General features: G+C 49.0%; 13 protein-coding genes, 2 long non-coding RNA genes and 1 pseudogene across 25 annotated transcripts; 10 read left to right on the forward strand and 6 right to left on the reverse strand.

Moving 5' to 3' along the window:
• Positions 1-1917: 1917 nt before the first annotated feature.
• On the forward strand, positions 1918-3213 carry LOC112877538 (allene oxide cyclase, chloroplastic-like). Its single transcript, XM_025941860.1, has 2 exons — positions 1918-2378; positions 2468-3213. Exons 1-2 carry the CDS (start codon positions 2052-2054, stop codon positions 2867-2869), a joined length of 729 nt encoding a protein of 242 aa, XP_025797645.1. The 5' UTR covers positions 1918-2051; the 3' UTR covers positions 2870-3213.
• A 6857-nt stretch (positions 3214-10070) lies between these two features.
• Positions 10071-14198, forward strand: LOC112877940 (probable esterase D14L). The gene is made up of 2 exons (XM_025942317.1): positions 10071-10704; positions 13416-14198. The coding sequence occupies exons 1-2, from the start codon at positions 10334-10336 to the stop codon at positions 13858-13860; spliced, it is 816 nt and encodes a 271-aa protein (XP_025798102.1). The 5' UTR covers positions 10071-10333; the 3' UTR covers positions 13861-14198.
• A 449-nt stretch (positions 14199-14647) lies between these two features.
• Positions 14648-20882, forward strand: LOC112877941. 11 transcript variants are annotated; one of them, XR_003225609.1, is made up of 5 exons: positions 14648-15056; positions 15358-15427; positions 18557-19086; positions 19171-19766; positions 20484-20882. It is a non-coding gene; the product is annotated as an uncharacterized LOC112877941 (long non-coding RNA). The 11 variants fall into 11 exon arrangements; XR_003225613.1 differs by lacking the exons at positions 14648-15056; positions 15358-15427 and having other exon boundaries at positions 16941-19086; positions 19171-19311; positions 19517-19595; positions 19671-19766; XR_003225610.1 differs by lacking the exon at positions 15358-15427.
• A 3756-nt stretch (positions 20883-24638) lies between these two features.
• On the forward strand, positions 24639-25522 carry LOC112877136 (zinc finger protein 36-like). The gene has a single exon (XM_025941344.1). It carries the CDS (start codon positions 24741-24743, stop codon positions 25413-25415), a length of 675 nt encoding a protein of 224 aa, XP_025797129.1. The 5' UTR covers positions 24639-24740; the 3' UTR covers positions 25416-25522.
• A 17414-nt stretch (positions 25523-42936) lies between these two features.
• Positions 42937-43977, forward strand: LOC112876790 (zinc finger protein 36-like). The gene has a single exon (XM_025940968.1). The coding sequence runs from the start codon at positions 43048-43050 to the stop codon at positions 43720-43722; it is 675 nt and encodes a 224-aa protein (XP_025796753.1). The 5' UTR covers positions 42937-43047; the 3' UTR covers positions 43723-43977.
• Positions 43978-45516: 1539 nt separating this feature from the next.
• LOC112877640 (zinc finger protein 36-like) lies at positions 45517-46257 on the forward strand. Its single transcript, XM_025941987.1, has one exon. It carries the CDS (start codon positions 45568-45570, stop codon positions 46135-46137), a length of 570 nt encoding a protein of 189 aa, XP_025797772.1. The 5' UTR covers positions 45517-45567; the 3' UTR covers positions 46138-46257.
• Positions 46258-50499: 4242 nt separating this feature from the next.
• Positions 50500-51942, reverse strand: LOC112873238 (3-oxo-Delta(4,5)-steroid 5-beta-reductase-like). Its single transcript, XM_025936243.1, has one exon. The coding sequence runs from the start codon at positions 51940-51942 to the stop codon at positions 50695-50697; it is 1248 nt and encodes a 415-aa protein (XP_025792028.1). The 3' UTR covers positions 50500-50694.
• A 2802-nt stretch (positions 51943-54744) lies between these two features.
• On the reverse strand, positions 54745-55974 carry LOC112873239 (3-oxo-Delta(4,5)-steroid 5-beta-reductase-like). The gene has a single exon (XM_025936245.1). The coding sequence runs from the start codon at positions 55972-55974 to the stop codon at positions 54745-54747; it is 1230 nt and encodes a 409-aa protein (XP_025792030.1).
• Positions 55975-58024: 2050 nt separating this feature from the next.
• Positions 58025-59551, forward strand: LOC112874863 (3-oxo-Delta(4,5)-steroid 5-beta-reductase-like). Its single transcript, XM_025938426.1, has one exon. The coding sequence runs from the start codon at positions 58146-58148 to the stop codon at positions 59334-59336; it is 1191 nt and encodes a 396-aa protein (XP_025794211.1). The 5' UTR covers positions 58025-58145; the 3' UTR covers positions 59337-59551.
• A 2820-nt stretch (positions 59552-62371) lies between these two features.
• LOC112873240 lies at positions 62372-65340 on the forward strand (annotated as a pseudogene).
• Positions 65341-69672: 4332 nt separating this feature from the next.
• LOC112874862 (3-oxo-Delta(4,5)-steroid 5-beta-reductase-like) lies at positions 69673-71121 on the forward strand. Its single transcript, XM_025938424.1, has one exon. It carries the CDS (start codon positions 69735-69737, stop codon positions 70920-70922), a length of 1188 nt encoding a protein of 395 aa, XP_025794209.1. The 5' UTR covers positions 69673-69734; the 3' UTR covers positions 70923-71121.
• A 2373-nt stretch (positions 71122-73494) lies between these two features.
• LOC112876796 lies at positions 73495-74646 on the reverse strand. Its single transcript, XR_003225371.1, has 2 exons — positions 74398-74646; positions 73495-73863 (listed from the first exon to the last, which is right to left on the reverse strand). It is a non-coding gene; the product is annotated as an uncharacterized LOC112876796 (long non-coding RNA).
• A 4302-nt stretch (positions 74647-78948) lies between these two features.
• Positions 78949-80525, forward strand: LOC112876133. Its single transcript, XM_025940184.1, has one exon. It carries the CDS (start codon positions 79440-79442, stop codon positions 80127-80129), a length of 690 nt encoding a protein of 229 aa, XP_025795969.1. The 5' UTR covers positions 78949-79439; the 3' UTR covers positions 80130-80525.
• Positions 80526-90973: 10448 nt separating this feature from the next.
• LOC112873869 lies at positions 90974-93636 on the reverse strand. The gene is made up of 3 exons (XM_025936952.1): positions 92509-93636; positions 92030-92383; positions 90974-91931 (listed from the first exon to the last, which is right to left on the reverse strand). Exons 1-3 carry the CDS (start codon positions 92980-92982, stop codon positions 91275-91277), a joined length of 1485 nt encoding a protein of 494 aa, XP_025792737.1. The 5' UTR covers positions 92983-93636; the 3' UTR covers positions 90974-91274.
• A 9870-nt stretch (positions 93637-103506) lies between these two features.
• Positions 103507-105973, reverse strand: LOC112875721 (probable indole-3-acetic acid-amido synthetase GH3.8). The gene is made up of 2 exons (XM_025939671.1): positions 105347-105973; positions 103507-105149 (listed from the first exon to the last, which is right to left on the reverse strand). The coding sequence occupies exons 1-2, from the start codon at positions 105796-105798 to the stop codon at positions 103754-103756; spliced, it is 1848 nt and encodes a 615-aa protein (XP_025795456.1). The 5' UTR covers positions 105799-105973; the 3' UTR covers positions 103507-103753.
• A 10258-nt stretch (positions 105974-116231) lies between these two features.
• Positions 116232-118376, reverse strand: LOC112875842 (AAA-ATPase At3g28580-like). Its single transcript, XM_025939837.1, has 2 exons — positions 117579-118376; positions 116232-117454 (listed from the first exon to the last, which is right to left on the reverse strand). Exons 1-2 carry the CDS (start codon positions 118181-118183, stop codon positions 116548-116550), a joined length of 1512 nt encoding a protein of 503 aa, XP_025795622.1. The 5' UTR covers positions 118184-118376; the 3' UTR covers positions 116232-116547.
• Between the last annotated feature and the right edge of the window lie 2880 nt (positions 118377-121256).

Raw genomic sequence — 121256 nt, forward strand, 5'->3', positions numbered from 1 at the left:
AAAATTATATGATGTAATTAGCAATGCACGGGAAAAAGAAGGTCAGGCAAACGGAAACTTTATTTTTTTAAAACAATGGCAGGAGCTCTGCCTTTCAATTAAGATAAAAAAGAGTAACCAGACAACGCGCCCACACCGGCATCCAAAGGTTAACCCACCTAAGTGACATAGCAGAGCACACAACAATCCTAGGTCATTGTTGCCGAGCATGGTTGCATAGCAGCCAGCAGCTCCGACTCCCTAGGGCCGACCCTAGATGACTAGTGATGCCGAAACAAGCGGGTCCAAGATATGGATTGGGTTTTCACCCATGGAAGACGTGCTAGGGGATATGACGCTCTCAACAGGGAAAAGGCGCCCACGGACGTCATCGTCGTTGAGGTTTTGGCCCAAGATGCCCCAGCACAATCGTCAGGCCAGGATGCCGGATCCCTAGCTCGCTGCCACTACCGTCATTGTTGCCTTGATGTCCCGTAGCAGCCCTTCCAGAGGGGCATCGGCGCCGGTTGCACGTCACATCCGCATAGCTGCGTCGACCCACCCTCCGACTAGGCCACACACGGAGACCGGGCTTCCTCTGCCGCGCACACAACACCGCCACACGCCGCAACCACCACTGGCCGCCGCCGTCGCTGGCACCGGAACCCGCTATCAACGCTGCCAGCCTTTGCTGTCCACCTCTGATAGCGAGTATGCCACCACCATCCCTGCAAGCCGCGCGGCCCTGCCGGTAGCCCACTCCGGTGGCAGCGCGACCGGGGAGGGGATGAAGGAGCGTGCGGCGGCTAGGGTTTGGCCGCTGCTCGAATCGTCCGCGTGGGGAGGGTGGGGCACGGGATCCTCTATCCTGAGAAGCTTCTCATCGTTTACCAAATGGAAACTTTGAAACTTTACCACCATTGTCCTAAAGAACTTTACTTACAGTACACAAAAACTTTCGGCCACTCTGGTTCTCGAGGAACATCGCGGCAACTCCCGCGCGTTAGAAAGTGCCAGTGGCACACCCCAAAATAGTGGACCACATTTCTCCTTGGTCTCGTGTGATTAGTGCTCCGTTACTTGCTTGGCTGTTCTGCCGTCAACTGATTGTGGACGGAGGTAAATGAAGCTAGTAAAGGAAAGTGTTGACATCACCATCTTCTACATAGTAGTGAAACAGCTCGATCAGGCGACCGATCTCGCCGAGACCCGATGATGCCCGCGCTGCTCCTCTGCGGAACGCGCCAAGGGGACACGCCTCGTCGTCCAGCTCGGTAGGGGGCACGCGCAGGCGCAGTTGGTCCAGCCGCCCTGGCCGGAGAGGCGTCTCCGTCCATGCTCTGATCTCCTAGTCCCATCCTTGATCCATACACAGAGACGAGCCGAGCCGAGCCGAGAGATGCTTTCCAAGTAGCTTTCACAATGGGTACAGGTACGGATACAGCTCGACGTCCGGGGAATAAACAAGAGCCCCACAGGACCTCGTGCTGAATATTGCAACCATATGTCGCGCACCAGCACCACTCCCCACTAAACAAAACAATCGGCGGCGAACGAACCTGCCCGTCGCCACTTTACTATAGAGACGATTTTTTTTTTAGAAAAGAAACATATTCAGAGACGGTCGCTTTTTAGGAGTCCACGCTCGCCGTGTGCGAGCAGAGTCGGAGTCCCAAAGAAGCGCACGCCGCGCAGATCTGAAACGGCGACCGGCCAAGCCGCCGCCGCTGCAAGTCTGCACCGGACGCTTGACACGGCGCGCGGCGCATGTTGTACTCGTGCCAATTATGGGGAGCCACCCTGGCCGGTGCGGTGGCCGGCGCTCGGCTCCGCCGGGGACGCTGCGGAAAAGAGGAGGAGGACCCGTAACCGATGGCCCACGCACGCGGCGCACCTAACCCCGGTCCGCCGCTGGCACGGCCTGCTTAAATAAACACTGCCACTGCACTGACCGCACCCCACCCACCACTTGCCTGCCACCACCATCACCAATCCCCCCAAGCCAGCGCGGATCGAGAGAGAACTCATCGAGCGAGCGAGCGAGCCTGCCGTCGCCGTCGCCGGTTCCCGTCATGGCCGCCGCGCTCAGGGCCGCGCCGCCGTCCCGGGTCACCGCCAGGCCCGCGGAAGGCTTCGCCAGGTCGGTGGTGGCGTCGCGGGTCGCGGCGGCCGCCGGCGGCGTCGGGGCGGCCGGGAAGAAGGCGCGCGGCGGCGTGGCGGTCCGGGCGTCGCTGTTCTCGCCCAAGCCCGCGGCGGCCAAGGACGCGCGGCCGTCCAAGGCGCAGGAGCTCTACGTGTACGAGATCAACGAGCGGGACCGCGAGAGCCCCGCGTACCTGCGGCTCAGCCCCAAGCAGACGGAGAACGCGCTGGGCGACCTCGTGCCCTTCACCAACAAGGTCCGACTCCGATCCGTCCTCTTCCTTTCCTTCCCTGTCCTCTCCAGCTCTGCTCCTCGCTTGACCTCCCTCCTCCGCTCTCCTCGCAGGTGTACAACGGGAGCCTGGACAAGCGCCTGGGCATCACCGCCGGCATCTGCGTGCTGATCCAGCACGTCCCCGAGCGCAACGGCGACCGGTACGAGGCCATCTACAGCCTCTACTTCGGCGACTACGGGCACATCTCGGTGCAGGGGCCCTACCTGACCTACGAGGAGTCGTACCTCGCCGTCACGGGCGGGTCCGGCGTCTTCGAGGGCGCCTACGGCCAGGTGAAGCTCCACCAGATCGTCTTCCCCTTCAAGATCTTCTACACCTTCTACCTCCGGGGCATCCCGGACCTGCCGCGGGAGCTGCTCTGCACGCCCGTCCCGCCCTCCCCCACCGTCGAGCCCACCCCCGCCGCCAGGGCTGCCGAGCCCCACGCCTGCCTCAAGAACTTCACCAACTGATGTGAGGTCGCCGCTGCTGCTCCGCTCGCTGGTAGTGCTAGGGGAGTACGGCTTCTGGTTTGATGTGTAATTGGGTATGGCTATGGCTAGTTTCCCTTGGACGATTCGTCGTGGTAGTAGAGCAATAAGAGAGGGAGAGTGACGGGTCGGGGAGGAGTTTGGGGTGGAGTTGCGTACTCCGCTTCACTTGGCTGGCTCCTCTCTCTCCTGATTGTGATCGATTAGCAACGAGCAGCTCAGCTCGTCTCAGAAAAAAAGGATTGGTCGATGATCATCAAGTAGCGAAGCGTTATTAATTGCTGGGCGCTGCCCGGAGTTGTGTTGTCGCTGATGGGGAAGAGATATTTCCTTGCGTGCTGCGTGATCGGTTGACGCTGATGGGCAACCATAAAAGATGCTGGTGACTTGGAATCTTGACGTGGTGGGAGCTGCAATGGCAGCTACAGCGACCCGGCCGGCGCTGCTGCGGTTGATGCCGCGGCGGGTTAAGGTTGCTGCTTGTCGGGGGTCGACTGTGTGTGTGCAGACAGGCATTGGGCTTGCGCAGGGTGGCAGACGCAGGGCGGCTCTGTGACGCGGATAGCCATGGATAGAACAACCTGAAGACTCCAGCAAGCGCACTGCGCAGGAGTAGTTCGGAGAATCCGGACCTGGCGAAAACATACATACCTGCAGGCCTATGGGAACCCTGTTGTAGCAGCAGCCTAGGATGTTCCATATTTGGCCTACTTCCTCCCTCCTAAAAAAATTCCAAAAAAAAATCCACGTGCAATTCTAGAGGTTGGATCTTAACTACTTGCCTAATTAAGTGATCAGATTTAATTTATATGCTAGTCTAATTAAATGATCAGATTTAATTTGTATGCTAAAACTAACCGCATATGACAAACAAACGAGGGTATAGGATATAGGAGTCTTTTTATACCACGACTAATCTATCTGGAAAAAATAGAATTGCATTTTTTATTAAACGTGGAGGGAGTACACGTCTTGTCTTCTGGCTGTCAGTATCAGATCTACCGGCCAGGCCGCGGGCTCCGTGGAAGACTTGACCCCATTCTCTCATCTCGCCACTTCGCGTGATCGATCGGTAAAATGGATGCGGCAAGTGTTCCATTTAATGAGTCTCAGCATCTCAGGATTTAGGATCTCCGCATCAAGCCATCAAGGCAAGACATCGTTTGTAAGATTGTGAGAATATGAATAGTGCAAATAACGGAATAATAAAAGAATTATAACATATTTTTAACTAAAGTTATGATGCTGGAGTCAATCAAAACAAAACAAAAAAGTTTAGGGGTTATCGATATTTAAACTTAGCAACTCCCATTCACTTTGATTTCTTAGCCGGGCTACCTCAAATCAATATTCAGTGGTTAATTGTGGGCAGGCCCAGTCCTACTGGGTAGTTAGGTTTCATGGGCTTTTAGGTGGTAGCAGATCATATTCGCCATTCGAAAAGGCCTTAGCAGCAAACCACACAAAGTCAACAACATACAGCAACAAAAAGAAAGCTCAGTGTGAGCACCTCCTTTTACAACAGTTTCCAACATTCAACTACTCAAACCCCAATGCCTCAAGGGTGGATAAAAAGAAACATGATCGGGGAGGGAAGACGCGTTCCACCGTATTTTATTAAGGGGAAGCAAACTTGCTTCCTGTCGCGGAAACCCACTTTCCCCTCGGCCCTGGCTGCACCAAGAGGGAGATTTTTATTGTGCAGCGCACCTAGGATTCGAGCCCTAGGTGGGTGGCACCTCTGCCGGATGCTCTACCAGAGCTACAAGCTCATGTGCCTCAAGGGTGGATAGGAATTGAGATTCACAACGAATTATAATTTTGAACAAAGAACTTGCTGGCCATGGCAGCAAATCGTGTACTGGTTGACTCCAAGCTGTCAGACCGAGGAGCCTTGGAGTTCATATTCACACGAGCTCGTTCATCACGAACATCCACTTGTCTACATACACAGACACCGCAGATCGGGATACGACCGATAAAAGAAACCGAAGTCATGGCATCATGCGTATGATTGCGGACCGTGGACGATCACCAGTTGAGATTCGCATCCATGAACAGCCACGCCACGCCACTCTGTCTTTCGTGCACTGACGTGAATTTTGCAGGCAGGCGTGTTATCCTTGATTGAACTACACCGCTCACGAGTTTTAGCTGGTTAGTTGGTCTCAAGAAGAAGAGATAAAATTTGGACAGGCAAAAGATGAAAGAAGGAAATACAGATATAGTACATAATTTCATAAAACTTCAAAAGTCCAGTCAAATAGCAGGACTAAGTTCTTGTGTCTGGTCTGGGCGCCTCACTGAAATTCGCGCTGGATCTTATGGATTCTGAACTGACCCAATATAATGGCCGGGTAACCCGGGCTGGATCCGAGGTTGCTAGTTTGATTGGATAGAACAAAATTATCTTTCTTTTTTTTTTTAACAAAGGATGGACCAATCATCTGGGGGCGTGTTTACTATCTCCCAACAACTGGGTCAGATTGGATCCTTCTTGTTTGTTTGGCGTTTGGACGGTACAAAGGGAAAAAATAGCATGTTAGTACTCCAAAAATTTAAATATGTTTAGATAACCCCTTGAACGGTTTCCCCTCCTTTTACCCTTTAACGATTAAAACTCAGGTTGCTTTATATCACAGATGTCAAATTTTAAGTTTTGGATTTGAGGCACCTAACATCATTTGAACCCCATAAATAAGAAATATATGTGCAAATAGTCTTGAAAAGACAGTACTGAAAATATCTATATTGTTTACGACATCTATCATTTCACAACATTTCTATGAAAATTTCTCAAAGTATTTTTCTAACATAGGTATGGAGTCTTCATGAAATTTACATTATTAGAGTTACCTATTTTTCCCTGCAGAAAAAAGAGTAACCCTATTTTTACTCTTTATTAATGGGATAAGCTGGGAAAAAGGGGTGCTTTAGGGGTTATTTGGAAAACCAACATAAGTTGAGGGAGCAAAATGGACTTATCCAATTAAAAAACAGAAGATACTCCACGAACACTAAATAATCTCGTGAAAGCTTAGCATCGCGTGATGAACTATGACCAGCATCATCTGGTGTCCAATCACTCGTATATATCCGTTGCTCAGCAGTACAGGTCCCTATCAGCTTTCCCTGTTGCTTCTTGTTAATTTGTTAGGATACCATCAAGTTGCTACCCTCTTCCACCACTAGCCACCAGGAAATAACTAGCCAGTTCACTAATCACAAGCTGCGTTTTGTTTGGGCGCTTGCACAGAAAGAAGCAAAGTGGCGTGATCAAGTGGCTGTGATATCACCACAAAATTTACAAAAGGTACATGATTAACTATAAGAGTTATATAGATGGGATGGGGCCAACTCTCTCTGGGCTCATGATAGATGTTTGCTATTTTTTTTCTCTACTGGAGTACAACTGCGGTTCACATAGATGTTTGCAAGTTGAGCAAGCTGGCTACTCAGTGTCATAGATGTTCACTCACAGTCTTCTTTTTTGAAGGCTGTATGACACCTTGTGTTGCCTTGCAAAAGCTGTAGGAATCGACGAATGAAGGTTCTGAACAAGAGATTACTAGATAGGACACTCCTACTCATGGATATAATGGTTATCCGTGTGACATCGATCTTTCGTGGAATATTGCAAGACTACATACATGTTGTGTGACACACCAAGAACCCATACAACCAAGGGAGCGAATAGGAGGCAACAAAGCTACCGGGGGGGGGGGGGGGGGGGGGGGCGTCGCAGGGGCTTGTTTGCATCTAGTGTACCTGGCCTCCATCAAAGAAGTCAAATCTAACTGCTTTGTTTTACTCGCGTCACATTTCTAAGCCAGACAGTTCTGTCAAGTCGACTTCACCACCTCCCCACTTGGGATCGAGAAGGAGGGCAAGAAACAAGACAACAATGCAAGTGAGGCAAAGAAAATTACACAGGTTGGCATCAGAGGGATGCGAAATAGTACATCAAGAAGGACAAGGTGTCCAGCGAGTAGGGCACCAGGGAGCTAAGCTGAGGTGTACTCTCAACAGAAGATGCCTTGGCTATAGCTCCGGAGCAGGCCAGATTCCCATGACCCGTCAGCCACCCGATAAGAAAACACTCGCGAGTAGCAATGATCAAATGATCAATTCGTCGTGTACCTTTGGATGACAGCCGTGGATCGAGGTGGGGCCTTTTTTGTTTGATGCTGCGTTTTGTGCCGTCAGTGGCGAATATGTGCTGATGTGCACGCTCAGAACCGTAGGGTACTGGGCAACTGCTGTACACCTCTCGTTTGGCGTAGACTCTCCGATCCATCACAAGTTCACAGCGCATACCTTTGTAATAGTCTTTCAAATGAAAAGGTCTTTTAGTATTATACCTAATATATAAGATACTATAACTTTAAAGGGGGAAAACCCTATTGATGAGTACTTTAAGTGTTTAACACATAAATGATACCTAAAATTAGGGGCGGAGCTGCATGCAGCCACCGGGGTCGCCAGACCTGCGACCCCGATGAAATTTACCAAATTCAATTGAAAATCATTGTTTAGCATTGTTCATCCATATGACCGACCCCAGCGTTTAATGCATCCAACCCGGCGGCTTCATCCCTGTCTAAAATCCAAAATATACTACTATATCTACCTGCTAAAAAAAGACTTGTCAAATAATTCAAAACTCCTTTCGCTCCTATTGTGATATCCAATATCTCTCTACTAACTGTTACACATGTAATTTTCGTTTTGTAAAAGGTTGCGCACCTATATTTGATTTTTAAAAAGTAAGTTTAAGAACGTAATCATATTCTCTTAGCTCAAAAATATTTCTCCAAACCATAATGTAAACACATATACCACTAAAGCACTAAATTAAAATGACAAAAAAAAAGAGAGTCAGCCATTAAGAGTAAGAGTACATAGAGTACTTTGCAGTATGAACTGTATGTACTCGTAGTTTTCTTTGGGAGAAAAAAATTATCAACTCAGATGAAGCGCCATTGCTTCAATAGAATAGATCAATACTGGAAAAATGTAGTAAAAGGGCTTCAACGGCCATGTCCTTTTCGCCAATTATAGTTTTACCTTTGTTTATACCTTTTGACTATGCGAAAATTTTAGCAGTCAAGTAGACTGTCTCCCCATCTACCAACAACTTTTTATGGCTCAATTTCGGAGGGGTTGCAGCCAGCTGTTGTACTAGTAGTTATCTTTTGCTAAGAAAATCGACAGGCCAAATATTGAAATCAAGACATAATTACCACAATACATAGTTAATGAGGGTTGAAACACTGGTATTACCGTGGTAAATAGTACAAGAATACCTATGCCGTGCCACTTTTAACTGCCATCCGATTATTCTATGTCCATTTTTGACGAGGCAGCACCCACAAGACCACAAGTGTAGTTCCTTTTTACCTATAAAGAGAAGATACAGCGACATGAGAGTATTGTTGCTCTATCTTATCTCAGAGGAAGTAAGGGTCTGTTTGGATCCACCCTCAAATGGCAAAAGGGCAAATGGCAAATTTTTGCTCCTGTCACATCAGATGTTTGGACGCTAATTAGAAGTATTAAATATAGTTTAATTAAAAAACTAAAGGACTAAATGACGAGACGAATCTATTAAGCCTAATTAATCCATAATTAGCAAAATTACGGTAGCATTTGCCCTTTTACACTTTGGGGTGTTTGGATCCAAAAGTGCAAAAAAAAAATGCAAAAGAGCAAAAATTTTGCATTTTCTCTTTCTCCTTCCGTTGGATCCAAACAGGCCCTAAGGAGATTTTTTTTTACCGGGGGAGCGGGGGGGCAAAGTGACAATAATTTCAACCATGTCTCTGCATTTTACTAAAAAAATGACCCCTCATAGGAGCTTGCACAGCAGTATGTGCCGAACAATTGGCGGACAAGAAGACACGGGTGAAGTCACCATGCAGTTCGAGCACGCAGCCCCCATCCTACTGTGGATGGCTGTACGAATTGCACAGGCATCGGTCTCCCGGTCGAAGTCGCCGTCAAGATGTTAGGACCCGAACGAACACATCGCCCATCCACGCGGCCCCCACAGGCAGCATACGTACGCGTCTCCCTTTGCTAATCACGTTCATAAACCGTTCGCACAGGCCACTGCATAGGGAGTGATGATGGCGAAAGGCTAATAATAAGCACCTGTCCGCGCCCAACTAATCTTCCCATTTCAAGGCAGCAGTTAGCGAGAATTTTCGTCCATGTGCCAACGAAATGATGGAATTGCGAGAAGGGGCTTACGATTTTGCAACCGGACCCAACCCGCCAATTGAGCGGAAGCCGCCTCCATATTTTGGGCGAATTGTTTCTGCCTCCAGTTTTTTAGTTGATTCAAAGTGTGCCGCTAGAATTTGTCCGTTTACAAATATGTCGAGGATAAATTCCAAGCTTCAAATATGCCTCAAAGGTATTACGAGAGAAGGTGGTCGAAATGGAGGTAAGAGATCTTGGAATCTTGGATGGAGTAGTAAATACGAGCGAAGCTTATCTCCTTAAATTGCAAGTGGCATTTATGTAGTTAACATTTATTTAGCTTTTGGGAAACATTTTCCACCACTGACAACCTTTTTACTTCTCCTACCATTGCCCTAAAACCGGAAGAAAAAGCTCGGCTTAGAGGAGAGATGTTCTCGAGCGAGTTCTCATATCCAAATAGATTAATTTCTTAAAGCAAGAATAGTAAAAAGAAACTGAGCGAAGAGAGTGGCTTAATGAGTTAATTGAAGTAGCTGTGTTCATAGGTTGCTTGGACTATGAGGGCAGTTTTAGAAAACTATTTTTGTGCGCCCTCAAGTCAAAAGGATCGGAGAGGATCATGATCCGAATTCAGATCCAATCAAGAGCAATTATGGATGCGATTCGCAGCAACTAATCTCCGCTCGATCTCTCCCATGATCCCATTCCCATCCTCATTCCTCAAGCACGCATCTGCAATTTTCCGAATTCTAGGAGGGCGTAGCTGCGAGTAGCAGCGGGGGACAATATCCAATTGTAGCGGGACCGGCCGACCAGGGCAGAGCCGCAGCGAGGCGCAGAGCAAGCCAACCAACTGGCAGCAACCCGCTCGAGCCCGCCACCGCCGCCCGCCACCAAACCGCCCCGGCGACCCCGTCCGTCAGCGACGTTCCCCGCCGAGTCCCCGTGTCGCCGAAGCCCAGCGCCCAGCGCCCAGCGCCAGCAGCGGCAGCCGCGTTCCCCTCCCCGACCGGCAGAATCCGGTCCACGCCCCCCCGCCTTAAAACGCCCACCATTCATCCGTTTCCCACTGTCCGTCCCCGCGGCCTCTGCTCTGCTCCCCGTACCTCTGACCTCCTCCTCTGCTCTGCTCCCCGCGCCCCGGGTCGAGCCCCGCCGCGAGGGAGAGCGAGCCGCGAGCGCGAGCGCGAGCGCAGGAGGAAGAGGGAGAGGGAGAGGGAGAGGAGAGGGATCTCCGGCATGGGGATCGTGGAGGAGGCGCACAACCTGCGGGTGGTGGGGGAGGGGAAGCGCGGGGTGATCGTGCTGGCGCACGGCTTCGGCACGGACCAGTCCGTGTGGAAGCACCTGGTGCCGCACCTCGTCGCCGACTACCGCGTCGTGCTCTTCGACACCATGGGCGCGGGGCCCACCAACCCGGACTACTTCGACTTCGCCCGCTACGCCACGCTCGAGGGCTACGCGCTCGACCTCCTCGCCATCCTCCAGGAGCTCGGCGTCGAGTCCTGCATCTACGTCGGCCACTCCGTCTCCGCCGTCATCGGCGCGCTCGCCTCCATCTCCAGGCCCGACCTCTTCAGCAAACTCGTGCTGCTCTCCGCGTCCCCCAGGTAATCTAACTGAAATTTGCTTTAATTTCCCCTTGCTCATAACTCATTCATACTATGTCTATAGTCTGTATCTGTTGATTGGGAACTGGGGAACAAATTGATTGCCGGCAGCTGTTGATTTAGCTGCTGCGCTTTAATTTTGGTGAATTGAGCTACAAGCTGCCTGGGTACTGCATGCTAGAAGTACGGACCTCTAACCCCATGAAGGAAACTGTTGGATTTGTCGCTATGGGGGGAATTAGAAGCCTTTTGAGGACTTGAAACAGGAAATCTACAGTATATGCCTGTCAACATGCATGGCTTGTGGTTCACAGTAAGTCCGTGACTAGGATAGCATGTGAACATCTCGTCTGGAAGGATCCACCCTTGTCTTATATACTCGATAGGATTGCATATTGGACTCACCTTTCCAAATCAGGTGGCCCTGTTACCCCGCCTAAATGGTGACAACACTTTATGGATGATGGTGATCAATCATCTACAAGTTCTCGTAGCTGCTAACAGCCTAACATGACCCATACTACTTTACTTTGGTTACGGATAACAGTTGAGTGTTGTACTATCGGATCTGAAATTAAACAGTTGAGTTGAGAAGGAAATGGGGCCATACCGCCATAACTAATGATCATGATAAGGTGCTGGGCTCAACTTATGCAAGTTGGTTGTTATATGTGGCTGCTAACTGCATTTTCTTTCTTCTCTAGCTTAATATTGATCTTGTCGCTAAAATTTACAGAAATGAAATGCTAGTTGCATCTTTGATGGGATGTTAGACAAGTGGGTAATTGGTGGTTACCATAATTTGCACTAGCAGGCAGCAAAAGCTACAAAATGTTCGGTGCAGTAGAGATTAGAGACCAATAGTTGTTCATTGTGGATTTGTATGAAAAACTACATGCTGTTACACAGGATGTGGGGAAAATAGATTTTAGAGACCTGATTTAGCCTGGTTGAGGTCACATACACAGTATACACTCATATAGAGAATAACAAAGCTTTGGAGAAGAATAAAAATCTGTGTGTACCTACTGTAACTAGTACTATGAAAGCTAATCCATTATAAGGTGCAGCACGTGAATTACACATGTGCAATTGATTCTTGTTTGACTTTATTGTTCACCTTAAACTGTAGAGGGCAGATTATCTATTATATTTATTGTGCTAATAATTTCCTAGTAAGGATTTGAATCAAAGAACAAATTAACAAAGGCAGTGCAAGGACAATGTGATGTGATGCATATCTGGTCCTTCAGAATCCATTTTTGAATTGTCTTGCAGCTAGGAATTATTAAACGTTTTTGTCTTAATATGGTGAAAATTTTATGACCCAAATGGCGTTAATCTTGCTTTCTTAGTCTTAGTTTCTGGATACCATAAATGAGTTGTGAAAGGTGCAATGCCATGGCCAGCAAAAATCTGACTGCTCTGCACATATGTGTAGAATTCTAAGGCCCACGTGATTGTAGTTAATGCTCCGTCTTTTCTAGTGTACACACGAGATATTGCTAGATACATACTGAAGCAGAACTGAAGCTTGGTGGTGCAGTGTACACTGATTAGTGGAGTAGGCTCCAAAGGGAGCTAGGGACTCAATTAGATCACAGCGCCTTTTGATCTGGTTTCCAGTTGTGGTGAGCATGCTGCTGAATATCACAGTTGCAGGGATGATGTGCACTAGACAGGATGGTGATATGAAGAAGAGAGTTTAGTGTCCTGAATTATTTCTGCATCATTATTCAGTGCATTGTGAATTCTAATAACAGTAAAAAATGCGTTCACATAGCCCAATCCAATTGATTCCTCTGCACAATGGTGCTGGGCATAAGCTACCAGGACATTAAATGGTACCTGATTTCCATAGTTCCATTCTAACCGCGACAATGGACTCAAAGTACCAGGAGAATGAACTATAAAGTTATCATAATATGGTATGCTCATAGCTGGATAGTTGCTGAAGCAATAAATCTGAACATTGTGTGGGACAAGCATGGGCCTGCGTTAGAATTTTGAAGAATCATAAACTGGAGATGTTAAAATTCAAAAACCAAGGCAACTGTGTAGCAATTGGAACGGGATGCATGACCTGACCCTTATCACATTTTTGCAAATGTCCTAGGTGTCATTTTCTAAAGTTACTCAGATTGATTATGTGGAACTTTTTCTGAAGGAACGATTATGTAAAATTCTTGAAGCAAAAAATCAGATCGTGGTGAAGCATGGACATTTGATCCATAAATTAACTTAATATTACACTATGATTGTGACTCTTTTCTCTACTATTAATGCTGCGTGTTCAAGAAAAAAATTATAATTTGATACTGATGTTCTGTGAAGCAAGGTTAGGTTTGAGTGTTTTTTCATTTTTGGGGTGGTGGTAAAATTCACAACTTCATCTGAACCAACCTTGTAAAACTTGCAAATGAATTATACTTCTATTCAACTACTTGATAAATTTCTTTCGTTAAATGATGCATCCGCTTGACTAAGAAGATGTTAGCTCAGCAGACATCACCTAAATTCTGCAGTTCATCTCCATTATTAAAAATATAATTGAAGGCCATGTTTGCATGCTGAATATCTGCTAAATGGCACACGCCTGGAGATTTTAGAAACACTTCATTCCTTGATTAAATATATATTATTATAATTATTTTCTGTTTTTTCTTTTGTATTTATTTTCATCAATTCCTTTCTGTCTTTTGATGAAATAGGTACCTGAATGATGTGGACTATTATGGAGGCTTTGAGCAAGATGAGCTTGATGAACTCTTTGAGGCCATGCGATCAAACTACAAGGCCTGGTGCTCAGGTTTTGCACCACTGTGTGTTGGAGGAGACATGGAATCCGTGGCAGTTCAGGAGTTTAGCCGGACACTATTCAACATACGTCCAGACATTGCACTTAGTGTTGCCCAGACGATATTCCAGAGCGACGTGCGCAGCCTCCTCCCGCTCGTTAGTGTCCCATGCCACATCGTTCAGAGCACCAAGGATCTTGCAGTGCCAGTCGTTGTGTCTGAGTACCTGCACAAGCACCTCGGCGGTGATTCTATTGTCGAGGTAATGCCATCTGAAGGCCATCTTCCCCAGCTAAGCTCTCCAGACATTGTTATCCCTGTCTTGCTCCGGCACATTCAGCATGATATTGCAGTCTAGGTTGGACGACAATTCCTCCAAGATGATGGGCATCCGAAGCTGTCTACTGTCAGTGTTTGTATCCCCCTTAATTTTCAACATAGGATTGCATCTGCTGATGTTCTAATAAGATTTCCATGTTGTTATTGGTGGTGGAAATTGTAGTATATATGTCTGTGTAATCCATTGGCCGTCTAATGTAGGCTACCATGTTGGGGGATGCTCTGACATCTTTTAAGTCCTTCAGAGTTCAGAAACTCATTCATGTCATTTTGTGGTTTTCCCATGAAATTGAAACTGCTACCCGATTGTATATGTTGGCGTCCATGGCCATTTTAGACTGAAGGTGAAGGATGTAATTCTGTGGCTATATGCTTGTCTGTGAAGGAGACAGATTGGATCGAGTTACGAATGAAACTCCTTCCATGTCTCCAAACTGCAGGACAGAACTTGTGGTCAGGGATCATTCTGAAAATTATTCGACCAAGTCGTACCGAACTTTATTGAGAGAAGTTGTTATCGGTCGCTGTGACTGAGTTCTTATCAAGGTCCGTATCAAAAAAAATAAAATAGTAAAGTCTCTGTTGCCCCCTAATTTGTGACCGAGTTTAAATGACCTGTTAAACTCAAAAACTAGACAACTACACCCTCTAATTTTAAAAAAACCGGACAGATTACCCCCTGAAATAATTCAAAGGAAGTAGTTTTTCTGATCTAGCATGCGGGACCCACCCGATAACATTCCAATCTTTCCCTCCCTCACTTATATGTGGCCCCACCCGTCATCTCCTACCTCTTGTCTTCCCCCTCTCCCTTCTCCACGGCCGCCTCCTTAGCGCTCTTCCCCTGCATCGTTGCACTGTTCGTCTCGCCGCCGCTCCTTGGCTGGCACGCCACGGATCGGACCAGGTTCGCGCCGGCCCAGTGCTCTTATGCTCCCCTGGCATCCCGCTCCTCCCATTCATCTCCCTCCGCTCCTACGCGGCCGAGCCAAGGCCCTCACCTACCGGCCAAAATCCGGCCGCTCCCCACCACCTCCATCCGATTACGCTCACCCACAGCCGCCCCACCTCCCCTCTGCATGTTCCCGACCCATTCCGTGCGGCTCCCCCGTCGGAATCGACAGAAGTTCGACTGTCCAAAGCTTCTCCGCCGGCCGCCGTTGTCGAGCACCTCCGGCCTTCCTCAACGGCCTCCGACCTCCAATACCGAGCTCGGTGAGCAACCCATCCCCAGCTCGTCTCCCGCGCCGTCAACGCCGCCGGCCGCCGCGAGTGCCGGCCAGCCATGCCCTGTGATGCCTCTTTCATTGGATAAGTCCCTAAAAAATAACAAAATCAAGCTCTAACCCTTTTCTATTGAAAATCTTACGGAAAACCTCCTAAAAGGATTCGGATACGTGGGACCGATTGTCAAATTAGCAAAACCACCTTAAAAAACATTTTGAAATAGTCAGTGAAGGTAATTTGTCCGGTTATCTAAGAGTGAGAGCGTAATTGTCTGGTTTTTTAATTTCAGGGGGTTATTCAAACTCGGTCACAAGTTGAGGGGGGCAAAAAGGCCTTTACTCAAAATAAAAAATAAAAAGGTGAAGTTTTACGAGAATCCAATTCTCTTTCTGTGGTCTGCTCTTGCTTTCTTAGTTGCACTATTGTTTTGGTGATTTGGCCCCACTAACGCTACATGTCTGGTCACGAATCATTGGTGAAGGATAATGCTGAGATAAACATGTTTCGCTTTTTTTTCCCAAAAAAGAAGTATTTTAATTCTTTTATGGGCTCACAAATGTAGAGTATTATTGGGAGACAGTGTGGTCATGAAAGGCTGACTTTTTGAGAAAAGCCATCTAGAAAAGAGATCTACCGAGAATATTTATCCCAGTCCATCTCGAGTAATTTGTGTCGGTACATATTCGGTAGATCCTTCTTTTCATGGTAGAAAACAGATTTGAACGGGTGACACAAGGAGATTTTCAGCCTTATGTTCTACCAAATGTTCCTCGTAGAATATTTGTTTCAATGTCTTTTAAAGGGTCGCATGAAAAAAAAATCTTTTAAAGGGACTAAAAAAAGGAAAAAAATTCTAAAATTGCATTCGGTAAATGTCAGGGTTCTGAATTTTAATCTGTTCAGCACAGTCAATAAGACTCGCTGTAATTGTGTGGGGTTCTGCCTGAAGCCCTGAACTAGAGGTAGGTCAATCTGCCTTTATTTCTTGAAGCGATACCCCACCTCATTTTCATTACTAAACGGCATTACCAGAGTCCTTGTAATATAAAGAAACAGAAAGGGGGAAAAGAGAAGAAGACTAGACGCAAAACCCTAAGCTTCTACCATGATCTCAAGCTAGTAGAAAGCTAGGCGCAGGACACGCCTCCGCGTTCAACAGTACATGGTGAAACAGTTAGGATGTGTTTGGTTGGAGAATCTGGTAGGACGGAACCGTTCCATTCCAGATTCTTGGAATAGAATGGTTCCATTTCTTGTTTGGTAGCCGGAACGGAACCGTTATTGTTTATTGTTTGGTTCGAGAATTAAAGTGGAACGGAATGGTTCCATTTATTGTTTGGTTTTCAGAATTCAGCCGGTCAGGAACGCGGCCGAGGATAAGCCCAGCTCCCCCCGCGGGCGGCGGCCTGCTCCCCACCCCCCCTGGCGCCCAGCTCCTCCCACCCCCCCCTCCGGCGGCGCCCAGCTCCCCCGCCCCCCCCCCCCCCCGCGGCGCCCAGCTCCTCCGCCCACCCCCCCCCCCGCGGCGGCGGCCCGCTCCCCCGCTCCCCCCCTGCGGCGGCGCCCAGCTCCCCCCCCCCGCGGCGCCCAGCTCCTCCGCCCACCCCCCCCCCGCGGCGGCGGCCCGCTCCCCCGCTCCCCCCTGCGGCGGCGCCCAGCTCCCCCCCCCCCCGCGGCGCCCAGCTCCCCCCCCACCCCGGCGGCGCGCAGCTCCGCCCCCCCCCCCCCGCGCGGCGGCGCCCAGCTCCCCCCCCACCCCGGCGGCGCGCAGTTCCGCCCCCCCCCCGGCGTGCGGCGCCCAGCTCCCCCCCCACCCCGGCGGCGCGCAGCTCCGCCCCCCCCCCCCCGGCGCGGCGGCGCCCAGCTCCCCCCCCCCCCCCGCGGCGGCGCGCAGCTCCTCCCCGCGCGCCGTCCTGCTCCCCCGCGCGCACCCCGGGGCGGTGAGAGGAGAGAGTACGGGCGGTGTTGGACGCGCCGTTCCGGGACGAGCGGGTACCGCCGATTTCTGGGTACCCCGCGGTTCCGCATTTGCGCAGAATATTCCGTTCCGGAACCGATCCGTTCCATCTCGTCCAGCAACCAAACAACCCAAAAAGTGGGATGGAACGGTTCCGTTCCACCCGATCCCTCAAACCAAACACACCCTTACTGCAGAATACAGATCCAGGTCCAAAGCGCACACGCCCTCAAGAGAGAAGAACACGCGGGCGTCCTCAAGCATCATCGTCTGGCTCCGGGTCGACTCCAGCTGCTGGTCAGCATCCTCGGCGGATCCTTGCGGCAGCTTGGCCAGTAGCTCAGTTTTGCAAAGACCTGCCCAGAAACTCGTAAGAGAGCACGCATGGCATATGATCTGCAAATTCGTAGAAATTCTTTTGTTTTTATACATAATGATTAAATGAGCCCCTATCGGCCCACATGCATCTGGCTTACTGGCCCCTGTCAGCTAGCCCACGGGCCACGGCCCGCAGGCCTGCTTGGCACCAACGCGGCCGACGTCACTTCTGGCGACCGGTCGGCTTGGGCTGGCCAATAGGCCCATTAACATTTGCTAAGATAACTATTTACTGTTAGTCATGTTTGAAACTGAATTTCAATCTCTAAACGTTGATGAACATTGAACATATACTAAAAAAATGGGACATGTACACCTTATTATAACACACACTTGTACACTTTTGTAGCAATTGGAGGTATTTAACTAGTTGAATCTGAGGGGGAGAAGTGGGTAATTGAAATGTAATTTCAGCACATATAGTTGAGCATAATACTTAAGCCTGTTTCAATTAATAATACAAATTCTATAGCACCAACTGGAGTACAAATAGAAAATAGACACATCATATAACTCCCTACTGAGTTTAGAGGTAACTAAAGCTCGTTCGCTATCTATTTTGGACAGTTAAAAGAGGGAAAATATACACGCGCTTAAACCGGGATGATGGGGGCCGTCGATTGCTTGTGTGGACATCAATATGTCCACTTGTCGTCCAGGGCTTGTCAGGCATGGGTTGGCCGACAAGGGTCCTATTTATGCAATCCATTTTGCCATCTGCTTTTGCTTGTTTTTAGAATAACCAGATCACTTGAAAACAAAAAAACTAAATTCTTAGACATCATTTCTGGAAGACAGTGGTTTATGTTTATCCATGGATTTTGGGAGCTCATCTCTTGCTTTCAAATTATATTCAGAGCAATTGATTCTATCTTTGTACCGTAAGTGTCCTATTTTTTTTGTGTTGGGACTTGGAAGATTTCAATTGTTTGTAAATTGCTGGTACAAATTTATCACTTTATATCTTTCATTCAGTGGTTCCACTTTTATATCTGGAATTTCTCATAGCCTTCATCTTCGAGAATTTAATCAGAAGCAGTTTGCAGAGAAATAATAATTGCAATAGAAGAGAAGACTCTCCATTACCAAACTACTACATCTTAAGTTTTTTTTTATAATTGATAAACTGTTATGTGTCATTGCATCGAAACAGTTTCTACCACAAGTTCAGAGCAAATTGTGAGGGGAAAACTGTCCTTTTGTCAGAAGGGAAATCAGACTGTGTAGGAAATGGAAGAAATTGAGCAGGAAAATACAAATTGTGCACGCCTGCCAGCTATTTCCTCTTCCTAAAAAATGACATCGATGGAAATATACCAAGAGTAAGCATCAAAGCTTCATCTATGCGAACAGATGTGAAGCTTTGAAAATTTTGTCTGCAGGGAGGAAAAAAAATCAAACACAAGAACTCAAAGTTGCCTCATTCAAATGAACAAATGAAATACTAGTATAAGGCCTGGGACAGAGCGGAGACATCTAGCCTAATTTTGTCGGCGGAGATTGATGACCAAATATTTCACGGAAGGATTTCAGTGCAGGATTAGTTCAACTGCCCTAATTTATTGCCATACTGTTCTCATGATCGACCGGGCAAAGCCTTTTCCGTATAAGAAGCTTCCACAATTATCTGTAAGAAGATGCAGCATGAGCGCACAGGTCAGCAGGACGACCTGCTACACTGAGGTATGGATCGTTTTTGACTCGTACCTGATTCTACTTGATAAATCAAGCTTGCATGATTAGTATGGCGGTGATTCCCGTGTGTAGATGTTGACGTTCCTGCTGCTGAAATGGACCCGTCTGGAATTCACACTTTTCTTTTTCTTGCGAGGGCGTATGGAATTCATCTTGATCTAGTAAGAACTGAAAATGCTCCTCTGCATTATGGATGACTTGTTTCTACTACTGGTAAGCCCCGGTGAAAACATGGCACATGAATTCAGACTACTTGTAGTAGAACACCCGGTCGTGCATTTGGCTGTCCATCTTTTTTTTTGCCAACTCCTGATGAATCTTCTCAGGAAAAGGGTCCTGCAATACTTCTTTATAATTGTATACATTGATTGGTTAATTGATTTGAAGTGCCTGCATCAACAACTGCTACTGGTTGCAGTTACCAATCAAAAGCACATGGTGTTGGGACTCTTCTGTACGGCACTTGAGATGTGTAGTTCTCAGCAAAACAAATTGATGTGCGACATCATTTCTGAATAAACGTATTTTCTCTAATCTAAAAATGTATTCTCTCTGATTTTCAATTGTTTCAGAACCGGCAACGATTCATGAATTTAATCTGAGCTATAAACATCATTCGGAATGAAAACAATTCATGTATTATCTGCCGAATTTGGGGCTCTATCCAGGTTCGTCAACATTTCAAGTGATCCACATCTTTCCTTCGTACAGGTTCATGGTGAAACACTCTTTGTTTTTTTTAAATATATTTTTCTTTAAGAAACATTTTTATTTGTACTTTTAGTGTACTTACTTTGATGTTGGATAGTCATATTATTGTTTAATCATGTACAACCTCATTACAAGTTTTAAATTGACATTTTGGGAGCTATCTCTTTTAAAGCATTTTGCTTTCATATCTCGACTTTTCTTAATTTGCGTCGTGGTCAACTAAAACAAAAGTAGTGATGTAGTAAAGGACTGAACTCCCACAAAGAGTAGTAAAACAAAGAAGAGAAGATATCCATGCCCAGACCACCGTATGATAATGGACCAAGAAAAAGCATCAGAGCATAATGTATTTAAACATATTTATGAGGTTCTAAAAATTTAGGTCCGCAGGGAGGGAAAAGGTCAAACAAAAAATCTCAAAATATTGCACTCAATCGAACAAATAAATACTAGTATTATGACTGGGACACATTTGCGAATTCACCATAAGCCACGGACCAAGAGTCAGCATTAGAGCATGATGTGTTTGAACATATTTGTAGGTCTGAAAATTGATGTTTTCAAGGTGTAAACAAAATTCAAACACGAAATCTCAGAACTCTTTTCTAGAAATACTAGTATAATGTGTTGGACGCACCAGACAGCTTGAACATCTGGCATACTCTTGTGGGCAGGTATGGATGTAACGGAAGCATTTCAGTGTAGGATGAGTTCAAACTGCCATACTGTCGTCTTGACCAGGCATGTGGCCTTTTTCGTGTAAGAAGCTTCCCCGAATGGATCATCTAAGAAGATGATGCTACCAAGCAGAGTGCAGATGTCAGCAAGACGACCTGCTGCACTGATTCTACTTGACGAATCGAACATGATTAGTATGCAACTGAAGGTGATAGATGCTGTTCCCAATGGTAGATGTTGACAATACTGCTGCTGAAACGGACCCGTGCGTGTGGAAATATTCATGTAGGATCTGAACATGATCCTCTCCATTTTGGATCTTGGACTTGTTCCAGTGAATGAGAAAAACAAATAAAGCACATGATTTAACTTTTAAGACAAGTTCAAGCAGATTACACGTGCGTTTGGTTGTCTACCCTCTTACTAGATGTTATCTAGCACCTAATGAACGAAATGAAGCTTCTTAGCAAACGGCTGTAGCAATACTTTTATGATATATTATTCGTGTACTTTGGTCGCTTGATTATTGGCTTGAAGCGTCAACATCAACAGCTTGTTATAGATGGCAGTTAGTATCAAGAGCACATGGTAATACACCACCTGAGACTATGTAATCCTACGTACAACAATAATAAACGATGTTAGATGCAGATGGCAGCTAGTAAATGCGTGTTTGGAGGAGCTAAAGTTGAGTGCTAAACTTTAGCATATATCAGTACTCATACACGTGCTAAAGTTTTTGAGTCTTAGATAAAATTTAGCCCATCCTATTAGCACTCCCGTTTGGATAAGACAGCTTTCACCCATTACCATTTGGATCAAACAGAATCTAAGTAAGATTGTCCTTGAGACTAAGCCAGCTACACCGTAAAGACGCAGTAGTGATGCTTTTTTTTCGTAGTCAGAATATTGAACAGATTCAGGTTAGCATCACATTGACTTTGAACAGATTTGTATTAAACACATCATGAACATGATATAAATAATAGTAACAGTATATTCTCACAGATCCAAACATAAAAGAAAGGTTATTATGACTTGTATACGATTGTTCCACCACAGATCCAGTCTACAAACCTGGTTTGACCATTATTTATATATGAAGGAGCACCTCAGGGCTCAGGATGCTGTTTTATTTTTCATTGTCACCCTTTTTCTACTTTTATTGAGTAAAATTATGTCGTTGTTTCTCTGTGATGACGTTCACCAGATTGCACTGAACAAACACCCATTTCTTTATCGAGACAAAGGGGTGGCTAGGATTTAAATATATTTATTTTAGTGGTGGTGCTAGGGCCTCCTTTCCATGGTGATGCATTGATGCCCGATGCATGCATTTCAAACGAAGAATTTGGTCAATGCAATGGTTGTGGCACTTAATAACTACTATATATATATAATCCAATATATAGGTCTGTTCGAGATTGTTATTGGCCAATATTTTTAACTTTAATAAAAAGTATTGAAAAATCAAATAGTAAACTCATGATATTACTAATTTATCTTAGAAAAAACGTTTAATGAAGGGTTTTCCCCTCCATGTTTTTTTACGAGTAAAGTGCATGGTTGGTCCTTAAACTTGTTTCCTATATTCTGAAATTGCAGTTTTGGCTACCTAAATTTAGCCTCGGATGTCAATTAGATCCCTTTACTTTCAAAATACAAATCTAGCTCTCTAAATTTAGCTTCGGTGTCACCTTGATCCCTATACTATCAAAATGCAGTGAATTAATGAAGGAATTTCGTTGATCCCAAATTTGGTCAATTGAAATTACTACGCTGCTAACAAGAACCATGAGTCATGCTTACGCCTTCAATTCTTGCTTGTGAGCACAAATGGTCACAGAAAACTAGTAATACCCATTGTCCCCGTGATTACGTGAAGGCTGCTAAGCTGTAGTTATCAATCACAAGTATCACGCGCGCTAAGCCACTGGAATACACTTATTTATATATAACGTCGGATGTGAGGATTAATTTCTTCTGTCGTGTGCAGCTTGTATTTGCAAAATTTTGACCGACGGACGACGACGCTCTTTGTTTTGTACACGTACGCTGACTGACTGGGCCCCCAGCTGACTCCTCGCCGGTCGGTGAAATTGGGCAAGAACGGATGGACGAGACAGTGACATGTGCCTGGGGAAAGTCGAAACCGTGGGGCGCTGTGCTGCCGTAAAAATGTTTAGGCAAAAGATCAGGTCAAGTATGCAGTCAAAAACTGGTCTGGTCTTTGATGGCACCTGCATGCATGCAGAAATCCGCAAAGAACACGTGTGAATTTGTTCGATCTGGGAATACTTTTCTTCCGATCGATTTGCCATTTCCGGGAAGTTGCTAGCTATTGGTTCTAGTTCTAGATTACCGAGTACTACGTCACATCCAGATGGGCCTACGGGCTATGGCTGTTCTTCTCTGGCTTCACATGTAGAAGTGATATATCATTTTTTTCAGGGAGCTGATCTTAGCTTTTAGTTAATATAACTAGCCTATTCCCGTGCTCCAGCACGGGCTAATTAGAATTAATATAAAAATAAAATTTATAGCTAATAATTATAATTATATATCATATGCTCTCTTTCATCTATTAAATATTCTAATATGCTAATGTACAAGTTGTAATATGTTTAGTTAGTAATAATAGTTTTCACTTTATATCATACATCCATATGTATTTGATATATATATAATTGAACCATCTGTACGAACAATATAGGTATTCAGAGAACACGCATCATAGGTAGTATTTTTATATAAGCAATAACATAAATAATATATTAATAATGATAGAAATAATAATTTAGAATTTTATATTGGTGCACTTTAAGATTTATTATAATTATATAACTTAGATTCAGATTTAGAAGTTACTTTAACTTTTAATAATAACATAATTAGATAATTTATATACAAACTTAGAGAGTTATTTGATATTATTTTTATAATAGCATATGTGGGTAATTTGCATGAAGATTAGGGGGCTACTTTAGACTTTTTTTTTAATGGCAGAGGTGGATAACTAGATATATGTTTAGAGGTTACTTTAGCCATTTTCATACTGGCAGAGGTGGATTATTTATTAGAAAAAAATAACAGATCCAATGGCTATTATGATTATAGTTGTTGGATTGATGACCGGATGTTTCTGATTTTTATGAAAATTTTTAGAATTTTTCTATTTTTTTAGAGTGTCCACTTAGAATCTTAGGTGGCTTCGCGTGGAGGCTTCAAAAGAAGCCACTATATAAGTTTTTTTTCATAGATATATAACAGTATGTATATTCCATCAAGTATCACAACCGTTCACCTATATTGTGATGACGTTACTAAGAAATAAGGTACAGTTAATAGTGACAAAAAACCCTCCAGACTATCCGATGACCAAGTCCTTTGGAGAAGTGGATATTAGCTACTACAGTATAGTTAACTTATTGTTTTTTTTTAAGGGTATAGTTAACTTACATTGAAACTACAACCATTGTCACAGTGACGGTGCAATAAAAACCAGGAGACGCCAGAGCCGCCCTAAACACCACACGATTTTCTAGCCAAAAGTTCAATCTAACCCAAGCTGCGAATTTCAAAACTGGAGGTCTGTAGATGTGGGGCTCCACGTACGTCGAGCTAGTGTACCCTGTGGGCCGGGGCTGCACACCCAGTCGCAGCTGGCTCCACGCATGAACAGCTCAATCAACACGTGCACGATGCGTTCCATGCGACTACAGGGTCGTTGGTCTTGACCAAATCCAGTGCACTTCTCTTCTCCCTTCCCCAGCTTCCCTTGTTGAAAAAGAGAGCGGCGCCCATTCCAGTGTACACACGCCGCCTAAGTACTTGGCTTCGAGTGGCGCCCGCCCGCGGGGCCCCACCCTGCACACACATGCCGAACGCTTTGCCATCCCACCCGCGCAGGTGGCGACCCGCTACCCAACCGCGAGTCGCCGCCGCTCGCCGGCCGCTGAGCTACCTTTACCTGAGTATCCTATTCGCAACTTGGCTGCCCCGCGAACCAACGCAGCAACGGCCACCGCGCGCATGTTTGACTCCACCGATAAGCAAGCAGTCCCCTCCTCACTTGCTCCACCAAACATGTCCCTCCTCCCCCTGCATGCCCCTATATATACGCACCAGCCACCGCCCACTCTTCCATCTCCAGCTGCCACCGCGTGCCTTCGTAAGAGTCTCTGACCTAAAAGTCCACCGCCGCCACCGCCACCGCCACGACAAGAGTTTTCTTCGGCTATCACCTATCAGCCATGGCCGCCGGCTTCGAGGCTCTTCTCGACCCGACCGCGCTCTCCCTGGCCCTGCCGGCGCCGGGGCTCAACAAGGAGGACTACATTGCCATCTGCCTCGCCGCGCTCGCCGGCACGCGGGGGACCGGCCTCAAGGCGGCCGGGTTCGGGCGGCACGCGGAGAAGTGGTGCCCGCTGCCGCTCGCCGCGGAGCCGCCCTCGCCGGTGGCGCAGGAGGAGCTCCGGTTCCGGTGCGCGGTCTGCGGGAAGGCGTTCGCGTCGTACCAGGCGCTCGGCGGCCACAAGTCCAGCCACCGTAAGCCGCCCACCGAGCAGCGGTACGCCGCGGCCGCCGCGGCGCGGGCGGCGGCCTCCACGGCGGACTCCGAGGAGACGACGTCCTCGGGAGGGCCCGCTGCCGGCGGGCCGCACCGGTGCACCATCTGCCGGAGGGGATTCGCCACGGGCCAGGCGCTCGGCGGGCACAAGCGCTGCCACTACTGGGACGGCTCGTCGGTGTCCGTCTCCCTGTCCGCGTCGGCGTCCGGTTCCGGGACGGGGTCGTCAGGCTTCACCGTCAGGAACTTCGACCTCAACCTGATGCCTCTGCCGGAGAACGCCGGGATGAGGAGATGGGTCGAGGAGGAGGAGGTGCAGAGTCCGCTGCCGATCAAGAAGCGCAGGATATCGGACTAATTCACTAGCTGACCTCGTGTGTTGATCGCCGGTTCATGTAAATCGTTTGATTCGTTGATTCGTTTGTTGACAATAATAAACTATTTGATTTATTTTTTGACGTCAAATATTGTGATCCAGAGAGCGGCCAGATACACGATTGTTTGTGCTGCGTGTCACTTTTAAATTTTAATTTTGAATTCCCCTCATATTTCTTTGAATTTACATTAGATTGGTAAAATTATCAGGGGAAAAATGGTTTACTAGAATGGAATTACACTGAGTTGTAACATGGAAGAAACCGCAAAAGCATCAGAGGGTCAAGCATTTAACTATATTTGAAATTCTGCAAAGTTAGGTGAAAAAGGAAAATTTAATTAGAAATCCAACACAAATTCTGAAAAAATTTCATTCAAATGATCAACACAAATTTTCTCGTATAATATTAATGCCAGCTTTTGAATGTCCCACCTCCTTTTGACAACAGAGTTAGATAATCGTTCTTGAGTAGTAACTTCTTGACTCCATATATAGATCAATCATGATTGATAAGCAATTGAAGATGGACATAGTCACGGATTGATTTCAGACAGTTGCTTACATTCATCTGTGAACTAAAAATGTGCCACTCCATTTTGAGGATCTTCAGACCATTGATAATATTCATCTGTGAACTGAAAATGGTCCGCTCCATTTTGATAGGATCTTGTGCTTCGTACCTTTCAGTATGAATGAATTTTATTGTCCCTAGTTTTTAGTAATTACTTTTAGTGCTTTTGGTCAACAAGATGTAGCTTCTTAGACATGGATAGTGCAACATTACTTTTGCACGTATCTTGTTGTACATTAATTGATTGATTGGTTGATCAAAGCGTCTACAGTAAACTGTTATGGAGATGGTACTCCTATTATCGTAGCTAGATGCAGATGGAGACGCTAATATCAGATCACAAATAAGCACCATGTGGATGCATATGGCAAATTTTGTTAAACACCACCAAGAGAAATCACTCTGGATCACTGGATGGACGAGTGGTAAAAAGTGTTGCTACAGTATTCTATTGCGCTCTGGTGGTCTGGCTGAGACCAGCCAAGGTTCAGTAACCAGGGCATGCCTATGGAAGCATTCATGCCGGTGAGAGACTTCTCCTTGAGGAGGTAGTCATTTAATTTCACGAGAATCTACATCATGCGTACCTTGGAACATGAGAAGAACATGCTCGGTGTAGTATGGTCACACCTTGACAGACGCGAGCTTGATCAGAATCAGGAAACGTGATAGAATTTCCTCAAATGAGAATAGCAGTGGAGGTGCAAGAGGAGATATTCGCATTGGACCCAAAGGCATGCTGATCTGGTTTTGGTCCCCCAAATTGCTCCATATGTCATGATCTTCGTGATCATATCAATAATCTAGGGGTACATCTTAAAGAGGATCAATGGTGCCTAAAGCCCTCCCATGTATGAGATGCGCCCCAAACACATTCACCCACACCACCACCACAAAAAAAAAAAAAAGAATTGCTCTCCATTCTCCCTAGCAAGCAACCATACATACAACAGATATAGGAGGTACCATTTGTCTTCACAGGAACATGATGAAGTGGCTAAGGTCCTACTTGGGTGTTATGGTTTTCGAAAACCACAGTATGTTTGTTAGTTCTGCCTCCATGAGCATATTTTGCATCATCATTGCTTGAATCTGCTATGATGATAGGCGTCGAACATGTTTTTTATTACGCATGTGGCCCTTTCAAATAGTAAAATTAGAATGTGGCATCGACCGCGCAGGTAAAAAGGATGATGTGATATCAGGTTGTATTACCCGAATTGAAGTAATCCATGTTGATGGGCCAAACGAAAAAACTCCAAAACCGAGTAACCGTAGAACGAAACCAGGGCCACAAAATGGTTGTAATACTCCGGTCCATTAGTATTCTAATTTCGGCCAGTTGCAGCCCGTGTGTTGTGTTCGGATAGAATTAGTCCCACATTGATGGTCTAAGTAGATTCAGACCGGCTTATAAGCTGTTCCAAACATAGTATCCGGGTTAACTTTTTTATACAAAGCGAGAACAAGTGTTCCAAACATAGTATCCGGGTTAACTTTTTTATACAAAGCAAGAACAAAAGTGCAAGAGAGGTGCTATAGCTATGCGGGATCATTTGATTTTGAAGGGGGGCTGTAAGCAGATTTTGGATGGGGTGTTGCAGTGATACAATATCAGAAGGTAGCACAAACAATTATAGCATCAACTCAAAGATTTACCCCACTGCCATTAAGAGTTGATTTTTATAAAAAAAAATTGAACATTTCAACCATGTAACTATTGTTTTGCGCTAAATTTTGTTCAGTTCATCAGATGCTTTCCACCAGATCGGTTTGTAAGCATCTAGGCCCTTAAGGTTTGTTTCGGTGATTAATGACAACCATTATTGTGACTAATGAGTTTGTGCAGATTTTTAGATCATTATCGCTCATTTGGTTATATGTCAAAAGAGGCCCCTAATTTTCATCATTCAAAAAGGCGATCTCGGCATTCAACTCAATAATATGTCAAGACTAAGAATCTTTCTAGTCCTAAGTGTCATAAGGTTGAGAAGGACACTTAGGTTAGTATAGGTTTTATAGTTTTGTAGTGATCGCACTATTAAGAGGGGTTTAGGCTTAGTAACTTGAGCATGGACATGGTCATTTGAAAATGGATGCACACAATGGTCACTCAGGTTCCTAGAAGCTCAAATAAGTGGTTCTTAACTTATATCTCAAGAAATATTTGGATTTCATTCAAAACTCAAGTCAGAAAAGGCAAAATCAGAAAAATCCTTATCACCGGTTTAACCGACGCCTAAAGTTTTCTATACGTCGGTTAAACGAGGTCAGCAGGCCTGGACAAGTCCATACACCGGTTAAACCGACGTTATTTGAAATTGGACGTCGGTGCAGTTGTCCAGTGACTTGGTTTTTCAGTTGTTCAATGGATGATTACATTCATCGGTTAAACCGATGCAACGACGATTAATCTTCCCAAACAGTAACGGCTAGTTTTCAAAAAAGGGAGTTTACATTCACCGGTTAAACCGACGATGACTATTGGAGGGACGTCGGATTAACCGGCGCTACGCAGTTTTCTAGCAGCTTTTTCTCCAACGGCTTTATTCGTGTGAGCTGCCCATATATACCCCTCCAATGGGTCATTCTACTACTCTTGACACCAGGCAACACCCAAACACACATACTTTAGTCAAGAGCCACTTTGAGCTTCAACATTTCATACACTTGTTCATTCAATCATTCAAGAAGCAAGATTAAGGACTTGAGTAGAGAGAAGCTTGTGTGCATCCATTCTTGGTGATTGGTTCTTGCTCAAGTGAAGGCCTTAGCTTGTTACTCTTGGTGATTGGCATCACCTAGGCGATCTTGGTGATCGAGGTGATTCTCGCGGAGCTTGTCAAGGATTGTGGAAGCCCGGAGAAGAAACTTGTACGTGGCTTGATCTCCACCACACCGGGATGGTGAACGGAGACTCTTAGTGAGTGCCCTCGTCTTGGTGACTTGGGAGGTGACAATACTCTTTGTGAGTGTCACAACGTGGATTAGGGGTGTGTGCCAACACATCGATACCACGGGAAAAATCCGGTTGTCTCTTGTCCACTTTACTTATTCAAGCATTATCTTTCTTGCAATTCATTCATGTGCTTGATTTAGTGATGACTAGTTAGCTCTACCTTGCTAGGCTTTATCTCTTTTTATCTTATCTAGCTTGTGTAGGTTGTTTAGTTATCCGGTTGGTGAATTGGTGCCTTTCTAGTTTTGCATAGGATAAGGTTGCTTTATCTTGTTTTAGAAATTGAAAAAGGCCCAATTCACCCCCCCTCTTGGTCCATCGATCCTTTCAATTGGTATCAGAGCCTCGTTGCTCATTTGGATCATTAGGCTTCACCGCCTAGAGCTATGGCCAAGATGGGTGGTTCGCCGCCTCACTTCGAGGGCAAGAACTTTGCCTATTGGAAAGTTCGCATGGCCGCATACCTTGATGCGATTGCCCCCGAAGTGTGGTTGGCAACTAAAGTCGGGTTCACCGGAGATCCCACCCCCGACCAATTAAAATGGAATGCTAGAGCTAGAAATGCAATTTTCGAAGCTATTAGTGAGGAGGTCTTTGTTAGAGTTAATGGCATGGACCTAGCAAGTGATATTTGGAAGGAGCTCATTGAGATTCATGAAGGTTCCACCAAAGTTCGTGAGCAAAAATATCACTTGTTTAGAGCTAAGTATGATTCCTTCAAAATGCTAGCTCATGAAAATTGCAATGATATGTATTCTCGCTTGAATGTCATTGTCAAGGACATTAATGCACTTGAAATATCCAAAATTGACAGTGCATCCATCAACCGCAAGATCCTCATGCTCCTCCCGAAGCCCAAGTATAACATTAAAAATGCTATGCTTCAAAAGGAGGATCTCGCCACAATGGAAGTAGGAGAACTTGTGGGGGAAATTCGCGCTCATGAAATGAGCATTCTTGGTATGACCGAAGAGCCAACATCAAGCAAGTCGATTGTTCTAAAGATCAAGACAAACAAATCCCGCAAGCTCAAGATGGTCAAACAAGACTCAAGCTCAAGCAATGAAGAAAATGATCATCATGAGAGCTCATCCGATGTTGAAGATGATGGAGAGCTTGCTCTCATGATGAGAAAGTTCACACGCTTGAATGAGAAGATCAATAAGAAGGGTTTCAACTTTGACTCCAAGAAGGGAATGTTCCGTCCAATGGATGTCAAGAACAAGATTTGCTACAATTGTGGCGAAAAAGGACACATCCGTCCAAATTGCCCCAAGCCGGACAAAAGAAGCAAGAACAACAAGAATAAGCATCGCCATGATTCAAGCGATGATGAAGAAGAGGAAAGAAAGAACAAAAACAAGAGATTTGGGAAGAAGAAGACCCATGACAAGAAGACCAAGCTCTTCCCAAAGAAGAAAGGGCACACCAAGAAAAGTTTCTTGGTGGAGAAACAAGAATGGGTGACCGATGTCTCATCAAGCGAAGACTCAAGTGATGAAGAAGACATTGTCACCATCGCCCTCACCAATGAAGAACCATCTCTACCTCCGCCTCCTATGTGCCTCATGGCAAAAGGTAACACCAAGGTATGTGAGGTAGATAGTGAAGATGATAGCGATGAAGAGCTTGATCCAAATGAATTTACTAACCTCATCAATGAGTATACATCCGTCATCAAGAGGGAAAAGGGCAAAGTTAAAGTTCTTGAGAGCACTCATGCCAAGTTAGAGCTTGCCCACTCCGACTTACTTAGTAAGTACAATGACTTGCTCAAAAAGCACAATGAGTCACTTGTACTTGCTAAGCAAGTTGAAGAGAGCCACAAAAAGCTCAAACAAGAGCATAGGGAGTTGGCTCACAAGTATCAAGAACTTGAATTTGCTTATGAAGTAATTGACCCAAGTCTTGAGAAAGTTGTTCATGAAAAGGTCAATGCTTCTACTTCATGTGATGACCTACTCATTGATGCATATGCCACTAATGTTGTGCCCAAGCTTGCCTCTTCTAGGGAAAAGGAATTGATGGATCAAGTGGCAAGCCTAAAGAGTAGTGTGGAGAAACTCTCAAGGGGAGAATACATCCACAAGGAGATTCTCTTCAACAATGCCCGTGACTATGGTAAGAGAGGTCTTGGTTCATTTCCGGAGCCAAACATGGCCACAACTCCTTCTCCGGAGATCAAGACAAGCTTCATCAAGGAAGTTGGTTCATATTGCCAACATTGCCGAGTCACCGGGCACCACACTAGGGAGTGCACTTTACCATCACGTCCTCTTCCTAAATTACCCAAGAATTACTCATCAATGTTCCAAAATAATCATTTTCTCTTGAGTAAAGTGAAGGGCAAGGTGAAGGCCAAGTTCATTGGCAAAATTGTTAAGGAGTCGAAGAAGAAGCTCCCCAAGCAACTTTGGGTCCCAAAAGCTCTTGTCACACATGTGCAAGGCCCAAAGCTTGTTTGGGTTCCGAAAACTCAAAAATAAATTCTCATGTGTGTAGGTGAACTACAAAGCCGGTGGAAAACATTGGGTACTTGATAGCGGTTGCTCTCAACACATGACCGGCAATGATAGCATGTTCACCTCACTTGAAGACCCCGGCGATCATGAACATGTCACCTATGGTGATAACTCAAAGGGGAAAGTCTTAGGTTTGGGTAGAATTGCAATTTCAAAAGATTTATCCATTTCAAATGTTTTGTTTGTAGAAGCACTTAGTTTTAACCTCATTTCTATTGCACAATTGTGTGATCTTGGACTAACGTGTGCCTTTGACAAGAATGGTGTTGTAGTGACTCATGAAAAAGACAAGTCATTGGTATTCACGGGGTTTAGGCATGGCAATATCTATTTGGTGGATTTCTCTTCAAAGCAAACAAGCACCATGACTTGCCTCTTCACCAAGTCGTCTCTTAGGTGGCTTTGGCATAGAAGAATTGCTCATATTGGCATGAGCAACCTCAAGAAAGCCCACAAGAGAGGGATGATCACCGGCATAAAGGACGTTACTTTTGACAAGAACAAGCTATGCAAAGCATGTCAAGCCGGGAAGCAAGTTGCAACTCATCATCCTATCAAGACAATGTTGTCTACCTCCAAGCCGCTCGAGCTACTACACATGGATCTCTTTGGTCCAACCTCATACAAGAGCATTGGCGGTAACCTCTATTGCCTAGTAATTGTTGATGATTTTTCACGTTACACTTGGGTCATGTTTCTAGGCGATAAGGGTGAAACTCCGGAAATCTTCAAGTCATTTGCAAGAAAAGCTCAAAGGGAATAATATTCCCAAATTGTGAAGATTCGGAGTGACAACGGCACCGAGTTCAAAAATATGAAGATTGAAGAATGGTGCGATGAAGAAGGAGTCAAACATGAGTTTTCTGCCACCTACACGCCTCAACAAAATGGAGTGGTGGAAAGAAAGAACAAGACACTCATCACCCTAGCAAGAGCAATGTTGGATGATTATGGCACGTCCGAGAAGTTTTGGGCGGAAGCAATCAACACGGCGTGTCATGCATCCAACCGTGTGTATCCTCACCGACTCCTCAAGAAAACTCCGTATGAGCTCATCACCGGGAAGAAACCAAATATATCATACTTTCGGGTCTTTGGTTGCAAATGCTTCATTTATAAGAAGAAAAGGCTCGGTAAGTTTGAAAGTAGATGTGATGAAGGTTTCTTTCTTGGTTATGCATCAAACTCCAAAGCATATAGAGTATTCAATCAAACCTCCGGGTTAGTTGAAGAAACATGTGATGTGGAGTTTGATGAATCTAATGGCTCCCAAGAGGAGGTTGTTGGTTATGAAAATGTAGGGGATGAAGAAATTGAAGAAGCCTTAAAGAAAATGTCCGTTGGGGATATCAAGCCGGAGGAGGTGCATGAAGACAATGATCAAGGGGGAGGAACTTCCTCATCTTTGCCAAACACCTCCACGGCACCCCAAGTGAATGAAGATTAAGAAAAAGTTGATCCACTGCCTCAAGAAAATGTGTCAACGCCAACACCCCAAGTCCAAGAACAAGAAAAGCAAAATGTTCCACCACAAGCACAAGTCACTCATGATCCACCCCAACAAGCATCCACACAAATACCGCTAGTGAAGCACGGTCGCATCTCCAAGGATCATCCAATCGGTCAAATCATTGGTAGTCCTTCCAAAGGAGTAAGAACTCGCTCCAAGTATGCTTCATTTTGCGAACATCACTCGTTTGTTTCGTGTATTGAGCCCACTAGCATAGAGGAAGCACTTGAGGACTCGGATTGGGTGATGGCCATGCAAGAAGAGTTGAACAATTTCACCCGCAATGAAGTATGGGTCCTCGAAGCTCCTCCGAAAGACAAGAACATCATCGGCACAAAGTGGGTCTTTCGAAACAAGCAAGATGAACATGGGGTGGTGGTACGCAACAAAGCAAGACTTGTGGCAAAAGGGTTTTCTCAAGTCGAAGGTTTGGATTTTGGTGAAACTTTCGCTCCGGTCGCAAGACTTGAAGCTATCCGCATTCTTCTTGCTTACTCTTCACATCATAATATCAAGTTACATCAAATGGATGTGAAAAGTGCTTTCTTAAATGGCTTTATTAACGAACTTGTTTATGTTGAGCAACCTCCCGGGTTTGTAGATCCGAGGAATCCTAACCATGTTTATAGGTTGCACAAGGCACTCTATGGACTCAAACAAGCACCAAAGGCTTGGTATGAGAGGCTTCGTGACTTCCTAATCATGCAAGGTTTCAAGATCGGGAGGGTGGACACCACTTTGTTCACAAAAGACGTCAACGGGGACCTTTTCATTTGTCAAATTTATGTTGACGATATTATCTTTGGCTCAACTAATGATTTACTAAGCCATGAGTTTGCTACCATGATGTCTAGGGAATTCGAGATGTCCATGATTGGTGAATTGACTTTTTTCCTTGGTTTTCAAGTCAAACAAATGAAGGAAGGGACATTCATCTATCAAGAAAAATATACTAGAGATATCCTGAAGAAGTTCAAGATGGATGAATGTAAGCCAATTAAGACTCCTATGGCTACAAATGGGCATCTCGACTTGGATGTGGACGGTAAACCTGTTGATCAATCCCTCTATCGTTCAATGATAGGGTCTTTGCTTTACCTTACCGCATCTAGGCCCGATATAATGTTTAGCGTGTGCTTGTGTGCCCGTTTTCAAGCTAACCCTAAGGAATCACATCTTTCGGCTGTGAATAGGATCCTTCGGTATCTCAAGCACACCCCTAGCATAGACTTGTGGTACCCCAAAGGCACTAGCTTAGATCTCTTGGGATACTCGGATTCGGATTTTGCCGGAAGCCGTGTCGATCGCAAGAGTACCTCCGGGGGTTGCCACTTGCTTGGGCGTTCTCTAGTTTCTTGGTCGAGTAAGAAGCAAAATTCCGTGGCTTTGTCCACCGCGGAAGCGGAATATATAGCTGCCGGTGCATGTTGTGCCCAAATTCTATATATGAAGCAAACCCTTTTGGACTTTGGTGTGAAACTAGGAAGAATACCACTCCTTTGTGACAATGAAAGTGCCGTAAAAATTGCCAAGAATCCGGTTCAACACTCTCGCACAAAGCACATTGATATTCGCCATCACTTGTTGCGTGATCACGAAGCCAAGGGGGACATTTCCCTTCAAGGTGTGAGATCCGAGGAGCAATTGGCGGATATTTTCACAAAACCTTTAGACGAGAGTACCTTTGTTAGGCTAAGAAATGAGCTTAATGTATTAGATGCGGCAAACGTCATGTAAGTTGCCATGTCATATAGAAAAATGCATACATATAGGACACTTGTCTAACCATGGTAAGATAGTGATGAGCAAGGGTTTAGCTAGAGGTGGTGGTCCACTTGTTTTCCTCTAGGCTTGTAGAAAGGCTCATCATGATGAAGCTTTCCGTGGGATCAAACTTGACAAGTAGATCTTAAAATCTCGCTATGCATTTCTTGTCATATAGTTGTGCATCTCATGTTTACCTTTCTTTCGCATGTGTTTGTAATTTGCATTATCATTGCATGCGTAAAGGTCACAAAGGAGATCACTTGATGAAGATGAGACTTGTTTTACATGTAAGATCTTAATTCATGAGAAGTGAAAAGAGTAAAGTGTTAGGTGCGTTATTACCTAGTGAGCAATGTCATGGTGAGTTTGAAGCTTTCCTCCTTCAATATTCCTATGACATGGCTCATACATTTTAATTTGGCGCTTTGTCTCTCTTGCGACTTATCCTTGATTTTGAAAAGAAAAACTATTTAAGTTGTTAAACTATCCTATTTTGAGGGGTAAAGTCGCCTATGCAAGTCCATTAACTTGAGTTTAGTTGAATCTTATAAGTTCATTGGACTTAGCATAGAAAAGTGAGCTGAGAGAGGGTTTTTGGGTTCACCGGTTAAACCGACGTTAAATGGATCTATTCCCATCGGTTTAACCGGCGTTACTAAGTGTCAGCCACAGCTCAGTCATTTCAGGCGTTCAACCGGCGTATACAAAGTTTGCAGCATCGGATCAACCGATGAACAGAACACAATTCTGACCTGAAAATCAACTGTTATTTGCATCGTTCAACCGACGAGTTCACTTTTCAGATCATCGGTTCAACCGGTGTACAGATACAGATTTGGCAGGGTTTCTGGTAAACTACACCGACGCGATCAACCGGTGTTCAAAACCTAAGCGTCGGATCAACCGGCGATAAGAAAAATTGCGGGGTCCACTTGTCATATTACTCTCTTGCTCTCTCACTACCGCCCGCTCGTCTTCAGTTGTTGCCGCCTCCTCGCCTTCGCCGTCTCCTCCACACTGCCGCCGCCTTGCGCCGTTCGCCGCCGTCCACCGCCGTCCGCCGCTCGCGTCATCTGCCGCCCGCTCACATTCTCGCCGGCGCCGCTCACACGTCACTGCGTCGCCCCCGTGCCGCCGCCACCGCCCTGCACGCCGCCGCCGTCCGCCCACGCGACGCAGCGCCAACGCCAGCGCCCTCACGCGCGCCCCCGCGTCGCCGCCGCCGCCCGTACACTTCCTGCGCCGCCGCCGTCTGTCGCCCGTGCGCACGCACAACGCCATCCTCACCTGCACCCACGCCACCTTGCCACTCGCGCACCACCATTCCACCACCACTGCACCTTCACCGGGCCGCTGCACACGCGCATTGCACCGCTCTCACGCATTCACGCCGCGCCGCGTCTTTGTTCCTGTCAGTGATTGTAATGGGTCGTGACAAGAGGAAGGGTAAGGAAGTTGTGGTCGAGGAGCCCGCTCGCAAGCGGACTCGCGCAGCGAGAGAAGCTGAGAGGGCCGAGATGGTGGCTAAGGCCGCCGAGGAGCAGGCGTCAGGCCGTGCTCGTCCGTTCGCGATCAGAGATACGCCAGCCAGGGGCAGAGGCAGAGGCAGAGGCATGGGCAGAGTCAGAGGAGCCAGGGCCACCAGAGCCGCAGCAGCAGCAGCAGAGTCAGCGCAGTCACTCTCAGCGGCAGAGTCCGATTCAGATTCAGAGACAGAGCAGTCTGAGCAGTCTCAGGGGCAGGACACACAGCAGTCACCAGCTCTACGACGTTCTGGCCGCACTCGGCAGACGTCCCCCGCAGAGGAGACTTCACCTGCGACCGAGCGTCGCACCGGACCTAGGACGCGAGGAGGACACCAGCCACAGGAGCCTCGCAGGTCCACCGCAGCAGCAGCAGCAGCTCGACGAGCCGAGGCCCTAGCGGCCGAGCGCGCAGTGTTCCGCATGGACACTGTCGTGCGTCTGGAGCCAGGTGTGCTGCTCCAGAACTTGACCAAGGCCAATGCGGCGAAGGTCAAGAGGCTCAGGTGGAGTGTGCAGGAGGAGGAGTAGTTCCCGGTGACACGAGACAGTAGGGTCGATCGCAGATTCTGGACGCTTCTTCAGGCCAGTTTCTACGAGACCTATCAGAGGCGGGGCCACAGGATCTTTCCTCACAGAGTTCTTGATTGGGTTTCTTTGAGGACAGCTGCAGGGGGAGCCGATGTCAGGGAACATTTTGATCACTTCAGGGGTCTGCCCAGGTTGCTCTCGATTGAGAGGAACAGGTATATTGAGGACTGGGTCAGAGTCTTTTACGCCACAGCTTGGATTGCCCCAGAGCGCAGAGCTGTTCACTTCATGTTTGGGGGGCAGGTGTTTGGTTTGTCCAGAGCGACACTCGCAGGGATCCTTGGAGTTGACCTTGTTGACGTCTCTCTGCACGAGATGGTATATGGTGATGCAGATCCACCTCGCAGGGCCATGATTGGCGGGATTGCACCTTCACACGAGGCGATCTCTCAGTGCTTCCGCCAGCCCTTTCCAGCTTCTTACGCCAGAGTCCCCAGTCTGCTGACCCCCGAGGCATACGCTATTCACATGGCACTCCGGAGGACGTTGCTCCCGAGGAGTGGCTACCCTGAGGGATTCACAGGTCTGCAGCAGCTGCTACTGCTCCACATTCTCACTCACGAGCCGTTCGATATTGTTGATTTTATTCTGGCAGAGATTGAGGATGTTATCACTGACGGGATGGGCGTAGTATGACAGTTTTCTTATGCTCACTGGATCAGTTTCATTTGCTCTATGATAGTCCAGCTGAGTCACCCGTCAGTGCAGTCTACAGACAGGACGAGGTTCCCTGGTTCCCCGTCTACCGCCCGACCGCACCCTCAGACAGGAGGAGAGGGAGACAGGCAGATCGTGCTGCCATGGCACGGCTGTCACCGGAGGTTCAGGCCCGTGTTGCCCAGGAGGACGAGGCACTACTAGCCGCAGAGGCACAGCTTCCCGGAGGAGATGATGAGATTCATTGGTCAGACCTAGAGTCAGACTCCTCCGAGGATGAGGAGTACTTCCCTGCACCTGCTCCAGCGAGTCATGATCACGAGGCAGGGGGTTCAGGAGAGCCAGCTCCAGTGACAGCTGCTGCTACTACTGTCTCAGAGTCACAGGTGTCTCAGCCGTCTGAGCTCACCGCACTTTTGCAGCAGCTGGTCACACAGCAGAGGGAGGATCGCCGTGCTCAGGAGGAGGCCAGGAGAGCACATGAGGCCCAGCTTGCAGAGATTCAGAGGGAGGCCGCTCGAGAGCGAGCTGCTTCTGAGGAGCGGTTTGTCGGACTCATTGACCGAGTATCTCAGAGGACAGACGCTCAGTTTCAGCAGATGCAGCAGGGCATGATGGCGATGTTCGGGATGATTTCACAGCTATATTCTCACACCGGACTCGCCCCTCAGCAGCCAGGACAGTCAGGCCTTCAGGGCGCCGGAGCACCACCACTTGCAGTTACACCTGTTCCGGCCTCCACTGCTCCAGCTTCTTCCGCGACCCCAGAGATCATGTTCTCATTGTCAGCACTGCTTGGGTCTGCGAGTCGTCCCCTCTTCTCTCCGCTGCCTGCGACCTCACTCTTCCAGGAGTCACCCACAGCAGTGCAGTCAGTTGGCCTCCCCGTCGTACCACAGCCACTACCTTCAGGGGGAGGCGGAGAGGTGTCCTTAGTTCAGCAGTCGTCACAGCCGGCAGCATCAGCTCTTACTACTTCAGATGTTGACACATCTTCTGCTGAACCGGCTACTACTTCCACGGATCCTCTCCCCGGCAGTGCTAGCACCAGAGCCTCGACGACAGCTACACCTCCAGTCAGCTCAGCACCTGCCGGCACCTCAGATCAGCAGCTACCTTCTGTCTCCGAGGATCCACCGTCCGACGACGACGACGACGATGACCCAGATCGCTTTCTAGCAGTATCTCGTCAGCTGGATCCGTAGATCACTCCTTTTTGGGCTTTGATGCCAAAGGGGGAGAGGGAGTCAGGGGGAGGGTAGCATTAGAGAGAGCTCGATCAGGACTTTGATGTTTCTTATTGTATTATATTTGATGTTAGTTCATGGATATGTACATTTGTCATTTGAGCATGCTGAGCTTTTGAGACATATCTATGGATTTCGGTTGAGCCATTGAGGTCTTTGATTCTCTCTTTTCGAGTTTGCTTGTGTTTATTCGTGCCTTATCTTTCTCGCTCTCTCGTTATTTATGTCTGTGTTGTCATCAATCACCAAAAAGGGGGAGATTGTAAGCATCTAGGCCCTTAAGGTTTGTTTCGGTGATTAATGACAACCATTATTGTGACTAATGAGTTTGTGCAGATTTTTAGATCATTATCGCTCATTTGGTTATATGTCAAAAGAGGCCCCTAATTTTCATCATTCAAAAAGGCGATCTCGGCATTCAACTCAATAATATGTCAAGACTAAGGATCTTTCTAGTCCTAAGTGTCATAAGGTTGAGAAGGACACTTAGGTTAGTATAGGTTTTATAGTTTTGTAGTGATCGCACTATTAAGAGGGGTTTAGGCTTAGTAACTTGAGCATGGACATGGTCATTTGAAAATGGATGCACACAATGGTCACTCAGGTTCCTAGAAGCTCAAATAAGTGGTTCTTAACTTATATCTCAAGAAATATTTGGATTTCATTCAAGACTCAAGTCAGAAAAGGCAAAATCAGAAAAATCCTTATCACCGGTTTAACCGACGCCTAAAGTTTTCTATACGTCGGTTAAACGAGGTCAGCAGGCCTGGACAAGTCCATACACCGGTTAAACCGACGTTATTTGAAATTGAACGTCGGTGCAGTTGTCCAGTGACTTGGTTTTTCAGTTGTTCAATGGATGATTACATTCACCGGTTAAACCGATGCAACGACGGTTAATCTTCCCAAACAGTAACGGCTAGTTTTCAAAAAAGGGAGTTTACATTCACCGGTTAAACCGACGATGACTATTGGAGGGACGTCGGATTAACCGGCGCTACGCAGTTTTCTAGCAGCTTTTTCTCCAACGGCTCTATTCGTGTGAGCTGCCCATATATACCCCTCCAATGGGTCATTCTACTACTCTTGACACCAGGCAACACCCAAACACACATACTTTAGTCAAGAGCTACTTTGAGCTTCAACATTTCATACACTTGTTCATTCAATCATTCAAGAAGCAAGATTAAGGACTTGAGTAGAGAGAAGCTTGTGTGCATCCATTCTTGGTGATTGGTTCTTGCTCAAGTGAAGGCCTTAGCTTGTTACTCTTGGTGATTGGCATCACCTAGGCGATCTTGGTGATCGAGGTGATTCTCGCGGAGCTTGCCAAGGATTGTGGAAGCCCGGAGAAGAAACTTGTACGTGGCTTGATCTCCACCACACCGGGATGGTGAACGGACTCTTAGTGAGTGCCCTCGTCTTGGTGACTTGGGAGGTGACAATACTCTTTGTGAGTGTCACAACGTGGATTAGGGGTGTGTGCCAACACATCGATACCACGGGAAAAATCCGGTTGTCTCTTGTCCACTTTACTTATTCAAGCATTATCTTTCTTGCAATTCATTCATGTGCTTGATTTAGGGATGACTAGTTAGCTCTACCTTGCTAGGCTTTATCTCTTTTTATCTTATCTAGCTTGTGTAGGTTGTTTAGTTATCCGGTTGGTGAATTGGTGCCTTTCTAGTTTTGCATAGGATAAGGTTGCTTTATCTTGTTTTAGAAATTGAAAAAGGCCCAATTCACCCCCCCCTCTTGGTCCATCGATCCTTTCACGGTTTAAACATTTTCAATCGGTCACGCTTATCATTTTTCATTTTAGTTTGTTGCCATGGATATTACATATATATATATTAATTTTACAATGTGCTCCTCAAATGGATCTTGTGTTTTATTCACATTACAAATTATTTTCTTCATTAAAGACCATAACTATTGATGGTTCTAGCTTCTATTTTATAGTATCATTGGAAATATACAGTATGTTATATTGATTTTAATTTGTATACAAATACAATTTAAAGAAAATAAGAACATCTCTATGTTGGGATGGATAAAGCAAAAGTAGCAAGGGAGGTGGTGCTAAGTAATTACTCGAAGCATCTAATGTAGAGAGGGTAATGGATGTACGCGCGCTCTTAATATATAGTCTTTAGTATATGTAATAAAAGAAAAAATATTGTATAATTGACCACGAGATCTTATATACTATGATGTTCATTTTATTTCAATCATACTAACAAAATACAAGTTCACTGGTAAATACATTAGAGAACAAGAGAAACAACATCATGCAAATAACAATATGCACTGTCATACATGATTGTGTTGGGAATTATATGACCGGCATGGCTGAAAGGTTGGCAATGTGATTTAATTTTTTTAAGGACAAACACTCGGACCTATTTTAATCACAAAGTACATGCACAACTCTACTGTGATTAGTTGCTCTACTCTAAGTTGTGAAATTGCAGTGTTGATTAGCAAGGGAGTTAACAGCATGACCAAAGGATAATCAAGATAATGTTGAGGTGTCATAGTTTTCGCATATAGAAACTCAGCAAATGTAACTAGGAAATTGCTTGTATAGCATTAACTATCACACACCTTCTAGATTTCAGGGGCTTCAAATCTAGGAGGCCTTTTAGGAGACAGCTTCATTGAGTTTAGTAGAGAGGGATGCTGGCTGGCCGTGAAGACACGAGTGTCTCCAGGCTTAGGGCACCGGTAGTGTGTGCAGAAGGGAGGTCATAAGGAGGTTTGAGGTCGACCTCACATGTTACAGGGCAGTTTTATGCAGGTCTTAAGCCAAAAAAAAAAAGCGCTTGAGGACAGCCATCAAGCTGAGGACAGCCATCAAGCTAAAGGCTCAATCCTAAGCAATAAAATACTACTGTTTCCTTCGATTCTCCCAACCGCTGCCTCCACACGAGCAGAGGAACCTTCACACATAGAATTTTTTCTATTGTAGGGGGACCCACTACAAATAGTCCGGCCGCTACCTTATTTTTAGTGGGACCCAGTATAAGATTGGTGGGGTATCATACACTCCCCATGCCCTTAGAAGGTGGGGTCGCAAAGAGCATGCTGGCCTGGTAGTGGTGGCGGCGGTAGAGATGGTGGTGCGGCAAAACGGCGGGCCGGAGATGATGCCTGTTGTTGTGCAGCTGTGGGTGGGGGTGGGTGTGACCAGCTTAGGAATAGAGCCAATGAACAACAAAGAAGTAGGCAGGGTCAGAAGCTGACGAGAAATGTTATAAATCGTTGTATGAGGAATGTTGAAGATTAATTATTAGCATGTCCCTGACTACTGCTGTCATCCTATACAAGATGCAGCATTCCGTTTTGTATGTTTCCTTTAATCTCAAAAAAAGATTGGACCCAACCAGCACCATCAGTTGACAAGTGTGTCATGCTAATTGAGATGAGGGCTCCGTGTAGTAACATCGGCACCCCTTGTCGATTTTGAAGGGATGATGAAACATGCACATCAGCAGCCTGGGCGAAACATATGAAGAGAGTCGAAACCGTGGAGCACCGGCGGCCGGCCGGCTGCTGCAAATTATCCGGCCAAGCACGCAGTCAGAAGCTGGTCTCTTCCTTGACGGCTTGACTGCCCATGCATCAATTGCACGTCAGCTGTTTCATCCGGAATTGGAAAAAGATAGCTAGCAGTAGCACGCAGAAATGTAAAGAACACGTGTTGCACGCCCCCAGGTTACGGAGAGCGGAGTGTGCCATTGGATAACCTTCTGGCTTCTGCCTTCCTCACGCCGTTTACCATTTCCGGGAAGTTGCAGGAGTGCCGTTTCTATACGCTAGCCCTGCATTGTTGCTGATGACCAACTGGCTCACTGGATGCATACAAATCGTAGGACAAGCTCGTGGTGGATAGGCTCCTTCGTCCGTGCATATTCTGGCATTCTATTGGCAACTTGGCTGCCGCCGCGAACCAACGCAGCAACGGCCAAGTGGCCAACCAACCGCCCGCCGCATGTTTGACGCGCGCGGGCATGCGATCGCATGCGTACGACTTGTTCATCCTCTCCACCAAACAAATCATCGCACGCGACCTCATCCGCATGCCCGCACGCCCTCGTCCGGCTCCGGCCTATATATTCACACACGCCGCCGGCCGCCTCCTTCCACTTCTCTCCATCCAGCTCTCGGACAGATCGATCGCCGGCTGCTAGCTACGACGAACGCCGCAAGCAAGATCGAGCTAAACTTCGAAAGCCACCTGCTTTTTCACCAGCGGCTGCTAGCCATGGTTGCCGGCTTGGAAGCTCTCCTCGACCCGACCGCGCTCTCCCTTGCGCTCCCGGCGCCGCCGGCGCTCAAGAAGGAGGACTACCTCGCCATCTGCCTCGCCGCGCTCGCCGGGACCCGCAAGTACGCCGGGCTCGGGAAGGAGCAGCACGGGACGGCGAGATGGTGCCCGGCCCAGCGCCACGCGCCGCCTGCGCCGCAGCAGCAGGAGCTGCCGTTCCGGTGCGCGGTCTGCGGGAAGGCCTTCGCGTCGTACCAGGCGCTCGGGGGGCACAAGTCCAGCCACCGCAAGCCGCCCACGGAGGAGCAGTACGCCGCCGCCACGGCGCAGGCGGCGTCGTCCGCTGGTGGCCTCGACGAGACGGCGCCGTCGGGGTTGGGAGGGGCTAGCGGCGCCGGGCCGCACCGGTGCACCATCTGCCGCCGGGGCTTCGCCACGGGCCAGGCGCTCGGCGGGCACAAGCGTTGCCACTACTGGGACGGCATGTCGGTGTCCGGCTCCGTGTCCGCGTCCGTGTCCGCGTCCGGGACGGGGTCGTCGGGCGTCACCGTGAGGAACTTTGACCTCAACCTGGCGCCTCTGCCGGAGAACTTTGGGGTGAAGAGGTGGGGTGAGGAGGAGGAGGTGCAGAGTCCATTGCCGATCAAGAAGCGCAGGATTTTGATTGACTGATCAGTCTCGTGTCCATCTTGTTCATGTAAAAAGGGATCTAGGCAATCATTGTTTCATTAACTTGTTAAAATTCTGTTTTCAACAGAGATTTGTTTAATTCATTGATTCATTATTTCCTTCCATTAATTTGTTTAATTCATTGATTCATAAATTCAAAGTTGGAACCATTGTGCTGTGTATTTTTATTTTATCCTCCTTTTCTCGCCGTTCATAATAAGTTTTATTTAATGTTGGAAATAAAGCTATTTTATCCAAGGTCTCTTCTGTCTTACAGTTTGCATATGAGTATTTTCTGTTTGAAAGGCTATAATTATTGGTCGCCTCTGAGATATTTGCAGAAGTTTAATATAATTAAACAACTCCTCTAATTAAAAAATTGTGTCAGAAATAAAATGAAAACAGTGACCATTCCCCTTATCCAATCACTAACAGTTTCCAGTATTTATCTTGTTAAAATGTCTCCATATTGATGTGCTGTTGTAAACATACTATTGTGACATCATATTAAACTTCATATATGTCTGAAACTCAACAGAAATTTTCATTGGATTTTCGCTATTTGGATTATTGTCTGAAAAATTCTTCAAAATGCTTGTTTGAAACTTCGTTTAGATTGAAGCGATACTAAAGTATTGCTCCAAAAATAAATCCATTGAACTTGAAGCCTACTGAACATGGGGGAATTTTGAAAGATACTAAAACTCGTTGAGAATTAAGTTTAGAACATCAAAGTTGAAACTCCCTATAACTTGTCAAACTCAAAAACATAATATGGCAATTTTGCTGTATGGCGCATCCTGATCTTTTTGTCTCTTTCTTGCTGATATTTTCCATTTTCATATCTTACAAATGCAGTTAGTTCTGAGCTCAAAATCGTTTATATTCTTCAATAACATCACCTATACTAGGTATCCTTCAATGACATGTTTGCCCAAAACAAGTTTTCAAAAGCTTCTAAGTACCCCTTTCAAGTAATGTTAATAATTCCATTGTGCCTTTTGCCTACTGAATATTTACTCAAACAACATTGCTCTCCTTCGGTCGCAAGATTGGTTTGTTTAAGGAACAGGTGCGCCTCACCATGCCACCACCCTTAATTTGGGCGAGAAAAGAACCGTTAAACAACACAATATAATAAGCTGAGGCTGCTTAGCCGCCACCACCTTTAATCCACCCACCGTGCATGCTGCATGCATGTGTACAAGAAAAACTGTTGTTTTAAAACTGAGTGAAGGGTTTGTGAGCTATCTATCAGAAACTCACTATTAGCTGGATCGGATCCTCTCGCTCTCTCGCGTCTCCATGGGCACAGCACTCCCAACCTTCCACAACAGTATACCATCAACTTGCTGCCAGGAGAAACCAATGTGCAGTTTCCTCTCGCTCCGGAGCAAGGAAAGTTCGCCTTGGAAAATGCGCATATGGAAAATGCATGCTTTCGCTGCCAATAAGCTCAATCTAAATGACTACTCTAACTTACCCATATGCACGCACGTGTGCCTATTAACCCCCCACATTTATATATATACACACTATATTCACTGGAGTACGGATGCATGCATCCATCCATGGATCGATCGTCCATTCATCCACGATTTCACGCAGAAGCGTCCGCCTCCGCCCGCCCTCGTGCCGATTTGACCCACGACCCGTTTCCTCACTTTTCCGACCACCAGTTCCAAGATCCATCTGACCATCGCCATCATCTGCTCGCGTCATAAAGAACTCACACTTGCGCCTTATATATAGGCAGCGATGCCCTACGTGGTTAGCTCATCGATCTTGCAGCCGGACCAGCAGTCCAGAATCCTAACCAACACTCCAGCAGCTGCGATTCATCGATCGATGGCGCCCATCGCCCACGACGACTACGTCTCCCTCTGCCTCATGGCGCTCGCCGCCGCGGGGGCCGGAGGAGGCCAGGCTGCTGCGGCTGCCATGGCGACGACGGCGCGGCGGAACACGACGGCTGCTTGCTGGACGGCGGCGGCGGCCCAGCAGGAGTGCGAGCTCCGCTTCCGGTGCTCCGTCTGCGGCAAGCAGTTCGCGTCGCACCAGGCGCTGGGCGGGCACAAGGCCAGCCACCGGAAGCCGCCGCCGCCGCGGGCCCTGCTGCAGGCGTCGTCGTCGTCGGGCTCGGGGGGGAGGCACCGGTGCTCGGTGTGCCACCGGGGCTTCGCCACGGGGCAGGCGCTCGGCGGGCACAAGCGGTGCCACTACTGGGACGGGCTGTCGGTGTCGGTCACGGCGTCCGCGTCGGGGTCCGGGTCCAGCATCAAGGACTTTGATCTCAACTTGATGCCGGCGGCGCGAAGGTGGGGAGAGGAGGAAGAGGTGCAGAGCCCCTTGCCGCCCAAGAAGAGGCGGCTGTCGCCGGGTCCTTCCCTGGACCTGGACCTTAGTTTAACGATTTAGTTAGCATATATATACACATGTTGAGTTTTTTGAAGGCGTAGTTTGAGATAACCTCATTCGTTGATTGTTTAGTTGTAGCACTAGCTAGCTTCGTGTCGTGGTGAATAAAATTGGATTTGTTTTGTCCTCACCAGTACTGCATTTTCGTCCTGGTGACGAAGTATTAACGATTCCCTCAACTGCATAAAACTTGATCGCATGGTTCCAACAATCGATTAGCATCCACCCTCGTACCTAATAACGACCCAAAATGCCTCGCCAAGTGACCCAAAATTTTTGGCCATCTCAAACTGCAGCATCTTCAACTTGATTGTAGCCCTAATGATTGATCGAGACAAATATATCTTGGTATACAAATGTGTTTTTTGCATCCTGTAGAATTACTTTGGACTTTGGGTGCAGAATGAGGCGGAGGACGAACCGGAAACGTTTGTTGGGCAGTACCTTAGTCGTGCAAGATGATGGGCCAGCAGCGCAACAACACACAAGCCCAGAGTTGTTTTTTTTTAACTGAACAGCCCACCTACGACTAGGACTTTTTTTTTTACGCCGGACGGAAGTTGATACAGCAACAACTTTTTCACTTCGAAGTTCAGATTGATTGATGGGGGATGCCATTGTCGCCTGTCGGGTGTCTCTGTGCATTTTTATATAACTCATTAACCATACTAATCAAGGATTATTCCATTCAGAGATGGAGTACAGTCCAGCTTCAAACGCACGCAGATAAGTGCAAGATTATTTATTCCCACTGGCACGTACGGTGGCCAGCCGGCGCCGGCCATCTAGCTGCACGGCGGGAGCGGGCGGCCGCAGAGGCACTTGTTGCCGGCGAAGTGCTTGGGCCCGAACCTGTGCGTGTACCGCCCTTGCGGTATGGGCCCGCACAGCCGGTTGTAGCTGACGTCGAACGCCAGCCACTTCCTCGCCGCCGCGGCCGCCGGGATGCTCCCGTACACCACGTTGTGGTCGATCTCCAGGATGTCCATCGCCTCCGGCAGCTCCACGCGGCCGAGGTCGAACTCGAACCGGTTGCGCGACAGGCGCAGCGCGTTCAGCTGCTTCTTCGCGCCGAACAGCACCGACGGAGCTCAGCTAGCTGTACATTGTGGACTGATCTGAATGGTGGACCAGGACCACCGTGTCCGGCGCGATGGCACCCGCGTGCCGGCGTGCGCTTTTCCAAGACCACATGTTCTAGATAGATGCAAATTTGTGCTCGATACGTTCTGTGTTATAAGGGCCTGTTTGGATCCAAGGGAAAGAGAAAGAGAAAGTGCAAAATTTTTGCTCTTTTGCACTTTTTTTGCACTTTTGGATCCAAACACCCCAAAGTGCAAAAGGGCAAATGCTACCGTAATTTTGCTAATTATGAATTAATTAGGCTTAATAGATTCGTCTCGTCATTTAGTCCTCATCTATATAATTAGTTTTTTAATTAAACTATATTTAATACTTCTAATTAGCGTCCAAACATCTGACGTGACAGGAGCAAAAATTTTACCATCCAAACAGCTCCTAAGTGCTTAAAGAGCCGACATCCACGACCACGAGAACATGTTGGCGAAATGCCAATTCTCTTGTACAGAGTACAGTCCAGGACGCGCGCACATGCACACAGCCTACTCATACAACAAGCACTCAAGCAGAGGAAAAACTTTTGTAATATGAGGAGCACAGCCAAATGACGTAAATCGTGTAAATATGAGTCCAGCCAAGGTACAACAAATTTGAAATGACCAGCTACTGCTCCAAAACTTGTGGCGACTAGCTAGTGCCTAGTCCTCTTATTTGCTTATGTCAGTTATTTTCGGATTGTTATGCATAATTTTTGCTTAAACTGACAAGTATCAGTCATCTTGAAAATTTTTCATAGTACACAGGAGTATCTCTTTTCAGATAATATATTACCACAAAAAAGTTCCTGTCAAGGCATCATACTTGAGGAGGCCATGACAATGCCCTAAAAGACTGCACCCCTTCATGTTTTACTGAACTCAATATAAACCAAATTTAAAGAGGTGCTGAGTGCCCTTCACGTTCACGCACTGCCGCGTGATATAGAGAAGCGCAACCTGCATCCAAAACTGAAAAATCCTCCCAGAACCTGCAGCGAGGGTACCAAAGAATTGCAGGTACAGATCAAACGAAGTTATATGTGCGGTTGTTCTCTGACCCTAGCTCTCACTGACGCCAGATTGTATTGTCGTATAAAGCTGTAGGACTTTGGCAGGAAAATGAGTCCAGGATCATGTCAAACATCATCTTCACGCACTTGCACGGACATGACCAGATTCCCCAGATCATACTCTGTACACATTTCGTTCTGTTATTTTTCAAGGAAAAGAAACAATTGTATGCCGAATCGTCGCAAAATAATATGAACCCTTGGTTTACAGTCAATTCAGATAATTGATCAGATCCTACACCAAAACTCATCCAACAACTTCAAGAGCCTTTGGATGATGCATAAGACAACATATGAAGTTAAATAGGAGATGAAGAGAAGAAAACCCAGCAGTTGAAGATTGCAAACATCAGAAGAAACCAAATTTTGTATCATACCGTGATTAGTAGTATGAAGGTCTGTATATATATTGCCAAATACAGTTTTAGAATTTCTGACACGATATTGTCATCCAGAACCATGCTAGCCACAACAAATCAGCATTTCTGCCAAAAATAAGGTGGAAGAAAAATTGCAGAGGAAGGTTTCCATCTCGCAAGGAATGCTTCATGAACACTAATGCAATTAATACGGAAGTGCCCAGTTGGATTAAGGTTTATAGAAGTAATGTACAGTTGTCTGGAGCTAGATATCTTCTATTCTTTAAAATAGATGAAATAAATTTTATAAAAATTTCTATATATGGTTGATGCAAGATTGGAACCTATCATATATGGAAAGTAGAAAGTTAATGCCATGGCTAATAGCTAAGAAAATCCTCAAAACTAGTATGTCAGGCTCTACTTGGATCGGAAATTTCTTGAGTGAGAATGCATCAATATGACCCTGTCCTTAGAAACATCAATATCATAGCATTGTTACCACATGTGACTGAGGAGATCTACAAACACACAAGCCAAATCACAGCAGAAAGCCAACAGGCACTGCAATGTCCAACGGGATATCTTCCACCTAAAATTGAGCTTTGTTTTGCACTTTCAATCCTATCTTTAAGTTTACACCAAAAACTCAAGCTACAACTTCAAAAGTCATTGCACAATTCAACATATGAGGTCAAATAGGAACAGAGAGGACAAAACTTTCCATTTGAAGACTGGAAACATTATAAGAAAGAAAATCTGATATTGTGGAATCTGGAATGAGCAACAGGTATGAAGTCCATGCAACTAATACAAGTTCACAAGCTTTGGACATGATACAGTCATCAAGAGCTGTCAAAGTTTAACGCATCACGATACCAGTTCTGCTAAAAAGAGATGGGAAATAAAAGACAGAGGAATGTTTCCATCTCGCAATGATATGATGCATGGACATTAATGCAAGCAACAGGAATCAACAGCTACCTCATTTAGGATTCCAATCAAGCAGTTCTGGTTTCGTTTCGACTAAAAATTTTCCGATCCAAAAAAAAAAAATCGAAACCAACATCGAGAACTACATGTAAGATGAAGTATGTTGTTAAGTGAAACCAGAATTCAGTATAAGCATTCAGACAACTTGCTTGCAGTCAGAGTTCAACCAGAAAGTTCTGAACTGCTAGTTTTGTATGCCCATTTTAATGAACAATTACTAGACTACCTTTGCTGATGCTATATATCTGCAATCCTAAAAAAACTGAAATAATTTTATCCAGTGGTCCAAGATATGAAAGATTGGAACCTATCTTCTTTTCTAATTTTGGTTCCAGAAAATGAAAATAGCTAATCAATGCCATGGATAACATATTAAGAGTTATAGCAAGTAGTATGCCAGGTTCTACTCCCTTCACGAAATATGATTGACAAGCGCAAACTACATGGGAAAGTCCACAGAAATGTTAATGGCACAGCATTGTTACCTTATTACTCCAGATAACTATCACATCACATGCCCAAGAAAATGGACTGAAGAAAGATACTACTTTCTCCATTCCAAAATGTAGTTCATTTGACTTTCTAGATTCATAGTATTTGCTATGCATCTAGATATAGATATAATGTATGTCTAGGTGCATATTAAAATCTATCAACTTAGAAAAGGCAAAGTGATCTACATTTTGGAACGGAGGGAGTATACAATATAAATATAATAAACCATAAGAAACAGCGCTTCAAAGAAATGCACAAAGAGGCAATATATTGATGGCTAACTGCCACACAGCCAATTCATAGAGAATCCAATAGCATTGCCCAGAAGGGAAAGTGTGATCAGTTGATGATTCCATACTTAAACGCTTCCATCAGTTAGCACTTCCCAGGCTCATTTGTATATACCGCGCCAAAACATTACAGAGCATTCTATGAAACTAAATTTGACTAACGCGATTAGTGATCAAGGCAATCAGATAGAGAAGTAGGTGGAGTATCACTGACATCCAAAAAATGAACATATCAGGGGACGATTTTGTCAGCCTTCAGCTTCCCGATCCACGTATTGAAGGATCTCACCGTGTTCCGGAAGCCGAGGAATCCACGCTCCTTGCTCTTGTTCATGTTTTCTATTTGTTCCTTGCCGGCGTTGATCAACGCGTCCACGAACCACCAGGAGGTTATGTCGTTGAGCTCTGTCTCCACGAGCCCTTTCTCCCTGACGATCTCCGCCCACAGAGCCTCCTTCCCGGCCATGGCCTCCTCGAGCTTGAAGCGCTTGTCCTCCCCATCGTATCCGGACCACTCCATCTCGAAATGGTCTGCCAGCATCGGCCACAGGTTCTTCCACTTGTAGATGTCCCCGTTGGTGCAGTTGAACGTTTCGTTCTTGCCGCTGGGCTCGAGAGCCGCCCAGAGCGCGTGCTCGGCGACGAGCTCCGCGTCGGAGGCGTCGCTGAATCCCTCCCAGGCGACGAGGGAGCCGGGCCAGCGCAGCGCGGCGCCCTCCTTGCAGCAGATTGCGGCGTAGACGCAGAGGCTGGCGATGACGTTGCTCTCACTGCGCGGGGAGAAGCCGAAGAGGGTGGCGGGGCGGTGCACCGACCAGGTGATGGCGCCGGCGGCGCCGTTGAGCCAGGAATGCGCGACCTCGTCGAGGAAGACGTCCTCGAGGTCGGAGTGCTCGAGGTGCGGGACGTCCTCTGGGTACGGGCGCATCGCCACAATGGCGGCAAAGAATCCCGACATGGGTTCGAACGGGTCGACGAATCCCTTGCGGCCGGTCTGGAGGCAGACGTGGACGAGCGCGGGGCATCTGGGGACGACGACGGAGAGGACGTTGCGGAGCATGGCGCAGCTGGCCTCGCGGGCGTCGTCCTCAGTCGCACCGGGGCACGCGGACCAGGCGGTGTAGAATACGTGGGTGATGTCGGTGAGGGGCTTGAGGGCCTGGGCCACGGCGGCGGGGTCGGCGAGGTCGAGGTGGAGGTGGATGACGGGGTTGGGATAGGAGGAGGAGGGGGCGCCCGCTGGCGCGGACCAGGGCGGGAGCGGGCCGCGGGAGAGCGCGTAGACCTTCCATGGCCCCACGGGGGTGTCCAGGCTCGGGAGGATGTCGAGGAGGGCGGCGCCGACGACGCCCGTGGAGCCGACGACGAGGGCCACCTTCTGGGACGCGGTCGCTGCGGCCTCGGCCTCGGCCGCCGCGCGCGCCACGATGTGGCGCCTCTCGATCGTGCCGTACGCTCCAGTCCAGCACCACCGCATCATGGTGGGCTGGTGGCCGGCGGTGAGGCGGCGTGGAGTGGTGGGGATCGGCAGCCGCAGGGAGGAGGAGCAGGTGCGGGCGGTTGGTTGGTTGGGGACTCTGGGTTCTGGGTTTTTTGCGTGGGGGTGACGAAGCATGCGTGTGGGTGTGGCTTTATGCACAGATTGCAATGTTAGAAATAGCCTGTTGCTATTAGTTTTTTAAAAATCTACCACTACGCTATACAACATTTGTGGCAATATTTGTCCTCTATATCCATTAAAAGAGTTTTACGAGATTTAGCAGTACTAAATGTCCGTTAAAGTGGTTTTTGCGATATTTAGCAGCACTAAATGTCAAGTTTGTCATAGATTTTAGTAGTATGATTCGCTCAAAGACGCAATCAAAAGGATCCATATAACTAAATAAACATAGTGTAGACCCTAGACAATGTAGTATGGTCACTGTTGGGTAGTCAAGAGATATGTTAGAGTTTATTATTTGGTGCTAGACAATAATGCTTATAATTTTATATATGATTATTGATTATTTTATCATTTCGCTAAATAATTTAGCTTTTACTGTAGTCCACTGTAGCTTTCTATAACTTTTAGAGAAAACTGCCGTTAAAATTCATAGCCTGCTAGTTACAACATTGACACATTGTGATCCTGCACCGGCGTGCTAGTGCTAAGCGTTTTAGTTTTCATTTTTTTGTTTATTCTTTTTGCATTATCTATTAAAATTTTTGTAGAGATACTTCGGCATTACAGTGTATTAACATAGGTTCTCAAATATTTCATCTCTAGCTGAATCTGGTAAACTTTTGCCAAAAAAAGACATCATGCATAACACTTGTAACAAATTTAGCAGCTGAAATGCCACGAAACTAGGAGTAGTGAGGTATTGTCTATCTTCAGAGTGAAGAAACCAGCCTAAAAGGCCGCCGGGATCAACTCTAATAGGATGAGCATTGGGTACAGAGACTTATAACTAAGGCTAATCACAATGGGGGTTTTCGTATCCCTGTTTCCAAGAATGTCACATCAGCTTGGGAGATGAATGAAACACTATACCTCAATGGAGAGTTTCATTTTACTGTTTCCAAAGCTAACCAATGTAATTAAATGCTAGTTGATCTAATGGTGCATGGGATCCCCCATGAAACAACGGCGGTCACAGTGGTCGTTTCACGCCATTTCCAACGTCTTGGAAACGAGTTAGCAGAGTGTCATGGGGATGAAACCGGTTTCTTCTCTTCCCTCATTAAATCAGTGCCACGTTATCAAAAATGCTGATATGCTATGTTAATTAATGCTATAAAACTCGTCATGAAACCTTATTATGATTAACCTAACACAAGCAGCCCGCTAATTTACGGTTGGGCCCCATACGGTCAATAGTCCGCCCAATTCCTTTGCATGTTCAGCTCATGTGCCCGGTCCCACCGTTACCAGAATTTCATACCCTCACGTCACGTCACGTCACCTCGTCTTTGTATATTATAAAAAAAACTAGCCTAACTTATATAAATAAAAAATTAACCAAACTTATACAAACAATTTCAAATAAAATTTTAAGGAAAAAATTGAAATAAAAAACTCTGAACAAAAACATTTAAAAATTTGTACTAGAATATTTTAAGATCGATAAATTTTGGAAAGAAAAGTCGTGGTGCAAAATTTTTGTACAAGCAAAAATTTAGGAGCCAAAAAAGTCCAATAAAAAATTCTGAGATAGAAAAACTTGGAGATAAATATTTTGACACAAAATTTTAGGACAAAAAAATACTAAAGAAGAAAAAAAGGTTGAAGGCAAAAATTAGAACACATGAACGTTAGAAAAGAGAAGGTGAAAATGGAGCGGGAAGGGCGTGCGCGGCCCACTAGCCCCACGAGCACGTGTGGCACATCCACCGCTGCAAGCAGTCGACCGCAAAACCAGTATTTGAGCAGAAAGTGTAACACATCATCATATAATTCCTGCCAAAGAGAGGTGAAGCAAGGGAAATATTTCCGTCTCACAAGAAAATGCTGCGCGAACACAAAAATGCAAGTAACCAGGATCGGTGGCTACTCACTGAGAATCAGCTATCAGCTGTTTAATCTTCTTTTTTTTCGTGAACGTGCCTGAACACGTATTTCATTAAAAGGTTTAATCTTCCTCTTTTTACCTTCCACTTTTTTAAGGCAAAAACAATAATCCCAAACAAAGCAAGATTGTCGTCGAGAATTGATAGTTTCAGTTAACAGTAATTCAGTGTAAGCATTCAGACAACTTGTTTCCAGTTAGAGTTCAAACAATTACATCCTACCAAACATTGTGAATTGATAGTTTCAGTTTCAAATAACAGGTTAAATGAAGACCTATAGCTGATTTCTGGTGCTAAATATCTTTCCGAATTAATTGCCAGATTTTAACTACCAATCAGTAGAATAAGAAGATCACACCATATAGGCTACTCCCCAGACATGTTAATGACATGTTGTCATTGCATTGCAACTCCTGTTACTCGAGAAAATAATCACATGCACGCAAATCTACAATCACGCAGACATGAAACAGGACTTTTTTTTTGGCTAAAAACAGCACTAAAAGGTGAGAAGAATGCGCAAATAACTGTCACAAAGCAGAATCATAGAGGAGCTAACATCATTCGTGAGGGAAACATTGATCTGTTGATGATTCCATGATCATAACACTTTCACCTTGAACACCTTCCTAACCATGCATCACCAGCGGTGCATAATGTGAAACTAAGTTTGATTAATGTAAACTTGACTAGTGGCCAAGGTAATCAAAGGAGAATGACGCACGCTCTATCATCAGGGGACAATTCCACTGGCCTTCAACTTCGTGATCCATGTATCGAAGGACCTCACAGTGTGCCGGAAGCCGAAGAATCCAAGCTCCTTGCTCTTGTTCATGGTGTCCACCTGTTCCTGGTCGGCGTTGAGCACGGCATCCACGGACCACCAAGTGGTGGTGTCGTCGAGCTTCGTCTCCAGGAGCCCATTCTCCCTGACGATCTCCGTCCACACGGCCTCCTTCCCGGCCATGGCTTCCTCGAGCTTGAAGCGCTTGTCCTCCCCGTCGTACCCGGACCACTCCACAGCGAAATGCTTGGCCAGGGCCGGCCACAGCTGCTTCCACTTGAAGACGTCCCCGTTGGTGCAGTTGAACGCCTCGTTCTTGCATCTGAGCTCCAGGGCCGCCCAGAGCGCGTGCTCGGCGACGAGCTCCGCGTCCGAGGCGTCGCTGAATCCCTCCCAGGCGACGCGGGACCCGGGCCAGCGCAGCGCGGCGCCCTCCTTGCGGCAGATGGCAGCGTAGACGCAGAGGCTGGAGACGACGTTCCTGCCGCTGCGCGAGGAGAAGCCGAACACGGTGGCGGGGCGGTGCACGGACCAGGTGACGGGGGCGCGGTCGCGGCGGCTGGCGACGAAGCCGGGGAGCTCGATGAGGAGGACGTCCTCGAGGTCGGGGTGCTCGAGGCGCGGGAGGTCCTCGGAGTAGGGGCGCGTCGCGGAGGTGGTTCCCATCACGGGGTCGAACGGGTCGACGAACTGGTCGCGGCCGGTCTGGAGGCAGACGTGGGCGAGCGCCGGGCAGCTGGGGACGACGGCGGAGAGGACGTTGCGGAGCATGGCGCGGTTGGTCTCGCAGGCCACGGCGTCGGGCGAACCGCGCTGCGGAGACCATGCGGCGTAGAAGACGTGGGTGATGTCGGCGAGGGGCGCGAGCGCCGCGGCTACGGCGGCGGCGTTGGCGAGGTCGACCTGGAGGCTGACGACGACGGCGTTGGGGCTGGAGGTGGAGGCCGCTGACCCGGACGTGCACCAAGGCGGGAGCGGGCGTCGGCAGAGCGCGTAGACCTTCCATGGCCCTGCGGGGGCGTCGGTGCTCTGGAGCATGTCGACGAGGGCGGCGCCGACGGTGCCCGTGGAGCCGACGACGAGCGCCACGTTCGCGAACGCGGGGGCCGCGGCCTCGGTGTCGGCCGCCCTGCGCTCCTGGACCGCGCCGTGCTCTCCTGTCCAGCACCACCGGATCATGGTCGCCGGCGGATGGGAGCGTCGGCGACCGGGTCTAGGCCCTCGCAACCCGTAGATATATAGTTTTCTGGTACGGAGTCCATCGCTGTAACCACGTCATCCTACATTCCCTCGTCGCCATCCTTGCATGTAGGGTGATCGGTTGTTAGACACGATCAAGCCGAGGCCTCTTGCTCCATGTAGATGTACTACTGCATACAGAGATGAATCCAGTTAACACTGAACACGTTGGCATATCGTGTCCTCGGGCAAACTCGATCTCCCCTCCATCCTCCGCTGCTCCCAGTTTGCGATGATGGCGGGCCAGTCTTCGTGCAGCTCGTCGTCGTTCCACAGCTCCGGCCACCATCGCCATGCTCAACATCCATAGCCACGTTCCTGTTACTCTTGAAATGGACGAATCCAAACTTCCGGCGGTGGCGCACCTTCTCTCGAAGCTTTCTAATTACGTTTGCGATAGCGTTATTATTACAAAGAATTCTGAACCAGCACCTTATCGTTTGCCACGCGTAATTTAATTTGGTGATCTACGTGCATATTGTGTTCATGTTACCACTTAAGTTACCACTTGATTTGCCTGTGCGATACTATTTAGGGATGTAAACGGATATCACTAATATTGTATTTATTTTCCTATTTTCTATCGGATTTGGATTCGAACACGGATAGACTCGGATATAAATAGGAACGTGCATTGCATATTGTGCAAGTGTTACCACTTGATTTGCCTGTGCAATACTCAAGCGGTCAAGCCGAGATGCATTTGTGCCAAAAAGTGGTGGTGGGGGAATGCAGAGGTAGTTCGTTCATTCGTGAAGATATAATATGGGCTGAAGTACTTTCCGAGTCCATGGAGATATATGGGCTGAAGGCTCGAGGCATGGCTTGGTTTGGTCGGGCTGGATTTAACTGGGCTGCGTAAAACCAGATTGATCAAGATTGAACAAAGCCGTCGTCGCTTGGACTGAGCACGACATTTTTTTGAAAGTCCCGAGCTCAAACATTCATACGTGAATGTCTATAGCTAATGGTTACAAGATGCACTAATGGTTATAAGAGTTTTTGGACTCTAAACTTCAAACGAGGATCTTACAATATAAGAAGGAAAACTCTAAAATAAAGAAAGAAATAAAGAAGATTAAGCCTTCTCTTCGTCCAAGTTTCATCTTTGTACACTCTTAGTGCAGCACCAAATCATCACATCTATCGTCTTCTTATAAATTTGACGTCCGAATCGTATGATGCCGCTGAGGTAGCAAAATCAGACCGAGAGACCTCCAAAGCGACGCTCCAAGAAGAAAATGACGACATCGTCACCTCATCCAGCAAGCTTAAATTAAATTTTTACCCGGAGATCCACCGACGATCGCAAGAAATACCATGACAACACGATCGTCAGCTAGTAAGTATTCACCATCTTGTGCGTCCCGTCCCGGCCACCAGTTTCTGCCAAACTTCTGCAGCAGACACCAATCAAATCCTGGGCGCCCGTTCGCCCAAGCGTCGTTGCCGCAACCCAAGAATGGACGGTGGACGACGATGCAATGAACCTCGATTCCACACTCGTTGCAGACGACGTATCGACACGCAGACGGTGGACGGGCGATGTAGTTTTGTGCCGATGCTACCTGAAGAAGAGCTACCGGTAGCTCGTAGCTTGACCCAGAGCTTGTCAATTCAGGGGAGATGACTTGCTGCGAGCTGCCCGAAGAAGAACAGTCGGCTCCGTCTGTAGCCCACAGCTGGGCCTGCGCTTGCTTGGCAGCTCACGGGATGACCGCTGCCGCCTCGAGAATCCATGTGTGGGAGGATACCCTTGTCCTTGTGCAAAACCACCCCCCACGCGGGCACATGGTTCTTGCTGGGCCAGGGTTCCCTTTCCCTGGAAGGCTGGAACGCTGAGGCCTGAGGTGGCTGCGCGCAGAGTCGAGAGGAGAGGAGATCCGAATCGGCGCACGGCAAAACGCCCGCGGGCAGCTCCAGCGCAGCCAACAACCCGACCCCAATTATTCACCCGGGCCCAGCAGCCAGCCGAGTCGAGTCCAGCACATATCCAAACCAGACCGCCTCCCTGCTCTGCTCTTCGGCTCTTCTCCTCCCCGACCCGACCGATCCCCCCGCCTCCCTCCCCTCCAACCGCGCGGCGGCCGCCGGATCCACCCGGGGTCACGATGAGCTGGTGGTGGACCGGCGCGATCGGCGCGGTCAAGAAGCGCCAGGACGAGCAGGCGGCGGCGGCGGAGCCCGCCTACCAGAGCGTCGCCCTCGTCGTCGGCTCCACCGGCATCGTCGGCACCTCCCTCCTCGACATCCTCCCGCTCGCCGACACCCCGGGCGGACCCTGGAAGGTCTACGCGCTCTCGCGCCGCCCGCTCCCGCCCTGGTCCCCGCCGCAATCCCCCGCCGTCGCGAACCTCCACCTCGACCTCGCCGACGCCGCCGCCGTCGCCGGGGCCCTCGCCCCGCTCACCGACATCACCCACGTCTTCTACGTCGCCTGGACCGCCCGCGGCACCGAGGCCGAGAACCGGGAGGCCAACGCCGCCATGCTCCGCAACGTCCTCTCCGTCGTCGTCCCCAACTGCCCCGCGCTCGTCCACGTCTGCCTCCAGACCGGCCGCAAGCACTACGTCGGGCCCTTCGAGGCGCTCGGCAGGGTCGAGTTCCCGGACCCGCCCTTCACCGAGGACATGCCGCGCCTCGGATGCCCCAACTTCTACTACGACATGGAGGACGTCCTCTTCGAGGAGGTCTCACGCCGCGGCGGGGCCGTCAGCTGGTCCGTGCACCGGCCCACCACCGTCTTCGGGTACTCCCCGCGGAGCGCCATGAACGTCGTCGGCAGCCTCTGCGTCTACGCCGCCATCTGCAGGAAGGAGGGCGCCAAGCTGCGGTGGCCCGGGTCCCGGGTCGCGTGGGAGGGATTCAGCGACGCCTCCGACGCGGACCTCATCGCCGAGCACGAGATCTGGGCCGCCGTCGACCCGTTCGCCAAGAACGAGACCTTCAATTGCAGCAACGGTGATCTCTACAAGTGGAAGAACCTCTGGCCGATACTGGCGGACCATTTCGGGGTCGAATGGGCTGGCTACGAAGGGGAGGACAGCAGGTTCAAGCTCGAGGACGCCATGGCCGGGAAGGAGGCGGTCTGGGCGGAGATTATCAGGGAGAATGAGCTTACGTCTACAGAGCTCGACGAGATCACCAATTGGTGGTTCGTCGATGCTGTGTTGGGTGTCGAGTTCGAGCATTTGGACAGCATGAACAAGAGCAAGGAGCATGGCTTCCTCGGCTTCAGGAACACCGTCAACTCATTCAACACATGGATCGAGAAGCTCAAGGTCTTCAAGATTGTTCCATAATTCTTCCCTGCAATTTAGGTCTCTGCTGTTGTTTCACATCATTCAGCATCTTATTATCTTGCTCGTTTATCAAGTTCCAGTTCGTTTGTAATTTAGTTCCATTTCATACAATTTGCTATCTTTGCCAGGTTTGCATGTTGTATACTGTTGTATATTAGGGCCAAATAAAGATCAACACATTGCAAATAAGTTATTCTTGTTCACCATTAGTTTCATTGAAATTGTTAATTGTGTGGGTATTGAATCACTAACTGAAATTTTTCATTACGAGCATTGCTTTATCTGTGAATCGGTTGATTCAGACAACAGGTTTTACCTGCTGCACATTCTCGTAAGTTGTAACCCTGAATTGCTAGTACTTTGTTTGTGACCGTCAATTGTTCCTTTTGTCAGTAAATATGTTATTAGAGATCAGCACATTGCAGATAAGCTATTCTTTTTTAGCACTTAGCAGTAGTTTCCCCGAAACAGTGTTGGCACTGAATTACCGATTGAAAATGTTTTCACTAAGATCATCACCACTCTTGAAATTGCTGTTATCGTTAACTATCAATTTTGACCCCATCCCGTCTTTGCATCCTTTGAAGTCTGAAATGATAGTTGTTCTTTGTTTGCTAGTATTATGCGTCTGTTCCTTTTGCTGCAACATGCTGGAGATGGTTCTACATGTTGAGAAGTCACCGAAACCTTTCGCATCAGCATTAATCAGTGTCTTGCTTGCCTTCAAATCTTTATGCTTTCTTGAATACGGGAGCAATCAGAGTAGCTGATGACACCGGCGGCAGCAAGGGGGGCTGTTTGAATGCCTGCCTAGGACGCCGCGCCATGCCACACCTTATGGCGGTTAGGCGCGGTGTGGCGCCTAAGGCAGGCAACCAAACAGCCCCCAAGTCTTTTCTGCCACACATTTCCAGGAATTTGGTATCTACAAGCAACGATGTCACTGATCAGAGTCATACAAGACCAATATCACCTCGGACGCTCCATCTTTTCAGTGCAGTTTTTCCTTTGCCGGGATGGGAAAACCTTGGGCACAGCTTGTATTTCAGCTATGCTCGTCAATCATCATGGTTCACTTTGTCGCGGGCTTCATTTTACCTCGAGCTCAAGGAAGGCACGTCTTCTCTGTTTGGTCTTCTCTGTTTGCTTATCCTCATTGGTGGTTGCTAGCATCTTTCACAACTCAACTGATTGGCTCTTGATTGAAAAATCTGATTTTGGGGCCCAGTTCTGCGTCCGACGAAGTAGAAAGAAACACGGAACAGCTAGGCTGATCTGCCCTCTCCAATTCAATCATGGACGTCGACCTGTTGTTGATCAAGTATTCTATTCTGCAACAGAAGCTCACGTTGCCTGGTTTGCATTTTTTTTTCTGCCCTTCTGGATGGAGATGGATGACCAATAATCCTGATGGAGGACGGCTTTTGGGAAGTGCTGCTCTCTGTCTCTCTCTCCAAGTCTGCAATTCAGTCCTCACGTGTCGATTTGCCACGGCACTTGTTTCCCATTGTTATAAAGTTGCATCCCGAAGAAGAGGAAAAAAATTGCAGGGAAACTCTGCCTTGAATTGCTGTTTCTGCGCTAGGATTAGATTTTTTTTTTTGAGGGGTGCGCTAGAACTAGATACAGGCTCAAATGTGGAGCATCGCAAAATGTTCCTGTTTTCGGGCCAGACAGGCAACTGGGCTGGATTCATTAAGCCCACCTGCATTGGTTGCTTTTTTAGGCCCATTAGATGTTTGTCCAAGTTCCTCTCGAAGAAAAAAAAAGATGTCTGTCCCAGTCGTTTTGAGTTGCAGACGTACAGGGTAGTTTTAAATGGAGTGCTGGGACATATGAAAAAGGATTACTAATGTGTGCCTAGGATCAACCATTTCTGGATTTATTTTAAACGAACCGCTCATGAAATTCCTATTGGATCAACCATCTCATAGGAATTCCATATGATGAGCTTCTTTTTTTTTATTCTAAAGAGGCATACAAAAATTTCCGTACAGGATTGCATTCCTACCTACATAATTCTTTTTTTATTTTCCCTTAGTTTGGTTTTAGACTTTTCTTATGAAAAATAGTGACTTCTCCTACAAATAACTTTTTTCTTATGAAAAATAGTGACTTCTCCTACAAATAACTTTTTTCTTTCTTCTCATCCCCAATGATGATTCGATCACTTCCACTTTATTTCCACTGGATCCTCTTGTAAGTTACCACAATAGCATCACATAACAAAACCTGTTGGAAACGATGAATTTACAAATATGAAGATGAGATTAAATCACGGCAGACGGTAAGCGTCAGACCCATTTTCCCTCTCGCTCTTTCCTCAGTCACGTTACCGTATTTGGTTAGCAAAACCAGAGCTCCAATCCGGTCACAATTGAACGACCGACCTAGCTCGTTTTTATCACACACACTCTGTATACGAATTGTCAACCAGTTTTGGTCTTAGAAAATCTGTATTCGCAAGGTGACCAAAGAATTTTATTCTTTCTTTTCCTGAAACGAAAGGTGATCAAGATAGCAGTAACGGCAAGGCGAGCATTGCAGCTCATGGCCATTGTGAGGTCGCTAGACTCTCGCAGTCGCATGGGGACGCAGACTCAAAATGGAAATGGAAATGGAGGATGGAAGGTGGTCATAAGCAATCCAAGTTTTCGTTTTTTGGAAATACGTTACTCTCGCTCTGTTCCAAATTATAATTCACTTTACCTTTATCTAAATAAAGTGATTTGAACCCTTTAGTCTGCTGGTCATAAAGATGTGCCGAAACTTTTTCCCCCTCGTTTTTCACATGTGCTATTGCAATCTTTCAATGCTGAATTGAGAGCTTTCAATGCGGAGTGAGACTTTACAACGAACCTATACCTAAACGTTACCATCAAACAAATCAATTTCTTTTCCAAAAAATAAATAAGCCAGCTCATCAGTTCCATCCAGAAAAGCAAGCAAGCAAATCACCGCAATTTCTTTCAAGGAACAATCAAACAAATCTCTAGGTATCCCTCTGCATCCACCGAAGCATCAATTATTCCGTGACAACACGTGCTGTGCAGCGAATGAGCATGAGCTGGTGGTGGGAACGCGCGGTCGGTGAGGTGAGCAAGCGCCGGGGCGACCGCGCCGCCGCGTCCCACCGGTCCTTCCAGGTCCAGAGCGTGGCGCTCGTCGTCGGCTCCACCGGCGTAGTGGGCGCCTCACTCGTCGACATCCTCCCGCAGCCGGACACCCCCGGCGGGCCATGGAAGGTCTACGCGCTCTCCCCCCGTCCACCCCCGCCATGGTACCCATCACGTTCGCCCTCCTCCGTCACGCACGTACACGTCGACCTCACCGACTCCCCCGCCGTCGCCGAGGCCCACGCGCCGCTCACCGACATCACCCACGTCTTCTACGTGGCCTGGTCCTCGCGCCCCACGGATGCCCAGAACCGGGAGGCCAACGCCGCCATGCTCCGCAACGTGCTCTCCGCCGTCGTCCCCACCTGCCCCGCGCTCGCCCACGTCTGCCTCCAGACCGGCACCAAGCACTACGTCGGGTCCTTCGAGGCCATCGGTAGGGTCCCCCTCCCGGAACCGCCCTACACCGAGGACATGCCGCGCCTGGACTGCCCCGACTTCTACTACGACCAGGAGGACATCCTCGTCGACGCCGTCTCCCGGCGCGGCGGCGTCAGCTGGTCCGTGCACCGCCCCAGGCTCATCCTCGGGTTCGCCCCTCGCAGCGCCATGAACGTGGTCTGCAGCCTCTGCGTGTACGCCGCCATCTGCCGCTCGGAGGACGTCCGCGCCGTGGTCCGGTGGCCGGGAACCCGTGGCGCGTGGGAGGGGTTCGACAACGCCTCCGACGCGGACCTCGTGTCGGAGCAGCAGATTTGGGCGGCCGTCGACCCGATGGCCAAGAACGAGGCGTTCAACTGCAGCAACGGGACGTCTACACGTGGAAGCTGCTGTGGCCGGTACTCGCCGGACGTTTTGGGCTGGAGTGGGCGGGGTACGAGGGGGAGGAGAACCGGTTCAAGGTCGCAGAGGCCATGGCCGCACTATAAAAAAAAGATATTAGTAAGAGCGGGTAAAAACGTAATTTTAGGTACAATGTGGTACCCTATTTCTCGTAGCTAAAAATACAATTTTTAGAGGCGTGTAACACGTCCGTCCCTAAAAATAATTTCTTGAGGCGGACCACGAAGAAATTATTTTATAGGGGCGGGTCACGGCATGGTCCGTACTTAGAAATCGATTTGTAGGGGCGGGTTAAGACATGACCCATCCCTGCAAATTGATTTTCAGAAAACGAAAAAAATTAAAAATAGCAAAAGAAAAAAGAAAAAAATATTGCAGCGAACCAGCCACCACCACAAGCCCCTATACTATCGAGTTACAATTTTTTATAAAATATACACACTTGCATCACCCGGGGTTTGAATCGCGTGATCCGTCTCCAGAAATCGATTTGTAGTGACGGGTCACCGCATGACCCGTCCCTACAAATTGATTCCCAGAAAATAAAAAAATTAAAAAATATTGAAGATAGCAAAATAAAAGAAAAAATATTGCAGCGAAACAACCACCACCACAAGCTCCCGTGCTATCGAGTTACAATTTTTTGACGAAACATATATACTTGCATCCCGAGTTCGAACCGCGTACCTCTAAGCCTCGCGCGTACCTTCCTCTCCACCACACTATACAATCACTCATAAATCTATAGGATATGTTATTCTATTATATTAACTCTGAAAGTGATTTATAGGATGGGTGACGCCATCACCTGCCCCTATAAATCATTTCTAGAGGCAGGTGACGCCACCACCCGCCTCTAAAAGTATTTTCCAATTTTATTCCGAAAATTTATTTAAAATCTTTTACATATAGCAAAAGAAATAAAAAAGGTGAAACTCTGCACCATGGTTACTATGGTTACTATGAGTTATAGATAAAAAAATATGTCAAGTATATTTTAGTGTATATAAAGGTTAAAATTGTTGAAATCTCAAATTATGACTTGATTTGTATAAGATACTATATAGTCATAGCCATACGTAGGATCACAATATTTTTTTAGACAACTAAATGATGTTAAATGAAAAACTTATTAACTACAAAGTTTTAGATCTAATCATTCTCTATAATTTTGATATAAAGTTTTGACTTCATCCGAGATTAAATGAAAACGTTATGAATTTTTTTACGTGGAACTATTTTTAAGGTGGGTTATGACATCACCCGCCCCTAAAAATATATTTTTAGAAACGGGTGATGCTATTATCCGTTCCTATAAATACCACCATTTTTAGGGACAGCTGGTGGCATCACCCGCCTCTAAAAATGATATTTTTAGAGGCGGATGATGCTATGACCCATCCCTGAAAATAATATCCATTTGAAGGGGCGGGTGATGGAGTAATCCGCTTCTAAAAATACTTTTCTAGGAGCGGATCGGATGCTAGAGTACCCCTGCTGCAGGAGCGGATTACTTTTTGACCCGGTTTAAAAAAAATAATTTTTGTAGTAGTGCCGGGATGGAGGACGTCCGGGCGGTGATCGCCAAGGAGAACGAGCTCGTGGAGACACAGCTAAACGAGGTCGCCAGTTGGTGGCTCGTCGAAGCGCAGTTCTGTCAGTTTGGAGCTAACCGGGCCTTCCTGGACAGCATAAACAAGAGCAAGGAGCATGGGTTCCTTGGCTTCCGGAACACGGTCAAGTCCTTCAACACGTGGATTGACGAGATGAAGCTTCACAAGATTGTGCCACGATGTCTGTTTATGATGTTTATCTAGAAATATTATCAGACATGGCTATGCACAACAGTTCACATGATCAGCAAGAGAAGCTGTCATGCTAATAATGTGCAAAAATAAAAAAATCAGAAAACCAGGATTGATTATTTGTGTGTAGCAAAAAGAACATCAGAAAGACTAAAACCTGAACTTCGATTACACATCTATCTATAACATTCGATTGACAGTGATATTATCATTTCAGATGATCTGTATGTGACTATGTGAGAGAAATATATATATATATATATATATATATATATATATATATATATATATGCATGAAGAATAAATGTTGTGAACACAAAAAATAGCAGGGTATTATCATCATCCGTGAGAAACATAGAATAGTGTTAAACCATCATATTAATCCGATAACCATCCAAAAAATATGATTTCATAAGTTATGAACTCGATAAACATGTACACTGATAGGAAGTAGTAAAAGAATTGACTATACGTCCCATAGTACAAATTAGCAATTTCTAGATATTGATCTAGTCTAAGTGCTTATAGAGCTTCCTCATGTCATTGTCCCTAGGGACAAATTCAGAGGCGCAAGGAACATCGTCCATGAAACTAAGTTTATCAGCATAAAAAGAATAGCTCTATAGGAATACTAGATTGACAGTCCTAAGTTTGTTGCAAAGTCAATTCAGCTTAACTGTGTCTCAGCCTAAATGTAAACAACATATTAAATTGAGTAATCGAAACATAGATTAGAGGATGCTGCAGGTGTAATACAGGCACCACAAGTCGATTCTCAGCCTCGAGTAGATCAGAGGGTTTCATTCCCTTCCAATGCACGAAATACCCCTTCGGGGTGGAGGTGATCATCAAATCGCTGGCAACAAAACAACCCAAAGCCCCCCGACGTGCGGTGGCTTCAGACCCTCCAAGTTGGAGCAGACAGTCCAAGTCCTTCTCTAATGCAGAAGAGAGGGACTCGGACATGTCGGCCTTCTGGAGATCAGTGGCCAAATTGCGTAGACCGAGTCGTGATCGGCTACGCGAATCCTTAGATTGGAACAAGTCCAACCCAAGGAAAGTTGATGCAGCGCCGGATGAAGTCGCGCCGGAAGTAGACTCCACCTCAATCCTTGCAGCGGATGCATGGATTGATAAGTCGTCGAGATCATGAACGAACTTGTCAAGGTTGCTGCGAGGACCCGCCGCGGGAGTTTTTGGCTTCATGTCGATGAGGAATCGACAGAAACTGCCTGCACCATCTGCGATGCAGACCCACGAGACAAAAACAAATGTCGTGCTTTGAGAGGGAACTGACCTGGTGAACTAGAAAGATGCCATCGAGTTCGCCGGTGGATCTTCGATGCGCTCCCCTACCTGGCGCGCTAGCTGTCGGTGTTTTACCGGCTGCCCACCTAGGGGTACGCCCAAGGTGGTAAGTTTAGGTGAGGAGACGCTGAGATCAGAAACTCGAAGGTGCAAGGAACACAAGACTTAGATAGGTTCGGACCGTGAGGTGCGTAATACCCTACGTCCTGTGTGGTGGTTTGTATTGCCTTGGGTGTAGAATAAGATGTTTTGAGGGGGTCCCCGCGAGGTCAGGGTTACATGGATCTAGTCAATACTAGCTAAGGAATCGTACCAGAATATATCTCGAATAGATTCCTTCTGTGTCGACTAGCTTTATCTCCTACCCAAACGAGTAGAAAATAACTTAAATAAGAGATAAGGCGGGCTTTATCTCTTAATCCTGTTTAAACTACGTTATGTACACAGCTCCGTATCCCCGGGTCTGACAGGATGCTATACACGCAAACAAAAAATGTGTAGAAGGATAGCACCAAAATATAACACAATCAACGCGTTTCTCATTTTGAATGAAAAACTCAAACATAAAGCAAAACCATATGACCCTATCAAATTGACCTCGCATAACTAAATTGTGTGGGGGTGCGACATGAAACCACTATAAAAAATTGGATTAGCTAGTTGCCCCTCCAAAATAGCGAGAACACCGTCCCCCATGGAACCCTCAAATCCCAAAAAAAAAATAAACAGGTTTGCAAGCCGTACTATGAGAAACCAAAATCCCAAAGCAAATATAAGAATCAGCAGCTGCCTTGCGAACAAGGACATAGCAAAAGGGCAAAACAAAGGCTAATAGATATGATTGACACAAAAATCTCTATGAATCAACCCACGCAAAAATTCCATGCAAAAAGTCCATCTACTGAGGCCGACCGACTGAGAACAGAAGACATCATTTGGAATCAGCAAAAAGAAATCGTGGATTGAGAAGGGGGTGGACGGCCGGTCCCTAGGATGGCCTCACCTCTCCGCTCCAGGAGATGGGTATGAGAAAATGAGAAGACGACTTTGAGAATGAATTTGATGTGGATGGATCCGTTGGGTGTGGCTCCTGAAAATAAAATAGCCTATTGCTTACTTATGGAGCTGGATTGTCAGCAACAAACACAAAACAAAACCTGGCAAGATCGAGATTGGACGGGCGCTAGTGACAAAAGGAGATGATCGGATGTGTAAAAAAATCAAGTGATGAGGATGGAAGAAACACTCGGGTATTGTTTAGCTTTTCTCTTTTGTTATTTTTTCTAGTTGTTAGTCCTAAAATGTAAATGGGTGAACGTCGCATTAATATTAATGGCATACTGTGAGAAATTGGTACCCATTAATAAGGAAGAGTTAAAAGAAGCCACCATGTTTGCCGATAAAGTTTAGAAATTCTCATTTAATCTAAGAAATAGAAATATTTACATTGTTGGATTTTATGAACTTCTAACGATCTAGACAAAATCAAAGAGTCCATATCAAATACTATTAATAAATATAATATAATTTTGGAACTAAAAAATTAAGACTTGATAAAAGAGCCGAATACGATCATTAAATAGCAAAATTAGAAATTGAAGAAATAAAAAAATTAGGACTTAACCAAAGAATTTATGTTGGAAAAATATAATTATTAAATAGATAAATTTAGAATTAACAAAAAATAGCACGTGACAAAAGAGTACATGCTGAATGCCATTAGTAAATAGTTAAATTTAGAATTCAAATATTAAAGAAATAATATTTGATTAAATAATAAAAATTGGTAGTTTGATTTCTGTTGAGTTTAGGAAGCAAATTATGTATGTAAATTGGCTATGTGGAATAAAATTATTTAAGTAATGTTTAAAAATATAGATTGAAATTGCTACAATAACAGAAAAAGTAATAGACAACATTGATTTTTACGAGGACATAATGGTTTAAATTAATTCAAAGAATTTGTTGAATACAATAGTTTTGAAATTGCTACACTAACCGAAAAAAGTAATAGACAACATTGATTTTTACGAGGACATAATGGTTTAAATTAATTCAAAGAATTTGTTGAATACAATAGTTTAACTTGAAATTAATACAATATAAGTCTGTAGTATTATATATGAATTTGGATGGAAATATAAAAAAATAAAAGGTCCATGTAGATATCAAATAATACTATATTATAGAAATATCTATTATTTTAATAAGAGAGTGTTAAAAGAATCTACCGAGAGTTTAGAAATTCTGATATTAATCTAAAAAATAGAAGGATTTATATCGTTAAATTTTTTGAAGATCTCAAGGTCTAAGACAAAATCAAAGAGTTCATATCAAATACGACTAATAAATATAATATAATTTTGGAATTAGAAAATAAAAAGTTAAGATTCGATAAAAGAGTCCTTGCCGAATATGGTTAGTAAATAGCCAAATTAAGATGGGAGACCATCACGTTCATGTTACTCCAACCAAAGGAGAAATAGAGCCACTCCACACGTTCAACCAAACACAGAGTATGTAATCATCTCATCCTTTTAGCGACCGCGCCTGAGCACGTTTTTCATTAAAAGGAGAAGAATCATCTCATCCCTAAAATCTGGAATTAAACCGTTCCATTCTACCTCGCTCTCCAAACAAACGTCAGCATATCAATTTCATGTGCCTTGGGCGCCGAGTTTGATCTGCATCTTTTCGCATGTCTGTCACCCAAACATGGGAACAACAGTAATCCAAGAACCTGGACGGTCGCCCCAGCAGGCCAGCTAGGTCCATTCAGTGGTACATATTGGCAGCAGTTTTTCTGGGACAAAAAGTACTATCAGCAGCTAATATAGTCAACGATCTAGGCCGTATAGAACGCAAAGAAGGCCCAGCAGGCCGACTTGAACAGCTGATAGCTCACCAAGCTGGGCAGACACACCTGGTAACTTGGTGTGCATATAGGCTTTGCTGTGTCTGATTCTGAACATCCGATTAGATAGACGACACTCGCAGTCCAGCTTCTCGGCTCAATCACTCCACTAACCAACAACGATTATAAACTCAAGGGACCGCGCTTCATTTTTGTCAGTGGGTCCGGTAAAACTAAAGCGTACTATAGCGATTGGATGCCTCTGCCAAATTTTTTGCTCCCTTTTTGCGTTCAAAAAAGAAGTTTTTTTTGTTCCCTTTGTGCTGCTATTGCCAGGGCCGGGTGCTATTGCTGAATTGAAACATCACCGAACAAGCCAAAAGTCGTCTTCATCTCTGTCCATCAGCATTTATAACTACAGGCTACAGCTCCTCATCGGCTCAATCACCGAGTAACAGGCACAACGGTGAGCATGAGCTGGTGGTGGGCAGGCGCGGTCGGCGCGGCCTGGAAGCGCCGGGGTGATCGGGCCGCCTCGTCCGAGTCCTTCCAGTTCCAGAGCGTGGCGCTGGTCGTCGGCTCCACCGGCATAGTGGGGACCTCCCTCGTCGACATCCTCCCGCTGCCGGACACCCCCGGCGGGCCATGGAAGGTGTACGCGCTCTCCCGCCGCCCGCCGCCGCCTTGGTTCCAGCCGCCGTCTCCCTCCGTGACTCACATACAAGTAGACCTCACCGACTACTCCGCCGCCGCCGAGGCGCTCGCGCCGCTCACCGACATCACCCACGTCTTCTACGTCGCCTTGTCCTGGCGCCCCACGGAGGCTCAGAGCAGGGAGACCAACTCCGCCATGCTCCGCAACGTCCTCTCCGTCGTCGTCTCCAGCTGCCCAAGGCTCGCCCATGTCAGCCTCCAGACAGGGACCAAGCACTACTTCGGCCGTCTCGGTTCCAAGACCCGCGTCCATGACCCGCCCTACACCGAGGACATGCCGAGGCTCGACATCCCCGTCTTCTACTACGACCAGGAGGACATCCTCTTCGACACCGTCGCCCGGCGCGCCGGCTGGTCCGTGCACCGGCCGAACCTCATCTTCGGGTTCTCCCCACGCAGCGAAGCAAACGTCGTCTGCAGCCTCTGCGTCTACGCCGCCATCTGCCACAAGGAGGGCGTGAAGCTACGGTGGCCGGGATCCCGCGCCGCTTGGGAGGGGTTCAACAATGGCTCCGACGCGGACCTCATCGCCGAGCAACACATCTGGGCGGCCGTCGACCCGATGGCCAAGAACGAGGCGTTCAACTGCAGCAACGGGGATGTCTACAGGTGGAAGCTGCTGTGGCCGGTGCTCGCCGGACGTTTCGGCTTGGAGTGGGCGGGGTACGAGGGGGAGGAGAACCGGTTCCAGGTCGCGGAGGCCATGGCCGGTAAGGAGGCTGTCTGGGCGGCGATCGTCACGGAGAACGAGCTCGTGGAGACGGAGGTGAACGAGGTCGCGAGTTGGTGGGTCATCGACGCCGTGGCCGATCAGTTCGGTCTCGATCTGGAGATTCTGGACAGCATGAACAAGAGCAAGGAGCACGGATTCCTCGACTTCCGGGACACGGTCAAGTCCTTCAACACGTGGATCGACAGGCTTAAAGCTCAAAAGATTGTTCCTTGATGATGCCTCGATCGATCTTCTGCTTATCGAATTGTAGTTTTGGTCATGCTGCTGGGGCATCTCGTGAATTACCTTAGCTACCAGCCGCAGTTCGTCATGAACTTCGGCGTTGTCTTTCTTTGCTATGTTTTTATCAGATTGGCGAATAGACATTAAAGGGGAAAAATTGAGGTTTCGGCATTCTTGCTCCTGTTTTTGAGTGCCAATGGTGATTTTACCCTTTCTTTTTTTGCTTTCTGCGATTTTGCCTTCGCTTTTTGAAAACAAAGATTCAATATGCTCCTATTCTGTTGGAAGTTAACAGTGTTAAATATGTAGCAAAAGGGCAGATATATCCTATGTGATTTTATCTTTCTTAATATCAAATAATCCTGAACCCTAACAACCTCTGACCACCGAGAACCCCCGGGCTAGAGGAGGTCTGGCCGGCCAAAATCGAGCCATGGCCAACCTGGGGCCATGGCCGACGGCTCGGCCAGCAGCTCCGACCGGCAGCGGAACGGGGTGGCCCACGGCCAGCGTGCCGAAGGAGGCCGAGGCGGAGGGCCACGCTGGGGCGGCCTGCGACGAGCATGCGGCAGTGGCGGGGCCGCTTTCCGGCGTCGGCAGCGCGACGGGGTGGTGAGGGAACGGGCCGGGGAGGATGATAGCTCACTGGTGGTTCCTTTTTTAGGGTCGAGTGGCGAGGAAAGGGATCGGAGCAGCGGATCAACATGCAGGGCGGAGCTCGGCCGGCATCAATGGTGGTCGGGTGGTGGCGGGGCCGATTCCGGCCGAGGAAGGCTCGGTCGAACGTTGCGGAGTGCGGGAGGGGGCGGCTCAGCTGCTTGCGGAAGGAATCAAGGAATGGCTACCGGAGATGGTCGGAGCGGCGGCGGAGCGGTGGCGGAGGTCGTTCTGCTCGGTCCGGTCCGAGTAAGAAGAAAGCTTTTGATAAAATTAGGGATACTAGAGTCTTTTCCCATTGCTTTGAATATTTTTCTACTTCGTTTCAATACTTTTAGTGGACCTTCAGCTAGCAGAGTTAAAAACAGGGTTAACGGTACCTTTATTTTTTAAAGTAAAGCAGGGGTAAAATCACACCGTCGAAAAAATAAGGTTAACATTACCAAAATTTAAAAAAAAACAGTGATACGTCACGACTCAGCGATACATCACCGATGGGCTGTGTGCACGTTAGACGAGGCCGTTGTCTTAAGAGCACGGCTCTGTGGAACCGATTGTGCCACGCATCGCATTATGGTCCACTCAACATCATCTTTCTAGTCGCATTCCTTGATCATAGCTCAAACTAATTTACGGAAGATTCGACACGTAGCTCAAACTAAAGACTCAATTAAACATGCGTTAAACACATATAAGGAGGGTTCGATGCGAAGTGAAAACACTATAAAAATAATGTGGAAATGAGTAGAGTAATTATGATAACTAAAATTTATCACAACTAGAAAAAAAGATAAGCGCGTATCCTATGTCTACTTACGTGAGATTATGAGCGCCGTGTTAAAATATTAACAGAAATGAGAAATAGACGACGGATTCTTAGATACCAGCTCTAGTTTTTCTTCATAAATTTCTGATCTTTGTGCCTCTCACAATTAGCCCGGACGGGGGCACGTGTGGATGAATTAGTGTCGAGCAAGAGCAGTAATAACAATTAAGGGCAGGAGCAGCCGCCGGCCCAGCAAGTCAGATAGGCCCATTTGGTTGTACGTGCTAGCAAGCAATCTAAACAACCGAACTAGGCCGTATACAGAAGGTACACGAGGCCCAGCAGGGCGACCTGAACAGACAATAGCCCACCAAGCCAGGCAGACACAGTGTAGTGGTCTGCACATGCTAATAACCATTGCTAGGTCTCTGAACCTGAACCTCCATCCGATCAGAACACTGGCCACTCGCGGCCCAGCTTCTCGGCGCAATGAGTACGCTAACCGACGACTGCCACGGATCCTCGAGTTCAAGTAGTAGTAGGCCTAATCTTTGTCGCGACTGTCCTGGCACTGGTTGGGTGGGAAACGGTAACTGGAATTTGGAGGAGGATACGGGAGTAGAGCCGGGAGAGGCCGCCGCTAGCTAGCTACAAGCGAATCTACGTGCTGGGCAGCAGTTGGTCTCCTGTCACGGGTAGTGAGTGTACAAACTTGCAGCCACGGCCAACCGAACCTGCAGCAACGCAACAAATCTGAAATGCTGCGTGCATAGGTGTCACGAGGTTCCTTGATGGTGCGGTTGGCAGTGGCGTTTCCGGGCGTGGTCCATCAAGTCAGAGTCAGGTGTGAGAGAGCTCGGAGACGAGGGCTTTTTGTTCCCTCCGTTGGAATGGCCGACTGGCCTTGCGTCTGCCGTGGTCCAATCAATTATAGTCGCCTCAGCTAACAAGCCATCTTTAATACTTCTCAATGATAAAATTATACGGAGCTAAAGTTTAGCCTTCGGGATCCAAACACACCCTAGCTATGTTGGTGTGTTAAGCATGTTTGTTTGACCTTTCGATCATATTATCTACCTTATGGTTACAGAACAACGTAGCTAGCTGCGCACTGTGCAAGTTGTGGCCCACGGGTGGAAATGAAGCAATAACAATGATATATAAATATAAATAAATCTGAACGAGCCCCCTCTGGCCACTCCCTCTCCCATACCATCTCTGACCTAAAGCAAAAGAATGCACCCGTCCGCACAAGTGAATCCATGCGATGTGAGCCCTACTACACTACACTACACACAGGTAAAGGCACTGCCAGGCCCCTTTCACAAAATACACAAAAGAGGAAAAAGCGGGAAAAGGGTAGCACGGCCAGCAGCAGCATCAAATCCTGTGGGTCACAGGCTAGAGCAAAGCATCCGGCGGGCGCGTGATCTAGGCGAGCAGCGCCGCCGCGCCCAGCGCCACCGCGACGGCCGACGCGATCGCGCCCGCGGTCCTCCCAGCGGCGCTCTGCAGAACATTGACAGTGTCAGCACATCAGTAACTTTTTCATCCTGCTACTGCTGATATGATAACACAAGCTACTATGACTGCGAAGTTGTGCAGAAGCTCGTTCGTGCGTCCGTGTCAGGCTGACCAAACATGGTGGCGCAGTTCGTGTACGTGTCGTGCTGGTTTGGTAATTCCGTAATCGGTAGTGGTCAGAAAGATGCATGCTGGTAGTGGTCAGATCTGAAATCGCTCCACTTTGGCCCTCCAGCGCAGTGAAAAGTTGAATGGCAGCGGCAGAAGCGGACAACCAGAGGCGGCCCTGCGCTGCCGTACGTCACCAACGGCTACATCCTGCCACCGACGGTGGCACGCGCACCCGTCGCAATGTGAAAGAAAAAACCACGCGTTCTTGGGTTCGGCAAACTTGCACTGAGCTCAGTGCCTCAGCAGTGGTCAGCTCTGATAGATAGATAATTCGCTACGCACAGTGTGAAAATGATGCAAGGGAGCACGAGGAACGGTAAATGCGGCAAGCAAGCAAGAGTAGCTTACCGCGGTGTCGGCGGCGGCGGCGTCGCCGCTGGGCCCGGGGGCCTCGGCGTCGGTCGCGGGCGCGTCGGCGGCCTTGTGCTTCTTGGAGACGGGGGCCTCAGCGGCCGGGGCAGGCGCGGACGCGCCCTTCTTCTTCTTCTTGCTCTTGGGCGGCGACGACGGCTTCTTCTTCTTGGCGGGCGCGGGGGCGGGCGCCTCGGCGGGCTTGGTCTCCGGCGCCGGCGCGGCGGCCGGGACCTCCGGCACGGGAGCGGGGGGCGCGGCCGCGGGCGCCTCGACGGTGGCGGGAGGCGTGGCCGCGGGGGGAGTAGCGGCGGGCGCCGGGGCGGTGGCCTTTGCCGGGGGCGCGGGCGCGGGGGCCTTGGACTTGGGCTTGGTCGGCGCCGCGGCGGGGGCCGGGGTGGTGGTGGTGGTCGGCGCGGCGGCCGGGGCCGGGCTGGCCTTGGAGGCGGACTTGGGCGCGGGCGCGGCCGGGGCGGTGGTGGACGGCGCGGCGGCGGGGGCGGTGGACGCGTCGGCGGACGGCGCCGGCGTGGCCTTGGAGGAGTTGGGCGGCGCCTTGGCTGGCGCGGCGGCGGGAGACTGCGCGAGGGAGCCCGTGGCCAGGAGGAGGAGGCAGATGAGCGCCGGGCAGAGGACGGCGCTGCTGGGCCGCGCCATTGCGAACGCTGCGGGAGGCTGTGCTGGCTGGCTGCGAGTGGCAACGGGGAGCTAGCTGTGTGGGAGTGATGGGAGCGGCGGGGCGGGTGGCGCGCGGGATAAATAGGCGGAGGCGGAGGCTCGAAGGAGCGCGGCCGGCGCACGGGCCCGACCGGCCTGGGGACGGACAGCGGGGAGGCGCACGCACGGACACGGAGCGGACGGACGGACGGATTGGGGTTGGGTTCGGGGGGGACGCGGTCACATGGTGGTGGGGGATGTCACGCCTCGTGGCGCGTAGGCCTGCGACGCCCGGGCGCTGTAGCGTGCCGTTGGAGCGGTAGGTGTGGGCGGAGGAGGACCGAGCCAGGCAGGTCACCGTCTGGTCGCGCGCGCTGGGGTCGGGCTCAGCCCGGGGGTGTGTCGGGAGCCGTTGCGGCTGCGAGTGTCGGCGGGGTTCCCGGGCCGAAGTAATGACGGGCTCCCTCGATCCTCCTCCTGCCTTGACGCGAGCAGGCCGTGTCGTCGTCGTCGCCGCCGCCGGTCGACGCTGTCAGCCTCAGGCCCCGGCGCCGCGTGTGGCGGACGAGTTACTTGCCAAGTAACTCGTGGCGTTACCGTGTCGCCGGGCTAACTTCACTTGCCAGGATGCTAGTTCGCCGGTGGTGGTTGCTGCCGTCGTGCTGATGTGCACGCCGAGAGTTTTCAGGGGGTGGTACGGTGTCGCGTCGCGGCGGCTGTTGCGCAAGGAGTGTACGCCTACGCGCCTGTCGGTGTGGTTAGTGTGCGCCATCCATCACACACAAAAGTTTTCCTCAACCTGGCCGTCTACTGAGCTAGTAGCTGGACTGGACTGATGACCACGATGCAGCAGTACAACACCCAATTCCTAAAGTCCAGGAACTCATCAGGATCCGGGAAGGACCTCCAAGCTAGCTAGCTAGATTGTCGACGCATAAAACAGCTGCACGACAGACGTACTACGCTGTACATGGCTCGATCCAGAGCATCGCTATCTTTTTGGCCCCCGCCTTTGCAAAATGTTCAATTCGCCAGCTTTTTCTTTGCAAGTCATCTCTCTCGTGTTTCTCAGTTCATTTTCACGTTAATCCACTCACACATTGTAAGTTGTTTTCTTTCACAACATCAGCCTGAAGACGGGCTGCTGCCTTTTCTGCCGTCGGCGCTTCATGCTAATTTTTCCGCGCTGACAAGGAAAGGCAGCATGTGTGTCACATTTCCGTTGGGGCCGCAAGCAACCGCATGCTTCCTGGTCGCTGCAATGTCACTGTACAGTGTCACTGTACAACGTTAGTTACAGAACTCTTAACTATAGTAGTAATCCGAGTTGGTTAGGCCGTATGGAAGCTAATGATAAGCTACCCAAGTTCGTTGATGCATGCAACTATGCGATGCATCATGACCAAGTGGACCAAAAGTGGAAAAAAAAAACACAGACAAGTAAGGGACCAAAAAGGAAGCTAAGCTAGGAGGGTCGCCAGAAGGATCGGCAGCGGTTGAACCGTTGCTGTCAGGCCGGAGGAATACGTGACGGGAATGCTGTGCTCAAGGAAAGAATGATCCATCGCTTGCGCTGCATGCGTCCACACATGCGTAGTCGGTCATTGTTGTTGCAATGAGACACAGCAGCACACCTTTTTTTTTCCCCTTCTTTTCGTATCGCTGATGCCTGATGGGGTCACTTCCAACTAAAGTCCGGTTTGATGATTCCGTCTAAAACTGATGTCTTGGTCGTTGTTGAAGTTCGAATTAACCTACCCAGGCTTAGACCTCTGTCTTGTTAGGATATAGGCCTCTAATAGGCGTTTTGAATAGTCAGACGAGTCTGCTGGTAAATGGTAATCCTGTTCTGTTTTTGTATCTTTGAATACGGCAGCTCGTCTGCTTTGCATTGTACGTGTTTTAAGAGGACTCGCTGAGAAGCTAGGAACTTAGGATTCTAGGGTACTATGTTAGGTAGAGATGCGGAGCAGAGGAAAAGAAGAGGATCGGATCGTCCGATTGCAACAGGCAAGCTACTATCTCAATGCTTCGCAAGTTAATTTTTGTTATGAAGTAGGAAACTTCATGCTAGTCTTAATGTGGATCTCAACGACTAAGACGTTTCTTTTTGTTGATGCCAAGAAAACGTGTGTGAACAAAAAAAGTATGATATGATTTTTTCCAAACGTAAGCATCGCTTCGTATTGGAAAACAAGTAAACCGTACTGCAGTTCAGCAAACTTGTTTCATCATCCGTTCAAACGAGGTACCAAACTTTCAGATGACAGATAAGTTCATTTTTTAAAAAAAAAAGGAAAAGGAGATGACAGAGATACAAAGTTATGTGCTGTTCCTTCAAAGACGATGGTGCAGCCTCCCACACTCCAAATCAGTCTCCATATAGAGAAATTAAAAAGAGGAAAGGTATTAATCAGGAAGGACCCCGGCTGTTACCTTAATGCTCGAATTATGGTGACAAGACAAGCGTGCATGCATGCAAACTGCAAAGATGGATGGTTGAGAAGTGACGGCTTGGGGTGGGGGCTGCACTGTTTCAGAGCTAAGCTGGGATGAAGCTGGCCTGCACCTCCAACAGCTACCTGATGTTCACGGCCAGTTTGACATGGACGTTCAGATCGGTAAGTTGCAACGAACACAACGGAAGCAGGAACATCGTTTTCCATCCAGCAGTAGCATATATAAATTTTAGACGAAGTTTAATTCAGATTAAGTATTGTGGTTTGGAGCGAGGGCATGCACGCCTGCGTGGCAAGTCTCTGCGTGTAGCTCCAGTCAAGGTTGTATATTCAGGCTGTGCACCGACAATTTAGGGCAGTTTGCTGATCAACACATACTTGGGATACCAATCTTCTTGTGCTTTTACAAGCTCTGGCACGCTGCTGCTGTTGAGCTCAAGCTGTCAAGCACCGTGTCTCCGCAGCCTCCTGCAGGGAAGTGGAACTTGCTTCTGACCTCTGTTTGATTTCTCCGGCCTGATCAGATTGCGGCGCTGTCGATCGGTTTGGGCAAAGGGCAATCAGCTGCCAATTGCAGACCTGTGACCTTCCACTCGCACGACAGCGGTTCGTTCAACGCCTTCACCCTTAGAACCAAAGGATTGTTTGCCACACGGCATCAGCAAAATCTGGCCATGATGATCGTGATTCAAGATGAATAATTGTTCCGTAATTAAAGATGAACATTGGTTTCAGAAAGAAGAAACATTCTTAGTTGCGATTTAGCCAAAGCCTGTTGGCCCTTGATGAGCTTAATTCTTGGCCTGGAGCATCTGGACGGCGAGGAATGATGATTTGGTCTAGCTTAGATGACAATTAACATTTACCCCACGGTGGATATGGCTGTCATGCGAAGTTTGTACATGAACTCGCCATGGTTATCAATCGTGCAAAAGCTGTACTTGCCTCGTATTAGAAACTTTGCTACACTCCTTAGTTTCCCTTCCTTTTCCTTTTTAATTTTTTTTCTAATATATAACCAGTAGGGGCTCACTCAAACAGCAACGCTGCATCGTCACGTCAAAGACTATCATCGGTCTGTCGCCGCCCAAACCCATCCATCGTTTATAGGCATTGGAAATTTCTTTTGCGTGTACTATAATAATAAATCAATAAAGTAGAAACATAATTTGCGTGGAACGTTTGAAAGGAAAAATGTACTCCATCCGTTCTAAAATGTAAGGCATTCTGGTTTGTCCTAAGTCAAACTATTCAAAGTTTGATCAAGTTTATAGAAAAGGGTAGTAATATTTTGAATGTCAGATGAAAATAATTAAATTTATTATGAAATATATTTTTTATATTTACTTATTTGATGTGTTAGATTTTTATTTATAAATTTGGTGTTAGAGCGCTTTGATTTATAAATCAGGACGGAGGAAGTAGAATGTCATGAATGGGCTGCATGCCCCTCTCTCTCTCTATTGGGCTAGTTCTGTCTCTAGCGAATGTCATATTGGGCTGGCTGCTCGCCCCCAAAATGGCCGAATGACACCGAGCCCATCCCGGCAGTCTTTTTTCCAGCCTATCCTGAGTAAAAAAAGAAATTAGAGAGAGGTTGGAATGGACACTGGACTTGGACCTAAGACCACAAATCAAGCAGCAGGCCTTTGGAACACGAAAAGGGCGGTCAGATTAACGCGGCAAAGACTTGGTCAGTTGCCAAGTTGGTCCGCCAACTGCTGCTGCTACTATTTGTGAGCGCCTCCATGGCCTGAGCTCTGACCAGGAGCACACCTCCAACCTTTCCTTCCCACAATCACCTCCAACCTTGGCTGTCCTCATCGCCTCCGATCGTCCCCTCCCGCCTGTGCAAATAACACTCGAGCGCTGATGTGGTTACGTCTGTAGCCGGCGAGAGCAGTCGAGGGAACCATCGCAGCGATGGCGGAGATGGTCGGGTCCATCGTCGTCGGCGAGGTGGTCAGCCGGACCTCCTCCTTCCTCATCGGCCGGCACCGGGACCGGCTGAGCGCGCGGGAGGGCGTCGAGAGGCTGGAGATGGCGCACATCCGGATGGAGGCCGCGCTGGAGGTGTCCGCCCGGTGGCGCGCCGCGGACGCGCCCCTGCTCCGGTGGCGCCGCAGGCTGCGCCGCGCCGCGGGCGAGTGCGACGCCGCGCTGCACCGGTGGAAGCTCCGGGAGCTGCAGGAGGAGGCCGCCCGGGAGCGGCTGGCGCGGGCGCCGCTCCCGGGGCGCGTCGCGCACGCCATCCTGTGCTTCGTCTCGGCGCTCCTGGCGCTCGCCCGCCGCCGCGGCGGCGGCTGGGACGATGCCTCCCGCGCCCGCGCCGCCGTGGAGAGGTTCGAGAGGCTGGCCGACGGCGCCGCCGAGTTCCTCAGGTGCGTGGAGTTCAACGCCGCGCCGCGGAAGCGGAGGCTGCTCATTGGCCCCGCCGTCGGGGAGCTCGGCGGCGGCGTGGAGCGCGGCATGCTGCGGGGAGCTGGAGCTCGGCACTGTTTCCTGGGGGCCGCTGGATCGGAGAGCCCGGCGGAAGTTTGGATGGGAAGCAGCAAGCCTTGGCGCGGTTACGGCAAGCGTAGGGCGTCCGGGACAAAATTGCTCCTGGTGTGAACAATGGAGCACGCGATTGGGTTCGGTCAAGTCGTCAGAGTTCAGATCACAGGAGGTTCGATCTGCCTGGAGCTAGCCGTAGTCACACTCACTCCATTTGACGTAGTCACACTCACTCCAACTTGTAGAACGTGGATGGTTCAGCGAGTCTCTGGTAAAATCCGGGCGTGTGCCGTGTTGTCTACGACCTCTGCTGAATGGATAGAGAAGTGAAAAGATGCAGCTGGCTCTTCTGGTGTAAGACATTCAGGCTGTTCAAATGAGATTTTTTTATTTTTTAAAAAACTAATTAATCTAGCATTTCCAATGTGCACGGACCAACTTGCTAGTTGATTAGTACGTTACTGTTTATCCAGCCGTTTGAATGATCATGGCTGCTATGCAGATGATGCTTGATGATTGCGACTTTTGTGGAAATCAATCATTCAATTGGACATGATGGGCTGCTGGTTGCGGTCTGTACACAGCATAACTCATTTTTTGCTTTTCAGTAAAGCGAATTGAAAGTAAGTAAAGCCGATATGAACAACACCCCCCCCCCCCTCTCTCTCAAGTCCCTAAGTGATGGGACTAAATGAAACTGAAACTAAGAAACAAGAGAGGAGGGAATGTATTGACCAGGGATAAGCTTATTGAGAATCTATCTATCTATCTATCTATCTATCTATCTATCTATCTATCTATCTATTATATTAATATGGAAATGTTAAAAGAAGCTACCACGTTCACTGAGAGGTATAGAAATTCCCACATTAATCTAAAAAAGAGAAGGATTTGCACGTCGGATTTTATGAAGATCTAATAGTCTATATTGACCTGAAGAGTACACGCCAAATACAAATTATAAATATAGCTAGATTAGAAATCTAAAAATAGGCAATTCATCAGCGTGACACAGATTGTGTTTCTATATTTTTTTCCTCTCTCTACCCCACGAAGTTGTGTATACTATGGAGTAGATATATAAGATGAGTACTGAGTTTGCTTATTTTTAGGCCTAAACGGAACACAAAAGATGATCTCCATGCAGGCCTACGAACACAAAAGATGTCGAGCATCTCAAAAAGTCCTCATCAGCTTGCACGCTGCTAGGCCATCTTTTTATGCGCTCAAAGCTCCATGCAGGATACAGTGGCCACTCCATTTGCAAAGGCAAGGCTGGCGGCTGGATGGATTCTGGAATAATCCCTAGCTACTACGATTACAAGCATAAAGCCACGAGCTAAACAACAACTTATATTATCATTATACATGAATAAATCCATACTACAATATTTAATTAGCCAATCAAGAAATATTAGGCCTTAGGCTAACTATTAGCTGTTCATTGATATTCTTTGATTCTGTTCCGTCCAACAAAATTAATAAGAGAGTGTAAAAAAGAGTCACCACGCTCGCTCTGAGAGGGTATAGAAATTTCTACATTAATCTAAAAGAAAGTAGAATTTACACGTCGGATTTTATAAAGATCTTACGGCCTATATTAACCAGAAAAGTTCAGCCAAATACAAATTATAAATATAGCTAAATTAGGAATCTAAAAAGATGCAAAAGGTTTATGTTGTCCTTATGTTGTCGTTATACATGAATATACTCCATACTATAATATCCAATTAGCCAATTAGGAGATATTAGGTTTTAGACTAGCTCTTGGCGGTCCATTGAAATTTTTTAATTGTATTCTATCCAACAAAATTTTGACCTGGATATGATAGAAGAAAAGAACAAACGTCACCTACACCTGATAGCCTGGACATGAGAGGAGATTGCTATTGTGGGAGCCTCCTAACACTGATACTGGACAGATCAAAATCAATGTTGATAATGTTGATGAAGTTGTTTCTATGCAGAATCGCAAAGCTGGTATTGCTGTTGTGATTAGGGATCACACATGTAAAGTCCTACTTTCATCAGCCTACATAGATTCTTGAGTCCGACTGTATGGCGGTCATTCGCTATCGAAATAATTCTAGAAGCAACCGGCCGCCATACTTATTCCGTCATTCACCATCCAAGAAGCTACATATCGCAAGAATGCTTCCAAAATTAGTGTCGAGTGATGCGAGAGAGAGCAGAACAATATCACAATGAGCTAGCTTAGACCGTGAAGCTGCTAAACCATAGTGTAGTATGGCACGATCGCTTTCCAAAGTGTCAAAAGCAATAAATTGCTCTTAATTGCTTGGATGGTATAATCGCTTACGTAAGTGTTGGAGAAATTAATAATTTTTCTCTTTACTTGCACAACATGAAACTAAAATACATTTTAGCTTTTTTTGCGGGTACATTTTCAGCTTCATTAATTGAGGAGCACGCACATCCATAGTAGAGATCCATATAGCATTATTCCCAAGCATCCAAGGCGCAAGGAAGCTGCCTATAACCAACGTGGGAAAGTTCACCAATGTAACCCTTCAACGGAGAATAAGAATAAAAATATGTTCTGTTTTGCTTCATATACAACGATACAATTTTCAAGATGACACCGCTGCATGTCATGACTACACTAAGAAAAAGGAGAGAACAATTATGGCATTTTTTAGAGAAAGGAATAGTCACTAGTTTGTGACAGATTGGAAAAGAAATTTTGATGTCTCGACCTGCTGCTACATGAACACCTGAAAACCCACATAAAACGCTGGCAAGATTGACTCACAAATTAGGGGAGACCAAGATAATTTCTACGAAATGGGTCCAAATTTGGTAGAAGCTACTATATCTTGGAACTGACCCGAGACTAGATAACTTATAGAATTTATCTTTTTTTTCTAGTACTAGTATGTCTTTTGCGAGGATTAATGTGGAGGCTATAGAATAAGATTCTAATTAGTAACAGTAAGATTAAAACATGCAATAGTTTGAAAAGGTTGAAAACGTTGAAATTAAGTTTAGACCAGAAACTTCCGAAAACATCATGTATTTGTGACATTAACAGTTTACACTTTGCGCGGGAATGATAGCACAAAATTCTAAAAACAAAATTCATGACAGTCCATTGTCATGTCCACGTGGCCCGGATATTTTTGAGTCAGTGCTCGAAGCTGGAGAGGCTTGACCGCACCTGCTTTCTCACGGAAACAGGAATTTCGAAACAGTGTGTGGGGCCTTTACTCCAACCATTATAGAGTTTTAGCCACTATTGTTGTCTGATGTCTTTTGCCAATATTCTTGGATCAGTTAAGCTGGTGCCAAAGGGGGGCCCTTGGGATAAAATAGAAGAAATACTCAGTCACCGACAGCTCTCGCTCGCTGTTCTTCGTCGAAGTCCACTTATTCTGTCAAATTTCGCTGAAACACTCATGGAGACCAATTGTTATTATTCAAGTCACCGCCGCTTGTCTCGCATTCCTGGACTCTGGTCTATGCACGTCATATTCCATCCCTTTTCTGCGCGTTATTCCCACTTGATTTCCTTTCCATGGTGTTTCCTCTGAAATCTCCCTATATACAATGTTCACAACTTCCATGAGATCAATCGAGCTCGTGCATTCTTACGATCTTCGCTGGTTCAGTCCAGACTAATGGCGGAGATCGTGAGTTCCGCGGTGGCCGAGGTGGTAATCACCCAGATCGTATCCAGGGTCCTCGACAAGCAGACGCCGGGACGGAGACCGAGCCAGGAGGAGAGCCTGGAGCGGCTGGAGATGGCGCACATCAAGCTGGAGGCGGCGCTCGAGACCTCCAACAAGTGGCGGATCACCGACGCGTCGCTGCTCCGGTGGCGCGGGAAGCTCAAGCGCGCCGCCCGGGAGTGCGACGACGCGCTGCGCCGGTGCAAGCGGCGCGCCGTGGAGGACGAGGAGAGGCGGCGGGCGGCGAGGGGCGCGTCCTTCCCCGCGCGGCTCGCCCGCGCCGCCAGGTCGTTCCTCTCCTCCGACGTCCTCAGCGGCGACGACGGCAGGCACGGCTGGAGCGGCCCCGCGGTCCGGCGGTTCGAGTGGTACGCGGACGGCGCGGCCGAGTTCCTGAGGTTCGTGGAGCTCGGCGGCACGCCGCGGCGGTACGCGTTCTTCGACCCGCTCATCGCGCGCCTGCTCGCCGGCGACGAGCTCCGGTACCGCCTCGTCCGGGGCAGCCAGTACCACCTCTTCTGCGTCCGTCCCATATTCCTGGAAGGTCGCGGGGTAGAGGCGAAGCTCATCTTCATCTACGAGGACGACGACGCGCCGGAGAAGAACCTGTGCATCGGCTCCATGCTCCGGCTCTCGGAGAGCACGGACATTGTCGGGACCACGATCAAGTGCCTGCAGCTGCTGGTCACGCCCCACTTCCGGTCCACGGCCGAGGCCGCCACCAGGGAGCTCGCGAGCCTCCCGACGCAGGACTTCTCCTGGGTGCCGTACGCCGACACCACTCACAAGATGCACTGGAACAGCATCCACAGAGACATGAGCCAGTGGTTTCGCCCCGACCCGCTCTGCTGCAGCCATCAGCATCGTGCAGAGCCCTGCAAAGGCGACACGGGCGCAACGGGGCTACCAGAAGTGTCTCTGGAATCAGTTATCGAGGTGTACTGGCAGTGCCAGATCCCTCTGTCCGAGTACAAGATGCGGAGGAGGGCGATTCCTGAAGGTCGAGCAGCTTCTTCCAAAGACACGCCACACCTGAAGCTCGGGCTCCTGTTCACGCCCCATGGCTCGTTAGGAGGCGTGACGCCGAGAGCCGAGTCCTCCGCGCTGGAGGTGATCGACGGCGAGGAGCAGCACGGCGCGCACACGAACCTCAGCCTGCAGCAGGTGGACGAGACGGTGTTGCCAAAGGCGCTGGAGTGCCTGTACCTGAAGGCAGAAGCGACGGCGTACCAGATGCTTTGGAAATCCAGACATGGCGCGGCGTACCTTCAGGTAAAGAAGACGATCCCAGGGAGAAATGCCGGCAGGGACAACAGCAGCAGAAGGTCTCTGATGCAAAAGTATCGTCACCACCAGGACCCGAAGCTGGAGAGATGGACACACGTTCTCACGAGCTTTCTCAAGTTGTGGGTTGCGCGCGCACCGGAAAGGCTGCGGTGTTCGATGGTGGAATGGTTGCAAAGGGCGAATGAGAAGCAACAGGCAGCTTTGCAGTATTGATTCCTTGAGAAACAGCCGAGAAAAATGCTCCGAAACTCACAAGCTGGGGTCTCAGAAACAAGATTGCTTTCTTCTTCTTTTTCTGGCTTTGCCATTGTGTTATTATTCTTCTCTTTTCTCTTTTTTCTGCATGTTCTTAGAGCGACAAGTAGTACAACCCTCATACACCACACTATTCTCTTTGTGCAAAACTTGTTTCTTCAGAATTACTCAAACCAACTAAATTGAAAAGTTTACAATTCCATAAAAAATTAGAATTGAAACTATAAGTTAGATATATCCGATCCATGGTCCATGCATCAAACTTTGTCAGTTCACACTATTCCAACATCCATCTCCTCCACCTCGTCTACCACCGCAGACCGCATAATAGCTTGCAGCTAGCTTCGCAGCATCCTCACTTGCCACTGCAGCATCAAATGGCTAGTCTGTCAAACAACAAAGGGAAACAACGATGGAGCTCCACTTTAGAATGCGAGACTTCACAACATAACAACCAAAACCGTGTAGCATGCACGCGTAAAGGTTGTCCTTTTATATTGTGAAAATATTAAGTGGGAAAGCGAGTGCTACGAATTGGAGAATGTTTGGTAGTTGGTACATTCAAATCTTCAAGAAATAAACTCTAAAGCAAAGTGAAGGGAAAGCAGGGAGAGAGTGCCCACAATTTTGGCGTCAACATTGAAGACTGGACTTACCAACCAATTTGTCCGGAAGAATGTTGGAACATCTTCAAGAAGACATACAAGAAGAATTGGTACCGCTCTTGACTCTTTAGGGACGCAATGTCATTGGCAGACTACTTGCTTCACTGAAACAAAGGCAGAGGTGTGAAACACTCCTAAAGCAGATTCAGATGTTCCAACCAAAGGCAACAATGCATAGCAGCAGGAAGAATAAACAGCAAAACGGCCTCGATTGCTTCCTTGTGATCAAACATGAGCCAGGCACAGAGACACTTGCCAGCCTCGAGAAGCCTGGGTTGGGCTAGGAAATTTGGAGAGATGGCCCAAGAAGGCCGGGTTTGGGCTCGGCAGCTCAGCCAAGTCGGCTGCAAGCAATAATAGAACATGTTCATTTCTTTCGAGTTTTTTCTGAAAAAAGGATAAAAAAATTAAATTCAAAAAAAGGTGCCGATTGGCAAAATTTCGGAAAATGGGTACCTCCCGTCCATCCAACGGGCGGGAGGTCCCAAAATTATTTCCAGACCCCTCCCGAGGGTCTCTTCGCGAATAAGAAACTTTTCTTATTCACGAAGAGCCCCCTGACGCGAGCGCGGGGCATCCCGTCCGCCCAACGGGTGGGAGGTCCGGGACCCGTAGACTGCGGAGGGGCATCCCGCCCATTGGGCGGGCGGGAGGTTCCATATAAGTTAGGCGCCAGCCACGTGGTCCGCTGAGGGGCCGCGGGAACGGGGAATTGGCCCGGTCTCCAACGAGTAATCACTGGGCCGTGGAGTGCGGTATACTCAATGACACGTGGGTCCGTACTGGAACAGCCTGTGCGTCCCGCTAACTCAGGCTGCTTTCCGATTACTTTATCTATATTTCCTCTGCTAATTAATTCTAAAAAATTCCACGCGTGATCGAGCGAGACCCACGTACGAACCGCATGGCGATGCAGAAAGGTCCATGACGAAGAAGCAGCGCAGCCTGGGTTACAAATACACATAATTTATTTTTAATGGCTTGATGTATCGTGCTATCATAATATTTGGATTCTACGTTGTAAAACGTTATCGCTTAACTATCTTCATATATACAAAAGAGTTTTAGATACCGTAATCTTCTTCGTAAATTGAACTAAATTTAAAATTTATGTATACAAAAGAGTATGGCGAATAAATCTTGTATTTGAAAAAAGTATGAATTTTAAATAGTTTGTAAAACATAAATTCTAACAAAAAATTTATTAGAATAAGAAACTTTTCTTATTCTAATAAATTGGGCGGGCGGTGGGATGTCTCAGGGGCCTCTTCGCGAATAAGAAACTTTTCTTATTCGCGAAGAGGCCCTCGGGAGGGGCCTGAAAATAATTTTGGGACCTCCCGCTCGTTGGACGGGCGGAAGGTCCCTGGCCCCACGCCTCCCGCCCGTTGATCGGGCTGGAGGTTCCCATTTTCCGAAATTTGCCAATCGGCACCCCTTTTTCGAATTTAATTTTTTTTATCCCTTTTTCAAAAAAAAAACTCCTTTTCTTTCATAACCATAAATGGAGTCCAAGTGAAGTTGGTACACAAATGATTGACTATTTTTGTTTGCCTTCAAAAATAACTCTTTATGTTCATCAGGAAAAAAGTTATGGGTTTTCAGAATTCAAGATAGAGCAGAAAGAAAGACAAATATTCAAACATAGAGTCAATTTTGTCAAACTAATAAACTAAGAGTAGGAGGAGAGATACATGTATTTGAACCTACGCATACCATCACAGAACCAACGAACTCATCATAATAAACTGTTCCCTCTTTTGCATGGTACAGCATACAGTATTTAGTACGCACTGATTCTGTAGGTTTGGCATGATACTGTAACATACAGTGATCTGATTTGCATAGTAAAGTGTACAAGCATGAGAAAACATACAGGAGTATCTCTAGTACAGAGCATGCACGCTGCCTAAATGCCTGGTCCCCTGCCTCACCACTGCGCAAGAAGCATTTGGTGAAGCCAGGGTCCATCAGCAAACGGCCTGACATTAGTTGAGCATCCATCAGGGAATCCAGCCAGAGGGCTTAACCTATTTGATGGATGGAACACTACTGCATAAACTAGAGCTGGCCCCCGATGCATAAAACAATAGACACCTCCAGCTCAAGGTTGCCGGTGCCAGAGCCACTGTGTTCTCGGAGCCACGCAGCTTTCACCAACCCATTTTGTTTCTCTCCTGAGACCATCAGTAGAATACTGCAGCAAGACACTAAAAATCTGAAGTGTGATCCGTTGGAGAAAGCCGATGCCCCAGATGCCAATCTAAAGCAAAGACTGCCAAAAAGAACTCTGCAATCCGACAGGTCGGATAGTTAACTAAAGCCAAGAAGATCAAGATCTACCTCCTCTCCCTTTGTTATAAGAAACAAAGGAGCGTGAAAAGAGCAAACGCATCAAAGGGGGTGGATCGATCGGATCTTCGTACCGACACTTCGAAAGCCGCAAACCCATGATATTCAATGGGGAAATGGGCACTTGCCATGATGAAATTTGGATCCGATTCAGAAGGAAGAGCTACTTAAGTCAGCAAATTGTTTTGTCCCGGCCCCATGGAAAAATAACTAGGGATGCTGATACTGTACATGTACATTCTGATGCATTCGGAGTTCAGAGTTCACATGATATTTTCTCTGGACCAAATTGTACTGCACAGACACTGGGTTAATTCTTTGGCTAAACAGGAGGGTTCAGAGTTCAGACACAGTCACATGACATCTCACATCCTATGTGAGCTATCTGTGGAGCCTATGGGTATTAACATTTTTTGTGCCCTGACAGGTGAACTAACCAAATGGCTGCACTGCACTGTATGTTCTTCCTCGTTGTACGCAATGGTGTGCATAGGATCGAGCGCATTTTGCTCTCCTTTTCCTTTTTCGAGAGGAGCGACTGAAAGCATACAAGATGGTAAAGAAGGTAAAGTGCCGCGATCGATTTGAAACGGTGCACGAGGGTATCAAAAGGAGAACGCCAACGTGAGACGGAGAAGGGGAAGGTGAGGCTAGAATAATAATGCTAGGCCATGGTGATGGGCGATGATGGTTTCTAGCGGGGAAAAGCCGGAAAGGAAGCCGTCAAGATCATCGCTAAACTCGCGAGATGCCATGCGGATTACAGAGGACGATGCGCACAATCCTGGGGCAGGTTACTGGTGCTGACCAAACATTACATACATCGACACCTTTTTTCTTATTTGTATGAGAATCAAATTGTTTCCTATAAATATGAGCTTTTCAGAGACATTATGCTGAAACTCCGGCTTCCAGCATCGTTCATAAAGTAAAGACTTTTAGCTTTACACTTACAGCATTTGTACCCAAAGCCTCCCTCCGTTCCAGACAGTGACTCTGTAATGTAGGGACTTGACAAAATTTTGTTTATGAAGCCATGCATCCGGAGTGACCCATGATCCATCCGACAAGATATGATCATGGGAACCGTACACCCGACCAAGGAAAATAGTGCCCGTACGACACCAGTCTGGCATCAGTTCAGGGATCTGCACTGTGCTGCTAGTGTTTACCACTAGTGCTGTGGTAATGACTTCCGTGTTCTCGAAAATAAATGTAAGAACCTAAACTAAAGTCCTTTGCGTTCCAAAAAGATAAAGAATTTCAGATTTCAGAAAGTTCAACATTTTAAGTCGTTTTTCTGTTGCAGGTATGCTGATTAGCACATGGCCTGGCACTGGCAGAACCTCGCCCAGAACTGTGAGGAGCTGACGGAAGCTCCATGCTGCCCTATGTTCGTGACGAGGCAACATCGGCGGAGACGCCAGTCGAACAGGCTGCGCTGCCCTCTGCTCTGCTCCAAGGTCACGGCAGTGTTTCCTGTCCAAGTCCAACACTGGCACCAGCCATGTGAAGGGCAAGGAGTCGCTTCTGTTGGTGTTTTCTGCAGAAAATCGGAAATGGCTTCTTAAGAAAAGTCACCACCTATGGAGACCTGCGACAGTCGTAGAATCTCTTCGTCACGATTCATCCTCTCCTACACCCATGACCGGTGGCCAGTACGGCGAACCATAGCAGCCGCCCAACCTGCCGGCCGACGAACACCACGGCCGCCATCGTAATTTACCAAGTACGATATGATTTAGCAAATATGATTTGTTAGAATACGGTAGGTAGTAGATTTGTCATAGGTAGATTTTAATTCTCGCTCCGTCACTGCCTATAAACCATCACATACACTTGGTCAGAGCTCTTCAATACCGGATGATGAATGGGCAGCTCACTACTCCATAAGACGACCATGAGGCCATGCGGCATGGATGAAAAACATGAACTACCGCAACTAAAACAGAAATGGGAACATCAGCACCCACCGCAGGACCCAACAGACTTTTATCTTCTAGAGGACGGCCGTGCCCCTCCCCTAGCATGAATTCTAGGCGCCGCAGCTCTCTGGAGGTCGCGCGTCAGTAAAGGCAAACACGTAAAAGTTCATGCTCTTCCCCAGCACAGCACAGTACACGAACTGAAGGCAGCCACCCTGCCTGCAAGTGGGCCCCACCCATCCCTACGGCCAGCCATGCCAATGTGCATGCCTCTGTCTGTCAAACTGTCATGATGCGTCCATGGCGACGAGCAGGCAGGCAGGGACAAGGTACACTGGGCGGTGGCCAGGGAGGAAAAGGATAGGAGGAGGTCACCTGATCTACCGCTGTCCAGTGACCTCAGCATCCAATGCCAAGCTACAGCCTACATGTACCGTGAGCTAGGGCGACTGTGATAGCTTGGTTGGTGGCATTGGCATTGCCCTGTCCTGGCCTAGCTACAGGCCAGAAAGTTTGTTCTGGCACGAGAAGCTCGTTGGTTAACTTGCAAGCAATGATCTTTCACCTGTAGCCACCACCGCACCACCACCACTACGGCGAATGTGGCAAGTAACTCTCACAAGTACCTGGAAAGGGTGGTAAAGATACTTGGTTAGTTTCTAAGCAAAACCTGGCAACCAGTAGTAGTACAATGTACCATGGAAAACAAAGGTCGAAAGCAAAACATACCAACCAGCTTGAAAACCGCCCATTGGTACCCACACATATTGTGACGTAGAAGAGCAACGTGTCGAAATTAGGCACACAGATCTGATGTTTTGCCTGTGTCAATTCTTAAATTCTTGCAAATGTTACAGTACAATTCAACACTGAGATGGAGAGTCTTTGCTGCTCATCTGTACAGAAATACAAGCCACTAGGAGGTGGAGTTAGTGTTTGCCTGTTTGGATGGAGAAGAAAGGTTTGGTTTCTAGTGCTATGAACAAATTGGATTGCTGGATTTTGTTTTGCTTCCTAGCTAGTAGCTGCTTAGCTAATCCTCACCCACTCTTACGAATCCAACCGAGTAAAATGATCCCCTCCCGCTCCTCACATTTCCACCGTCCAGTGGATCTTGTCCCCGGCGCCGGCGCCGGCCGCATCGCGCCGCGGGTGCACGCGCTCCGCGGCGGCGACGCGCGCGGGGTGCACGGCGCCGGCCTTGGCGGCGCCGCCGCCTCCGCCGCCGCGGGGCGGGAGCTCGCAGTGGGGCTCGCCGACGGAGTCGCGCCGGATGTCGGCGGGCGGGATGAAGCAGTCGGTGGAGAGGCCCGGCACGTTGAACGCGGCCTCCTGGATGGTCCACGCCTCCTCCATGCGCGTCTTGGTGTGGCTCATGGCCGTCTCGCCGAACCGGAACAGCGTCACGGCCGAGCGGCCGGCGTGCGCGATCATCACGCCGTCCACGGCGCGGTAGTCCTCCAGGAAGGAGCTGATGGTGGTCTCCCAGTAGACGGCGTCGCCGCCGGCGTGCGGCTGGATGCGCGTCAGGTGCGAGTCCTCCACGTGCACCAGCAGCCCCGTGCGCTGGCTGAAGTAGCCGAACAGCACGTGCCGGATGATCTCCGCCGGGCCCTCGCTCCGCTGCCGCAGCGTCTCCGCGCCCGCCGACAGCTTCAGGATGAAGCAGTCCTCGCCGCCGACCTTCTTCTCGCCCACGCACCGCGCCTCCGCGAACAGGCCCGCCGTCGACAGCGGATCCAGACCCTGCAGCACACGACACAACCTAGTTCAGTTGACACCAATGGCAGCGCCGCGATGCGCGTCGAGACGAACAAGACAAGTAAGTGCTCGGGAATGCCGACCTGGAGGGCGCGGCGGAGGGGGCGGACGGGGCCCTTGGCGGCGTGGGCGCCGAGCCACGGCGTGTGGCGCCAGACGAGGCGGCCGTTGCAGCCGGCGCGGACCTTGCTGCCGCCGACGGCGAGCTCGACGTACCACATGTCCGGGGACATCTGCCAGAGCACGAACCCGCCCTGCTCCACGGCGGAGGCAGCGCCGGAGCCGCGGTTCTTGACCACCCGGGTGGCCGTCTCAAACTCCGACGCGACCATCCGGACCTTCCCCATCGCGTACGCGTTCCGCACCGACCGCAGCACCTTGGCGCCGCCCGACGCCGCCATGTACTGCTGCAGGATGTACTGCGCCGACGACGACTCCTGCAACGAACAACAACAGATCGAGCGCCGCCGGCGGCGTCAGAACCCAAAACGCTGCCGCATTTGCCGAGGAGAAGCTCGCGAACAGAGGAGATCCAATCTAAGGAGCCGAGATGTGTACTGACAATGGGGGCGCCCTTGACGGAGAGATGCGGCAGCGGCTCCGCGGCGGAGGCCGAGACGGGCGCGAGCGGCGCGCCCATGACGCCGAGGAGGAGGCGGAGGTCGGAGCGGCGGAACGACGCGTCCCCGCCGCCGCCGGCCACCAGCGGGGCACGGGCTAGGTGGCCGCGGACCCACTGCCCGAACCCGTCCCGCCGCGCGGACTCCTCGCCGCACGCGTCGTCCTCGGCGACCTCCGGGCCCTCCATGAGCGGCGCCAGGGCCTCGCCGCCCGGGCGGAGGCTGCCGGAGTGGGCGACGAACTGTTCCGGCGCGTACGGGGCGAGCTCCTCGGGCGGCGCCGCCTCGGCCTCCGCCGCGGCCGTCTTGCGGGCGCGCGGGAGCAGCGACTTCCCCCGCGACCTCGCCGGGGAGAGGCCCCGCACCACCTCCCCCTTGAGCGCCGAAAAGAACCCCTGCCTCCTCTCCTTCTCCATCTGCTCCCGGATCCCGAACGGGGTGGCGACTGGCTAGCACTAGCAGCGAGGAGAGATTTGCATCAAGCGAGGAGTGGCGTGCAAGCGGGATGGGGAGGAGGAGGAAGGAGCTGAAGCAAAAGCGCGGCTCGACGCCAAGCGAGGGGTTTGGGGTTTGTGACCGCTGGGAGTCGCTTGCTTGGCAGCTGGGAGCGGGAGGGAGAAGAGAACAAAAGATAAAGGTGGAGCGGGGGGCAGAGGAGGAAGCCGTTTGGGGGCGAGCGGGGCAGTGAGATCGCAGGCCGAAAGCGAAAGGGAAAGCGGCGAGGTGGGATGTCGGGGTGCCGATGCCGGCCGGGGCAAAGAGACGAGCAGCTGCGAGGCCAATGGCTGCCTGCTTCCAAGAGGATTTCGATGGAAATCTACCCTACCCGCACAGGAGGAATCCGCCTACCGTTTACTTAATTTTTTTTTGAAGAAAGCATTTCCTTGTTGATGCAATGGCCTTGGCGTGGGACGAGATGGAATTCGAGAGCTTCTACACGAACCAAACAAGCAACGAGTTCATCAGCATTCTCCCTTTGGAGTTTGGACTTATCCACCGGGACCAGAGAGCACCCTTTAAACCGTTGTTGTGCGAACGGAAAATGATGGGTGGGAGCACGGCTACGAACGAGCTCTCTCTACCGCGAGTGGTCAGAAGATAAAGAGTTCCTATGAGATCATCTCACCCCTTAGCCTAATCCAGGAAGTCCAACCCGCATTCTCCTGTACTAGAAGTGCACGAATAACTATGCACCAAGGAAATCAAAATTAGCATGTTCTTGTTTTGCAATGTTCTTAGTTCTTGAGGACGACGAAGCCTTTTTCTTTTCTCCGAAAAAGATTGTTTGAGGACTCCGTGTTCGTCCAGCATGTGAGAAGGCTGCACATGCAGTTCGGCAGTCCAGAAATTTAGGCTATAATTAGGTCCTAGTATTATGTATACAGTGTAAAGTAGTATGTAGAATAATCTCATTATTAGGCTTGCCCCTTTGTTGCCATGCTCAAGGCACCGGGGCTTTGAAGCCTAAAGAAGCCCGCATTCCAGTAACGGGAACCCTGTCAGGCCGTCACGGGCATGGCTGGTGGTTGAGGGCGCGCGCGGCAAGCTCAGGTCAGCCTGTCGCGCGTCGTTGTCTTCCCCTCGGCGCAGCACCATGCGGTCCATGCCTGCCGCCGGAGGCCGGAGCCACACCCCAACTGGCAGCTGCGCACTTGATCTTTGATCGGATCACCCGGACCCGAGGGAAAGAAGTGAAAACGCCGGCGCAGTCGGGCGGGCTACGGGACAGCTGAACATGCACGCGCCCTTCTTCTTGCTGCGTAGTGTAGGGGGGCCTGCCGCGCGTCGTAGCGCAGGACGCGGCCATTTTGTCCGTGTGGTCAGCCGCCTCGGCCGGGCTGGACGGGTCGCATTGATCAGTTGGCCCATGCTTGCACGGCTTGGATTGGTTTGGTTTGATCAATGTGCTTTCACTTCCACTCGCTCGGCCGTGTCGTCCGGTAATGCAAGCTGCTGGGGCTTCACCACCAGAAAGTAGTTATGATAGACACAGACACACACGCACACACACACCACAGCTGCGTAAGTGCACGGTAAAGGCAGGAGCAGCTCGATGTCACTGTGCCTCCACCCTTTTTCCCTTGCCCCTAGCACAGTTGGGCAACTGATGATGGCTCCATCCGTGCAGCGAGCACATGGATGCATGCTCACGGCCCAAGCGGCGGTCTCCAGTACAGGGCCTGCCTGCCTGCACCCTGCAGCGAAGTGAAGGGGAGCAACAAGCTGCGTGCTCGGTTGGCCACCGCTGGTGGGTGGCGGGCGATCATGTCACGGCCGCCGGAGAGAGATCAGCTACACACACGCACACCCTACCTCCCCCGCCCCCATAGTAATGAGCTGGAGCGGATCCAGTCGGCCAGCCAACAAATCACCCGGAGGCTGGCTGATCAATTCGCTACAGCGTTCCTGATGGATATGGATCGACCGCTGCATGCAGGCTGCAGATTACGTGCAGGACCCTGATGCGAGTGAGCTCCCATGGACCGCTGCATACGGAGCAGAGCTTACTGTACTTTCCGGACCAGACGGACGACGTCCGGGTCCTGTAGCTGTGCTCATCCATCCAGCGGCGGCGGACACGATCCATGACGCCGATAGCTGCGCTCTGCCCCGCCTGCAGCCGGATCGGCGACGAGCACTGTTCCGTGCGTGCGAGGTCCCTGATCATGCATGGCGTCGCCGTCCAATGCTACTACTCCAATGCGCGCGCGCGTGCCCTTATCCCCCGGCCGGATCGCCCGCGCGCACTGGTGCCTGCATGCCGCCGCCCCTCGCTCGGCCGTGTCGTGCGAGACCCCTTGCGTGGGCCACTGATTCACGGTGACCGAGTCTAGCTAGTCTAGCTAGCTAGTCCGGGGAGGGAATTCGTCGTCGGTAGATCGGCCTCATCAGCAGACCTAGATAGCTCGCCCCAGAGCCGCCGTCGTCAGGACTGCTCTGCTCGTACCTAAAGAAAAGCGATGAGGCCGCATGGGGTCGTTGTGCGGACGGGTAGACGTCCGGGCGGGTCAGGCGCACGCTATGAATGATCATTAGAGCTAGGTAGAGCTGCTATACATCCGGTGGATGCCCGCTCGCTCGCGTGTGCCTGTCGTGCGTAAATGCCACATGCCCGCGGCGTTAAACGCGGCGCCGGATGCGGCGGTCGCTTGCAAGCCTCGTGCGTTCTCTCCTCCCGCTGCCTCGGTGTCGACTCCAGTCGACCGATAAACAAACTAAAAAGTGCATCAAAAGATTGAGTGGATCAGAGATACTCGCGCACAGAATGAGGTACGTAGCGCGTATGCCTGCCCCAGGAACGCCGGATGAGTGGCTGGTTGTCATGGAAACGGAAAAAAGGCTCCCCGCACCACCTGATGATGAGATTCCTCATTCCTGGGGTTGCGATGCGTGTCCATCGTCGTCGTGGCAGCACGAATCCGTAGCGCGGAGATTGCCCTCGATCGCCACCCCTGCTGCGGCCGCAGCGTTTTTTCCCCCCTTTGCCGCAAAATTCCCTTTGGAATGCGCGCGGTAAAGAGAGTAAAGCCAGGCGGCAGAAAAAGTACCAAAAGGGGAGGAGCCCGGCCGAGATCCCAAAAAGAATGGAAGCGCTGCTGGCCAGTAGCCACCCTTCAGCTTTGGCGTAGCATGTGTGAGGCAGTGAGGCTATCCATCTGACCATCGTCTCTTCTGATCTAAGCCGGGGGCCACAGCGCGGTCGATCACTCTGAAGATCAGGATGTGCGTCCATGCGGCTTCTGGGCTCTGGCATGGCAGCTGCTTCCGTTGGAACGGTGGGCGCGCGTAGCGTGTGGGAAGGGAATCCATGCCGTTCTGATCCCGGCGGCTACAGTAGACGCCGCGGCCACTCTGCTCGACCTGCGCTGCTGGGCGCACTGCAAACGCTTTGGCGGTGGGGGTGTGCGGTGGTGGCCGCTGGGAGAGGGCTAGGAAGACGGGCCGCCGTGGAAAGAGATGATGCCGGGCCATGGAACTCGCAGACTGCCCGGCCCGTTGGGTCGCTCCACCAGCGGCTATCTTTTCTCCTTTTTTTTTACTTGTCCCTCCTGTTCCATTTATGATTCCGCCATGACCAGGAACTGTTTCCTCTTCTTATTTTCAAGGACTTCTTTACCTGGCTGGCGAGGGCGCGGCAGGCAAGATGCCTCGTCTGTACCCGGCCACAGCCCCAGCTGAAAGCGAACAGGGACGCCCACATGTTGCTAAAGAGTTTAGGATGGTGGAATCTTCTGCCTGTACAGAGACTAGGAATACATGCCGTGTCCATGTCCGAAAAAGAAGTGTTTCTGTTGAAACTGAAGGAAGCAGCCACTCAAAGCGGAAGGCAATGAACAAGTTGGGGATATAGAGACAGCGAAGAAAGGATAGTACTAGGAATGATAATAGCATCTCAATTCGCTGTAGGAGCATGGATAGTAGGGATGGTGCGCAAGTATTTTTTTTCAGAATCCATCCATAATCATTCAGGCTGTGCAAACGTCTTGGAGGGCTGGAGCCTATTCGGATGGGCCGAACCCTAGCCCAATCCACGCAAGGCCCAACGTGTGGGACGAATGTACAAGCGTGTGCCATTCAACGGGAAGCAGTAGGGGAATTGTATGAACAAACGAGAGAGACACAGAACAGAGACAAAACAATTCTGGTTTAGCTGACGTGTGAGCCCCGAAATTTATCCACAAGCTTTCAACATCTACATCCATCCATATTATTATTAGGTTGATGTCTAACATTATTGGCTATTCTGTACACATTCCTCTGTTGCCCAGAATTGTGTACGAACCCACATGAACCACACGGCTGCATGATTCGTCATCACTCCGAGTACATGCGCATGCATGACACTGTGGGTAGGAAGCAGCTTCCTGGAGGGACTCCGAGTGTAGCCTGCTGCCTCCCGTACCTGAGGAGTCAACGACGTTTAACTATATTAGTCGGGTGGTTAGTTCGTCCCTGCTTTCCAGGCTGCTGCTGCAGCAGACACCAAGCAAATAAAGAAGAATCAGAAGTGGTCAGCTCCTGCCGAGCACGGACAATTAGTCAAAAGACGGGAGGGAGCAAGAAGCATGGTTGCCTGATGGCCAAAAAAGAAAGGCTAGCTCAGGGCCTGTTTGGAATGTTGCCTAACCCACCACCGCCTAAGGTTAGACAACCACCACAGGTGCGGCGTGCCTAAGCAGCCATGCTTAGTTATGTGTTTGGTGTACTGCCGCGCCTAAGGTTAGGAAAACTGAAGAAAAGTATAGTAAGTGTTTGATGTGCTGCCACGCCTAATGTTAGGCACATGTGGCATCTGTTTGGTAATACGTCTAACTTATGGATGTGGCAAATATGAGTTTTCTCAAATTCAAAAGTGGATGCAAACTTAGGCTAATTAACACTAAAGTAGCTATCTGAAACGTCATGAAAATAAAAAAGGAGGTAGTATTAAGCCAACCGCCTAAGAAAACGCTCCGGTAGCCACCACCTCCACCAACCCCTCCATCCATCCCTTTAGTCTTCATAGATCACGCACTATTCAGACTAATTCAAGATGGTACAGAAAAATTAACAAACTGAAACCGAACTATATGCCTGCTTCGATACCTGATATTGTACTTAATGTATAATTGTGTACGTGTGAGTGTTAAATTGTTTTCCAGATGGACCATTCATGGTGAGATATTAAAGGAAACTGAACCCGCATCACTTCCTTTATCCGTATGAATCTGGTTCAGTTCCCTCTAATCCTCACCTCAAATGGCAAGTATACCATTGAGCAGCAGAACACACCATCTCTTCAGAAGACTGGCAAAAGGGAAAAAAAGACCTGCCGTGTAACACTGACCAACTACACAATTTGCTTCCAGAACACACCAAAATGGAAATCAAGGGTAGAGCAGAGTAGCTGCTATTTCATCAAGCAATTTATCGCAGTTCAGAGAGTCCGTCCATGACGGAACAGAAGCACTTCGCAAAGACCATACCATCCCACACACAACCAACACACCGTAAGAGGTTTACAATGGTGCTGATTTACAAAATAGTAGAGCACTAGCAGTTAACAAAAGTTCCTATGGTCAGCCTCCATTCGCAGCGGTCAGCCTCCATTCACAGCACCCATCTTAAGTACTCCGATGAATCTATTACAAGTGTAAAATAAATCAGCTTAACGAAATGCAAATAGTAATTCTAATGACAGCTAGAATACAACATATGTGTAATAACAACACTCAAGATATATTAGCTAAATACTTAAACAAAATAGCAGACGAGTAGACATAGTCAATTCACATCCCCGAATCGCTAAGAAACTTAAAAACCCATGATTGAAATGTTACCTCGGATGAGCCTGATAAGAAACTACGCATCCCCTTTTGTTCTTTGGATGCTAGAAATATTCATACCATCAGCTTTTGGTCAGTAGTTAAAGTCATGTTCTCAAGTCTTTACCACAATATATCATCAGAGCTGCGCATAGATGGTGGAGGTGGTGGTGGCTTCTTGATTTCATTTTGAAGTTCCACTAAAGCAGTTGTGATTGCATCTCCTACCCTAGACATGCGGCTCTTTGGTCTCACATCTCTCTTCTGTGCTTTTCCCTCACTTCTTAGACGATTGACTCCCGAGCTAGATGAGCTTTGCTCAGCCACTTGGGATGCCATGCTGGGCTGACCACTAATAGAGGAAGGTAAAGTGTCTGAATCATCACCTAGATTATCTTCAGGCGGAGCATAGCTGGACAACTCATTGCATAAGTCATCATCATAATCATTATCTTCATCAGCTTGTATCTCATTGAGACAAGTGTTAGCGTCCATGGCAAGAGAACCATCAGCACTGCTGTTAAGGAATAGTTCTTGCATTTCATTGAAGAATTTGATGGGCTTGGACAAGAGCCTTCTTGCCCTTACCTGCATACAGTAACATGCCATTTGTTAATAAACAATATTTCATTCATTTAGCAAAATACTAACAACAAATATTGGAAAAAAAATACCTGTAAGTTAGCCTTCTCTGATTCAGATATGATAACTATAGATCTTGAGGTGTCAAATGTGTTACCACTCTTACTTAAAGCTGTTCTAATAAACTTCCAATTTTTCTTGTAATATCTGAAATGCCTCTCAACTTGAGTAGCTGTTACCCCTATATTGAACTACCTATTCAATACTTCTGAACACTTAAAGTGATGCTGCTTTTTTATCTTGAAACCAGCATACTGCTCCTTTATGTAGTCAATGAACCAACCGAGCATAAATTTAGTTTGATCCTCATCCCATAGAAAATAGCCACATGTAACAATAAAATAGGGACTCAAAATATACATATATAACAATAAAAAATGGTGTCAAAACAGCCTTGTAGTACAATTAAACAGCAACATAATTTAATTAAATAGGATCTGAAAACAGCCACATAATAATGTCTCTAAACAATTAGATAAGGTCTCAATAAAACCATCCAATACACTTAAAATAATATCTCAAAACAGAAGCACAAGTATCAAATTTGGTCTCACTCATCTCACATTTGCTGAGCTAACTGATCATGTATGATTGCCTATTGCTGGTTGTCCCTATTAATATCCCCATGTGAACGATTGCTTCTTGGAAGAGTTTGAAACCATATCGCATCATCATAAACATAGATATCAGGTCCGTCATCAATTATTAAGTTATGCAAAGTGCAGCATGCCAAAACTATCTTGACTTGTGTTTTTAAAAGGAAGAATGGTTGACTTGTAAGTATCTTAAATTTGTTTTTGAGTGTGCCAAATGTCCGCTCAATCGTTGTCCTAAGAGAGGAGTGACGAAGGTTGAACAGTTCTCTTGGATTCTCCGGTCGTTTAGTACCCTTAAACTCCTTAAGGTGGTACCGGACACCTCGATATGGAGGTAATATGCCAGGTCTAGCAGCATAACCAGCATCGGCTAAAAACTAGTGACCTACAATTAGATTAAGCTACCATTAGCTATTCATTTTGGAAGCTAAAACACGGTATATTAATGACTTGACTTATACCTTCTGGAACCTTTAAGCCTGATGGCCGTGACAATGCATCTTGGAACATAAAGGAATCATAAGCTGATCCTTCCCATCCGGCCAGCACATATGTAAACTTAAGGTCAAAATCTACGGCAGCTAAGATATTTTATGTTGGATAGTGCTTTCTACCCCTAAATCTATCTTGCATATATACAGGAACCGATGCCGGTATTTGTGTGCCATCCAATGCTCCTACACATTTCTAACACAAATAAAAAAAGTGCTCCTGTTAGTAATTACTACAAATTAATAGAAAAATAACTTCATTGCATTATATATATATATATATATTACCTCAAAGTACAGGTAAAATCTTCCCGGGCTGGTGTATATCTTTGGATGTGTTTCCGTAGTTCTCATGACAATAATATCACGAGACAATACACATAAAGCATCCAAAACAGCATTAAAATATCTACTAACAGTCTCTCCGGAGCGTAAGAACTCAAAACCAACTGATCTATTTGTCCATCTATGACCAACAAATTTCAAGAATATAGCTACTTGTTCCTCAATTGACACATTGATACTATCCTCTAATAATCCACGGGATCTTAAATGACCACATAACCGGTGAAAAATAACTTTACGCATGCGCAACTCACTAATACAGTTAGCTTCAGTTCCATTGTATAAACGGTTTAACCTCTTTTCTCTTTCCAAATCTCTTTCTAATAAAGAACCATATTTGGGCCTCCTCATCAATCTATGTTCTCGTAACTTGTACCACAACATACAAACACAGATGGCTATGCAAATAAGCAACCTTCTTCTTCGAATGTTATAATCATAATAATAATACTCAAGATAATCCTCCATTGCACCCATCTATAAAGATTTAAGAACTATTTTAGAATGCATACAACACATATGACACAATTAAAATCTAGAAGATAGTTATACCTTAAAGGAGAAGATGACTGTTCTTGCTGGAAAAATACCTGAATAAAGGAATAGAAATGTTACTTATGTGCAGGAAATGATCAATTGGGGGGTTAGACAATTGCAGGAAATAATCAATTGTGGGGGGGGGGGGGGAGGGGAGGACAAATGCAGCAAGGGCGCGCAGCCTCTGGCCCAGGGAGGACAAATGCAGCAAGGGGCGCAGCGGGCGGCGGCCCCGGCTCCCGCGGGGGAGGGGGGCGGGCTCTGCTCCCGCGGGCGGCGGCGGCGGGCTCTGCTCCCGCGGGGTGGGCGGCGGGCCCTGCCCCAGGGAGGGGGGCGCGGCGGGCGGCGGCGGCCTCTGCTCCCGCGGGGTGGGGGCGCGGGGGGCGGCGGGCTCTGCTCCCAGGGGGGGCGGGCGGCGGCCCCTGCTCCCGCGGGGGAGGGGGCGGCGGGTGCGGGATCTGCCCCGGGGGAGGGGGCGGCGGGATCTGCCCCGGCGGTGGATCCCGCGGGGTGGGGGGGAGCACGAGGCTCGCGGTGGATCCCGGGGGAGGGGGCGCGGCGGGCGGTGGCCCGGCGGCGGGCCGGGGAGGAGGGGGCGGCGGGGTACCTGCGCCGGCGCGGACGGGAGGAAGGAGGAGAGGGTGTGGCGTGATTTTTGGATGCGGCGGCCAAATCGAGCGCCGCACCTGTGGCGTGATTTCGCGTGGCGAGCCGTTCCGGCGTGCCTAAGAAAACTGTGGCGCGCTACCGTTAGTATCGCCTCCAAACATCTGCCTAACATTATGTGGCACGCCTAAGGTTAGGCGGTGGCAGCTTAGACAACTCTCCAAATAGATCCTTAGTGCGCGACGAGACGACGTGGATGATTAAACCGGCCGGAACTTGTCGGTTACGCCTAGCCGGAGTGCCGGGCACACTTGCGCAGGTACGGACGGCACTTCTCGACCGGAAGATCCGATTGATCGACCGGTCCAGGTGTACTGGCTGGCTGGTACTGACAGAAGGGACAAGAGAAACGTGCCTAATCTTATTGTGTGGTGGCTAGCTGCTGGGTGGACTTGGTGCCGGCCAAGAGCACCTGGAGTGCCGGCCACTGGAATAAAACTGATCAACGGCGGCGTTTGTCTCCTTGCGTTGAGAGCAATTTGATCACGTACGTGCGGGTAGCATCAGGTGGCCAGGCGACTTTTCTCAAAGCTCCTACGACAAGACGTTAATCGCTGCTGCGGCCGCGAGTGACTCAGCAATGCACTTCTTCGAACAGTGCTTCCCCGGCCCTCTGCTTCTTTGTTAGTCGGCCGCATCGGCGTAGCTCTATCTGACTGGACGGATGATGCGAACAGGGCCCCCTCTATTATTGTTTCGATCGAAAGACGATGCGGAGTACGACCTCTCTCTCTATTATTTGGCAGGAGATTCTAGCCGGCCCACCCATCAGGGTGAAACGAAACGAAAGGCAGGTTCACCGCGCGCCTCCAACGAAAGCCAGTCATGTACACGGAACCGAATCCCTCCTCGCCCACGCCGAGGAAATCCGAACAAAATCCGCGTACGTGCGATGGCTGGCGGCCCCGTCCCATCCAACTCCACGCCCGCGTCGGCAAAGCAACGCGCGCCTGCGGAGAGCGGACGGGGTTTCTGGTTTCCGGCTCGGCGGAACCCAACAAGACAGGCCTAGAACTGCTAGCAGCACTTGCATAGGCGGCCGCACCAATCGAAGGCTACGACTCCTGCCTCCGTGACACCGGATGGTTCCGCACTAATCGTTGCGCTAAAAAAGGGGCAGGGCGGCGAAAGGACAGAAGGCTTTCGACTTGCAGCAGCCATTGCAGGCGGCCTTTTTGACTAGTCCTGGTGTACTTCCCGGTCTACGCTGCCTCCCCGCTTTCCCTCCGCCCGTTCATGGCGATCTGGCACGGATTTGGTGAAGCGCGGCAGCACCAGCACTCCAGCACGGCCTAAATGTGGAAAGGCCCATCAAGAGTTCAAGACGGGACCCAACGGTCGACCGGACACGGGCATTCTGGCACGCTAATACTCACATCTCGTTACTTGTGCTAGCAACGGCACCACTCGCTAAGCACTACTAGCAATTAACAACACCCACATTACATAGCACGTACTCGACACGCTCCTCTAACTCTGAAAACACACGACTGGCCTAATCAGCACAAAGCATCCACCAGCACCACCCGGCCCGGCCTGTCACGTACGCAAGGCCAAAAAATTTTTGCAAGAACCAAGCGCTAAAACTAGTGCTACCACGGCGGCCTAGTCGGAGCGGCGCGCCGCCGCCGGCTCCCAGTGCGGCGGCGAGGGGCTGAAGTGGCGCGACACGACGCGGGAGTCGAGCAGCTCCACGATGGGCGGGAAGGACACGCAGCGGGGCACCTTGTACTGGTTGATGGAGGCCCCCCGGGAGATGGCGTAGTCCATGAGCTCCTCGAACGTGCCCGCCCGCACCACCCGGATCTCCAGCGGCCCGATGGACCCGTCCGCCACGCGGCTCTGCCGGTACACCGAGTTGAGCGCCTCCTCCATCTCCAGGCAGCACCGCTCCAGCGTCTCCCCGTCCACCGCCGCGCCCTGCTGCTCCGCGGTGGCCAGCAGCTCCCAGTACACCACGTAGTGCCCCGGGATGCTCCGGGTGCACGCTTGGCTCGTGTACTCCGCCACCGCCGCGCCGCCGCCGCACCGCGCGCGGAGGTGCGCCGACGCGCGGTCCACGGCGCGCTGCAGCTCCGCCTCGTCGGTCTTGTCGGACTCGATGGACAGCAGCACGTTCTTGCGGCGCACGAACCGGAACTGCGGCGCCGCGTTGTGGAACCCGGCCACGCGGAGGATGTCGCCGACGCGGTACCGGTAGAGCCCCGCGTACGTGGTGATCACCAGCTCGTACTCGCGCCCGGCCTCCACGCGGGACAGGTCCACCAGCTGCGCCGCGTCGCCCGAAGCCACGCCGCTCGCCTGGTCCACGGGGAGAAACTCGAAGTAGCCCATGTTGGGCATGATGGTGTAGCACACCTCCGAGGGGTGGCACATCGGCCGGAGGTTCAGCCCGAAGTAGCACTCCGACGAGGCGTACATGGTGCACGCCATGGGCAGGCCGCCGCTGTAGTACTCAAGGGTCGGGATGTACTGCTGCATCGCGCCGGTGACGATCACGTCCAGGTACTTGGTGTTGGGCCACACGCGGGTGATGATGCCCGCCCAGTCGCCGCGGGAGCACTCGCCGCGGAGGAACCGGGCCAGCTCCGGGTCCGGGCGGAGGATGCCCGCCACGGCCTCGCGGACGGACAGGTCGGTCACGCGCGGGGTCAGCGTCCCGGCCTCGATGTCGTCGGCGAGCTGCTCCCAGTGGAGCTGCAGGAAGCGGATGGCGCGGAGGAGGCCCGATGCGAACACGGCGCCCACGCGGAGCACGTCGTGGCGCTGGCAGAGCCCGCACGCCATCTGCGCGTACATGCTCTGGAACGCGTCGGCGCAGAGGATGGCGGCCGTGGGGCTCGTGTAGTCGTGGTACGGGTCGTAGGGGCGGTTCTTGAAGTGCTCGCTCTTGTAGTAGCTCGTCAGCACGGGCCGCGCCGTCAGACCGCCGGGCGTCGTCGTCTCCGACTTGACGAACAGGAAGTAGAGCGCCTTGCCCTTGTCCAGCCCAGGCACGTACCTGTCAGCAGCAGGTAGCAATCGAGCGCGCGCGTCAGTACAAACTACAAACTGTGTGCCTCGTTCCATTCGACACCAATTCATCATGCCATGCCCATGATCCGTAGCTATCGTCTATGATGACTTGTCTGTGTTTGTCAAATCAATCAATAACCTCTAATTATCACTACTAGCTAGTGAGTATAATGCTGGACTTACAGGTTCATGACCGGCATGAGGAGGCTGTAGAGCAGCTGGCGCCGGTCGAGCTCCTCCTTGATGGTGGGCATCAGCTTGCGCTCGCCGGCCGAGGTCCCGGAGCTGGTGAGGAACTCGGAGATGGGGTGCGCGGAGAGGATGGGCGAGCGGTCGCCGTTGGCGATGCGCTGGATGTCGGGCTGCAGGTCCTCGTAGGTGACGACGGGCACCCTGGCGCGGAACGCGGCGCGGTCGGTGGCGCCGGCGAGGCCGCAGCGCGCCAGGTACTCGGTCCCGGCGTTCCTGGCGAGGATCTCGGCCAGGACGCGCTCCTGCACGGCGTCGACGTTGGAGGTCATCTCCTCGATGAACCTCAGCTTCTCGGCGTCCTTGTCGCTGGACGCGGCGGCGGCGGCGGCAGGGGCCGGCGCGCGCAGCGCCGTCGCCGCGGGCATGTCCGTCATCACCGCCATCCGGAACGGGGCAGGAGCGAGAGGCGGCCCGGTGGAATGGAACAGGAGCAGAGGGAGAGGGTGAGTTGGCTGGGCGCCGGAAAATGGGACGCGACGGAACGGAACAAACAAATGCCAATGCCTCGTTGTTGTTGAGTCTATGGGTAGGGAGACTCGGAGTGAGATTGGGCAAGCAGCAGCTTGATGGGTGTGGAGGATGTGGGAGCGGCGGAGGCAGGTTTATATAGGTGGGCGGGCAGGGCGGGCACGAGGGCGACGGCGAGGGGTGTCGGGGGCGGGGGCGGCACGGTGGGGACCCGTGTCGCGTCGGGAGGTGGGCAGCGGCCCGGCAAGCCCGCCCACGTCGGACCCGGACAGGTCACGGCGCGGCCCTCCCCCCTTCCCCTCGCGGGCGTCGCGTCCCCCGGCCCCGGCCGCGACCAGCGATGCGGCGCGCCTGCCTGCCTCACACGCCTCGCCGCGGCAGCGCGCGCGATGTCCTCCTCGGTGGCGGCCAGCGCCTAGTGCCCTGCTCCGCGGCGTTTATCTCGTGCCGGATAACATGGAAGGGACGTGACCCGGCGTTCAGGGGCAGCGCCAGCGAGTGGCGTACAGCCGAGCGGGGATGGCCGGGACGAGCCGGGTAATCGACAGCGTAGGTGCAGCAGCGTCCACCGGCGATCGGCGTTCCAGAAGAGGAGAAGCAGCAGCGGGGTTACTGAAGATCTGCTGGCCTGCTGGGAATGGCAACTGGTGTGTGCGAGCAACTTGCACTCCTGCAGTGGACCGATGGTACTTTCTCGTACACCAGAGCTGGTGGAGGGTGCTACTACAATTGGAATGCCAGAGGAGAGGAGACACCAAGTCCACCCTTCTGACACCGCCCCGCTGTCCCTTGGTTCAGCTGATCCAGAGACACCTCTTTAAAATTGGCAACCAAAATCCAAGGCGAGATTTTTAGCAGCAGCATTATTCTAGTAGAAGTCGAATTGCATCTCGCATGGCCATCCATGTTGCTCTAGCTAGACACAATTATTGTGTTTTTTTTTTCGCGCGTCGCAGCACAATCAACGGTTGGAGGCCATCCCTGTGGGATCGACTAGTGCCCGGAACGTGTCAAATGGGCAAAGGCCACGGCCGTTCCTCCTCCATCTCTTTCTCCCAAGAGAGAAGAGACTGCTGCTACCAAGTAGTACACGCACTACCGCGAGCACGACGGACACGGACAGGCCCGTCGATCAGCAGCCGATGAGAGCACCCACCCGTGACACGATCTCACCAGCTCGACCGATAGTGGTGGAGCGCAGTGCGCGGTGAGCAGATCGAAGACGCGCACGGCGCACGCGCGCGTGTCGCCGCGCTGCGGGAAAGGGAAAGGAAAAGAAAAAAGGCCAGCGCCCGGCCCGGTCGGCGCGCGGCGAGAAAGCCGCCGGGCACGAGGGGGGGGGGGGGGGTTGGGGGGAGACGACATCGACTAGCTGTCTGGCGCGGCGAAGCGTACGCCGCCTGATCCCCGCCCTGCCGCTCGCTGTTCCGGTCCGGACGCGACGCACGCCTCAGCCTTGGCCTGCACCCGGCATCCCCGTCGTGCGAACCGAGGCGACCGGATGGAGCGAGGCCTCGCCAGCGTCCACTGCCGCCCTTGTCTTCCTGTTCCGATTTTCTATTCTTTTCTTTTTCCGGCGATGCGCTTTGCCCGACCCGGCCGGCACATCTGCCGCTCTCTCGCTCTTTCTATCCTTTGCAGGATCGGATCGGAGGAACACCACAGTGGCATTGCCATGTCCTGCGGTGCCGTACAGGCCATCCTCCGGCCCGACCGGCGACCGCCCTTCCTCAAGCGCGCGCGCACAGATGCCACCGCCCGGCCGGCCGTGCCGCCGCTGTACTGTACGTCTCGTCTCCTCACATGGCGTCGCCGGCTACGGAAGAAGGAAAACACACAACGACCGCCGGCCGCCGCCGTGTGCATGCTCGGGGGTCATTAATTGTGGGGATGTTAGATTAGATTCTGCGAGCGATTAGTGGGCGGTTAGATAAGATTAAGCTCAGGTTTACGCAGCCTGGCCATGTGCCGGCCGCCCGCGGGCGAGACTGACTGACAGATAGCGCCCGTCGCCGCCGCGGAATTGAATCGGAGAAGAACCTCTGCTCTGGTCCGCTAGCTCTCCCCGCCCGCGTGTGCCCAAGTTGCGGTTAACATGCACGGGCGGCGGCACGGCACGCCGGAGGGAGCCGGACGCGGGGGGCGGGCGGGTGCCCTATGCATGGCAGATATTCCCCTGCCTGCCGGCCGCGACGGCGATGCGCGCGCGTATGTTAATCGCCCCGCCCGGCCGCCCGGTCAGAAAGATAATCCGGGTCAAAGGCCACCACCACCGTACCGCGAGAGAATTTGCTGGCTGGCTCGCCAGAGATTCGATCCGGCTCCGTTGCGTTGCAGAGTGGGATCGGAGGAAGCTTCGATTCACCGACGCCATGGCTTGTATATTGCCACATGCAGATGCAGGAGGGTTTTCAACCGCTGGCCGGCGCGGCCGGCCTGCCTAGCTAGTTCTTTTTTTTTCTTTTTTCCTCCCCACTACGCGCGCACCGGCGGCTGCTGCGCTGCGGCAGGTGGTGCCGGTGGACGCGCACGGATTCCCCTACCACTGCTCCTCCCAGCTCCGATCCTGCGCGCGCGGCGCGGCCGTGGCGCGGGAGGCGGGATCCCGGCACGTTGCACGGACAGCTCCGGCGCGCCGCCCCACGCGCGCGCACGGAGGCGCGCGGAGTGGTGGCGGGTCGGCTCGCTGGCGCCGCCGTGGCATGCGGGATGCGCCACCGCATCGGGCTGTTTGTTCGTTCGATCCGTTCACGAATGCTCGATCGGTTGCTGGCTCGTGGATCCCTACCTCACTCGCCATGTGTACCGGACGATTATAGTTTTGGGGGCATGGCAAGGCACGCGCTGTAAATGGTGACCAGTTGCAGGCTATATATATCTGGGGTGCCGGCCGGCGGGTTCATGAATGTGATCCGATGATGCGCAGATGGATGATGGATGGATCGGTGGAGGGCCACTGCAAGTGCGCACCTGTCGACGGATGGGCGCCTTGCCGTTGCCCGCTTCACATTGATGAGCAGGAGGTGAGTTCCATACTGTGCCGAATAGACCTTCCATGAGATATTTCCATTATCATCTTCTTTCTTTTCTGCAAGTTCGTCTCATTATATATATATATTTTTTTTGTTGGCGCAAATATCTGAATCTAAATGCGCATGCATCCATACGGAGGAAAAGGAGGGATCAGATGTGCGTTGCAACCTTCACATTTCAATGGAACCACTTTTTGATTACTCCGTCCGAAATTGCAATGGAAGGAAATTCTTGCGCGGGGACTAGTTAGACTCCGTCTATCCACTCTCCTTCCACTTTTTAATTACTACCAGATGCATGTGCGTGGTTTTTTACCTATATAGATACATATGTATGTATGCAGCTCAAGTTTTGGAACTGCAAGAGACGGCGAGGTGTCCCGTGACACCAACCAATGTCCATACGCGCATATATGATTGGTGCAGTCCGACAGTGGACAGGGGCAACCCCTGACCGGCACAGTAGGCCAGCGCCCACCCTACCCTACGGCCACGACGCCGGCCGCGGCGCCGCCCAGGCATCGGACCGGCGGTCTGTCTGCTCATCATCTGCCGCTGCCGCTGCGCACGCATCATTTTGCCCATCCCTACCGGCCGGCTCGTCAACAGCTAGACCACCCCCCCCCCCCCCCACACACACACGCTGCTGCTGCACTGCATGCACGTACTACGTGCCAGCGGCAGGCTGCTTCTCGAGTGGCCGGGCCCGCGTTCTCTCTGCGTGCGTATGTAGTCAGTGGTGTAACAGGACGGCAGGCCCCGGTAGCTGCAAGAGTACTGCAGTGGCCACCATCATTTCCTGTGTCGGCGTGACCACGCAAATCATTTTACCATTGAACCCCCGGTGATGGCTGATGATGACAGCTACGACAACTGAACCAGTACATTGAAAATGTTTAGCAACCCGCTGAAATATAATTTAAGATTTAAAGGTGAAAGTGTTTATTTTTTTGGAAATCTCGACAGCACATTAAAAAAAAAATAGCCGCGGGATCTACCATGATTACCTCAACCCTCCCTCTCCAACCCGATCACAAGCGCTAGCTGCCGCTTCATTCTGTCATGCACTTGTCACTTGCGGCTGCCGCGCACCTCCGTTGCCTCGCCAAAGGAGGGGAGGCCCGGCGAGGCTCACCAGCCGGCCCGTCACCTACTCCAAGCTTCACCTGGTGGCCTGCCGCCCGTCATCCCTACTCGATCACCAGCTCATGGAGAAACAACGGATGAGCTCGCCAGTAAGCATGAATCTTCTCACAAATTAAATCTTGCTGTTATAAAATTGACAGACACCAGGACGAATGCAGTGATCCTGCATGATGCCCTAGTAATTAATGCTGTTACATGTTTCTCGCATCGTTCGTTGTGCACTAGCTTGTGGTGCACTATTTTATACACGACGTACCTTGATCACTTCAAACACCTGGACTGTGTAACCTGACACTCCGTATGGTCCATTCTCCAACAATTTTGTACGTGCAAGTAGTGCTCCGTATACCTGCAGCCCCTACCACCAGGAAGCTTCATCCATTGCCGGTAAACTTTGGGACACATGCAAAGTCTGGTCTTGGGATTTCGGACCACCACGTGCAGGAACCAAAAGGAAGTCCAAAAGAGGATTTCACCGCTTTTCAGTTACTGATCCAATACTTTATGTTTATCCATCCCTGATTTGCAGCATTATGTATGGCTGTCATCACTTGTCGCTTATTACCTACGGCTCCGTCCGTATAAAGCTCAAAACTTCTCACGTAGCTCGCACGTATATTTTATCCAGTTACACGAGCATAGAACAGCACATATATGTTCCGGCCGGAGTTAGATCCGGAACCAATGAAAGCACTAGTCTCTTGTCTAATGGCTAGTGGGGCGGAGGGATCTTTAGTCCCGGTTGGAGTCACCAACTGAAACTAAAAGTTTCTCTTTAGTCTCGGATGGTGACACCAACCGGGGCTAAAGAGTCAACTTTTAGTCCCTGTTGGAGGCTCCAACCGGACTAAATTATCCTTCATGGGTCAGTTTAAAAGAAAAGCATCCCATTTAGAATCACATGTGTTATGTAGGTGAGGTGATAAAAAACCATACGCGAGGTAGGAGGTTTTAATTTCGATTCCTATGCACCATAGGGGTTGGTTTTGCTTGCTAATTATTTTTTTAGCGTTACATACCTTTTAGTCCCAGTTTCTACAACTAGAAGTTCCGGTTGGGAAACCGGGACTACAGGAGGTTTTCCAACCAGAACTAACATCGTGTTTTGTACAAGTGTTAGTTTCTACTTGTTTTCTTCCCTCATCGATCAGGTTTCAACACGGTGAACCACACATGCATGTGTGTAGCCAGATCAGATAACAAACTATAAGAAGCAAATTAAAAGGCATAGTTCACTGGAGGTAGAGGATGTCACCACTTACAAAGAAGACTTTAGTTTTTTTTTTGCGAGGAAAAGAACAATTTAATTTGATTGTATATTTCATTCTTTTAAAAAAAGAAGTCTCAGAAGTTTTGAATTGTCATCAAAAGTGGTTAGGGAAAATTCTAAAGTAGATTCTGATATCCAAATAGATTCTAAACTTTAGAATTACAGTGATGCTGATATATATTATCAGCTTTCTAAGCTTCCTTCTCGATTTCCCACTACTATACTGTCGTCGACTTTCAACGAGCTTTTTATATACTGGCATCGATCGGTTCCCCGTTGCAGATTTGATCTGGTTCATATCTTTATAGTGCTTTTACATCTCGCAAGGAAGCTAAGGGTTTGTGGGGTTGGAATGGGTAAAAACAGATCAGCACGCGAGGAATATATATATATAGAGAGAGAGAGAGAGAGTGTGCACACTATAGATTCAGGTTCTACAGCTAGAAATTAGACTCGATCGTAGGCATGACGGCACATAATCTAGTAGATTGCAACCTTTCTACTTGTGGAAGATTCATATTTTGTTTTTTTCTCCAACTTCTCCTTTACTCGACCGCGCATCTTCTTCCTATGCTACTTGTAGAGAAAGCGCGGCTACCGCATCTCCGATCCACTCGAGGAAGAAAGTGGCGAGCTGAGCTGAGAAACAGTAATCAATCGCCGACCACGCACACCACACGGCTGTTTTAGGGACGGCACTCGTACTGAGCTAGCAAGCCGGCACTTGTTAATAATATGGCCGGTATGTAGCTCAAAGAAGAAGCAAGTAGCTGTGCGTGCCTGCATCATTCTGACGATCGATCACGTATAAATAAAGGACACATACGCAAGCAGCTTGCACTTGAAAAAAGTCGGTTTGGCAAGCAAAGCCTGACGCGAGCATGGTATTTTTTACTTGGGGCGTCGTCGACGTGCATATACTACTTGCAAACAAGTCAGCAATAACAAGTGATGGCCGGCGATGTCTTTCGTTCTGGCAGCCTATGCGCAGAGACAAGAGTTAGGCACTGGCTTGTTCTTTAGTTTGTGTGTCAAGTCTCCGTAGTTTTTAAGTAGCGTTATGCGTCGATCATTGGTATCAGTGGCAGTAGTGATATCCTTGTTTAGGTCGCCGGTAACCTTTTAATTTTCCACAACACACGTCGACATATTTAGGGCTTGCGTGGATATATAATAATAATGTACTACTAATCTTAGGTTGATCGGCACTGTTCTGTTCGTACGTCAACATTCTTGGCAACATGTCTGGTTCATATGCTACAGGCCAACTAACACTGTGTGTTCATAAACAAAACATTATCTAAATTGATGGCATATCATCGCTCGACAAGCAAGCTTGCAAGATGCGTTGTGGTGCAGTTGTTGGCGGCCATGGCACATTTGTTAGCGGTCTATGCATGCATCCTTTGTGGAGGAAGCTAGCGTCGAGAAAACCACAACGATCCCTAGCTACCTGTTTGAAGTGACGACGTCCATGATGATGGAATGGAATCCCTTGCCCGATCATCACAGCAGAGAACACTAGCTGACTCCGGTATGCTTGCCCAGTAGTAGTGGTGCGGTCAATTATTCTGCACAGTGCAAGCAAGAAGCATGCAACGATGATCCGTGCATGATGCTCTCTGAAATGGACGCATGATCCGTGGAATCTCTAGCTAGCTAGCTAGCTCGCTCCACCGTTTGACGATGCCCTGGATCATCGATCGGTGCATCGCATGTGGATCGGTGCTGTTTTGCTCCTACCTGCTTCGTCATCCGGGAGGCCGGCCGGGCCACCTCGATCATCCCGTCATGGGCGCGCACTAACTTTTTGTTTTTCTTTCAAGAACGACTTTTGCGAAGTTTCTACTTTCTACGCGCGCGGTGAAAAGTGAGGACGACACACGAGTCGCGCGCCATGCCTGCCTGCCGGCCTGGTTGTCGTTGAATATTATTCCCCTGCTGCATGCCACCGTGTGCTGGTCGACAGGCTGCTTTGCTCACCGATGTAAATAACTGGCCGATCAGCTACCGCTCTCTCCCTGTGCGTACGTGTCTCATCATACGTAAACATAAGCATGTTGGCCTGTTGGGTCGGTGGCAGTGAATATTATTGGTGATGAACCAGAAACTAACAAAGGTGATTTGATGGCCACCACGCCTTTAGACCTGGAATCACTAGGAGTAATAATGTAGCTAGATATGGGGATGTATAAGTAGAACTTAACAGATTGGAATCGACGACCTAGCTAGCTACTTGTTGCACAATCTAAGTACTCAATCTCTCCTTTCTTGGTCGATCTTTGATGTGCTTAGTTCAGCAAATAAAGATGCATAAGTTTTTTTTCCGGTAGTCAGCTTGTGGTGCAGGGATCGATCGGATCAGCAGCATTGTTTCTCTCTCCTCCTTTGGCTCAGCGGATCAGCAGACATCACGCAAACGCACTCCGATGCATCATGTTGCAATGCATGGGCACTCGTCGTGATCTAGCCTTTTGCGTTATCCCTAGCTACCGCGCTTTGCTTTACGCTATATTGAAACCAACAAGGAACTAGCTAGCGAGTGGGGTTGAAAGCGCGCGCGCAGCTTTTCTCGTGGATCGCCACTGCACGTGAAGAGGGCACCAACAACGGGCCACACTCGCTCCACAGTGTGTCATCGTGCGCGCGTTCATTCATGCAACAAACGAGTAGGTTTGCTGGGCAGGGCTAGCAACGAACTGTACAGAAGAAAAAAAAACCAGAGACACGCCACATGCAATGCAGTGCAGCAACGCTAGCTTTCTGCCATCACGTACTACTGGCACTGGTCCTGCATTAGGTTTTTGTTATTCCTGCGCCTCATTATCACTTATTCTCCCGGATCTTCCCGGCACCACTGTACTCATCATGTGCCAAGTTGCCGGCCGGGTCGGTCCTATTATCCTATACTTTGCATTGTGTCCATGCATGTGTCGCAGCAGTCGTCCGGCCTGCTGGGGGTCTGGCAAAAGTAACGAGTCTCTGATTTTATACCGGCCTCGTGGTCTGGTGGACACGATCGATCATGGGTGCCACACACAGTGTACACCGTGTAGCTCTAGCAGAGCCCTGCCACGTGTGATCACGAGTAACTAATTAACTGAGAGTCTTCTTTTCACCTAAATTAACAGTGCGCGCGTGCTCTATTTTTAAAATTTGTAGAATAAGCACGCCGATCTCTTTTCATAACAAAGACAACCTCCGACCTATATATCTTGTGTGTTACGAGACACTAATTAACATTTAGCTTCAACTAGTCTATCAACCAATGCTCCCGCATGAGCTATTTTTTTTCTTTTGCGAAAGAGAGAGCTTTACACACAGGCTAATTAAAACTAATAAAAAATAGAACTTATAGCTAATAATTATAATTATCTATCTCGCGCTCTCTTTCATCTATTAAATATTCTAACACATACTTAAAATACATGGTTATCATGACCTAGTTGTAATAGATTTTATTTTGCATCACACCTCCATGAGTGTTTGATATGTATTTAATTGAACCATTTGTTTGTGAATTGGTATTCTTATCTTTTCCATTATACATGAATACATGGTGACACATATCATGGGTAGTATTTTTATATAAATAATAATATAAATAATATATTAATAATGATAGAAATAGTAATTTAGAGTTTCATATTGGTGCACTTTAATTTTTTTTTATAATTATATAATTTAGATTAAGATTTAGGGGTTATTTTAACTTTTAATAATGATATAATTGGATAATTTATATGCAAAATTTAGGGGTTATTTGTATTATTTTTATAGATTCAGATTTTTCTAAAAGTGTCCAATCCTAGGTGGCTTCAAGTAGAGGTTTAAAAGAGCTTCCAATTACTAATACTAAGACAGTGGCCCTGGTTTTGACCATGCATACATGTGCATGTAGCTAGTAGTCACTAGTCCTCTTGCATCGTCAAGTTGGCCCTTGCCTTGCCTACATGGTTCTCACTTCTCAGTAGTCTAGAACTCTAGATCAAAAACTCACGACAAGTGAAGAAGCTTAAGCGTACGTGTGTACAATGCGGATCTGTAAATGCTCCTTGACATCTGTTATTCCGTGGGCCAAGAGGTTCCGGACGGTTTGCACTTGATTGTAAAGCCTGCCAACAAGCCTGAGATTTGTAGGAATATTATGCCCAAGGCCAGGAAGCGCTTGCTTGAATGGACCGCGATCAGCTCACGAATATTGGGCCGTCAGTTGGCAAGTAAGGCCAGCAGCAGCAGCTTAGTTCTATATCCTATCGGCCGGTTATCCTAGTGAAATGAGAGAGAGACCCCCTACTCCCTAGTGAGCAGTGACAAAAGATCGGAAATGAAAGAGATTCGGCCATTCGGCGGGAGACAACTAAGATTTCAGTTTACACATCTTCTAAGCATTCCGTACGTGTTTATTTTCCCAGAAAACAAAAGCATATATAGCCTTCGCGACATGACTGATCACGGAGCTAGCTAGTAGCCAACGTAAACTGCATCATCATGTGCTCTGCTTACAGTAGAACTAATTAAGAACGAGAGCTGATCACATAGATAGATAAAAACAACCACGGAGATCGATCGTCTATGGAATCATATGGCCTGCACTTTAGTTTGTTTCACACACTTCTAATTTTGTCGGGCATGGCGTTATCGTACTTCTTTGGCACTGAGTATTTGCTATTGCCCACTCAAAAAAAGAAGAAGAGTATTTGCTATTGCTAAAAGGAGACTCCTAGGGTGAGTTGGCTAGAGCTATGTGTGGTGTGTTAGTGGGTTAGTGCCCTTCTAACCTCTGTTTCCTTATTCGCCGCAGGTAAAACCCCCAATGCAAAGTTATAACCAGCATGCTACAGTTTGTATGTAAATAATAGTACAAGGTGAACTGCACCAACTAATGACAAGTATCAAATTAATTTACACAGTACATATATATATAATAAATATATATGACGTGCATACAGCCACAACTCCCATGTACCAATAGATGGAGGGAGGGAGTAGTTAATTAGTACATGGGTTACCTGAATACAATCCTGATTATTGTTGCATTGGAATAAGCTAGCACACTGAAACAAAGCCTTACTTCAGCCAGCGACTAGCTAGAGCGCCGCGCTTAGTCTTATTCTGAGTACCTACCAAGCAAGCAGCAATCTATGCATACACACCAGATACAGGAGAGTCAGGAGACAGCAACAGGACGGACGAGCCAGCACCAGCAGCGACCCTTAATTATCATCCTTAGCTTGCACAACGACCCCCTTCTTCCCTTCGTCTTCCTCAGCCTGTGCCGGCTCCGGCTTGGCAGCTTCCTCCTTGGCTTTTTCTAGCGCCGCCACCAGCTTCGCGAGGCACGACCCGGCGTCGTCGTCGACGCTCTTCCGCGTAAGGTGCTCGCCCACGTCGACGGGCACCATGTTCACCTCCTGGAGCAACGCCCTGGCGACGCCGAACAGCTCGTGCCCTTCGGCGTCCTCGCCGTCGAGGTGCATCCTGGCGAGGAACCTGAAGGACTCGGCGTCGCAATAGGACATCTCGATCCTCTTGTCCATCCGCCCCGTCCGGATCAGCGCCGGGTCCAGCTTCTCGACGTGGTTGGTGGTGAACACGATGAGCCGCTCCTCGCCGCACGCCGACCAGAGCCCGTCGATGAAGTTGAGCAGGCCGGAGAGGGTGACCCTGCTCTTGGCGTCCTTCTTGCTCGGCCGGCGCGGGTCCCCGTCCTTCTCGTCCTCGTCGTCGGCCTTGCCCTCCTCCTCCTTGCTCCTGCGCTTGCCGGTCACGTCGAGGGAGCAGTCGATGTCCTCGAACACCATGATGGACTTGCTCTTGGTCTCGATGAGCAGCTTCCGGAGCTCGGTGTTGGTCTTCACCGAAGTGAGCTCGAAGTCGTAGACGTCGTAGTCCAGGTAGTTGGCCATGGCCGCGACCATGGTGGACTTGCCGGTGCCCGGCGGGCCGTACAGGAGGTACCCCCGCTTCCACGGCTTCCCGACGCGGTTGTGGTACTCCTTGCCCTTCTTGAACATGTCGAGGTCGTCGATGATCTCCTTCTTCTTCGCTGGGTCCATGGCCATCTTGTCGAACGTCTTGGGGTGGTCGAACGGGACATGGGTCCAAACGTCCTCGTACCAACTGCATGATGCAGCAGTGACATGTAGAACATTAATTCTTGCAGGCCGGGTCAAAAAAATTCTTACTAGCTAGTACGTTACGTTCAAAGGCCGTCCGTCCGCGGCCGGGCCGGTACGGTGCTTACCCATCGTCGTAGCCTTCGCGGTGGATGTTGGTGTAGAGCCGGCGCTGGCGGTTCTGGACCATGATGGCGCGTCCCTGCCTGCGCACGTGCGGGATGTAGTCGTTGAGCACGAGGTCGCGGTGGCTCTCGTGGAACTCCAGCCGGAAGTAGCGGCGCTCGGCGCGCGACGCGCGGCTCCAGTAGGGCACGGCGTCGCGCGGCGGCGGCACGGCGGCGGCCGACCACCAGACCGTGGCGCCGCGGAAGGCATCGGACACCTCCTCGCCTTTGGCCATGCTGAGCACGAGCTTGTCCCCGCCGCCGCCGCCGCACTCGGCCCGGAGGTGGCGCACGTCGCGGGTGCTGGCCGTGGTGAGGTAGGACCTGACCTCCTTGAAGGCGTCGCTGCTCTTGATGCGCCCGCCCTCATACTCCTCGAAGGTGACGGAGAGGTAGGGGTCGACGATCGCGGCCAGCCGCCGCGCGCGGCGGTTGAAGCCGCGCGCGAAGAACTGCTGCAGGCGGATGTGCTCCAGGTTCTGCCACACCATGGTCCAGCACACGGCGACGACGCTGATCACCACCGAGAGCTGGCCGAACCATGAGTACGCTGCGAGGGCATCCATGATGAAATGGATGGAACTTTGCTAGCTCGATCGTGTGTGCTGCTACACTTGCTACTGCTTCTTTGAGATAGGCACCGTAGCCCGGGCCTTAATATAGTGGAGGACAACTCGCGTGCTGCGTGCACACGGTGCTCTATGAACACTAGGAAGGAACGACGAAGGAATTGCCGGCCCTCGCTTGACAACGAGAGTCAATGCACCGTAGTCATTTTGTATCATCTTGTTCTCACGCGTCGAGACGACTACGCTGAAAGGGGTACAAAAATTCTTCAGTTCGTGCACCCAAACCAACAAAAGTGTGACGAACAAGATAATAATTCGGTCTCCTAGCATTAGGTAAAAATATATGTGGTGAAAATGACGAGCGTTGGAAATCTCGGTAGAGACCAAACACTAAACGTCTAAGCCAGGGCTAGTTGCCTAGTTTAAAGCTTCTCAAAAATTTATCTAGTACACTGCTAGGTTTTCAATATTGCAACGCCGAACTACTATCTCTGTCCTGAAATAGAAATTTCATGACCGGTTAGAGGGACCAGCAAAATATGCGTATACCCCTAAGGCTATCTCCAGCAGATCCCCCATCCACCAGTTTATCCCAAATTATAGGAGATTTCGTACTGTTCTGTCCTCCACCAGATCTCCGATCCTCTCCCCCAAAAACCGCATGCCCCCCGCGGCCCCCCTTTTCTACGAGCTTTTCTCTCTCCCCCATCCTCTCCGCTCGCCAACGGTCTCGCTCGTTCTTCCCTGGTACGCTCCTCTCTCTCGTCTTCCTCTCGTCTCGCTCGAGCTCCCCCCTCGCCTGTCCCTCCTCTTCCCCCACGGCAACCTCTTCCTGCTTCCTCCGCACTCACGCCGTCCCTATTCTACCGCGCCGCCTTCTCCGTGTTTTGGTGCGGCCCGCTTAAATCCAAACCGAACCCCACGAGCACACGCCCCCTCCCGAATCCGCACGAGTCCCGTGCTCACCGCTCAAAACCCTCCCCCTCCTCCTACCCCTCCGGCGGCGGCGGGGCTTCTTCTCCGGCGAGGCCTCCTCCTCTACACCTCAGGGTACGCTCCCACTCCTATCTCCCCTAATCCCGCCCCCCTTTTCGTCCATACGCCGTCGCGTGCTCGCGCGGCAGCCTTAGCGAGCGCAGGCGAACAGCTTCGCGGGCGGCGGCTAGGGTTCCAGTGCGCGGGGTGCACCCTTGTGCTCATGTGCATAGGCCGCTCTGCTTCGATGGGCGCGACTGCTTCCGTGCGTTGGGCTCGATTTGATGTGCCGGGTTGGGGTACTGTGGCGTGAGCTCACAGCTCAGCTGTTGATTAAGAAGTAGGTAGAGGTCTTTGCGATGCGCAGGAGATGGTAGGCGGAGATAGGACGGCAATAGATGCAATGTTATGGCTGGCGGCAGGCAGCGGCTTGACCTTTCTGTATGTGTTCAAACATTGTTAGGTAGTAAAGAAGAAGAAATGGGAAAAGATTAAAGGAAAGTGAAGAGGAAAAAGGATTAGCAATATACAAACTCTGAGTGGAACAATATGAGATTAGGGAGCATGCAATTTGATCGAAGCAGATTTAGAAAAAGGATCCCATCATATTAATTTCGAAGAATCACAAAGTACTAACATGTAATGCAGTAACATATTAAAAAAAAAGGTATGCAAGTGGATAAGAGATCAATTTGAATAGGAAGAGAAGGAGAAAATAACAAATATATCAAAATAGTAATCATAGAAGAGGAAAGAGACCATTTAGTTTTAAGAGAAAATATCCTAGGGATTTAGAGAACAATGCCAGCCCAATAGCCATCCTTAATTTTCAAACTGTGCCTATTAAAAGGGTTGAGGAAAAAATAAAACATATATACCTTAATGTTTGTATAGCCACACACAAATACATGTATGGGCATATGAACATATATATATATATATATACACACACACACACACCTTGTTGTCTTATGTTTGCATATTACTATATATGTGTATATATGTTGGAACAAAGGAAATTCTGCATCATAAGACCAACATCACATAGGAAAGGAGGAATGTGATAGCACAACAACAGTAGCTTACCAGATCAATGATCATGAGACAATAGCAGTTCCTTACCAGACAACAATTACTTTATAGAAGTTTAGCAATTTCATTACGCTCTTGACAAACCAACCAATCTAACCCAAGTACAAAGGAAAATAGTGATTTTCCTCTCAGATCTAGGTGATTTCCCTGGTTGTATACATGATTATGTTGTGGTAGTGCCTTTTGTAGAATCGTCATGGATCAATTCTGGAGCCAATTTAGTTCTCAGGGCCAGTTCAATGGTGAAGTGAATTACACGCCCACCATTGACCTCACTGCTATGAATGGCACCCCTCCGGATGTGACTGCGAATGTTAAACAGCAGGATGCCCAAGTATGTATATATGTAGTTCTCATTGTTGGTTTGAAATATTCATATATGTGCATTGATCGATGGTCCTCTATTTCAGTCAGGAGAGGCCGCAAGTATGGCGGCTACTGGAGGAAAAAAGAAAGATACTGCGTCGAGGTCCAAGAATTTTGCTCAAGATGAAGATGAGGCACTGTGCTCTGCCTACCTGAATGTGTCAAAGGATGCTGCAGTTGGGGTCAATTAGACGTACAAGTCATATTGGACTAGAATTTCTGATTATTACAATGAAGTTAGTCGGAATCCCACTGTGAGGTCTCTTAGTTCTCTGCAACATAGGTGGGGAGACATCCAGAAAGACACTGCCCGCTTTTGTGGCTTCTATAGTGAGATTGTTAGGCGCAATCAAAGTGGGCAAAGTGAAGATGACAAGGTAATTCTTTCATAGTTTCTGTAGTTCATAGTTCATAGATCATAGTTTCTGCAGTGAGATTCTTAACCTTATATTATATATGCGTAGGTGAAGGATGCTCTGCAAATGTATGCCGGTATCGCTGGAAGCCCATTCAAGCTGATCCATTGTTGGTTAATTCTTCGCCATTCAGCCAAATGGAATGATTGGTTAGCGAAGGAGTGGAACAAAGGCACCAAGGACAAGGCTTCTGTCCAAGATGTGACTCAGGATTCACCGGG

Source organism: Panicum hallii, chromosome 9 (assembly GCF_002211085.1).
Source record: "Panicum hallii strain FIL2 chromosome 9, PHallii_v3.1, whole genome shotgun sequence".
Taxonomy (NCBI): domain Eukaryota; kingdom Viridiplantae; phylum Streptophyta; class Magnoliopsida; order Poales; family Poaceae; genus Panicum; species Panicum hallii.

What these genes read in the sequence shown, in the direction of transcription:
- LOC112873239 (XM_025936245.1), bottom strand. Translation starts at nt 55,974, where the DNA reads ATGATCCGGTGGTGCTGGACAGGAGAGCACGGCGCGGTCCAGGAGCGC.
- LOC112875842 (XM_025939837.1), bottom strand. Translation starts at nt 118,183, where the DNA reads ATGGATGCCCTCGCAGCGTACTCATGGTTCGGCCAGCTCTCGGTGGTG. An exon ending in CGCGAAGGCTACGACGATGG is followed by an intron (nt 117,455 to 117,578) that starts GTAAGCACCGTA and finishes TGCATCATGCAG; the next exon opens with TTGGTACGAGGACGTTTGGA.
- LOC112874862 (XM_025938424.1), top strand. Translation starts at nt 69,735, where the DNA reads ATGAGCTGGTGGTGGGCAGGCGCGGTCGGCGCGGCCTGGAAGCGCCGG.
- LOC112874863 (XM_025938426.1), top strand. Translation starts at nt 58,146, where the DNA reads ATGAGCTGGTGGTGGACCGGCGCGATCGGCGCGGTCAAGAAGCGCCAG.
- LOC112877940 (XM_025942317.1), top strand. Translation starts at nt 10,334, where the DNA reads ATGGGGATCGTGGAGGAGGCGCACAACCTGCGGGTGGTGGGGGAGGGG. An exon ending in CTGCTCTCCGCGTCCCCCAG is followed by an intron (nt 10,705 to 13,415) that starts GTAATCTAACTG and finishes TTGATGAAATAG; the next exon opens with GTACCTGAATGATGTGGACT.
- LOC112876133 (XM_025940184.1), top strand. Translation starts at nt 79,440, where the DNA reads ATGGCGGAGATGGTCGGGTCCATCGTCGTCGGCGAGGTGGTCAGCCGG.
- LOC112873238 (XM_025936243.1), bottom strand. Translation starts at nt 51,942, where the DNA reads ATGATGCGGTGGTGCTGGACTGGAGCGTACGGCACGATCGAGAGGCGC.
- LOC112873869 (XM_025936952.1), bottom strand. Translation starts at nt 92,982, where the DNA reads ATGGAGAAGGAGAGGAGGCAGGGGTTCTTTTCGGCGCTCAAGGGGGAG. An exon ending in CCGTCAAGGGCGCCCCCATT is followed by an intron (nt 92,384 to 92,508) that starts GTCAGTACACAT and finishes TGTTCGTTGCAG; the next exon opens with GAGTCGTCGTCGGCGCAGTA. An exon ending in CCCTCCGCCGCGCCCTCCAG is followed by an intron (nt 91,932 to 92,029) that starts GTCGGCATTCCC and finishes CGTGTGCTGCAG; the next exon opens with GGTCTGGATCCGCTGTCGAC.
- LOC112876790 (XM_025940968.1), top strand. Translation starts at nt 43,048, where the DNA reads ATGGTTGCCGGCTTGGAAGCTCTCCTCGACCCGACCGCGCTCTCCCTT.
- LOC112875721 (XM_025939671.1), bottom strand. Translation starts at nt 105,798, where the DNA reads ATGGCGGTGATGACGGACATGCCCGCGGCGACGGCGCTGCGCGCGCCG. An exon ending in CTCATGCCGGTCATGAACCT is followed by an intron (nt 105,150 to 105,346) that starts GTAAGTCCAGCA and finishes TGCTGCTGACAG; the next exon opens with GTACGTGCCTGGGCTGGACA.
- LOC112877640 (XM_025941987.1), top strand. Translation starts at nt 45,568, where the DNA reads ATGGCGCCCATCGCCCACGACGACTACGTCTCCCTCTGCCTCATGGCG.
- LOC112877538 (XM_025941860.1), top strand. Translation starts at nt 2,052, where the DNA reads ATGGCCGCCGCGCTCAGGGCCGCGCCGCCGTCCCGGGTCACCGCCAGG. An exon ending in TCGTGCCCTTCACCAACAAG is followed by an intron (nt 2,379 to 2,467) that starts GTCCGACTCCGA and finishes CTCTCCTCGCAG; the next exon opens with GTGTACAACGGGAGCCTGGA.
- LOC112877136 (XM_025941344.1), top strand. Translation starts at nt 24,741, where the DNA reads ATGGCCGCCGGCTTCGAGGCTCTTCTCGACCCGACCGCGCTCTCCCTG.